Source organism: Parasteatoda tepidariorum, chromosome 10 (assembly GCF_982258835.1).
Source record: "Parasteatoda tepidariorum strain Cologne lab strain chromosome 10, Ptep-v5.0, whole genome shotgun sequence".
Classification (NCBI taxonomy): domain Eukaryota; kingdom Metazoa; phylum Arthropoda; class Arachnida; order Araneae; family Theridiidae; genus Parasteatoda; species Parasteatoda tepidariorum.
Window position 1 is genome coordinate 30380834 of NC_141764.1, and position 144179 is coordinate 30525012.

Below are 144179 nucleotides of genomic sequence, written 5' to 3' on the forward strand. Positions count from 1 at the left end.
AGAATTTAACTTCAATTACACCCATACGTCACACTCGTTTATAGGGCGGACCCATACGTTCATTCCTTTAGCCACAAACCGTAATTTTGACCTGAAATAGAGAATGATCAATCTCCAATTCAGTACTCCGAGAGGTATAATTTGTTATAGAAACAAGGAGGATTGTGTGACCCGACATAATTAACGTGCACCAGTTACCACTTATTACATGGGGAGTCTTTGGTCGGCTGGATTCGAATTCCTGATCTCCCAAACGTGAGTATAGCGCCCTACCAACCAGGCTATCCCGGCCCTGTTAGCTATACTGTTACCTACATATGTAAGCTTATGCATTCATTCATACCATTCATGTATGCATGCTTTACCTATTACATGTAAACGTAAAGTGCATGCAACATGTAAAAAAAAATTCTCATTTTTTATTAAATGAAATCAAAGAAGCAATATAAAGGGATTAACAACAAGTTTTATTCAGAAAAATATTTTCACAAATAAATTTTCACAATTTTTTTGAAGGAAACATTGTAAATCAGGAAATCACAGGTAGAATTTTTCGCTCATAGCACCGGTCATACTGGTTTTCCTTCTTCCTCATATAAAAATAAGCTCATCTGAAAAGGAAACCTAAACGATTAGTTGTCCTATCTAAGCATGAAATCAATTTTTAAGTTTCTCAAGAACATTCCCCAATTAAAAAAAAAAGCTTTTTTTTTTTCAATGAATGAGTTTAATGAAAGGTTGGTTTGTTATCCATTGATCTAATTAGATGACCAAAGTTTTCAAATTAACCATACTATACATCATATACATCAAGACCATTCCGAATTGGAATCTGGAACTTTACGGCATTTTTGTCTAAAACCAATTATGTTTAATCGTAATTTCTTGTAATAAATTCATCGTGTTATTTAAGCTTACATTTCTTTTATGGTCAAGTTAAACGAAAAACTGTGTATGAAAAAATTATGCTTAAACAGTTTAATCATAATTTAAAGCACTAATTAGAGTAAAATTTTGAGCATTTTATTTGAGTAAATTTATTCGTGGAATTGAGTAAGTATGTATGGTTCGTATATGTATGGTTAAAAGCTTTGTCCACATTAATCTTCGATCACTGATGTTTTTTGTTCTACTGACTAATTTGATCTATTTTTCAGTAATTTTTCTTTTAATAAGTCATTCTAAATTGTTTAGTTGAAAAGGGAACTAATTTCAGTTATAGGCAATTTCAATTTATAGTATTACAGCAGGCATTTTATTAAGAATGTGCACTAAAAGTATTGTAGGCAAATTCGACAATCGTCATAAGCCTTTTCCTTTCCAAACACTGTCGAGTCTATTGTATTTGTTCACTTTCGTCAAATTGATAATAAAGAAAATCTATTTTGCATGCAGTTTTGGTTTGAAAAGTGAAAGAAAAATACAATTCTTCTATACAAACCTTTTAAAATTTTAAAGCGTAGCTTTAAGTCAGAACTACCCTCTCTCTATCGGAAGACCAACGCTTACCTTCTTCATATTGGCTACTCTGAAAATTTTTCCCTGCAACAAAAATGTCAGATACATGATTTAAAACAAAAGTTTGGAATAAATAGTTTAAATAAGTTTGACTTGATTATTTAATTTTTTCTTTAAGTATTATTGCTTTTTTCGCATTTCGACTTACACCTACAAATTATAAGAACTTTCGTTTACTGCATCATTTTAAAGTATAAATCTTTCTATGTATTAAAAGTATGATATAATGTTAAAACATATAGTGCTCCTGGAACCATACTATCATTAAGCAACCATATTTTGATGTTAAGTTAACCCATAATATATTAAGGTTTATTTTAACTTGGTGTTTTAAGAACAATAATCGACGCGATACTATGGTGTAACTAGAATGAAAACGCGGTTCTTTCTAAAAGTTGCAGAAAACTTTCAAAATATTACTGTTCAATGTGCAGGTATTATGGCTTAATATTGAGCCGAACTTTATTTGTCTTGAAACATTACGTTTCAGGTTAATGAAAAAAATTTAATAAGTTCATGCCGAGTTGTAACTAAGGAGAAACGCATAATTTAGAGAAATAACAACAAGCGTTGCCATATATTAAACGCTTTATAAGTAACAAAATCATTTATAAAGACCGTTTTTTATTTTATTTTAACCTTTTAACGATAAACATTACGAATCTTTTTCCTGTATACTTAGTTTCTATTACATTATTCAGAGTAGTTTCAAGAAAAGATCCATGATAAGATATAACTAAAGTAACAAAAATATTGCATATTGCAAATACATGATAGGTGAGCATTGCGCTAAACAAATGAACCATTTTATTTTTTTAAACCCAAAACCCCTATTTTCATGACAGATTTAGGCTTTCCAGAAAAGTACCTCAATTTGACAGGCAGGTATTTTCATTTTGGTTTGTAGGTGGCACTGCAGTCGCAAAATGAAGATGACGTAAAAATCAGTGAAAATAGAGATATCTCGGAAAATATTCGTTAAATAACAACAACAAAATATATATGCTTATATATCGGAAAATATTTTGAATAAAACTAAACATCCTTTCACAATCTGAATAGAAGCACTTTTTCCTGAAATATCTAAATCAGAAATAAAATAAAAACTCCCTAGTTGAAATTTTAATATAACGACATTCGACTCCCAGGAAAAAAAAATTGGGGGGTCAAGTTCAGTATCATTAATAAATTGATTTTTTGAAATAACGGCACATATGTATTTTTTGATTTTTAGGCCCGTGTGTATTTTATGTAACATTTGATCATTTTTATACATTTTGAAAACCTTTAATAACTAATATTTTACTTATTTTTGTGAATATTACTAGCACCTTAAGAAACTATCTTACGTTCCCTAAATATGATATTTTTTTATTATTTTTTTTCGCCTTTCATTTTTTACTTTATATTTTAGTTTTTTTAGTTTTTTTTTACTTCAAAATTTACATTTAATGAAGGAGTACTTACAGAGACGGTCACATTCTGTTTCTGATTCACGAGCCTCTTCAAATATTCTATCCTTTGAAGTTAATATAAGATCATCTTCATTTTCATCATCAGATTCTATGCTTGATCTCCTGAGATTTCAAAGAAAAATATTTGAAAATATGAATTCTCGATTCTTTTTATTTTAAATTCATCTTAAAATATTTAAGTTCACATAGGAAAGTAAAAAAAAATCAAAAATTCAAATATCTTTTTCAGATGAAGATTGCTATTATGTGCCAAATTTATCTGTAGAGTAAAATAGACTTGACTGATTATGTACTTGATATATCATTCATGCACGCAACCTCAAAGGAATTTTCTTTTTAATATTTACATTTTTTGCATCATTTTGACAAAGGTTAGAAAGTAAATGTAAAGTCTTACCACTTTCGTTAAAAATATTTCTAATGAATGGGAGAAATTTCAAATTTTGTTTAAAAATCTTTATTATTCCTTTTCTTTTAAGCAGTTTCATGTCTTATTCGTTCAATTATTTATTAAATTAAGGATGCAAATTCGTAATTTTCTCGCTAGCTTTAAATTATTAAAACTGAATGATCAAATATATTTATTTTAAAAATTGTATTTATAATACTGAAAGGGAGAATTTGTGTTAGTACGTATGTGTTTCACTCTTTTAACTCTAAAACCATTCATGCTAGGGTACTACAATTCGGACAACGAGTGTGAAGGACAATGTTATTCTCTTTTCATAATTCTAAATTTCGTTATTAAAGGATAGCTAGAAAATAAATTTTTTCTATAGATTTAATATTAGGCATTGTAATAAATTAATATGTATACAATCTTTTTTCAAATATTTAACAATATCTGTTCATAAATGAACAGAGATTTTATTTTACTTTATACGAAGAGTCGTTATTCAGCTAGTCTATACTAAATATGATTTCACAGTTCAAAAAGAGTTTCAAATTGAATTTAAAGTGTTAGTAAGTGTCACATTTGTGAATATAAGGGAAGTAACATACGCGAAAATACACAACAAATAAGGAATAATGAAGTTTCTAGAAAATATAAGTTCAAGATAAATGCTTTTTAGAAATACCAAAATTTTCTAGTTTCCTTTGCCCAAGTCTTATAATCTCAAAAAACATATTCAATTTTTAAACGCACACTGTATAAATTTATAATTAATATAAGCGATATTGAGCATTTTTTAATCTATAAGGAACGAAAGTAATATTTTTTTCCTTCTTTTTACCCAACTACCTGCAAAACAGATGTATTTCTATTAATAAAATTTTTCAGATACACAATGTTCTATACTAGTTTATAATTACTATTGTTGTTTATACTTACTATTTAATTTATACCATATGCATATACTTGCATGCACAATAGGTTGCATGCGTCTGTTTCAATAGTTTCAATAAATTATTATATATGCATAAAAATATAGGTCCATTCTCAATTTTCTCCATGCTTTTTTCAGTTTAGTTTAAAAAGTTTTTTTTTATTTTCGATTCTATGTATCTATTCTATGTAATTTTTTTTTATTTTCTATTCTATTTTTGTATTTCTATTTTTAATCGCGTGGACAAGATATTTCCTCACGGCGATGAATATATGTTTATTTCAGTGATTTTTGAACTTATCTAATTTTTGTTATATTCACTAAAGTTTGCTTGTTTGTTGTCTTAATTTTTAGTGATAATCGTAATTATAATATAAACATTTGAAAAGTATGAGAGGGACCGGAAAACAATGTCGTTTTGGCGCATTAAATATTCGTTAGTCTTAAAGACCAAATCATTTTTTTTTTCTATCCATTTCAATTAATTTTCTATCCGGCATTGATAGGTTGCTGCTAACGAGGATGAATACATTACTGATTAAAAATAAAATCCTGATAATAAATATCAAATGAACCGAAACGACATTACTTTCCCGTCCCCCTAATATTAAGAAAGGTAAAAGCAGAGGTAATATGCTAGATTAAGCATTTTTACTTCTTTAATTTTTTAGATGTTGTATTTACCTGTATCCATTCTCTCTGGATGATCTGTTGCAATCCTGTTTTCTTCTTCCTAAGTCAGGGACTTCATAGATTGCTTGTTCTTGATGTATAAGTAATTGGTGTCCTGAAATCATGAAAAAAAAAAACAGATATTTAGGTAAACATGGCAAATCGCATTGCATAGTTAGAAAAAAGCCAATTTTTTAAATTGGTATTACTTTTTGAAATTATTAAATAAAATAATAATATTATTTCATCTGCAAATCAGATTTAGTGTAAGCCAGCATAGGCAAATTTTATTTGCTGTAAGACCTGGAATATGAATATTTAGATATCGTTAAACGTAAATTACAAAATGGAAAACTTATTCAATAATTCATTTATAAGGAAAATCAATTAGCTTCGATTTAGAACTAAGAGGTGAACTAGCTCATAAAAATGGCTACAATTATTATTAAATTTAATTTTAAATTAAACGAAATTAAATTTACTCAACATTGAGAATTCTATTGATATTTTTTAAAACGACTTCAATCCCAGCAACTATTAAAAAGGATAAGTCCCCCTAAAAACACAATATTTTTCCTAATTTAATATTTATACGGCACTCATAAAATTTCTAAAATCGACCATTCAGTACATTTCTTAGGCTATCTATAGAATTACTAATCATGTTGTATGGCATTTATTCTCATGTTTCGCACTTTGCGAAAGAACACCAGGCAATCTATAAATGTAAGTTATTTCATGCATAGGCTGTAAAATGTACATCAATATTTCGTCATGATTTCTTATGCTTACCTGTACGATGATATGCAGGTAAATAAACAATAGAGGACTGATAACTACTTTCAAACTTTTCTTCCTGTAAGAAAAAAAAATCCAACTATAATTAAAAAGACATTTGAATTTGTGATTTAAGCTTAATAATGCCTAAATCGTTTATCAATTATCGCAAAAGAAATGTTTCGCTTAAAGATTTCAGTTTTAAAACACGTTGGTTCAATTTCGAGAAATTTTAGAGTATAAATAATTATCTTCAAATTTATTTCATAATTTTTTTATGATTTTAATGACGTACGTAATTTTTCCATGCCATTCAAGATTAAAAATAGTATTCTAGATCCAGGAAGTTGAGTTTGGTTTCAATAAGTAAAATAAGTTCCTTAAAAAACAGTTTCTGGATTTTCTTTTTGATTTTTTTGTAATAAGGGAAAAAAAGTGCTTGAAGAGTGAGGTATGTGAGTTACCTCACTCTATACCTCTCCTATTAATTCTATTAAAAGGGTATTTTACTCTAAATGTTAAATAATTTCTGATAATCAAAATTATTTTTTAAAATCTGTTTCAAATTTTTTAATTTAAAATAATTGTATATTTTTAATTAATTTAATAGCTCATTGTTTTAAATACTTAAAAAATTAATCATATTGAATCATTTATTAATTTAATATAATATTATATATCTCTTCTTATTAGTTTAATTGCTTATTCAATATTTTTAAATTTATTATATGCACTATTTCAATTAGATTTATTAATGATTTTTGTCCAAATTTCTGATACAATAATAAAATTAAAAAGGTCTTTATAGTTGGAATGATTTTATAAGATGAATTAGACTTTCCAAAATAGTTAAATTTATTTTAAATACTGTCAAATACTATTATTTCTGAAATGTATAACATAAAACTTTTCAAATGAGTTATCTTTAATTCTTCTACCTAATAGTTTAGAGTTTATTTAATTTAGCAACATTGTGAAAAATTTGCTTTTCTTCTTTTTATGACAAAATTCACTTACCCATAAAACTGCACATTTTACCTTGATTATTGCTCATTTTACAAAATTCCGTGACAATAAAACGTTAAGATTTCTGTTTCAACAAAATGAATTGCGTGCTTTACTTTTAGCTCACTACGTCCATTAAAAAACGAGAAATTTATCTATTTTGTCCAACGTCTATCAAACGCCTGCATATTTCGCTTTATTTCTTTTTCACTAACTTGCGTGTCTGTTCGAATTGTATTTCTGTTTCACGTCTTGTTGTAAGTTCCAGTCGTTGACACTTATTTTATTACCTACTTACATACTTTTTTATTTCATGTTCATTTTATGTCACTCCAGTGTTCAGTTTTATTTAGTTTTTTCCATTCAAAGTGCTGCACTCAAAATAATAAATAAATAAAAATGTATGAACATCACACAGAGAAAAAGTTCAGACAAAATTACCGTACTGTTGGTGAAAACATTTTTGTTTAAAAAACAATATTTTAAAGAATACAACAGGGTGCTTACTAGCGCAAAGCTCTATATTTTCAAAAACGAAGTTTATTGTCCATTCTTATAAAGTATTTAATTATTTTTTATTCATTACAGCAGGTTACGAAGGATCGATGAGAAAAGGTATGTGATTACAACCACAAAATTATTATTTTTACATTTATCTGAAACACGTGTTTAGATTATATGCTTGTTAAAAGTGTTTGTATGACACTGATAAATTTCAAATCAATGGTAAACAATTCGGTATTTTGAAATATTTTAAAGATCGTGCTATTGACGTAGCTTATCCTGAGAAGGATGTAGTAATCTAAAGCCATTTTCTCTGAAAGGGAGTTTATTGTACAGTCATAATATTTTTTTTTATTCATCATAGCAGATAAGCCCAATGATTGAAGTGAACGTGGAGACACATGTGGGATATGTCTCTTAATCAGTATTTTTTTTTTAATTTACGTAAAACCGCATATGTATTTAGTTTATAGTTACTCTTTCGACACGAGTTTTTCTAACATAAAGCAATTTAAAACCAACGGTAATTGAATTAGAAATAAAATTATGTTATGTACTAAAAAGCAAAAATAATGGAGGAAAAGTATTTACTCGTTTCGAAGGATCGCAAAAAACGACATACTCTTATTGGCATCAATCATTCTCACTAATGCAGAAAATAGGTATTAATGGTATTGCGGTACTATATGTTGTTCTAATAAGTACTTTACTAATAAAGATATTAAGCATTGGTATCATGGTACATAATGTAAATACTGTGGTAGCAAGATGCAACGGCTCCCGCTAGAATAAGTATCGGAAAAAATATTTTGATTGTGGTAAATATGGACAATAAGTTAGCTTTAAGCAATAGCATTATGCCTAGTAAATATATGAATTTTTATTTGTATGGGATGAACTTTAGAAATTGTGTTTAGTTTTATTTAGAAATAAAGTCTCCTGAAAAGGCAAAAAAAGTTACAAATAAATAATTTTTTATGTTTATCTATTTTCTTGGTATATGCCTCACAGTTTTTTGCATGATGAGTTGATGAATACCAATTTAGTGATGATTATTTAATTTTTTACTATGTGTAAGGAATGGGTAGTCAACTAGTGAAGAAATGATTTACAACTTTTTTGGTTAGTTACATTAGTTAAATAATTAGAATTATTTTAAAACTAACTCATTTGAGACAATATTCGATGGAGAGCCGCAGTGGCTCAGGGGATAGAGCCTTTTAATGTGGTGAACTGGGTTCGATTTCCGGTGATGGCTGGTTCATACGAAGTAAGTCCGTACCCGGATCGCACCGACTACAGAACTGACGTAAAATATCCTTAGTGATAGACGGATCATGAGTCAGATTCCCCTTGCCATCAAGGTAATTGTGGGAAGTTTTCGTGGTTATCCTCTCCATGTAACCCAAATGAGGGTTTGTCCCATCAAAAAATCCTCCACGAAGGTAAACTTCTCCCAATACTTGATCCAATTCTCCTGACTTCTGGATTGGGTTCAAAATTACAAGGCTACCAAGTTGAACATTAATAGTCATAAACCAAAAATAGGGTTGACTGCTCAACGACAGTTATAAAATAAAATAAAATATTCGATAGACCGAAATGTTCTGTATTAAATTAAATGAAATAGATATAACTTTAAATTACTGTGATAATACTGCATACCTACCCTTCTTTGAAGATACGGTACATCGTATGAATATCCACATTTATTACTGCCAATCGTCCCCGTATTCTGTTGATGATTTGACTGAAAGCATTGCTCTCGGTTATAACCAGCAGTGTTGCTTGTCGCATATGGGGACGGATAATAAGTTGGTTCTTGGCTGCTGTCGTATGTCACGGATAGTGGCATGCTGTCAGGTTTTGAAGGGTCTCTTGAACTAGTTCCTGCCAATGGAAAAATCATTGTATAAATCATAGTTTTCGAAAAAATTGAAGTAAAAGAGACCGAAAAATAATGGTGAGTTTCCACATGTACGTTTCCACTATTTGGCTGAAGATTGATGGCTTCACATGCAATGTTTAATTTTTGCATTAAGATTGCACTGGAAATAATTTTGAAAAGAAATGTCTGAACAAAACTTTATTCCGAAAAAACTATAATGTCATAATAATATGAATTTGTTGAAACAAAACAAAATTTTAACAAAAATAATCAGCAAAGATGATTTTACCTTTATTAAACATTAAAAATAAGAGACTTTTAAGAGTTTTGGGCATGCATGGATGATGTTTCATTTCATTTTTCTATTCAGACAACGGCTCATAGTGTGAATGAATGAGCTTTAATATTTCATTTTTATTATCTTTATTTTGAGCCCTATGAGCCAAAATGTTCAATAAGAATAAAAAAGAAACATCATCTAGAGTTACAAAAACGTATCGTAAATTATACAAACGGACGGGGTGTAATAATTTAAATCCACTATAGGAAACACCCAAAGGTTGAGAACAAATATTAACTACTGCTAGTTTTGAATTCTAATGCTATGTGCGCTAAATATTCACTACTTGTGCGAGATGCCTAACTTTTGTTAACTTTAGATAGTTAACCTTAAGTAATAAATTTAGGAAAATAGTATAGTTGAAATCGTTTAGTTATTTAGACTATCCGTTATGTCATGAAAATATTATACATAATTTCCAAAGCCCAGCACATATTAGCAACTTTACGCCATCGTGGTATTTAAAGGGAGGTATTGTTGATCTATTTTTTGAAAGCACCATATAAGCGAAGTTTATAAAAATATTAAAAGACTGTTTTATAAAAACATTAAAAAATACTTCAAACTATTTTAATATTTTTTTTTAATAAATATGAATACTTTTTAAATTGTCGATTCGAAATAAATCGGTTGAAACAATCTGTGACACCGAATAGAAAATACGGTTAAAACAATAGCAAGGTTTCGATCGATACATACGGGATCTTCATCAAAACACTGCGCGCCATTTTCTTTAAATATTTCACTCAGTAAATTATACTTCTCTAGAGCTGTCGATTGTTAAGGGATAAACCAATTCAAATTTAATTCTCTTAATCGTTCTTTTTCAAACATCTGGCAAGCATTTGAAATGAACAGGGGTTACATTAGATAGGCTTTCACGTTCAATATTTTCCCTTTTCTGTTTGAAAACATAACATTTAAATCAAATACCGAAAACTTTTGCAATAATTTATATTAATTCTTTTCACAAGGCACTCGAACTTTTACAGAAAATTAAATTTTCAACTGTTGTTTAAAATTTAAGGATACGTCTGTGTTATTTCTCCACATGTCTGATAATTTCATTCTTTCAATTACTATTAATTTATATTGAAAATTCTTACTCACCAATAAAAAAAAATGTTTTACATTATACGAAACTGCTAATTAGTGGCATATATGTTATATATCACGAAAATAGTTCGAGATATATATCGACAAACACGAAATATTGATGATCTATTTAGGGAACTAGGCTTATGACCTAGACGAATGAGACTAATTTTTTTTTGATTAATCTTGCTCTCTACATTTTAAGGTCATGGAACTTTGCTTATCATTGAAATGTGTGTTACTATTTATCTACTTTAATAGGTTTACTAAAAATGCCGCTTAACGAGCCCCTTTATACGTGGAAATCAAGTAAAGTGACTAACCTACACTGTTAGAAATTTCTCGGAAAAAAATGGTTAAATAACAAGTTATTGAATGGTTTTTTACCATATTTAATCAAAACGGTAAAATAACAGAAAATAAAATGGTAATCAAACTGATAATTGTGAGAAAAACTGTTTATTTACTGCTTTCACCTAATACGGTTAAACAACCAGAATTTTATCGCACTAACTAGAACCACCTAATGAAGCTACTTAGTTCTTTGCAATTGCGTGCATATCATAGCTGGGCAGGCTTATCTGTCAATCTCATGACCGGCAGAACTGGAGTTCGAGTCCTAGTGTTGACACCACAGTATTTGCCCCATTCCCTTCAACATATGAAGAATTTCCAGTGTCCGGCACTCTCCAATGCCCATTACCTTACGAAAAGCGGAGCTCCTATGTCTAGTTAAATAATTAGCATTTCTTTACATTTTTGAAAAGTGCTAGTTGTAAATGGTTGAAAAACCGTATAGTTTTGTATTCATGGTTTTATAACCATACTTTTTGAAAATGGTTTCAAAACCATAAAGGAAAAAAAATGTTCTTTACCTTAAACTTTACGGTTAATAAGATGGACAGATAGCTTCCAGTTATTTTACCATAATTTTAGAATGAAAATTTTAACAGTGACAAATTTAGAATGAAATTTTACAAAAAATTTTAGAATGAAATTTTACAAAAAATGCATAGGTGATGCATTTTTTGTAAATTTAAGAATTAAAATTTTTTATTTTACTAATGCTGAATAAAGGGAAATATATGACATGTTTTAAACAAACCAATATCATTCTATTTATTAATATCTCCAAAGAAAGGTAAAATTTTGTGTTAAAACTTTATTCACTCTAGAAGAAGGTGAAAAAAATTATTATTTTTTTTACTAAATCGTTCTTTTTCGTATGTGCGATTATGTATAACACCCACACAACAACTATAATTTTATTTCAATTCAATCTGAATTAAATTGTGAACAAACCTACCATCAGGAGTTCGCGGAGTTCTGCCGGATGTTCTGCGCCTGGTGATGATGCAGACCACGCAAAGGACAGCAACAAGAACAATGGTCGAGCTGATTACGGGAACTGTAATCGTTAAATGGCGGTAGAATGAACCATTTACATCACTCATTTCTGAAGGACGGGGTGGATATTCTAGAACAAAATAAACTTTTGTACCATAAATATTTCCCGTTTGAAATGATAAATGGCTACTTTAAATTAAGAGTGCATGTCAAATAATTATTTAAATATGAAATCACCCTTGGAATTATTAACGTGATAAAAATAATTTGAAATTACTATGCTCGGATATTGTACTAATGGAACAATCATTCAAAGTAAATTATAAGTAACAGAGTTAGGCTACTACACTTTTCTACTTTTAATTTATATATTTACGTAGAGTAACTAAGTGTCTTTAGTTCTAAATTAACAATACATTTAATTTAATTTTCGATCCAAATTTACTTTGGAATATTAATTTCGCAGCATATTAGTAATTCTTTACATAAATGATTTAAATGTAATTTGTCAATAAATTGAGTGAATTAAATCCATTATTCAAAGTATCGAGGAGAAAAAAAAACATAAAAATACTAAATATTAGCAATGGACAAGACTTTCAGGTATTGTACCACACAAGGGTTATTTATGCGTCATGTTTTTCTTAACATATTATTATTTCAACATTTCTAACATAACTGCAGACTTTAACCGACTAGAATTAGTAGAATTTTATTTCAATCGACTTAAAGGAGAAAACGTTGGAAATTCTTTGGGATTGTACCGACTAGGATTAGTGAGATTTTATTTCAACCGGTTAAATGAGGAAATGTTTGAAAGTCTACGGGATTGTACTGACTTAGATTAGTGAGATTTTATTTCAACCGGTTAAATGAGGAAATGTTTGAAAACCTACGGGATTGTACCGACTAGGATTAGTGAGATTTTATTTCAACAGTTTAAATGAGGAAATGTGTGAAAATCTACGGGATTGTACCGACTAGGATTAGTGAGATTTTATTTCAACGGGTTAAATGAGGAAATGTTTGAAAATCTACGGGATTGTGCCGACTAGGATTAATGAGATTTTAAATCAACCAGTTAAATGAGGAAGTGTTTAAAAATCAACGGGATTGTACCTACTGGGATAAGAGAGATTTTATTTCAACCGGTTAAAAGTGAAAACGTTTGAAATTTTTCAGGATTGTACCGACTAGGATTAGTGAGATTTTATTTCAACCGGTTAAATGAGGAAATGTTTGAAAACCTACGGCATTGTACCGACTAGGATTAGTGAGATTTTATTTCAACAGTTTAAATGAGGAAATGTGTGAAAATCTACGGGATTGTACCGACTAAGATTAGTGAGATTTTATTTCAACCGGTTAAATGAGGAAACGCTTGAAATTCTACGCGATTGTACCAACCAGGATTATTGAGATCTTATTTCATCCAGTAAAATGAGGAATTATTCGAAATTCTTCGGGACTCTCTGCCGACAAGTAATCCCCTCATTAACTTGTTACTCCTAGGTTTATCTTAAACCATAACAATATCCATAACATATTTTTAATACCCACTTAATTTATATCATATCTAACTTACCTCCAGTTAATGTCAAAGTAGCAAAAACATATTCCGCATCGGTAGCCCCAGCGTCATTACGAGCGGTCATTAGGATCGAATACCAAGTTCCAGGATTAAGATCTGTGATGGTTATAGTCTGCTGCTCTGGTATTATATTATTGCTGACCAAAGTCCATTCCTGATGACCAGCAGCTTTGTACTGGATTATGAAAAATGTTATTGGACATCCTCCATTGTGCCAACTATTTAAATTTACAGTTACAGTCGTTTTGTTGACAGACAGTAGCATTCTTTTATCTGGAGCTATAGGAGCTGTCAAGAAAAAAATTAAAAACATCCATTTAATACAGAAAGTGTAATTTTAGATGGAGAAAATATTTTAACACTTTATTTTTGCAGCTTTAAAATGCATTTTGCGTTAAATTTTTCTTATAAGATGTGTATAAAAATTAAAGCAGCGTTACATTAAGTACCTAAAACATTTACGCTTAACTTATAAATCACTTTTAATTATTTGAGTATAAGTTTATAAATGCATCATGGGTAGTAGTAATAAAAATTTGCAAACATATGTTTCTCTTTTTTATATTAATTAAATATTATCTAAAGCACTTTTTCTAGTATTTTATGTTTGGCCAAAAAATGTTCACGTATTTATTTCGTATGTTGTAAAATAAATGTTCTATCCATTAAATTTATTGTTCTCCATAATTTCAGTACGGAATAAAATCTTATGGCAAAATATAATACGTCTCTCCAAACTTCTTAACTAAAAAAGCAGCATAATAATTACTGAACAAAACTCATTTATCATAGGTCTTATCTTCATTTTCTTCTCATTATATTAGTTACTCGAAAACCTTTTCAGTCCTGCGTTTAGAACTGTAATAACAATTTTATAGCCTTTTTGTAAAGGAAATGCTTTTTTCGCAGATATTAAAAATGCAACATTTAGATCGATAAATGAATGCTGAAAGCAAAAAACAGTCATTGTCTAGTATTTTATTGGAAAGCTATTTCTAGAGTCTTTTTCAGTGTCTTGTTAAGAAAAACATTACATTCTTTTTACTAAATTAGCTCAGATTTTTTTCCCCTTTATTCTTAGCTTTTTCGTCTAGAACATAATAGTTCTTTCAGTTTTATGTTTAATGGGGAGTTCGCTGTTTTATACCCTAGAAATAGTCAACGATTTATAACAGTTATATTTCATTGTATTTTTATTTTTTCTTAGAAGTATTTCCTGATTCTCAGAAATAAAACTCTCACTTTTAAAGATTTAGTGATCTTTGAGCTATATTTTGTTAATTTTGAGAATTATTTTGTCATGAAATCACGTGGTTTGTGACACAACGGAAACTCTAAAATGTATAACGAAAATGTTCCCTTGACCCGTAACCTCATTGTAGTGCATTGTGGGAAAATGTTTACAAGAATGACGAAGATAAGATGAACACTAGAAAATAAAATGACGAAATAAGCCGGCAGGCCTATGTGATGATCATATTGATCACGTACCAGGAATATCCCGAGTTAATATTGCGCTTGGAGCTTGAGGGTTATTTAAATCGCTGGTTCTATTTGATTTTCTTGTGTTAAGCTATATGGATTAAAGGGGACATTAATCCAGCTATATGGTGCCTTCGATAAAGTAAATTCTAGAAACGTTAGACTAGAAAGAATTAGGCACTAGAGGTGTTAAGTGTTTTTCTCGAAAAAGTGAAGTTAGTAATTCCGTTACTTTGTCGACATGTTCGCTCCGAGCATATACCGCGAAATGGTTTCGTCAAAGAAGGTTTCTTGAAATTTGAGAATCTATTTCTTGCAGGGCACACATGAATCTTTGGACATAAATATTTCGTTTTTGCATAAAAATACTTAATTTTGAAAATTCTTAATAAAATATAGTAGAAAGTAAAATTTATAATAAAAAAGTTCAAGAAAAGCATGAAGAAGAAGTGCATAGGAAATACATAGTTACCATTTCCATTTGTTTTTGCAGATATAATCTCACTACTGTTACCATGGCTCACAGTATTAAAGGCAACTAAGTATATGTAATAAGTAGATCCACACTGCAAATCTTTTAGTGTATAAACAGATTGATCTCCATTTAAGTGCGTATCATGCCAGTTCTGATCCTCCAGCTTATGATGCAAAACATAACCTGCATTTGAAAGTTGGCTTAAGTAAAAGCATTCTAATTGTACATCTAGTATTTCTGTAAATATATATGCTGAATGAAGATTACAAATTCCTCATAGTTTATATTTAAGGAAAAAAAATATCTTCGTCAAATTTATTTCGATACAAATAATTAACTTTTCTGTAATATATCTAAATTTATTAAACAAAGTGAGAATAGCTTTTTAATACAATGTTTTTGAGTGCTTGCGCAAAATCCCGCTCAACGTAAAATGGCGTTTTGTTTTAATTACCATTATTTGTAATACAGAATGATTTGGTCCCTTTCTGACGGTACTTACTCTCTTGCTTGAAGAGTAAGTACCGTTGTATTTTGAATATGTAACAATCTTTGAAATGTGGTTAGAAAAAAAAATTGTTTTAAAAATGCAAAATATTTTGGTAACTGAAGGGCTTAAGGCAATGTAGGGCTAAGCAACACTTTTACGAAAATGGTGTTTTTTTATACCACTGTTCCTCACATTTGTTTCCAGACAGGTACTTTGGAAGTTTCTGGATTTTTACCAAACTAATTTCCAACTATTAAACTAATTAACTAATTTCCCACTGTATACATTTTTTAACATGGAAATCATAGGTGTTTTTCGTTAAAACTACTCTCCTGTGTGATCTGCATTGTACACTACGGAAAAAAGTATGGGTAAAACTCTTAAAATATAATAAAATTTAAACTGTTGTTAGCTTCATGGAAACAACAAAAAATGCTATAATTTTTACCCAAATTCTTCGGTAATGATTTTGGAAAGACGAACAATAAAACATGATTTTATAATGTGGGTTAAATTTAGTAAATTTCAAATTTGGTAAATTCAGTTAAATTTACTTTCAGTTTTGTATTTTTTATTTAATGTGGGTTAATAAAAACTATAATTTTGAAGTCTATATTCCTGAGCCAATAATTCTGAGCAGTAATTTCAGGAAACCCGCTACCATATGAATTAAAAAAAAAATACTACATATACTATATATAAAATAGAAAGCGGAGAAAATTAAGAAAAATAAGTTTTATTTACCGCAAGCATAAGCTGCAAGTAAATAGAACTCATAAAATAAGTTCAAAATGTAGAGAAAACATAGAAAGAAATTACAGAACAGTGAAGAAAGGGAAAAATAAAATAAATAATAATAAAAATCCGAAGGACTAAATTCCGAATAAAAGGAAAAAAATATTAAAAATCCAGAAAATAAAATATATAATCATTTCATCAGCTTACACGATTTCACTGAAACTAAACTAAACTCAGCTTCGCAACAGCCCATAGAGGGCCAAGGCCTACTGTACCCATCTCAGTTTTCATGACCTTGGGCTCTGGGGTGCAGGAGCAGATATTCCGGTTAGGTGGTCAGTCAAATTTGGAACCCCCATTGTTTACTTCCCTAGCAGGCTTGGTACTCATTTATCGAACCACTGAAGAGATGAAAGGCTGAGTTAACCTTGCCCGACCCAAGGATCGAACCCAGGACCTATGACAAGGCAGCGCGAAGCGATATTACTCTGCCACCAGGAGTTATAATAAATAATAATAAAAATCCGAACTAAACAATAATAAAAATCTGAAAAACTAAATTCCGTAAAAAGGGAAAAAAAGAATAAAAATCAGGAAAATAAAGTGTATAATCATCATCAAAAAGTGTGCAATCATCATAAAGTGTGCATCAGCTTACAGGATTATATTAAAAAAAAAAAATACATTTCGTTATCACTTATTTACATTGTTCATTAAACATTGCTTCCTTTCTGAAGTTTAATGATTAAATATTTTACAGCACAGAACGAAATTCACATCAAACAAATTTAATGTTTCCAATAACTAAAGTTCAAGTATAGCAAGTTAAAAAGAGACACTTAACTTCTTTTAAATAAAAGTTTGACTTGTAATTATTTAAAGCAACTGCCTTTACGAAAAATATTAACATATTTACAGTGTAATTTCATTACATGTTCTCTAAGATACTTACCCGTGACGGGGGCACTAGGGATTATGTTGAGTTCCCAGGAAACTTTGATTGTTGTTGCTGTTGCGTAGTAAGTTTTAATTACTGGCACACCGGGGGGATCTAAGAATAAATAAATGATAAACAAATATATTAAAAATTAAATTTTCCGAATAAAAAAAATGTTTAAATAATAAAAAGCATAAAGCAAGAACTTGTTTGATACATTTTCAATAGGAAATGTATTTATAAAAATTGCAACTATTTATGAATGGTTCGTATATTCAAGTTCGAATTTAAGTAACTTGAGTTCAAAATTGAAATGTCTTAGAAATGCAGATGATTGACGTGAAAAAAAAAACAGTTTTACGGAAGTATTCAAATTTAGTTATAATAGTTTTTATAGTTTTATTAATTATTTATTTGCGCCTTTATGGCCGCATTATTGTAGTTTGGTGTAAAGTCGCAGTACAGTGAGTTGGTACTGAAATAGAGATTAATGCAGAGATATTTCGAAACAAAAATTTCTTCATTTTAGTTTGGTCCATTATTAAAGCTGAACGAAACAAATATGGCTATACTTATAATAGCAAAATGGAAATAAAGCAACATCTCTTTATTGCGACGAAGAATGCTCCTTATTTTAATGCAGTTTTTGTTAAACTTTTATACAGTAAGACTATAGGACCATCAGACATTCACCCCTCCCAGTCTTAACTCCAAGAAGTTTCGATTTCCAGTTCATAGTTACTAACGGACACTTTGGATCAATGGAAAAGATCCAAGGTAGGTGAGTTCTCGATAAATGTCATAACCAAACACAAAACCTGCCCCGCGTAATAAATATTAATTTTTATTAATTTGGCTACAGTTTAATCGCTACGAAGAACGTTAGATTTTAATATAACCTTAAAACCGTAACTTTTTTTTGCTGTAGTGGCTTAAAAGATAAATAATGTTGAATATAATAATGATATTCGACTACTCGAAACATTGAATTGTTGAGTTATACATTTGTATTGAATAAAAAAAGTTAGACATTACATTGATAATTAAGATGAGAATAGAAGCATTTATATTCGCTTTCTTATAAAATGTGATAAAGATTAAATAATTGGCTTATTTTAATTATAACAGGATTAAAAAAATAAAATGTGTAAAATTAATGAAATTTTAAAACCTAGGAAACACATTCCTCGCAAACATTTCGGCAATTTTGAGGTTTATTTGAAGTTGTTTTGAGCTGTTGAGGTTGATTTAAAGTTGTCAACAAAAACAACTTTATGAAATCAACCTCCCAAGGCTTATAATCAAGGTGTAGTTGTTTTTTTCCTCCAGATTTATGGTAGTTTTAACCTTTATGGTTGTGATGCATGGTTGTTTCAAGGTTGGTTTAAATCAACTTCGTAGCAACCTGCTACAGAGAGGTTGTTTTGAAGATTTGCAGGTTATGTTTTTGGACCTCCAAGTTGTTTTGAGGTCTGTTTAAATCTTTTTCGTAGCTATCTATTGAGAGAGGTTATGTGATGCCTATACTGGCATCACAACCTTTATTAATTTTTATCTTATATTGAGATTAATTTTATAAGTAATTTTTGTCTTAGTAATTTTAATTTATACTTATATTATTGACTTACCGAATTCCAATGTTCTTGACATAATTTCCTCCGAAGGTGGACCTGCGCCTCTTGAATTGAAAGATTGAACAACAATGCTATACTCCGTAAACCTGTTGAGATCACTCAATAGCACTTGTTGAAACCTCCCATAAGAAGATTCTATTGGCTTGAAAGTATAGGCGTCAGAACTTCCATATAATTTGTACCCAATGTAGAAACCTTCGATGTTACCACCTTCTTCATGTTGCGGCATCTAAAATGCAATAAATATAGTGTCAACAAGTTTTTGTGAAAAATCAGTTCACTTTTTTCTTAAATCATTCAGAAATTTTTAAAAATCTTGGAATAAAAATTTAATTTTTAAACATATTTTATAACTAGGGTGCTTATACACGGAGAAATGAATATAGTTAAAACTACCTGAATATAGTAAAGTTTATTAATATTTCTAGCTCTATTGAACATCAAAAAGCAAAGCAAATTTTACCGATCCGTTAAGGATTTTATAAACAATAAAATAAGGGTTTAAAATACATGATAAATATCTGCAAATATTGTAAAATTTAGTAATGTTTGAAAATACCTTAGATTCTGACGTAAGAACTATTTAGTCGGTTACATTTATTTTTCAGTTTAATATTTTTTACTAAATGAGTGATAATAAAAACTATAATTTTGAAAACCAGATTTTCTGGCACTGTTGCCATATGAACGGTAAAATTACATAACGTATGGTTCAAATATCGTATATTTGGTTTTATTTGTGGGGAGAGTAGTTACAGACCATGTCAGCCGTCATCTATGAAAAGGTACCCCGACATAGAGTCGAGTTAACATGTCTTATATACTTGTGAATTGTAGTTGTAATTTTGTAGTGGTAGATACGCTACATATTAACCAGAATTATGATATTTCTTTTTCACTAGAACTGTTATTTCCATACAGTTTTGTCATTTTACCAGAAATTCTTCTCTCCTTGTAAATTACCAACACATGAAAAAAAATTTAAATTACTCTTCTTCTCAGCTTCAAATAGTGCAGATGTTTTTCACGCTAAAAATATACTATATGTTTCTAAGTTTTAGTTTTTAATATAATGATTACACTCCCAAAAAATATTGTTTTTACCATTTGACTACTTTGGCTTTCTGTCAGTATTACATAAACCATGGATGCTTGATAGCTTTTTAATCACTATTTTTGATGAAATACTTCAAGTGCATACTTTTATGCGAAGTTTTAATCCTGTCTATAGAATTGTGTACTCGTTAAATGTTTATACGTTAGCTAAATTATTTTGTAATTATCCTGTATATACCCCAATACACCATTCGGACAAAAAAATTAAAAAAAAAGGGGTTTTTAATGCCTTTTTTAGAATTAATTGGCTTTTTAAAATTTTTTTTGTTCAATTCTAAGACCGTGTTATGATCTATAATGAGCTAGATTAAGACTTCAATTTAAACGTTTGAGTGAAGAACTACAACATTTTTGATTGGTCATTAGTTTCAGTATAGAATAAATATTCGTTTCACAGAATATATACTTGATTGAATTACAGAAATGAACTATTCTTGATTTATGCAGCATCCGTTGTCTGAAATTGTAACTTGCATTAGTTTTCGCATGCTGCAATTCAGTCTAGAACAACTCTTTAAAAAGATTGCATAAAAGTAATATATTTTCTCTCGATGATGATGGGGCTTGAAGCCAAGCTTAGAAGTCTATTAGTATTTGGTTTAGAGTTAAATTAAAACAGAGAAAGGGTAAGATACGTTAAACTTTGAAAGCTGCGTGGGTCTTTTTTAGACCCAAATCAAAGTTTGCAATTCTATATCTGCACAACTGCTTTTCAGAGCTTCTAATAGCTTATAATATTTCGCTTTAAACTATCATATACTAAAACTAATTGAATTTGTAGTTTTTCTTTAAAAAAACGACTGACTTATCCCTGCGTTTTTCTTCTTTTGTTTAAAGGGAAAAATGCATATTCTGATATCTGTAATGCTTTGTTTCGAAAATGTGATTAAGGTAGAACAAGGTAAAGATCCATATATTTATAAGTGGGAGAACAGCCATTCCCTAACACATTTTGCAATAAATAGACACACTAAAACTATATCTATCTATCTATATATAGTATAATGATACTTATATATATATATATATATATATATATATATATATATATATATATATATATATATATATATATATATATATATATATATATATATATATATATATATATATATATATATATATATATATATATATATATATATATATATAAGTTCAAAATGTAGAGAAAACAAGGGAAAAATTACAGAACAATGAAAGAAAGGAAAAAAATAATAATAAAAATAAAAATAAAAGATCCAAAAAAAAATCGAGTTAAAGGGAGTAAAATTCGAGTAATCGAGAATAATTAGCATGAAATTGAAGATAAAAGGGTCGGGACCTCATAAAAAAATCGAGTTAAATTAATATTCGAGTTATCGTACTTCGAGTTATAGCGAATTGACTGTAATAATAAAAATCCGAAGAACTAAATTCCGAATAAAAGGAAAAAAAATAATAAAAATCCAGAAAACAAAATATATAATCATTTCATCAGCTTACACGATTACACTGAAACTAAATAAAAGATATAATCTTTTTATCAGCTCACACGATTATACCCACAAAAAGAGTGCTTTCTAATATTTCGTGTTTTTCTATTTATTTATTATGCTATATATATATATATATATATATATATATATATATATATATATATATATATATATATATATATATATATATATATATATATATATATATATATATATATATATTCCTTACATATAATTTTTTCTAATGCATGTCTCAAGATTCATCACAAGCAATCAATACTTTGTTTTTTTTTTCTTTTTTTTAAATAGAAAGCAGACCTAATTATCAGAACTAAGTCAGCTTTCGATTTCGGCCATAAAAAATATATATAGTTGCCTGATTAATCCTGAAACAGCTTTAAGGCGACGAAAAACTTTCATATAAGCGAAAATTCATCAAGAAATCGATTTTTCCCTTTTTATATTTTATATCTTTGCATTTAATTTAACATATCGAAACAAAAATTGAATCGGATCAAAAGTTATGAAGTTATAGCTTAATTATGTTTGGATTACATCCGTTTTTTAACATTTTCTGGTCTGCAGGTAGGTGTTAAATTTAGTTTTATTTTTATTTATTTTTATTTTTTTAAATTTTACAAATATTTTAGTAATATTAGTTCAGTTTTGAAACGGTGAGCAACATGATTATCAACTGTAACTGTCATAATCTTGAATTGTTCGCTTCTTCATCAATTTGTTTAGCGTTTGTTCCTTTGAGAAAATTTTTTTTATTCGTTTTAGTTTGTTATTAATTTTGTCTGTGCTACATTTTTGTTTCGAAGTTTTGCTCCTTCCAGTTGTCTACTAATTATAATATGGTTTTTATACCTCACAATTCCCTCAATAGAATTATGAAATAAGGGTTTTGCTTCCATTTTTTTATTATTTTTATGCTTAAATATTAGTTCGTGAAGCCCAATATGGATACTTTTCTGGCATCAATTTTGAAAAACATTCTAAAAATATATAATGAAAATGGTTATTTTATAACACCATGAATAAAAAAAGTATTAATACTTACATTCCATGTAACGTTGATTGAACGAGAAGAAACAACAGTAGCCTTTATATTTTCAGGGGGGTGTCGTGGTGCTGTAAAAAAAATCAAAGGCAATTTTACCAAAGGAAATTTTAAAAAATTGCTAATGATTTCACTAAATACATATGATGGTTAGGAAAAATATGAAGACAAGCTATATTTTAAAATTGTTCTGGAAGCCATTTCTTGTTTTTTTTTGGGCGGGAAGCACCGCGATTTCTATGTACGCATACAAGGAAAAACATCTGGTAAAATTAGAGTACTGCATGGTACTGACATTTCTGGTAAGAAAAGAAAGCATAATTCTTATAATAAAAACCAAAATATACATTATTTTTTTATTCCTGTTGCAACAGTTTACCCGAAATTCCAGTTTTCAAAATTACAGCTCATATTACCATTCAATTAGTAAAAAATTCAAAACTGAAAATCAAACTTAAAAAGAATAAATGGTTTTTATCCCATGTTTTAAGAAATGATGAATATACCACATTTATCAATTTTTATCACGCATTATAAAACCTTTTTTTATTGTTAATTTTACTGAAATCAGTACATAAGAGTTGTGTAGAAAATTACTGAGCTTCCCATAGAGCCAGAAACACGGAAAATGTTGCCATATTCTGGTAATTTTGATCATGATTGATTAACAATGATCATAACCTATCTGAAAAAAAAAACTTTGGACCTACCTAGAGAAAAAATGTCGGAACAATTTAATACAGAAATTTTCACCTAAGGAAAAAGTGGAGCTTATTACTATATTTTCTAGTGTCTTTCATATAGATAATCTAACAATCTATAAATAAAACATATACTAAGTGTGTTCTTTTCTTAAATTAATAAGAAATTTGCATAGTGAAATTCTCATACGTTTATGCATAGTAATGCACATCCTGGAGGAACCATAAAAATGTGCATTTTAAAATTTTTTTCCCATGTCTTCTAATTTTATGGCCCGCTTACTTTTATTCAAAAAAAAATTCTGAAAAATTTGATAAAAGGGAATTTGATATCTTGGGCGAAATTGGTTGTTTTGGAGTTGAAATTTATCTGTACGCTAGTACTGAATTAAGCAATTTTACAAATTTGATTTTTTTTCACTTTTCAACTTCAGTTCATAAATGCAAATTCATCCAGCAAATGATGATTGAAAACAAAACTTAACCAAAAGATAATTTTTTTTTTCTACGGCGATGCATATTTCTTCGTTTGCCTCCCCCCCCCATCAATTTAAAATTAATCGACCATAAACATCCTTTCGTAGGTTACTTAAAAAAAAAAGCTTTTCCATTAGGTTATTTAAAACAATTTGATATTTTTTCAATAAGCTATAACTATATAAGCTATTTAAAATTCGGTTGTTTCCTGTAGACAAACATGGAAAGAAAGCACAGCTGTGGGCGCAATAATACTGCGTTTTGATAAATAAATTTACAGTGAAACTATTGCATAAGAGTATTGTTATTTATATGTGTCCCAGCAATGAATATAAATTGCGGTACAGTTCCTACTACAGTCATGATAGGATATCAGTAGTTTAAAAACACTTCAGTTATATATTACTTGAATTCTTGTTGTCAAAGAATGTTCAGAAACGAACATTTTGTCTTCAACAAATTCCTGATTCGTATGAAATTACGTTCGATTGGGGAAAAACAATGACGCCTTGTCATACTCTTAATTGCAACAAGCTTTCTTCTACATGAATTGTTCCATTTTGCTTAACACGTTGAGCGCCGCGTTAGCCATCGGTGGCTGACACTGGACTTTCCATTTAGGCCGAGTCAGCCACCGGTGGCTGACACTGAAATTACATTTAGGCCGCGTCACCCTACGGTGGCTGAACCTGACCTTTCAGATAGGCCGCGAAAAACAGCTGGCTGACAGCGTATAACATGATTATTATACGCTTAATTATTGTGATTCTTTGTATAATAACTTCAATTTACTAGGTTTTCATCCACTACTATTTCTAAACAATTCGTAAGCTTATATAATTCACCACTTTTTTCAGATATGCCATGCTAAGCCTTTTAAAAACTAGCAAAATCTGTCTAATATTTGCAAATTTAGTTTCTAGTTATTTACCGTTGTAGCCTGACGGGCAAGAAATGTAAAATTAGCATGGCGCTCAACGTGTTAATAGGTTCTAAAACAACTATTTATATCCGGAAAGATTTTTGCTGTTGTCAGATAAAGCTAATATAATAGTAGATTCAAAATTAATTAATCTCGCCATTCTTTTATGCTCAAAATTAATCAGCCTTTAATTTTATTATTCTTTACATTTAATTTTCCATGAGCGAAAGGATATGGTATACATACGTTCCTCGAGTGTAGTAGCTGCCACTTCAGCACCGAACTGACTTTCCCCCAAAGAATTCTGACACTTGACCCGGAAGAAATATCTAGTTTTCGGTTTCAATCCTCTGATGGTTACAGTTGTCTCCGAGCCAGGAACTGTCACCGGTCCGCCTGCTGAGTTATCATCTGTAAAAAAGTATATGCATTTTCAAATGTGGGTAGTGTCATTTAAATCCGTCTTTGAATACAAACAAAATGTGGCTATAGCGAATTCTTGAACTTATTTGTATTTCATTTGTCGGACAATTCGAAAATCAAAAGGATATTAGTAGAATAATATTAGCTACACTCAATTTGAACGCTTTTTTTTGCCTTTCACGTGCACTCTAGTTGGAAATAGAACTATCTAGTTCTATTTTTTATAAAGCTTCAACTAAATGGTGAAATTGTGGTCAATAATGTAATAAATGTTGCAAAAAATAAATGCAAAAACATCATTTCCTTTTAGTTCTGATAACGTTACCTTATTTCTATATTATAGTTTGTTATATTTATTTTAACATTACTCTTGAAAAGCCAATGCTACGTATAATATTGTAAATCGTAAGAATTTAGTAGTTTTTATTTTCATAGGAAATAAAATACTTCTTTTGCATACTATGTAATTAAAAAAAAGAAATGCTAATAAATACACTGAGAAAAAAAATTTCGTAAAATTACAGTACTGTATCTATTTTATTCCTTGAGAAAAAAATATATCAACATATACAGTATTTAAACCATTTATTTGATAACTTTTCTGTTCATATGGTAACGGCTTATAGGAAATTCTGGTTCTCGAAATTATAGAGCTTTTCAACGCACATTTAGTAAAAATACAAAACTGAAAAGTAAATTTAACCAAAGAAATGATTTTAATGACATGGTGTAAGGAATCGTGGTAAAATTAACAAAATTTTCTACTTTTACCAAATTTTATCACACATTATGAAACCACCACATTTTATTTTTGATTTTACCAAAATCATTACCAAAGCACTTTCGTAATAATTACTGATCCTATTGGTGTTCTTATACAGCCAGACACACGGTAAATTTTACTATATTCTAGTAGTTTTGATCATACTTTTTTTCTCAGTGTATCATTTAATTTTTTAAATATCCTTTTTATAATATAAACATACCGTTTACATTTCTCCACATAACTGTGTACTGCAGAATAGGAGAATTTCCATCAAAAGGCTTATTCCATGTTAGCCTTAAATTTCTGCTAGATATGTCATGAATCTCTAAGTTTTGAGGCGCATCTGGAATATCTGAAAAGTAAAACAATTGTGTATGTGAGGTTAACAGAAAAATAAAATGAATTCAAGAAGTTTTCATCTAACGGTAGGGTTTTAATGTACCTTTGTAACATAGTTTAGCTTTTATAAATCGAAACTGTAAAACACGTAATTTTATTAAAGAAAGTATATAGTAAATAAATGTTATACGAACATGCAAAAAATGCATATCTTTTGTTTCCTAAGACAACCTCGTGTGTGTTTGACAATTTTAGATATTACTATTTTATAAATAAAAATTCAATTACCTGATTAAAAGTTCTTTTAAGTTAGTTGCTTTTGCTCCTTTACAAACAGCAAATGTAGAATTACTTTATTATTGTGTTCAGTTTTTGTCAGCGTTACATTTTTTATTCCGGATGATTCCATTCCAGAGAAACACAAGAATTTATTAGCTTACACATGTCCATTATGAATGGGAATTAATCTATTTTCACATTTGGTACGATGATATTTATGGCATAGGTATATATTTAAAACATATTATTCAACAACTATGTCCATAAATATCTCATGGCAAGTAAATTATCCATAAAGAAACCTATCATTCCACACTTTTTCTTCATGAGATAACTAAAAGCCAAGTCATACAAGAATAAATAAATTTTAAAGAACTATATTGTTCGTGGTGATTTCTTTTATAAGAGTGGATTCACGTGGATTTATAATTTACTTATTTGTTTTTTGACACTGCATGTCGACGTTTATTATTACACTTTGCGCTATCAGTTGATTGATAATGACGCATGTTGCTTAAATTAAAAATTTTATTATGCAAAAGTATAGTCCTAATGATACGTGATGCGTGAAAGATAGATACGTGAGGCATTATAAAACAATCTTTATAATAATGTAAGGCTTTTACCTAAGGTATTGTCTAAGGTTTTACCCAAGGCTACCATGTTAGTGTCAAAAAGTATTAAATAATATGAAAATTGTAATTTGACCCCGCAAGTCATTGTCCCATGCAAGACATTATCCGAACGAGATTTTGATCGCATTAATACCTTGTACAACATTACTCTTGATCCCTCATTACATTATTCATAGACAATGTGAGACGTTAAAAACTAAAATTTTTAAATCGTAAGACGTTGTTTCAACAAGATCTTGATTAAGTTAATACCTTATAGAATATTACTCCTGATCTCGAATGATGTTATATATAGACCGTGGAGACGTTGTGAACTGATATTTTTGTGTCACATGACATTGGTCTAACTAGATCTTTAACACGTTAATACCTTTCGCAATATTACTCTTGATCCTTCATCAAATTATGCATAGAACATGTGAGACGTTGAGGACTAATATTTTTATGTCTCAAGAAAACGCCTAAACGAGTTTTTATCATAGTCAGAATTATTCACTAAACTGCTTCACTAATTTGAAATACATTAAATAATATATAATATTTTCAGTTAATTTAAATCTCAGCTGTAAAGTAGGCCTCAGGACTTCATATTTTCTATTTTTTAATTCCTCATTAAACTCCTTGAACTATAGTTTTTGAATCTCTTACCTTGGACTGTTAGTTGGATATTTAAGGAATCTTCTCCGTAGTCATTGACAGCTGTGCAAGTAAATAAAGCAGAATCTTTTCGCTCTGCTTTTTCAATTATCATTTTACTTCGATCTCCATCAAGTAGCTCCTCTTCCAGAATCCTATACCTAAATCAAATGAAAAATACCATTAGGTACCGAATTCGAATTCGTAAGTTTATCTTTTTATCTTTTTTATTTATGTTCACCCTTAATGTGCAACCACTTTTTGTGGTCACAAAATAACTACAAAAAAGGGATCACACATTAATAATTATCAAGTTTACATGATACTCATGCAGAGAAAGAACTTTTAGTAACATTACTATACTGCATAGTAAAAATATTTTTGAAAAAAAAAAAAAACAATAATTCGGGTTAATGAAACCAATATTTTAACCAGTCATTCAATAATTCTTGCGGAAACGGTTGAGTCGAAATTCTGGTTTTCAAAATTATAGTTCATATTATCACACATTAAGTTAAAAATACAAAACTGAAAAGTGAATTTAACCGACTGAATGGTTTTTGTGCCAAGCTCTAAGATATCATGATAAAACTGCCTAAGTCTATCACAGAAAAACATATTTTATCGAAAAAAAACCATATCAGAATACTGATATTTTATATTTTATTAAACCATATTTTATTTTAATTTTACACAAATTATTACCAAAGTAAATCGGTAAAAATTGTCGGACTTTTCGTGCTCGCATCGAACCAGAAACACTATAAAAGGTATCATGATTTGGTAGTTCTGACTATACTTTTTACTTCAAGGCACAGATGATCACAAACAGTAATTTATATATAAGAAACACCTACATAAAAAAAAATGGGTTGACCGTATTTGCATACTTTTTTTCATACTAAATAGATATTATTGTTTTCGTTATCTATCATTTTAGTTTTCAAAAAAAGCACGTGCTTCGTCTTCAGATTCAAATATATATTATTAATAAATCATGATATTATTAGTATTTTTACTGCTGAAAAATAAATTATGCTAATAAAACTCTTGTGACAGTTTTTTTTCTTGTTTTGGAGAAAAAACAACCACCTTTTTTTTACAGGATGCTTGGCACAAATGCGGTTATGGTTTAACAGTGTTTCGCTATACCAAATTTCAGCGTGATATTCTGCATTCTAACTACGTGATTTTATCATTAAGTTGCATTTTGGATTGTTCTATCAGAAAAAAGAGAATGAAAAGCTTTTTCAGCTGACTATATTTTAAACAAGAATAAGAAATAAGTATATAAAAAAATTGGTTAGAAAAAAACTTCATAAATAAGGCCATTTTACCAACTCTTAAAAATGTTTTGAAAGAAGTTTGAAAACAAATTCATTGTTTTAAGAAATGATAATACAAAGCTTTAAGAATATAAAAGTTTTAGCAAGACTTTCGACTTTTTATAACTACAGATTTTCATCGTCAAATCTTATTTTTCTCCAATAAAACATGCAAAATCAGTTATTTTTTTAACGTTTTAGGTTTGTTTTATCAGATTAAAGCAAAATTTGTCCCACTGATTCTTGCAAAAATCGAAACTATATATTTTAAGGACTGTGATTTCAGAGAACCCTGTGAATAACGTATACTTATACCCCACTTAACTATACTCAAAAACAAGTTAATGAAACTTTGAAACAAATTGACTGTTTCCACTTCATAAAGTAGCATGAAAATAATTTTGAACCAATAAATCAATACGTGACATAATAAACAGTTCCAGACTTTTCTTTCCATAAGTTGTTACAAGTATTTTTCATACATCGTTTTCTTGAATGAAAATGAAGTGATTTTTGTCCTAGCTAACACATATCGACTAACCGTCAAGCACTTAAGAAATATGATAAATGTTTCTGCTCTGTCACTAATTGAATTTCCGATAAAGCTTCCAATAAAGTTAAAGAGTGATTACAAAGGAGATATCTTTGTGTCATATTTCGACATTTTCACGCTATTCAGAGTGAAAAAAGAATTCTATTGAGTCGAACATACTCAAAATAACAGTTCACTGAATAATTCAAATATTGCATGGTTTATTCATTTAATTGATACAAGGTTGCAATATTTACTTTTCACAGGCATTGATTCTTTCCAGATTGTAAACGTTATTAAATTTTCTTTTAAGAAATAATGTATTTTAATATAAGTACGTAGAATCTGTTGTCCTCATTCTATTATCCTCACTTTTATCTTTCATCCCTATTCTACTTATTATCACTAATCTATTACATCGGGAGGAGGATGGCAACTTTTTGTCGCTTTTATATAAATACTTTATCTTTCCAAATTTGGATGTGGGGATTTCAAATCTGAAATTATTTCCGTTTCTAAGGCTACAAATTCCTTTTAAATGACATCTGTATCTATATTTCTCTTACACGGCGACAAAAAAAAGCCTCATTACAACTCCCCGAATGGCAACGCTAGAAAATCGACCAATGATTGCCGCTAAAAAAGTCACATGCCAAATCTAGCTGAGATGGCTCAACATATAGCGATTTTAAAAACGGAAACTGAAATAACCAGAGAGAGCATAAGCTAGGCAGAAGTGACTAGTCTTTGTCGATAGATCTCTATTTTAGTACTTTGTCGAAAGCGCTTTTTTTCACGAATTTATATATTACGAATTTATTTGACGATTTTTGATTTATATCACGAATTTATTTGTTTTACTAGAATTTATTTGTTTATGCAGGTTTTTCCATTGCAATTCACTTATTTCAATTTTTAATAGACGAAATTATAGCCTAAATTTTAACCTTTTTAAAGAGATATCAGTTTCAGAAATTTTATCATAAGATTTTATACTATAGCACACTTCTAATAGGTTTAACGAATTAGATGTCATTTGTTTGAATTCAAATTTATTTTAATGACTTAGTATTTACTAAAAAGAAGTAATTTTTTTAAAAAAAAAATTTGTTATGCGGATTTGAATGATTGTTTTGAATTCTCCGAATTTTGTGCATTTGAAATGTACCTAAGCTGTAGCGAGCGAAGTGAGTTGAATTTTCGGGGATCGGCGAGCGTCAGCAAGCAGGGGGCGCAGCCCACTAGTTTCAGTATATTTTTTGTCATAATGTTAATTTTTAAAAATGTTATATACAGCAGAGGGTTCTCTCAAATGTTACTACAAACTTATAGGGGAGTTAGGACCCATCATCAAAAAAAAAAAAATTGCATAATACTCCATGCCTGGAAAGTTCATCGTACGCGATTATGGGCTCTTCCAAATTATGACTTATTTAGAAGTACTCAAAGAAACATATCATAATAGTAAAATGACCCTCGACAACATCTCTTAGAAGAGAGAAAGCCTTCGAACAAGTTAGCGAAAACAAAAAAAAAATCTGATTCTTCAGTAGTCAAACATTGTGACATCTTTCTTGTATTTCTTAATTGATTCATGCAGCGAATTTCTCTCTCCTAGAGGGTTTTCCTCCAGCGGCGTATGACTGTGGTTCAGGGCATGGGTTCCCATGCAATTTTAATCCTGATGATGTTCTTCAACTCCCCTAGAAGTTTGTCGCGATATTTGAACTACTCTTTCCATATATATAATATTTTTGAACTTGTACGCATCTTCAAAAAATACACTAAAAATGTCATTAAGAAACTAAAGCTTGGAGAAAGAAATTGATTGGAGATTTGAAATCAGTATTGAGAAAGTATTGAATATCCATTTAAAAAATCTCATGGAACAGGAAAAAAAGTGTTTCCCAGCGTTAACCCTATTTTAAGCTCTAAAAAATGTAGTGCAATACCAATTGGTTTGAAAACTGGGGGTTATTTCAAATAAATTCTGATTTGAAAGTTCATAAACAATTTAAAGGGTTTAGTTAAATACAAACTCAAATAAATATGAAGGCATATATCAAGACCAGATTGAGAGAATTATTTTCACTTTTGGAAACTTCCTTAGCTTATTTTTGATATCGCCAATAGTTTGTTTATATCGAGTTAGTGTCGAAGCGAGTAAGCTGCTTTCTTCCACGCTGCTATGCAATTCCTACTGCAGCAAAAGTTCACTGTCAAAAAATATGTACGAATGATTTTAGTTGCGTAATTACGATATATGTTAACTTTCAATTTTTTTATATCGAGTAAAAGCTAGGTAGCTGCTTTCTTCCACACCGCTAAACAATCCCTACAGCAACAAAAGTTCACCGTCAAAAATATACATGAATGATTTTAGTTGCGTGATTAGGATAGATTTTAACTTTTCATTTTTTTATATCGAATAAGTGTTGAAGTGAGGTAGTTGCATTCTTCCACGCCTCTAAACAATCCCTACAGCAACAAAAGTTCACCGTCAAAAAAATACATGACTGATTTTAGTTGCGTAATTAGGATAGATTTTAATTTTTAATTTTTTTAATTTTTAAATATCTGTAAACTGTATTAAATAACTTCATAATATTTATTTTATATCCGCTTAGGCTTTGATAAGCCTAAATCGAAGTCGTATTTATATTCTCACTGTGCTGCGTGCATGTTTGATTAACAATCTAGTTTTATTTTAAGAAATACTGTATGTATGCATCTTAAATTATTGGCTCTCGTTTTATACTTTACCATAAAAGGAACTTTTCTTATGCTCATAATATCTTAATGAAGTTAAAAATTTCAGTGCTACTTAATGACTAACACAGGTTGCGGGTACTTTACCTCAGGAGGGGAAAAGAATATTCTCGACATCTGGAACTATTTTTGGTTCTGGGTGAAGTGGAACACTACTTTGGTATAAAGTAGTTGCAAGTTGCAACCATTTTCGTTGTTCAGATACATACCATTTTTTGCAGTGAACATTTGGTTAATAAATAATTGATTACTACTAATACATCTATTCACTATTCTATCAGACAATACCTATCAAGATGCCTTTGTCTGTACCATTTATCTCAGAACAAAATATTTAGACATTGTTTAGCTATTTTTATTTCGTAACTTAATTATTTTTCCCACAGCTAGGAAACTGAATAATTAGTCTTTAATTAAAACATCGTAAAAACTTCAGACTAAGAAAGAAAATTTAATTATAATGCCCATATTCACTCCACGTATTATAGAGATAAATTTTAAATTCTACTTAATCTCTTAAGGAAAAAGATTAAAATAAATTTTAAATTACTTCTAAAACACTAACTATACAAACAAACTCTCCAGACAATGCCTTTATTCCTAACTTTAGTATTCTAACAAAAGTAGCAAGGCAGCAAAAAAAATCTATAAGTAGAGAAATTGTTAATTTAATTTCTTTGTCGTTGCATTATTCTTCAGTCAAAATTTCTATGAATACAAGCAATTTTCTAGAATATATACATTCTAATTTCAAAGCATTTCTCGGATGAAACATTATTGAAAAAAAAATGAAATTAAGCCTTACAGATCACTTTGTATTCCATAAATGAAATTAAAGGACGTATTTTTTTTCTTAAGTTTAAAATTAACTTAAAAAAGGTATTACGTAATAAAATTAGTTAAAAAGTAAAATAAGTAGTTAATCATTATCAAACAAATATAAACTAGTTCGTTCTATATAAAAATATAAAATTCTTCGTTTTTTACCATTTTTTTTCTGTTTATTTCGGAAGAATAACTCTTAACTGAATAGCTTGATGCAGAGTTTTGAAGTGTACATGTGAATAAATTTTGAGTACGCCGGCTTTAAAATTCAAATGGTGACTACAAGGAATGGAGATTTTTTTTTCTTTTCTCTTTTTTGACGTAAAAATTCCAAATCGCGAAATATTTGGCATTTCAATAACATTTGGCATTTCAATTTGTTGACAATAGATAGATTTTCTATTATCCATCATCTCCTGTTTGTTGCCAAATGAACTTGGAACCTCCTTTGATTCCGAAAAAAAAAAAAAAAACTCTGAGATTTTTTCGTCGAACGAGTACTCCAAAACTCAATAACACAGAAAAATAAATTACTATAAACTGAAACAACATATTTCACACAAAAAAAATTTAAAAAAAATATCCCCTAGAACATTTATCCACTAAGACTGTCATTATTGTCTATGCAGTTGCATTAACGTTTCAAACTGAATTACCAAAATCAGAAGATATCTGCTAATATTAATAGATATTCGATCTTTCCTGCTAGCTGGATTTAATTGGTATAGCATGCACTCGATTAAGCTTTTTAAGCTGCAGGATTTGAGGTCGGGACAACTCATCCATATGGCGAAAGAGTTTAAATTTCTTGATTTCCTGTATGAGCATCCCGAGCATAACGGTATCCCGAATATAATCGGTCATATTATCCCGAATATAATCGGTTAAATTATCATTAATTCAAATGGCCAAACCATTTTCAGGAATTTTCCAAAATGTTATTCAAACCATTTTTTCAGCGATGTTTGCCTGATGGTAAGTTGCCTTATCATTCTGGAAAAGTTTATCATTACTAAGATTCATGGATCTCATTAAGTATTATTTGTAATGTCCAAGTTACAGTAGACGAATCGGTAGACTCAATAATTAGTCATTTTTACGAGAGAAACAAGTCCACGATGTTAGTTAACATCCCACAGAGTACTGGATTCTGCACCAATAATTATAAAACGGTAATAAACGGTAACAGTTAATAAATCCAAAATACACCGCAAACAAACCATTTATTTGTTAATTTTTCTGTTCATATGATAAAAATTTGCCAAAAATTCTGCTTTTTTTTATTATAGTTCTTATTACCACCACATTAATAAAGATGCAAAACTGAAAAGTAAATTCAAACAAATAAACTGTTTGCATGCCATGCTCTAAGGTATCATGATAAAATTACGAAATTCTGCCATATTTATCAAATTTTTTAACATATTGTTAAACTGGATGTTATTTTTAATTTTACTTAAATATTTATCATTGCACTTCTGCAAAAATTACGGTAAAATTAAACGGTAAAATGTTTCTGCAAAATTACACAGTAAATTTTATCTTATTTTGATAATTCTGATTATACTTCTTTTCTTAATGCGCACTCACAGAGACTGTACCTTTTAACGAAATTTTTACTGAGGCATCTTAATTGAAAAAAAATTGAACTGCTTTTGTACTAAATTGAAACTACATTCCATGTTTTTGTATCTACTAGGAGTTTTTAAGCATAATACCCGTAGTAAATTTACACTAGTAAGGCGACATTATTTACTGGCACATTTAATTTTTAACATTTTACTTTTAATTTGAATATTAATACGGATTTTTTATAAATGCTGAATCATTATGAAATGCTGATAGTATTATGAAAGCAGCTACATACTCCGAAGTAAAATGTGATAGAGCTTCGTGTACCAGCTATATCAGAAATGCATGGTTTCATTTCATAGTAAACTAATATAATTCTGCTATCACTTATAACGTACTACTTCTGCAGAATGGTTGCCTATTACTAATTTGTACAAAAAATATGTTAGTTATGACTTTTTATCTCGATTTTCATCAATTATAAATGATTCATCTTCAGTTTTATTTTCTCTAATTGGCGAAATGTGAACTATACAATAATATTTTATGGGATTTAGAAGTGTGTGTTGGATGTGGAATTATGCGAGTTTGGCATCAAACCTTAAACAATGATACTTCTTTTTTAAAATTTTATCATAACAATAATATCTATTAAATACCTGGGTTCTGATATAGGATCAACTATTACTCCTTGTCTTCGCCAAATGAAATTCATAGGCCTGTTTCCATAAGAACTGCATTCAATAACTGTTTTATCACCTCTTCTTGCGCCAAGAACTTTAAATTTGAATTGAAATTGAGGAGCACCTAAATTTTAAAAAAAAATCGACGCATATTTTTATTACATAAACTTTTTAACAGTGGAAACAACAATGGTTAAGTTTAGTTTATAAAATAATGAATGTCTTTTGATAGGTTTATAATCATTATTATTAAACGTTCATTGTCAACAAATGCTTATTTATTTATTATTGCGTGTTTTATAGTTACGAGCTTTATATTACGCACAAGGCGACGAAGAATTAAGACTTTTCACCGGCTAAAGAAATTCAGGTTATTTATTGTTTTTTTTTTTGTATATTTGAGTGTTTTTGGTTATTTATTATGCATTGATCACTGTTATAATGCGCATATTGGTTGTTCAGGGCATAAAAATATTTTACGCAGTGTTATTAAAAGAAATCCTGTGTATAAATTAAAATTACGTATCATTTTTTGATTGGAAAATATTCTGAAAAAATCCAACAACTGATTTCACTGCACTTAGACAGTAATTGTTAAGTAATGAGAGTTTCAGTCGAAATTTTCAAAAGAAATTTGATGTCATGATAGAAATTTTATGCCGCAACAGTATTTTAAAAACTCTAATGTAAAATTCATCTAATTTTTTCTTCTTTTGAAATCAAACTACGTTTGAACGCTGTTTTGTATTTTGAATTAATTTTATTCAAAATTTTCTTTATCTAATTTTGTATCATTATTTTTTTAGTTAAATAAATGAGTAAATGGTTATTTTTGCCTTGTTTGGTTACACTTTGACTATAACATGTCTCAGTTTTAAAAGTTATAAAAGTAAAAGTGTTTATCGTAGTTAGAAAATATTATTTATTTTAGGTAAATGAAATGAATAAAGTTTTACAAGAGTAATATTTTGAATCATTCAAAGAAAAATTCGTAAAAATATTCAATGTCTTTACTATTATTATTTAGTGATAAAGAAGAAAATATGAATGTGGAATTTTTGTCCGAATAGACACGTATAAAGAGTAAAGGTCAAAATCTTTAAATCGTGTTCGAAAGCTATTTTTAGAATGTTTTCAATTAATATTTGTTTTAGCAAGTAAGATACGTTTTTCTTTTACTTTTCGAATATCCTCCAAATCAATATTTTCTTTAGGAAATGAAAGTCCATAAAGATTAAAGAGCAACATCATAGCATGTTAAGCAAACCTTTGTATATTTAGAATCAATATTTATATTTATCAAAGAAAATTTTTAAAAACAACTGATTTTTATACGAAAATAATTTCAGATGTTTTTATTTTAACAACTATTAAATTTCATTGTACAATAAAGATAATCTAAGTTAAAAGTTTGAACATTTTTGGTAGCGATTTTCGATATGGCATTTATTGTGTTTAATTATCGCGATTAAGCAGTTTCGAAACAGCCATTTTTCAGTAAATAGTCATAGAAGTTTAACATGATGACGGAAATGATATCCTTATTGCACACATTTCCTAGACAGCTAAAGATGCTGAGAGGACTTTAAGCTGACACCGGGGACACAAATCCCTTATCACAGAGAAAACTCGATGCCCAAATGATGTCCCGTGGATTATAAAACCATATATTATACCACACATTATACTACCCCATATTATAAAACCATAGATTATTAGTGTTTTTTACCACATTTATCAAATTTTATCACTTATAAAATCATATATTACAATTAATTTTATCAAAATCAGTTCAAAGTCCTGCTGTAAAATTCACCGAGCATTTTGTCCAGAAATAAAGTAAATTCCAAAATATTTCTAGTAGTTTAGACCCTACTTTCTTATTCAATGTTATTACGAATTTTTTTAATGCGTTTATATTTAATATCACAAAAAAAGTTGTGAAATTCCATAAAATATTGAACTTACTGTGAACAGTTAGTTTAACAACTGTGCTTAATCCAGGTCCCACACCATTATTAGCTTCGCAGAGATAATATCCTTCATCAGACGCTTCTACGCTTGGAAAATTTAATGAACCGTTCACCAATATATGGACATGTGAACTACTAACAATAGTTTTAAATTGGTCAGGTGGATGATCTATAAAATTGAATAAAGGAAACAGAAAGATTTATTTACAAAATAAGAAGCTTATAGCAAAAATATTTATCTACAAAATATAGGCATTAGAAACTTTGGCTATTGGTCGAATCATACTTTTGACTAAATTCAAAAAGGATATTTAGTTTCCTTATTTAAAAGGAACATATGAAACTTGAATATCCCAAAACAAATATATTACTTTTAAATCATTGCCCAAACTCAACGATATTAATTTTAATATTGACTTAATACGCGCGAAGAATATGCGATTTGAATAGTACCGTGAAAATACTTTCAAAGTTTAGAGAAAATTCACGACCTGTAAAATGATTTCTGCGAACTTCACTAAAATTCACTTTGAAAAGTAATAAGAGTATGCATTAAATAGTCTTAGAGAGAAGGAAAACTAATTGAATTTTGATAACTATCCCTATGGAAGAATTAACTGAACGCCCACTATTTTAGCGCAAATATTCCCATGGTCTGATTTTATTTATTTATTTATTGGAAGGGCCTACTAAATCTCGGGCAAAATATTAAGTGTTATTTAATATTATCTTGCCATTCTATGCAAAGCTGCTAAATCGTGATAGAATTTTTAAGCAAACATTGCTTTTAGCAAATAACCAGAGTTTGTTAAGTTTTTGGTTTATTTCAAAACAATATGACAGAGGAAAACTGTTGAAGGTTTTTATTATGCAAGATGAAATTTCTAATGTGTAATTTTTTAACGTTTGCCACTCCTCGGTTTTTTCTTCTGGTTGTTATATTGTTTTTTTAAGAAATATAGTTTGTTTTCCATGGATAAAACTTTTCTTACTAGAATCATATAGAAGCTTAATTATTGCAGTTAAATAACGTATAATAAATGTTCTGAAACTGCAACATTTGTTTAGATAATTTTTAACAGACTAAGTCAAAATTTACATATCGTTAGAAACTTTTGGTGTTATCTTAAGCGAAAATCGATGCATGACTATACAAATTTAAATACCAAAAGTCGATAGTTACCATAGAAGAGTAGGAATTTCTTATTGTGACACATTTTTTGTTGAGCAATAGCTTTGAAGTTTTAAAAGGAAGAAAAATATAAAATATATATTTACATTGTTCATTCTTCATGTTCATGAAGGCGTCGAATGTTTGAATTTGGTAGAAAAATAAAATTTATGCCCTCTTTACAAGAAAAAATAAAAGTTTTCACGTTTTGTTAAGAAAATATTTTGCAAATCTCCATTTCCAAGAAAGATTTCAAAAGTTTTTAGGCGAATCATACTAAAGAAATATTTTGTGAATTTCCTAAAGTACAGACTTGCATTGGAATATTTTATATTACAACGACTCTTGCTGATTTAAAATAAACAAACAAAGGCATGTATTTAACTTAAAAATTTAGAAATAAATAAATCTTTATACTATTTCTTTTAAATAAATATTTTGATAAAAATACAAATAATGAGTGTTTAACTTAGGCGAGGCAATTTTTTTCACAATTTAATTTCGTTTAAAGATTTGTTATGACCATTCTCACATATTTAAAAGAAGTAATTTAACATATTTTGAAGAAAAATAATATGTTAAGATGCAATGTATTTTTAAAACAAAATATTATTTCAAGCTATATACAGGATATAAATATGTGATAGAAAAGAAAAAATAAATAGCTAAGTATTAGAATCCTAGTAAAGCATTTTTTGCAAATTTTATTTCATTTAAAACCTAACATCAGCGAATGTTATATTACTAAAACTTTTGACAGAAAAAAAAACCATTCAGCGTTCAAGATGTTCGAAAATGATGTTCATTATTTATGTTCGTTTTCAATGTCATTATATAAAGCTTTTTCTTGACTTAGTTTTAACAGTATTTAACAATATCAAATTTAGTTTTAACAAGCATTAAACGAAAATTATTTTCTCAGTTTTTTAATAATTTCCAAAGCAAAAGAAAGTATTTTTTCAGTAGAATAAAAGTAATATTGTTAATACAAAATTTCTTCGAAGGTGATGCATTTTATTCGAAAATTTCTTCGAGGGTGATACACTTTATACGAATTTAACGGACATGCATGTACTTTTACGATCATAATAATTTTACGAGCAAAAAAATTATTTTTAAGTTAAGTGAATTTAACTACTTTTTGCTGGTCCGTGACAGTAATTTAGACAAGAAATTTTTTTAGCGTGTGATTTTTTTTCCTATAACAAATCACTGTAAAATAAAACAACAAAGCGTGTGATTTACTTCAATTTTGAATTTTCTTACAAATTTTGACAATTCTTTATTCTTAATCTTTATATTTTAATCTTTATATATTATTTATTTATTATTCTTACTTTATTTATTCTTCTCTTATTCATTTATTCTTATTTATTTATTCCTTATATTTAATTACTTTATATTTAATCTTATTTTAAAATTGCTGAATTTTTGTACATTTTCAAAAATTAAACTATATTAGCTTCTATTTAAAATGTAGATTTCACAATTTTTGAACAGAAATTTCATATTATATTCAGTACATTTACACTTAATCATAATTTATGACTTGTAGTCATTCTAGCTGCGATAATTCTGACAAAAAGCGGTTAAACATTTTGAAATATATAATGTCTTAATAAATTTTTCCAATATGTAACTATTGGAGAAACAACAATACTCTATTCAGCGTTGTGACAGAGTCAGCATATATAGTTTATAGCATATAGAGCTGCTAAAAGAACTTTCTTATATAAAACAATTCTACTCAATATAACTCATTCTATATATTTATGAACAATCATTACATATTAAATGTGTCCCTCTTTTACAGAATTATCTGAAAAAATTAATATTTTTTTTTAGATTTGTCATTTTCCTAAAATTTTAAAATTTTCTTTTGACTCTTGAAAAAAATCTTATTCTCCATCTTTTATAATTTTTCTATTTTTTGAAGTAAATTAATTAGTTGTTTTGGTATTTTTCATGTGTTTAAATTCCATATTGTAATTTTTTTAGTAAAAATTTTGTATTTTTCTCAATTATGCTTATATGAATTAACAATTTATCATGTTGTTTTATGGCTTGTATTTATAAATTCTCAAGTTAATGCATTGAAGTATTAAAAAATTTTAAGTAGCTCATTGCGTTACCCATGAATTTCAAATTCTATATTATAATTTTTTTAGTAGAATTTTGTATTTTTCTCAATTATTCTTATATGAAGTAACAAATGATCATGCTATTTTATGGCGTGTATTTATAAACTCGCAAGTAATACAGTGAAGTATTAAAAAATTTTAAGTAGCTCAATGCGCTACTCAGGAATTGGAAATTCTATATTATAATTTTTTTTTGGTAGAATTTTGAATTTTTCTCAATTATTCTTACATGAAGAATCAATTGATCATGCTATTTTAAGGCGTGTATTTATAAATTTGAAAGTAATGCATTGAATTATTTAAAAATTTTAAATAGCTCAACGCGTTACTCATGAATTGAAATTCTGTGCAATAATAATTCTTTCAGTAGAACTTTGTATTTTTATCAATTATTCTTATATGAAGTAACAAATGATCATGCTATTTTATGGCATATATTTATAAATTGGCAAGCAACTTTAAAAATTTTGAAAATAAAAGCTAAATTAAAGTTGAAAATATATTTTTATAACACATAAAACTAATTTTTCAGGAAAAATTTCATCAACTTTGTTGGTTTTCAAAATGCCCTGGAATACCCCCATTTTGCTTGCAAGTGTTTTATAAAGTGCAAAACACTCACCTGTTGTTTTCTTCCACCTGATATGGGGATGTGGTTCCCCATCTGCTTGGCAACTGATTGTCGCTGGACGTCCTGAAACAGCTGTTATATCACTGGGTTCAAGAATCCATCGAGGTGGAACTAAAAAATATTAATATCCAGGATATGAAATATTAATATTCACCATATTACGATCACCAAAAAATTTAATATTAATGATATTTCAAAAATACAGCACAAGAAATTTCAATGGATGCGGAAAATATCTCAAAATACAAATGACTTGAATTCTTAATGAGAATTATATTTGTTTTGCCCGTCTTTATGATTTCATATCCAACTTTATGGTTTCAACCTTGTGATGCAACTAAAAATTGCGACTGATTCGTAATTATTGCATTCATCATGTGTATTCTCCTTAAATATTTTTAACGAAACACTCGCAAAATTTAGCAAAATGTTTAAATATGATATTAGTGATATTTCAAAGAAAACAACACAAAAAATTACAATATATGCGGAAAAGTATCTTGAAATATAAATGACTTGAATACTTAATGAGAATTATATTATTTTTGCTCATCTTTATGATTTCATATCCATTTTCATGATTTCAACTTTATGATGCAACTATAAAAACTGGGACTGGTTCGTAATTATTGTATTAATCATGTATGTTTTTTTTTTAATTATTTTTAACGAGGCACTCACAAAATTTAGCAAAATGTTAAAATATGGATATTAATGATACTTCAAAAAAACAACACAAAAAATTACAATAGATTCGGAAAAGTATCTTGAAATATAAATGACTTGAATAATTAATGAGAATTCTATTTGTTTTGCCCGTCTTTATGATTTCATATCCATCATTATGGTTTCAACCTTGTGATGGTACTAAAAACTGCGACGAGTTCGTAATTATTGCATTCATCATGTGTATTCTCCTTAAATACTTTTAACGAGGCACACGCAAAATTTAGAAAATTTTTTAAATATTATATTAATGATATTTCAAGGAAAACAACACAAGAAATTACAATCGATGTGGAAAAGCATCTTGAAATATAAATGACTTGAATACTTAATAAGAATTCTATTATTTTTGCTCATCTTTATAATTTCCTATCCAACTTTATGATTTTAACTTTATGATGCAACTAAAAACTGGGACTGGTTCGTAATTATTGTATTCCTCATGTGTATTCTCTTTAAATATTTTTATCGAGACATTCACAAAATTTAGCAAGATTTTTATCTTTTTGAGTATATTTACAAAATCGGATTATAACCGAAGGATGTTTTTAGAGACGTTAGAAAGTTTGATTAATAATATTTATTGTTATTTTCAGGATGACTTTGTAAAAAGTTTAAACTTACTAATAAATCACATCCTAATTTATTTAGCTGCTATAGCTACTTTCATTAATTATTTTTTATCATATCATATCACAGGGTTCAAGAATTCACCGGGGGGGGGGGGACTGAACAATATTAATTTTCTACCATATTTAAAAAATATAACACAAAAAATTACAATGGATTGCAGAAAATATCTTAATATGCAAATGACAGACTTTATGAGAATTTCTATTATTTTTGCGCATCTTTATGATTTATGATGCGATTATAAACTAGGACTGTTTCGTAATTATTGCATTCATCGTGTGTATTTTTTAATTTTTTTAACGAGGCACTCACAAAATTTAGCTAAATGTTTAATTATATGAGTATATTCACAATATGATTTTCGGGAAGGATATTTTTAGAAACGGTAAGAAGTTTTAATTAGTGTTTTTTTCGGAAGGCTCTGCAACAAAATATAGACTAATTAATAAACCACATCCTAATTATTTAGCTTAATTTCATATACCCTATTATGAATTCTAGACATCATTTGTTCTACAATTCCTTTTTGTCATATTATATCCAGTATTATCAAAAATTGCGTAATAAAATTTTCCTGAAATTACTCTTTTAGAAAAACAAATAAAAATAGAATGATGTAATGAGTTTATTTTAAAACTGTTCGAAGGAATTAGTTTATATCTATGCAATATAAATACAAATCATTCCAGCAAAATACTTTTCAACACGAAAGTTAGTTTCTCTTATACATATAAACTAAAGCAATATTTAGTCACAATTTTTTCCATAGAAAAATTTAAAAAAATATTCTCTATATTTTCATAAGCCCTATAGAAATTACCATATATTAAATAAAACCGAACAACTGCAAAATACTTTCGATAAAGCAAACTTACAAGTTCATCATTACAATTATTTATTAACTTCCTTTCTCATTCTAATAGCAGCGAAATAGAGAAACCATTGGAGAAAGTTTCCTAGCATTATTGGGGAATCACGTAAGTTTAGCAACTTTAACTCTAGAATGGGTTTTCTCCATAATTCCAGTAAAGTCACAAACAAAGACAAATGGCTTGAGGGCATGTCAAGATGGAAGTTTAGGAACGCTTCAAATAACATTTTTGAATACTTTCGACAAATAATTTCTTGAATACTAAAACGAAAGGCAACATTTCGATCACTTTTCGTGTAACATTTCGATCATTGCGTGTGACTGCTATATAGTCAAATGGGATTTATTTTAACTGACAGATTGTTACTGTCACTTTTAAATTGTATTTTCCATTCAATGTAACACGAGATTTACGAACGTTTGTACTTCCGTATTTTATTCTATTATCATGAATTCAGCTAAGCTTAGTTATAGCTAAGTTTCCTAGCCTAGCTATTGCCGAGACAAGTTTAGTCAAACCTAGCTAAGAATTTTAAAGCATTTGGTTAATCACGTACTGTTACTCTGGAAAGAGTTTTTTCCATAATTCCTGTAAATTCACAAACAGAGAAAAATGGCATGAGGGCATGTCAAGATAGAAGTTTAGGAACCCTTCAAATAACATTTTTGAATCATTTCGGTTAATAATTTAATGAATACTAAACGTAACTAATACTACAGCATTTCTATCACCTTTAGTGTTACATTTCAATCATTGCGTGTGACTGCTATTTAGTGAAATGAAATTTATTTTTACTGACAGATTGTGTTACTGTCACTTATAAATTATATTTTCCATTCGGTGTAATTTGAGATTTAAGAGAGTTTATACTTCCGTATTTAATTCTACGATCATGAATTCAGCTAAGCTTAGTTATAACTAAGGTTCTTATCCTAGCTAAGACGAAAAAAGTTTAGTCAAACCTAGCTAAGAATTTTAACACTACTGGTAAAACACGTAAATTGGACAACTGTTACCCTTAAAAAAATTTTCTCTATCTTTCCAATAAAATCAAATGAATGTTTTCTATTGATAATTTCTTGGATACCTAAACTGAAGGCAATATTTTTGTCACCTTTTGTGTTCCATTTCAATTAAGTCGTGTGACAGCTATTTAGTAAAATGGAATTTATTTTGACTGACAAATGTTACTGTCACTTATAAATTGTAATTTTAATTCGATTTAATTTGAATTTTAAGAACTACAATACTGTTACAGTTTATACACTGACACGAAACATGAATTCAGCGAAATACGAATTACTAAACAAGAATTACACACACGTATTAACACGAATTCAGCTAAGCCCCAAAACAAAATATTTCATTCTGTATAAAAATTTCAATTTTTTTTCCTCAAAACCTGTTAAAGTGAAATAATAACTGATGCTAGAGAGTCTTTATATCATCATTATCTATGTATAGAAAAATTTGTGAATTATTTGGATGAAGTTTTAGACGCAAGGGACAATTTTTGTATTTTTTCAAAATATTCATATTTCGTTAAATGTTTGAAACAATTTTGGCCAAAATTGTATTTACTTAGCCTATTTCCTAAAATATGCTAAAAAATAAATAAATTATGCTCATAAAAGTAAAATTAAATTAAAAAACAAGTTTTCATAAATTTTTATTTGAGAGGTCCCGTGTCCCCTTAAGTAAAAATTAAATAAAAATTTGAACATCGGAATTCGTCTGGTCTATTTTGATCGAATGTTAAAAGTAATATAAATGATCGAAAATTTTAATTCTAATTTTTCTAAACATCTGTTCTTTGGAACGGTATATTCATAATAGTTTTTCAATCTTATCCTTTCGCTGTTTCTAGTAAGAAAGTATGGAGAGCGGGAATTCAGATCTTGTCCATGCCGTCTGACCGGCTTCAAAATTATATAGTTAAAAAATAGCTTCCTCTAAAACGGGTTGGATGCTTGGTTATGATTAGGCCATAAATATGCTGGTTTAGAAAAACTTTAGACCAGATATTTCATTTCATCAGGTCTTAGAATAAATGAGTTCTACCTTGTTCTCTTTTTAGAAACTCTACGGTTAAATTGCTACTACATCATCCGCACTTCTCGTTATCTTTTGAATCGAATAGAAATAATAATAAAAAATTTTTTGAACTAACCTTTGACAGTTAAAATAGCGCTGTAAGATCCAGTAGCAACGTCATTTGTGGAGGCACACGTGTAATTACCATTGTGTTTATGTTCCAATTTTTTGATTGTCAATGTGGATACATGTCCTTCTTGAGCGTACATAATAGTGGCATCTAAATCTTCTTCCAACAGAATCTGGCCATCTTTAAGCCATCTAGTGGTCAATGGGCCATCCCCAGCATCAACGATGCAAGTAACTGCTGTTAACATGCCTTCATGAAGGTTGTCTTTGAAGGAAAAACTGGCAACTTTTGGTCCGGCTGAACAAGAAAAAATACATAATTATGCTTTAGTATGGTATTTTTGCTGTTTGCGTTATTTTGAGGACACAAATATGCATTTAACACATGCGAAAAAAACTGTATTTCTTTAAATTATTATTGATTTCTTATTTATTTATATAGTAGAACTCCTTGCATTAAATATAATTTCGCGATATTATTAAAGCCTCAGAAAAAATTGGTTTATTGTTGTTTCATAACATCACATCGCACATCGAAAAAAGGAAAAAATATTGAGAAAGTAACAGGATGTATGGTAAAATTGCTATATGATTTGTATGGCAAGGGCATATCTAGTAAAAATGAAAACATAATTCTGGTAATAAAACTAAAGTATATGGTTTTCGAATCGTCAGCTTAGTGATTTTTCCGTACAAATGGTAACGCCTACAGGAAATTTAAATTTTCAAAATATTATTATAGCCCTATATTTAAAAGTTAATTTAACCGAAATCATTACCATAGCACTTCGGTAAAAGCTACTGAGCTTTTTCGTGTTCCCATACAGCCAGAAGAAAATTTGATCATATTTTGGTAGTTTTGATCATACTCTTTTATTAGTGCGGTAACTTGAACCTTTTAATAGTGCGAATTTGCTTCACTCGTAATAAGGTGTAATATTAAGCAACACGTTAACATTCAAGTGGAAACATCGCATCATTTAATCAAGCTAAAGAACTACAAAAATATGGTTCAATTAGCCCAATGCCTGCTGCAAATTTGCATGATATCATTGCTCAACACACTTCAAAATTTATATTCTCCGAAATTTATATTCCATCCCTTTTATGAAACTTTTCACTAATTATAAAACACTTCTAGACACTTTTAAAACTTCCCGTGAATTATTTATTCTTTATATAAGTGTTAAAAAATATATTTTAATTGTTTTTTTAAAATTTGTTATTGACAAGAAGGATTAAGTACTTAGTATAAATTTTACAGTTCTTTTCATCTTCTTGCTATACTCTAAAACAAATTTATTACAAATTTAAGAAATAAATGACTAGTTTTAAATAATTTATACTTTAATTTGCTAGTGTTCAGCCTATACTTTAATTGTTACAGGTTTGAAAATACAATTTTTTAAATATGTATTTAGAAATTAAAAATTTGCAAATTTTAACATGGTATTTTATATGTTTTTGGTTTCTCTAAAAATGCTTTTTTGTACTTTTTGCATTTAACTACTTTACTTACTTACTTACTTACTTACTTTACTTTACTACTTTACTTAAGTTTTTTAACAAAATTAGTGAATAAAAGAATATAATGTAACTAATACTAACCTTTATAATGAGTAATTTAGACATTTGAAAACATTTTAAATTTTAAAGTGCGCTTCATAGAGGAATATATTGCATTCCTTTAAATGTGCTGTTAAATTCGATATAGTAACTTCTAGTTAATATTAAATATGAAAGAATTTTTGAAGAGTGGTTGTTTTAATAGTATATTTTAAAATAACAAATTAAAGTCAAATATTTTCTCGTAAGTTTAAATTGAAATCGCAATTTTAAATATGTCTTCCATTACTGAACATTTCTACTAACATGAAACTTTAAAAATAAGTTTATATTTTTTTAAATGAAATGAAGTATTTAAGTATGCATATTAAGTAAATGGAAAACACTCTAGGTATATTTTTGACACAGAAGCTCAGTGGTACGCTTTGCATATCTTATATTAATTTACCTAGAATCAATATTTTCTGCATTTTAAGTGATATGGGAAAGGAACAGCGTCAAATTTTCCTTTCAGGAAATTTCTCAATGTTAAGAAGAACAAATAACAGCGTAGAGAAGTAGCAGTTTAAATTATGCAAAAACACATTTTCCAAATAGGAAAAATTCCGACTAAAAGACAAACTTTATAATAAAGAAATGAGATGCTTTATTTTCATGTTTCATGTTTTAATGGTCTTTTTGGATCACAAAATATTTTTGTCCTTATTAATAGTTTGAATTTTTAAGAGAAATGTATTGACCATTTTTTAGGTTAGACTGATTATTGCTTAAGTTTTTATTAAAAACCTATAGTTTTAATTGTGCAGTGCTCCAAATAAAAAAAGTGAATATCCAGAATAATTTAAGAACATGTTTTTTTTGGATAGCGAGATATGTAAGTAGTAAACTTATTAACAGTTCCACACTTTCGACGGCTCACAAGTCAAAATTTTCGATAGTTTTCCTTTGATGGACCAACATAATATTGATGGAAGTTTGTTGGCATATCAAAAATCATAAACACGCAATGGAATAGGTTCATGATGTTGACCATCAAATGATTTTGGACCATCATGAATCGGCACTGAAACCAACATAAACCATCAAAATTTATGTAGTAAAATTATTAACAGTTCCACACTTTCGACTGCTCACAAGTCAAAATTTTCGATAGTTTTATTTTGATGGACTAACATAATATTGATGGAAGTTTGTTGGCATATCAAAAATCATAAACACGCAATGGAATAGGTTCATGATGTTGACTATCAAATTATTTTGGACCATCATGAATCTGCACTGAAACCAACAAAAACCATCAAAATTTATGTAGTAAAATTATTAACAGTTCCACACTTTCGACTGCTCACAAGTTAAAATTTTCGATAGTTTTCCTTTGCTGGACCAACATAATATTGATGGAAGTTTGTTGGCATATCAAAAATCATAAACACGCAATGGAATAGGTTCATGATGTTGACCATCAAATGATGTTGGACCATCATGAATCGGCACTGAAACCAACATAAACCATCAAAATGCTTTGATCGGTCCATCAAGAATTTTGAGTTGGGCTGGTTTGCCTAAATTAATTTTCCAGATTGCGACTACAGCTTTATTTAGAGGATTAAGAATCTGAATCCTCTACAGAAATGTAATATTTTTTTCAGAGAAAGTATATTTTTTGCCTGTTTTTATAACTTAAAATTTCGCCAGCGAAAATTAATTAACTTATCTAAGGCTAGGATCGCATACGATTCGGACTGAGATCTAGTAAGCGACAATACGCTCATTGGATAAAATTTTTTTAAAGATGCTTGTTATTTCGCACTGCACCTTTTTAAAAAAATTTTAATTCTCTCTTTGTAATACATTTTATTTGTAAAATATATAATTTGAAAAATTAAAAAGTTGAAATAAATTTTTCTCTTTGCGAAGAAAATATTTTATAAAAAAAAAAAAATTAAAAAATTTATGGTTCAAAGTTGAAGCATATTCTTGTGTTAAATTGAAACTTAGCATCATGTATAATTATACGATTCAATTTAGCAGAATATTAGTACTGCAACAAATTTGAACGATGTTATGTACTAACACGCTGCAACATTTTTAAAGTATTTTAATAAAGTATCGGTTCTATAGACATGAACCTTCTTCAATGACTAAACTCAAAAGAACAGTAGAAATAGACATTAGAAAATAAACGAGGCAATCACTTTGAAGTAAGAAGAAATGAGTTAGAAAAATAAGCAAATTAACTCAACATTTGATGGATACCGTGATCATGCTTTTCATATTATGAATTTATGTCCTGGTATTGAATTCTTGCTTAAAGAGAAAATAACTTGACCATCCTCAGACGTTTTTATTATTTAGAATTTTCATATAGTTCTTACAACTGTTTATCGGAAACTATTTGCGGTTTCATTCTTCCAACATCGCATTTCATTTCATTCTCCAATCCATTTTATTCTCTTAACAACCGCAAGCTTTAAAAATTTATTCTAAATATTCTTGTTAATATAACAGAAATCTTTTAACATTTAAGATACCTCTGTTGACCTTGGTTTCTTTTTCTAATATTATTGATTCTGTTGATAAAAATATAATCACGCAATGCAACAAACTCTCTAATTCGAACTTTAAATTTTTTTTTGTAATAAGGTAATTATAATCCCCTAGTCATTTCCTAAACCGTTAAGATTTTTAATAAATTTGATTTTAAAGTCCTTTCTCTCCTGCAAACAAACTAAATTTTCCCAACCCTAAAGATCTTGTTATTGATAATTATAAATTTCGATATTTACAATTTTGCTTGACAGTAAGGTCTTGCAGACATTGAACAATATAAATGCACCTTTGAATTTTAACAAGAAGAACAATAAATGTCCAAATCAAGATATTGAACAATCTGCAATAAACGATACAGGTTTTAATTTGCAAAAATACTGATATTCATCTTCGTAAATCGACCTTGACTCTTGGGTTTCTTTCTACATTTTGAAAGGTTCTACTGATTTAATAAGTGATCAATATAATGTATATTTGAAGTAATGTAATGTAATTTAATTATATTTGAAGATATATTCTTGTACCATGATGTTTCCACCTAACCCCTTACATTTGCTTCGTATTTTTCGTGTTTTATTAAATTGTTCAACACTAGTTTTCTTATTGCAACGCATTTATTCCGTTACTGTCTTATCGTCATTTTATGTTTAGATACTAGGAGTGGTTCTTGGTTTTAAAACTGAAACTGTATTGAGTTCTTTTCTTTATCATTTTTGTACTCCATTCACGATGTTTTGCTTTGCCTAAAAATTATTAACACAAAAATTGCCATATATACCTACAGTTTCTACCAAATAATTACGTTATAAATCTGGAAACACAGCAATCATTTCTCTTTTCTTTTGTTAAAATTTATAATATATTTTTTTTTTTTTTGACTAAAATGTTTCCTGATTTTATTGCGAAGATTTTCCAAAGTAAGTTTTGGATTATTAGTCAAATTTTTTTTACAAAAAAATTCACATTTTAAGTCACTTTTATTTTCGAAAAGAATTACTGCGAGAAAAATTTTAGTTGTTGTACCTACTTCGAACTAAAATCCGAAAAGAACGAGAAATAGGCATTCCTTGACTGGATGCCACCTCACAACTATAGCGACCATCATCTACTCTAGGCTGTACACCTTCAATGACTAAAGTACCATTCGGGTACACACGCTGTCTTTGATTAACAGGAAGAATTCGTCCTTCTAAAGAAACAAAAAAGCAAAATAGAAAATAGTGAAAAAATATCAGGAGCTAGTTAAAGATGATGAGCAACCTGGTTGATCTGTTAGAGTAATAGTAATATAATAAGAATTTACTATACACTTAAAATAGATCGACTCATTAGTATTGCTATAATGTCAAGTGAAATTCGTGTACTAACCAAGATGGTTTCGTTAAGATAAAGTATTATAGATAAAGTATATATATTATGATAAAGTATAATTAAACAGTATCAAAATAAATCGACGCATAAGTGTTCCTGTAATGTTAGGTGAAATACGTGCACTAACTAGTAAATTTTTTTAGATAAAATACCTAATTAAACTGCTTTAAAAAATATTGTAGCATAAGTGTTCCCATAATGGCATGTGAAATACGTGTACTTACTAATACGGTTTTGTTAAGATAAAATACCTAATTAAACTCTGAAAAGTAAATAATAATAAATAATATAAACACCAGAACAAGTTATTATCAGCCAGTTAACTATGTTAAACTACAAGTTACTACATAATTCCGTAAGCTACATTCGTAAGGCCAAGTAAAACTTGGTTCCGAACTTATAATATAGTGCAAAATGATTCTTTATAATTATGTAGACGATTTATTTGAATTGAAATAACATCTGAATTATGATAAATTTTATGAAACGAATCAGCATTTAGTAACGGTACACTTATTTACAAAAATGAGCGAAACATCTTTCTTTTTTAAAAAAATCCTGCTTTTTTTAAAAAAAAATCTTACTTTTTTATTTAGTATAATAAAAGACTTGATCAAAAAACATAATTTAGTTTTTCATTTTTGCAACTATTTTGAGGTAGATTGCTAACACGTTCTCAAACAAAAAGTTCAAGTGAAAAAGTTTTTATATATGCTTGTTTATGAGCATAAACTATCTCATTGCTTAAGTGAAAGAAAAAAAATCGATTTTTTTTTAAATATGTTTACGTTATTTAGCATTATTTTTATAACACTGCTTAAATTCCATGCATGCATTAAAATGATATTCCAGACTTTACTCTCAAACTACTGAGGAATTTCTATAGAAATATGGGGCATTAAATTTTATCCCTGCTCCAAATACATAAATTAAATATTTTTCTTTCCTGATTATAAAGTGGATTTAAAGTTTAAAATATATATAATAAGTTGAAATTTGTATTTAAATATTATCTATTCTCTTCAAAATTTTGATTGGATGCTAGGAAATTTATCATTTTCTAAATTCTTTCCCAGATTTGATCCAGAATGTTTAAATTTTGTATTTGCAGAATTGATGTGATTTAAAAAATAATTTTCCCGGCGTTTACTGAAATATATTTGCATAGTTTCTGTTATTTAAAACTTTGTCTCATATTTTTGAATTTGAATTTAAGTAATTGCATAAATTTTCGGTAAACCAAGCAAGTTTTAAGTTTCTTTTCTCGTACTCTGCAAATCTTTATTGCTATGTAAAAATAAAACTCCCTTTCCTTGCTTTATTTTAATGATGTTTCCCTAAAGCAAAGTTAAGAAGCATTGAGAAAAATATGAAAATCCTTGGATTTAACAAATGCAAACGGATATAAAAATGAAGGATTTTGTAACCTGAAGACAAAAGCATTGTCATTGTGGTATAAATCCTAAAATAATGAGGTTCGAAATTTCACACTAATTGCGCTTATATTTTTTTCCTTTTTCCCCAAAGCAATTTATTCTTTTTTAAACGCTTCGTAAGAGTTTTCTCACTTTTGCACGATAACATGGGAGCAATTAGGGAAATTCTTTTTTTCATACAAATTGTCTGTTTATTTAAATTCTTAATAAAAGTGTTTAATAGTTGAATGAATTTCAACTTATTTAAAAAATGCAACGAAGTAATTTAAATCACGTTTCTCTTTGATATTTTACAACTGATGCGACATTAAACGGAAAAACTATTTAAAAATTGAAGCTTTTGTCACGAAAACATTTTATGAATATATTTTCTTTTTAACGTTCTTTGAAATTGTTTTCAAGTCTTATTTTGTGCATTCCTAACTAAGGTACAGACTATAGTGATTAAAGAAATAGTTTTCGGCGTGATTTTTACTTGAACCACTTGGCCAATTTAAATAAAATTCGGTATGCAGATTGCTTATTATAGTGCTAACAAAATTAACTTCAACAACTATACTTCACGGATACCATTCGTGTAAGTATAAGTGTATAAAAATGCAATTTCAGAATCGAGCCACAAAATGGATTACTAAGGGTCTGATCTTAACTGAATGGCTACTCATAGTCTTGATTAAATATTTTAATAAAAGGCATCGATCGGCTACATTACTTACTCTTGTTCATGTTTGTCCAGGAAATCAATATATTACCCAGATAATCGGATTAGTCAGAATTCTAAACCTTAACACTATAAGGAATACCTAATACACTTACAATTGTTCTCGGACAACCATGTAGGGCATCAAAAGAGAGTTCATGGACAAATGGTTTCAATTTCTAAAGGAACGCTAAAACTCTCTTATTTCTAGTATGAAATCATAGTATGAACCCAATGTATCTTTAAAAATAGATTAAAAGGGAATCATATTTAAAAGCAAAATTTTTGGATTGAATTTTTAAACCACTCTTTATCACATTGCAATGAGAAAAAAAGTACTACTCACCTTTTTTCCAAACGATATTATCGAACGGAAACCCACCAAATGGGCAGTAAACTGCAAATCGAGATTCTGCCAGTGCTGTCAAGTTGCTTAATGGACGGATAAACAAAGGCCCAAATACATTCAGTCTTTTGGAATGCTGAATACTCCCTGCCTCATTGAAAGCCTCACACTGATACAATCCACTGTCTGATACATCGATTGAAGTGAAATTCAGATAACTGACTACTTCACCTGAACTGCTTAAGTAAGTACTGACTAGTGTGCCTGGACGAGTTGACACAGGCCAAATACGATCCAAATACCATTTAATCTGTGGTGCGGGATTGCCAGAAGCTACACAAACCAGCGAGACGTAGCTTCCAGGTCGAAGAATTTTTTCTGGGAACGTCACTGTAAATTTTGGTGCTAGATCTGAAATAGAAAGGGCAAAATTTATTCACTGAAAAAAAACATTGTATTATAATAATTTTATAAATATTTGTAGGAAGGAGTTTTTATTTTGCTTATTTTAGTTTTTGTTTTCTTACAAAAAAAAATGATGACGCTTAAGAAAATTGAATAACAGTTTAATCAATCTGATTTTGAAACGGACGATTTCATTTTGTTTGAGAGAGAAAGATGGTTGTAATTTATGAATATTTACTTTAATGCTTACAGTATACTTAAAATTGACTGTGGAATTTAATTAAAATTTTTTGACACATTTCACATGCTGAAAATGAGGAAAAAAATGGGACTTTATTTTATAAATTATTTCCTCTTAAACTGTAAACTGTATAGGTTAAGTAGGTAGTATCAGGAAAATTAATTTTTGAAAAAAATCTATTTTTCTAATTAATTATAATGTAAACTGAAGGTAATAGCAACTCATCGAAAGTATAGTCATTAATAAAATCTTCATTGAGGTTTCATAGCAGGTTCTTTTCGCGTCAAAATTAAATTGTATTTTTATAATAGGTTTCATGTTAAATAATTTTTGTGAACAAAAAAAATTAAATGTTACTTTACATATTAAAAAATCTTTTAGTACATCATTTGATATGTCTTTGATATTCGATTTCTGCCAATTTCTTTAGTTTAAATGCATTTTAAATATCGGCAATTATAGGCATTCTTCTATATTTTCATGCAAGATGTATAGAGTTAATAAATGGAGTTAATGATTGTCGGAATAAGATTTTGAAACATTGTCTTCACACTTACCACCAATTGTAAGCTTTGCGCTAGCTTGTACGGAAAGATCATCTCTGTTCACAAAGCACTGATAAACGCCAGAGTCAGACCGCTTCACTTGCCGAACTTGCAAAGATGTTGGAGTAGGAATGATTATTCTCTGATTAGCGTTTAGTATTCTCATGTCCTTACGCCATGTAACTGACGCAATTGGATGACCCTGGATTGAACAGTTGAAATTAGCGGTCTTCCCTACATCTAGTTTCTGTTCAGGAGGATATATGTTGACATGAATTGGCTCTGTGAAATAGATAACAGGCATTTAAACATGATTTCGGAAAATATCTTATACATTTATTTTATTCTCAAAACCATGTTAAATAGAACAAACTGAATTTGTACATACGGTTACAAAATAAACTCGTTAGCTGAAAATAGGTTACGTTTCTGTAAGCCTTAATGCTCGTTTAAGTAGCAATATTGTCTAGAAATATATTTCAAAAACAAATATAGAGCAGTCACGATATTTAGCACTTTATAAAGCATTACGTTTAAAGCAATCACGTGATTTATTTCAGCATGTTCTAATATGTAATTAATTAAACTGTTTTGCTGGAGTTGCGATGGCTCAGGGGCAAAAGCGTTTGCTTTCCAATGCGGTGAACCAGGTTTGAATCCCGGCGATGGCTGGTCGATTCGAATTTCGCATCCTGCTTGCACCGACCAAATTGTTGACGTGAGACATTCTCAGTGATGGACGGATCATGGGTTGCCATCAGGCTAACTGTGAGAGGTTCTCTTGGTCTGTATCTCCATGTAACGCAAATACGGGTTAGTTCCATCGAAAAGTCCTCCATGAAGACAAATTTCTTTCAATACTTGTTCCAGGAGTTCACTTGTCTTCTGTATTGGGTTCAAAATTACAAGGCTACGGTGTTGAACATTAGTAATCGTAAACCCACAAAATTGGGTCGGCAGTTCAACGACGAGTATCAAATAAAATAAAAACTCTTATGCTGGGTATTAGTCTTCTATCATCAGTTTGAGACAATTTTTCTTCACATTTTCAATTCTTAAATTTTCTATTTTAATCCATTAAACTCCGTGAAAGCTTATCAATGGTCAACAACAGTTTTGCAACAGTTGTATTTTGCAAAATTTGTAAAATTTGGAAATAACATAGCTGCTTAAAGTAACAGTTAATATTGATAAATCTAGATGTTCTTTGCCGTAACCGCTCCGCTGTCCAAACTTCGACCGACAAATGCAGAGAGATGATAAAAGTCTCCAAAGGAAGAAAACTTGCTATACACGATGAGATTGCAAAACACAGTTAGAGGATAAAACTCACGCGAAAAAAACAGGCATTTTATAAATATAAAAAATATGGAGGTCAGTATAGTATGTCAATCTATGCAGCATGGTCTGCACATTATATCAGCAGTTGAGTAACTACCTATATCTATTCAAGCAAAATTATGGATCATGATATTCATTGCATGAATCCCGAGTATGCAAGACCTCAAAAGTGTCACATTTCTTTTATAGTCACTTTAAATGAATAGTTAATAAGGCACTAGAAGACTCATCGGAAGATCTCACAGCGCTGATTACTATTGCTTCCGCAGACGCTAAATACATACTGGAAATCATTTTTACATCATTTACCACAATAAGAGGATCTCACAGAGTTTACCACTTTAAACAACTATTGTAATAATTATTTAAATTTATATTTTATGTCAGCGTTTCTCAACCTTTCAGTATTCGCTGCCCAGTTTTCAATCATAATTTTCATCGCGCCCCCCACTTGTAGTAAAATGTATGCAACAATAATGTATATCGAGTATTTTTTATTCTGTCTTTAAATTATTTTTAACTAACTACCAAAACAAAAGTAAAGTAGAAATCAGCAGCAATTGAGATTGTAGAAACTATGTTTGGAGTTAATTTTTCAAAACAATTACAGTCCATACCTCTTTCAAATGATACTGTTGCTCGTCGAATTGGTGATACAGCTGAAAATGTAGTGTCAGCTTTTCTCTATGTTGCGTGACAAAATGTTTTCAATACAGTTTGAAGCAAGAGATATAATTATAAAGAAGCTCATTTCATTACCTATGTTTGATTTTGTGATAATATGTCAGTAGTAGAACTACTTTTCTGCAAAGCAATAGAAGTCAAAACAACAGCGCTAGCATTATTTGCTATTTTAAGTGATGTTATGAATGATGCAAACACAGAATGCAAAAAAATTGCATCGGAATATGCACTGGAATATGCATCGGAATATGCTTGTTCAATATCCGGAAGGTTCGAAAGTATAAAAGCACTAGTAAAACAAAAATCGCCTCAATGCGTCTGGACACATTGCAGGATCCACAGAGAAGCTTTGGGTTTGAAAGAAATACGTCCTGGTTTAAATATTGTATTAACTGCGGTTGTAACCATTTAAAATTATATAAAAATGAGAACCCTGAGATCGAGAATCTTTTCTGCTCTTTGCAATGACATGGGTTCAGTACATTCAGAGTTACTATTTAAATGTGAGGCAAGATATTTATCACGTGAGAAATTTTTGCAACGTGCTCATGAATTAAGAGAAGAAATCGTCATTTTCTTAGAAGATAACAGACCGGAAACCGGGAATTTACACTATTGTTTATTTGTGATGAAATTGAGATACTTCGTCGTCATATTCGAGAAATTAATTAACTTGAATATTATAATCCAAGGAGCAAATAGACATATGTTGGATACGAGTGATGAAGTTAATGCTTTTTGTAGAAAATTAGAATTGTGGGGCAGAAATTTAAAGCAAAAAAACCTAACACTGTTTGCAAATGTGGATAATTGTACTAAAACTTATAAGGCTGAAGAAGAATATATGAAAGTTACGTTTGTAACCATTGAAAATCATTTAGCCATGCTGGCAAAGAATTTTAAAAAGTATTTTCCTTCTAATGACAAACTGCTAGCAAGTTACGAGTGGATTAGGAATCCATTTCATAAGACTCCCGAAGGACTCTCAATTGATGAGGAAGAAAACTTCATAGACTTCAAGACAAGTGGCTAAACTGAAATGCAATTTAGTAATAAATCACTATTTGAATTTTGGCAGGAGGAGGATTTTTCTGCACTGAAACAAAGGGCATTTTGCATTCTATTACCGTTTTCAATATCCTAACTTTGTGAAACTGGATTTTCTGCTGTGGCTTCTTTGAAGACAAAATATAGATCACGGCTAAATATAGAAACAGGACTGACAGTGGCTATTTCTAATATTAAGCCTCACCTCAAAAAACTTTGCTCTGCAGGACAAACCCAAGGAAGTCACTAAAAATTATAATTTTTTTTTAAAAATTTAGTATGTTTGATTAAGTAAGGTGGGTAAGCCAAAGGTGGCCAGTGCTCCTAACGCAGCCCCCCCCCCAAAGTAAAATGAAATTTATTTTGAATCATAAGATGTCCCTTCTAAATCTTGTATCTGAGGTGCACGAGACTGAATTGGAAGATATTTCCTTGAATTGCCTCCATTGTATGAAGTGATTTAATTATTTGCAGTTGTCGTTCTAATTTCCAGGTGAGAAGATAATGTGTTTAAATTCTTAGAACTTTGAGTTATAATATGTTTTCTGAAAGCTTATTTCCTTTTCTTTAACCACATTACTTTAATTCGAATTAATCTATCAGATTAATAGTTTTATGTCGTGCAAATGGTAAGAGAGACCTTATGTATGTTCCCAAGTGACGCGACACTCGGGCCACCTTCAGAAGCAAACGTGAAATCTATAAAAGAGTTAATTATAAATCATTACGTAGCATATTATTTCTCAAAAAGGAATGCTTGAATTAAATGCCAATTGATTTATTTCATTTTAAGCAAATGTGGAACTTTGGTATTTTTTAAATTTTTATAATATTTTGACGTTTTCTGCACTTTAGTAGACTTTGCGATATTTTGTTTGCATTTTAAAGTCATTTTTCAGGTATTTTTTTTATTTTTGTGGTAGTTATGAGTGTTTTTGTGGTCGATTCTGGTACTTTCTTGCAAATTTGGGTATTTTTAGATTAGTTATGGGTTTAGTTAGTTAACTCTAGTATGGTTATTTAGCTCTTACTTGTTGGCTAATCCTTCTGAAAAAATTAACTCAATAATTCTTGATTAATTCCAATGAGTGAACTCAAAAGAATCGCTAGTGACTTCACACGAGAACTATCAAAGTAAAATCAATAAACAAATTATACACTCTGAAAACAAATATCTTTTTTAAAGTCGGGAAACTTGTTCCTACCAGCAAGACACTTAAAGTGCCTTTTTAAAAGAAGTTTGCCTGCCCAAGTGTTTTTTCTAAAGATAATTTGAGTAAGTGAAAAAGTGATTTCAAAACATGGCTCACCTTTGGAACCTGTGCGAACTTAGGTGCAGAAGCTAAAATTTTAAAATTGTACTGTAAAATAAATGAAATTCTATTTTACAATTAAATGTATACGTGATATATATTTGAGATAGGTGTAAGATGTTACAGAAAAAATTCAGATACACAGACTTAATCAGAAAATTATAAAAAAATCCTTAAGGCCAAGCCACCCTTCGCTCCCCACCTTAAATTTTGATTTAATAAGTTGTTTCACTTGAATAAGTTATTAAATATGTCGAAATGTATTTTGTTTTCTATGTATATGTGTTCTTTCCTTTCATCCAGTTAATCAATTTTTTTAAATAATATTTTCTCCTGAATATTCTCGCGCCCCCCCACAGGTTGAGAATCGCTGTTTTATGTAGTTATCAGTATCAAATTATCTTTTACAGTTGACTGTTTACCAGTGTGACATTGAAACTTGTTCGAGGCTTCTTCATCTTCGCGTGGTTTGCGACATTTTTCAATGGCAAGTTCTTATCCTCTTAAAGTCTTTTAAAATTTGTCGGTCAAATTTTGGAACACCCTGTATTATTCTGGTACTAAGACTTCCGCGGCATGTTTCTTTCAAGCAAAATGCTTAAACTATGCATTGTTTTATGAATCTTATTTTTAGATCGTCAAGAATCCAGTTGAATCAAACGAGTGGAACTTTGCTGTTATAATCGAACTAAACTTCGCGTAGGCAGAGTGCGAAATCTAATAAAATATAATGCTCAAAACTAAGTCGAAGCGTACATTAACTATAAATAGATAAAATGATAACTTTTACGAGAAAAAAGTATCGCGGATTTATTAATTTCTCCAATTTAAAAGTCAATAAATGTTTCTCGTTACTTATATCGAAATTTTGTTTTGCATAATCAGTTTAAAAATTATTTCAACAATAGTTAGAAAAAGTAATTATTATATTTTAGGAGATATGCCCTAGGAATAGTTCTTATATATTTAACAAGCAAATTAAAAAAAAATCAATAATAACTGGTGCAAAGATCATAGTATGAATTGTAATCTAAATCCATTTCAATTGTTAAGCTGAACCAAACAAAACTTTAAATTATGAAATAAAAAACTTACATCCTTATAGTTAAAACTTATTTTTGTGCCATTTCTATATTTTTTTACGAGATTTAATTTTATGAACGTTATGTTGCATTTTATTTTATTTTCTGCTTATAATTAATGTTAAAAAATAAGGTTTAAAATGTAAAAAAAACGAGTAAAGATATTATAACTAACGTAAAATATTTTATGATGATGCATAAAAAAATGTCAAATACATGCATACGGATCTTAAGAAGAAAAAAAAAGCATCTGCTAAAACATACCAGTAAAGAAAGCGTATAATATAAGAAGCTAAGATAAAATTTTGTCAGAATTTTTTTTTATAAATTAACAAACAACATATAACAAACAAAAATGAAAAAAAAAATAACCTTCAGTCAAAATAATAAAGCTTCTTTTATTGTCTTCTTTATTTGAAGACAAAGCGATGTTCAGAAAAAAAGCTTAAGGAGTTTTTTTCGTTCTGTTAGTTTCCATGCATTCGTTGAGGCATGCCCTGAGGTACACCACCTCTTTTATCTCCCTTGCGTTGCTCGTTCTTAAAGTCCTTCCTAATGCTTAGGATTTTTCATTTACCGCGCTAAAATAATGTAAACAATAAAAATACTTTGAAAGATCTTCGCCCCAGGGAACGACTGCACTTAATAAAAAAGAGTTTGTTTTTAGAACAAACTTTCATGTGGTAAAATTATTTTGTCTTCTTCTCTTTTTTGCTTCACTTGTTATTATTATTATAAAGGCAATTTTTATTGCTGATATTTTGTTGTCTTAAGTAGTTTACATTCAGTAATAAAATAAAAAATACTCCCACTGATATAGATCTGTTTAACTAAACATGATTGAATGTAGGTCTTAAAATGAAAGAGATATAATTTAGAATGCATTTTCTAGAGAATTTTAACTTAAATTTATTTTATTTCTAAAGAATTTTATACGTAGGTTAAGTTAATTGAACCATAATTTTTTCGAAGAATTAGCAAACTCCATCTTTTTCTCCCTAAATGAATTTACCCTTGGCATTCTTCGTAATTGCTTTTTTTCTATTATGGGTGTTTTTCAAGGAAGCAAAGAATTTTAATTAGTTATTTAAGATAATTTGGCTAATGTGTTAATCATATTGAAATGAATGATTACCATGATATGAAACATAAGAGAGTGTATTTGAAAATTAGGATAAACATAAAGTGTGACACAATAAGAAGAAATTAAAGAGTAGTAATTTTACTTGTTCACAATAGGTAAGGACAACCTTATTGAGACACTGAGACAATAATGAGACACTGACCTTCAATAATTAGCTCAGCCTCGACCTTATCTTGACCAACACTGTTGCTGACTTCACAGATGTATGTACCACCATCTGCTGGAACAACCTTATGGAAAACCAGAACTCCACCCTCTTGCCTTACAGTCGATCCTAATTCTGGAACAGATCGTAATTCTCCTGCAACCTTATGCCAGCGGTATGTTGGCGTAGGGTGACCTTGTGCTAAACATGAGAGAGTGGCCTTCCTGCCAACAGGTACAGAAACGCGGCTGGAACGTATCATTATTCTGGGTGGCTGATTGTGATGAGGCTCTGAAATTATAGTTCAATTGCATATCACCAATTATGAGTGTTTTTAATTTATATACTAGCAACGATACTATATTTAGATAGATATTCGATCTATGTGGCTGGGTGGCGCAGTTGGTTTGCTGTCGACCTTCTGAGCCCAAGTCTGCGCGTTCGATTCCCGGCCCAGACTCCGAATTTTAGGGATGCAGAAAATCCTCAGCGGCCAAGTCGTATGATTAAGCGGCATGTAAAAAATCCTTATTGACTCTTGGCATTTCCGGAAAAATTAAATTCCTAGTGCGCTTTAGTTTCTAAATAGAGTCTCAGTGCTGCCATCTAGTGTGGCAGAAACTAGACGTCCAAATTAATATGACCAACGGTATTTCATCCATTGTGGTGGTCCTGAAAGAGTGGAAACCAACTCTGGAGAGCGCACTAGGTCTGCTCCTCGTCAGGACCGATTGTGCAGCTCATTGGAAATTTAAAAAAAAAAAAATTTGATCTATTCGGATTTGAGATGAAGTATTTTTGGAATTTCCATTGGACGATATTGTCAGATATTTAACGCAATGTGCATGAGCGTCATATATATTTATATACAAAAGAATTACCTTCAAGCAGTATTTGCCGAAACAACCACGCATCAAGCTATAAATTAAAATAAAACATCACGACTTTAAACTAAACATTATAATATGACTTTCTAAGTAACTGGAGTGGTACAAAGATATCATTATTTTTGGTTGTTGATTCCTTGGAAATTCCGAGATTAAATTTGAATCATGCATCATATATATGGCGCCTGGAATAACGCCATAAATATTTGCTAAGAAATTTTTCTGTTTTGAATAAAAATAGGCATTTTTTTTTTAATTCTAAAACTATTTATATAAGCGTACATTGTCTTATTGTTACAACTAAGATATACTTAAGTACTTAATGACCTGAAGTCGACCAAAGATTTAAAAAAAATCATTAAATAAGAACAGCAAGTGATAGAAATGTTTGGATAGCTGTGTTCTGCTTAGGAAATCAGCGATATTTTTCACTGCATGCCAGGTCAATTAATATCTTCAAGAGTGACTGTAATTTTCATCTCATACTACTACACGCTGCGGTTTTTACGTTTTTATTGATTTTTATAAACTTATTAAAACAAAATTCCTATTACCTTATAAAACAGGGAAATATCGAATGAAAACAAAACCAATATTTTTATTATGAACATTTTTAAGAACTTTATATATCCAGCAATAACTACTGTCTTGAATAGTAATTATATTTAATTAAAAATATTGCGCTAAAAAATAATTTCAAGATTTTATACTAACCTGTAACTATTACTTTAGCGTAATTCGTACTGACTTTCTTTTCTCTTGTTACAGTATTTTCCGTGTGACAGCGAAAACTGTATGCACTATCATGCTCTGTTGTATCCCTGATATATAAATCTCCATTTTGTAATATCCCGTATTTACCTGTAACAAATAGTATTTTTACATTCGTAATAGCGTGCTTGCGCTATTTTTGCAAACGCTTATTTTGCGTAATAACACTCAGTTAAATTCAGTTAATCAGTTAAATTACACCGATCGAATCATTAGACACTGGAACTCTACGTTTTTTAATTATTGCGATGAAATTAATAGAACTGGATAAAATGAGTTGTTTTTAAATTTTGACTTTAAAGTGGGTTCCTGTTGATGCCGTTTAAATTTTTCGACGTTCGGAAATACAGATAATGATGCTAATGTATGACATTACATAATTTGCATAATGTCATTACATTATATTATTACATGGATTAATGACATTATTATTACATAAATTATGCACAAGATAGTTAACAATGCAATACTGTTATGTTCAACAAATTATAGAACGCTTGATACTTCAAATTATTGTTTTTTACCCAACGGATTTACTTTAAGTATAAGTATTTTAAAAGTATTATAGTAAAAATAGCTTTCGTTGAGATTGCTTAAATTATTCGATTTCGGGAAATGCAAGAAGTGTTACAAATGTATTATTTCTTTTTTTTGTGCGCATCTTTTATTTATTGCTATGTACAATGTGCTTCTCATTTCAGAATGTAAAGCTGCCAAAGAAACTAATGATAAACGCCAAATACTTAAAATTGTTATAGTTTGTTCACTTCGATAAAGTGTAATTAAATCATCCTGAAATATTTAGTGAGAATTTGAAAGAGTTTGCTTATTGAGGGTATTTTAGTTGTTTAAATTATGAACTGAAATTTGGAAACAAAATTTCCTTAGAAAGCTCTTTGAAGTACAGCTTTGTGTTAGTAAAATAAAAATGTAAAGCAACAATGGTAGACAAATTATAGAATCATGTATACTTTAAAATACTGTGCTTGGGTAAATGGGCTTGGTTGGAACAGGAAATATTTTAAAATTATTATTGAAGAATGAGTTATTTTATTATACAGTGAAAACATTACACATTAAAAAAAAAAGGTTTCAAGTTGTGAATTTACCACTAATGATTCCTGGAGTGATGAGAAAGCCATCAATTCTTTCCCACGATGTTACTTTGACATAATCACTCACAAAACTTGGAACGGGACATCTTAATAAAGCCATATTACCTCTTAAGACAAATTCATCAGAAAGTCGAATTTCATACTTCTGATTTACCACTACAAATAAAGGAAATCATCAATTAGTGCATAGTTTTTCTTAAATAATGATAAAACATAATAATGACTTCTAAAACTGTTTAATAAATTAATAGCTGACCATTATTACAGAATATTATAAGTGGTAGAATAGTCGCCAAGTCTTGGTAACTTCTTGTCTGCGGTCCGCGAGAAAATAAAAAATAAAAATAAAAATCGCAGAAAGAGACCAACTCGAAACCACCCCCAGGCAAACTTCTACATATTTTTAAAAATATTTTTTCAGTTTAAATCACTTTGGCGTTTACTGTAGGTAGCGTGGTAGATCACGATATGGAAGTATCCCCTATAAAAACACAAAAAAATGACATTGTCCAAATTTCTTCGGTCACTATTTTGGTGTGTGATTGGTTACATTGTACATTGAAAAGACTACAATCCATTTGAATCTATATATATATTTCTCTTACACGGCGACAAAAAAAGCCTCATTACAACTCCCCGAATGGGAACGCTAGAAAATCGACCAATGATTGCAACTAAAAATGTCACATGCCAAATCCAGCTGAGGTGGCTCAACATATAGCGCTTTTAAAAATGGAAACTGAAATAAAAATTAAGTTGCGGCAATCTCATACTATTAAGCTAGGCAGAAGTGAGTTGTCTTTGTCGATAGATCTCTATTTTAGTATTTTGACGAAAGCGCTTTTTTCACGAATTTATATATTACGAATTTATATATTACGAATTTATTTGACGATTTTTGATTTATATCACCAATTTATTTGTTTTATTATTGTTATTAGTTGTGTATTGAAAAATGAGTCTCAGTCAATGAGTGTTTATTTGAATTCAAATTTATTTTAATGATTTTATATTTACTTAAAAGATATAATTTTTTTTAAAAAAAAAAGTTGTTATATGGATTTGAATGATTGTTTTGAATTCTCAGAATTTTGTGCATTTGCAATGCACCTAAGATAGTAGCAAGCGAAGCGAGCTTGGTTTGCGAAGCAAACCATATAAGATTGCGCAGCAATTTTCGGGGGTTGGCGAGCGTTAGCGAGCAGGGGGAGCAGCCCACACAAAAATTAATTTAAATGTTGTTCTCAACTTTTACAGAAAAGAATTATAAATTTTTTTCTTTTTTTTCTTCATTTTTTACAGATATTATTGTACTTTTCTACAATCTTTTACAAGCTGATCTTATTTTTATTCATATTGATTGACCATCTGAATGGAATAATTTTATTTCGGGGAATAGTTTTAAAAATTAAACAAGAGCCGACATAAGCTTTTTTCACTGAAAATAGAAGATATTTTATTGAAAATGTTTGATCGAGTTTAGAAATGTAAAGAGAAAAACCTAATTCTCGAGAGCTTCCAAAAGCTATAAATTTTAAACAAAGTGGAGCAAAGAACTCGCCAATAAAACCGCATAAACTCCCCCAGAAGAATTTTCATGAAGTACATTTATCTTTGAAGAGAAAAATAGTCTTTTCTTACTTTGACATTCGTTTTTACTTATTAAACTCGAGAAAAAATAATTACGTATTACATATGTGTATCGTTTTTGTCTGGTAAGTAGATTTATTATTCTACTTATTTGACAAGCAAACTGTGTTTTGTTTTCTTATAGATTCCCTTGTTGATAAAAACAATTATATTTTTGTTGAAATGTTCTATAGAAAATGGCATATTTGTAGTTATGTTATAATTTTAGAACTGTAAAAGATAATGAGTTTCTACTTAATATCCATATTTTTTTTAGATATAACAATATTTAAACTACAACATACATTATCCTTTTAACCAATTTTTCATCTGTATAAAGGTCAGAGAGTTGACCTCATAACAGAATGGAGACAAGTTCGAATCCCTGTCAGAAGTATGGGTATTCATTCCTTCGTCTCTCTCTGCTTCTACTTACTGCAGAAGCAACGTTGGTCCATCTAATATGGTACCCATGAATGAGTGGCCAATACATCTGCCCTTCTGATCCCCGAAAGACGAGTATCAATATAAACAGGAGAGTATTAGAATTTTTTTTTTAAATAATTCATTAAAAAATAATCTTTCACTGATATATACTTTAGTATTTAATTTATTTTTTGAAAAAATCTTTTTATACTAGAGGAAAAGCTTTAGCAGAAACTTTGGCATGGAATTTCCGTTTACTGCGGAAAAAATAAACTCGAACTATTTTTCGTTATTCAAACACATAATGAAAATGTTTTCAGTAGAAATAGTTTAGGTGGAAGTCGGTATAGTTTGTGAATTGACGGCATAAATATTAACGATAAATGTGTCCTGAAACCGGTTTGTCGAGTTAAAGTGAATCCCAGACTGAAGCAATACATTGTCAATGCTGTCATTTAAAGAAGATCAAGAGAATTAGGTGTTCAATGTGCGTGATCATTAAAGTGGGCCGAGATAGGCGAGATAGTCAGTAGGGCGCTGCGCCTATCTCCGAGAGTTCGTGCGTTCGAGCCCCGCTGGCCGAAGACTCCCTGTGTAGTTGGTGACTGATGCAAGTTAAAATTCTGTCGAGTCGCAAAAGTCCTCCATGTTCCCATAACAAATCAATACCTCTGGGGGCACTGGATTGGAGATCGATAGTCTGATCAGGTCAAAATTTCAATCTGTGGATAAATGAATGGTTGCATGAATGGGTCTGCCTTATAAACAGGTGTGACGCATGATGTGGCAGAAGTAGAATTCTTGGCCATAGATGGCGCCACTGAAAAGCAAGAATCGCACACTCTGCCTTAAATTTGCCAGTGTAGCAAGTGGCATTAGAACCAACCAACCAACCTGTCATTAAAGTGGGAAAAATATTTGTTGGCTGGGATCGAACCTGGTACCTTTTGGTTCGTATCTGGATGCTTTGTCTAACATAAAACATGATGTAAATACAACAAAGGCAAATTAAACAGCTTTAGTTGCAGCAACAATTCTAACATATTGAATTCTTAATCTGAAATTAAGTTATTAATTAAAAAAAAAGGAAATTTTGATTACGTCGGATGATGATTAACGTTCGGAGACGTAAAACTGAAAAGTGGAATCGAATGATTTAAATTAAATATGCTTAAATATCAATGATAGATTATAAATAAAATTACGACAGAAAATAAAATTAAGTAAATATGATTAATATATGTCTGCAGTATTGTAGTACGACAGATATGCTTACATAAAAAGAATGCTTAGCAATAAAATGTGTAAAAAAATTCAGTGAGTTAATAGTCGCCAAAGACGACCGTATCATTCACTGACAGACCCTAAAGCTATAACATGTATTGTCAATTAGGGTCCTTTATTTGCGTAACGATGAAACTAAATATGTTATTATTCGTGCGATGAAATATCTGATGAATAAATTAAAGTAAATACAGCATCCTTAAATAATAGAATTAGAAAATGAAATCATAATTTTGAATGCATTTTGTCTCATCATAAAGTTATAAAGCTATTCATGATACTTTATTGTAAAATTTTGAGTAACACTAAATTACTAATATAATGAAAACTGGTTACTCAGGCACATATTAAACAGAATATTTTAAACATTTATAGCTTATTTTATTGTAGCTTATTTTATTACAGCTTATTAAGAATTATAAATAGTATAATTAATTTCCAAGAATTATAGCTTATTTATTGCATATATGCTTTCAGTTTACATGGTCATACAGGTAGTACAAATTAAGTGGAATATTTCATTCAGTTCTAAAAATAAAATGATTACAGGACACATCAATATTGAATTGGTTTTTTTCGGTTTACGGAGAAAAACATTCTTGTAAAATTAACTTACTTTTATGGAGTAAACATTTATGGTTAAAAAAATAGAATAATTTTGTTTAATAAAAAGAAATCTACGGTATTTAAACCATTCTTTCAGTAATTTTTTCCGTTCATATGATAACAGCTTATCAGAAATTTTGGCTTTCAAATTTCCCAATTGTATTGTAAACTTTAAAAGTAAACTTTACCAAACAAATAGAGTTATACCATTTGTATACATGGTATTTATACAAATATGCTTATGGTATTTATACCATTTATAATTTTCTGTTTCATGCCATGATGTTATTATAAAACTATATTTTATTGTTAGTTTTACCAAAGTCCTCAAATCATTACCAAAATCATTACCATAAGTCCAGAAATACTGTAAATGTTACCATATTCTGTCAGTTTGCCCATACCCTTTCATCAGTGTTAGTAGATTATAATGAGAAAAAAATATTTACCTAATTAAATCTGGATTGTAAGTTAACATTATGATCCTAACTATTTGAAAATTAAGACTGGCATTTTCAATAAAATATAATTGATAAAAACTTTTTTTTGTATTTTAACAGAATATGTATTTTAATGCAATCACGTAAATCATATTTCATTTTTAAGTTTTTATCTCTAAATCTGTTTAAATTTAAAATTTAAAAATAGGCAAGAATAAATATACCAAAATGTAACGTATAAAGCATTTAAATAACCAAATTACATAATGTTTACAATACAGAACTTAGATATTTTTTCATCTAAATAATGTGAACGGGAAATATTATTCTATTTGAAAAGCATACTTACATAACTAGTTAAAGTTCAATGACATTGAATAGATCTATTTTAGAAACTTCAGGATTTTGACTTTGTCAGTAGCCTAACTTAATATAAATGTAAACTGCGTCAGTATATAACGAAAGAAATAGGGAAAAAAAAGAGGTTCTTTTGATTTTCATAAAAATCTATTTGAAATCAAGGGAAGGAAAAAGTCGATTTTTTCGCATATGAGTATGACATTAATTTAATTTTCTAATTAAATAAAAATTTACATTTGGATAATTCTTCGTTATTTTTTTTCGTATAAACTGTAAATAATTTGTTATAAACTAATTATATGAACATAACAAAAAGTTTTTTAAATACGAGTTGAAATTCAATATTTTCGAAGTAAAAACAATTTAAAAATTATCACGTTTAATGTAATGAATAAAATAAGCACAATTTCATATTCGATTAAGTGCATTTCAGTTAAATTGTGTTAATCGAATATATTTCACGATATTAACTAAAATAAATTGCTTTAGAAAATTTTTAATCTGTTACATTTACTTTTACGGTAAAAAATTCTAATTCAATAGATTGAACACTCACAAATAAATAAAATAAAACTTAAATATGCATTTTAAACAGTATGTACATTTTTATTTATTTTTTATTCGGGAACATTTTCACTCTCAAAATATCTATTTTCACAATAAACGGTCCAATATTTCAATTTATTCCGATAATTACGTCTTAATTCCTCAAAACTGATGTGTTTTATTTTTATTTAACTGGAGTATTTTAATATTTATGAGTTTTATTTATTAATTCGGAAAAGGATTCTTAGGCTTCTAAATATATATATTCTAATTTCACATTCTAATTTGACAGAATTCTAAGTGCTTATCGGCTTAATTATGATCAAACAATTTTTAAGCTTTAATTTTCCATCTTGTATTAAACAAGCCACGATTATTTAAAATATATGTTTTAGCTTTTGAATTTCTATGTTCTAAATCTTACAATTCTGACATTTCAGCGAAATTTCAAAAAAAGAAGAAAAATATGCACATATCCTTACGCTTTAGTTTAAAAGGATTTGTCCCTTAGATTGTATTTAAAACAAATAATTTTTGAATGTAAATTTTGAATGTGGAATTGTTTAAATAAAACTTCAAGACAAATTATTCAAACCGTACCTTAGCACTGTTCAAATCAGTGAGTGTCTATTATGTGATATATTGAATTCTTTTCTAACCATGATCATATACAATAACGGGTAATGCAAATAAAAAGAATGATAATAATCATAAGTTACCGATAAAAATACCATATAAATAATAAAAGAATTAAAATTTACGTATAATGTCCTTAAAATGCTTTTGAAATAGTTTTAAAATTAAAATATTTATTAAATTCATGAATGAAGAGTTTAAACTTTTACGAGAAGTATTACTTTGTTTCCTAGTCAATGTAAGGAAAACCTTTTTTTTTCTATTGCATTGCTAAACTCGTTTTCATGCATGAAGGAGATAATTTTGCAAACGAAATTTTAACATATTTCCCACATGCTTTAGTTTTTTCCGAAACAAGAGCCCACAAATTTTTCTTAAATTTTCAAAAATTAAAACTTTTTTATTAATATTTCCTTTATTGGAATTTTAAAATACATAACCATTCATTATATGTAAACGGGTAAAATTGGTAAAATAACCGTACTGTATGGTAATCACGTTTCGGGTAAAAAATAAAAAAAAAAACAAGCTTTAATTTTGGTATTAAAAATATACACGGTATTCAAACCATTTCGTAGTTTTTCCGTTTATATGGTAACGGTTTACTGAAAATTCTGGTTTTCAAAGTTATAGTCCTTACTATGGCACATTGAGTTACAAGTACAAAACTGCAAAGAAAATTTAACCGAATAAATGGTTCTTATGCCATGTTCTAAGATATAATTAATAATATAATTAGATATAAGATATAATTACCAAGTTTTACCAAACATTATAAAACCATATTTTATTGTTAATTTTATCAAAATCATTACGATAGCCCTTTGATAATAATTACCAACACTTTCGATGTTTCTATAGTATAGCCAGAAACACTGTTAATTGTATCGTGTTCTTGTAGTTTTAACCATACTTTTTTTCACAGTGTAACAAAATTCGTTTCTGAATTTATTATGTTTTATAAGAAAAGTAAAAGTTTAAAAAGACAGAGATTTTCGAAATTACCCGATTTACAGAATGTTTGCTTTTAAGTTTTATGTTTATCAAAAACCTCTAAAAAACATTTGATTTTTGTAAATTAATTTATATTTGCTTAAAAAAAGGTTTCTGACAGAAGTCTCTCAAATTAAACTGCATCATTTTATTTCATATTAAATGTAATAAATTTACAGTCTTAACGTTTATATGATTAACGTTTATATGATAAGAATTTACTGTTAAAACAAGTTTCGAAAATCAGTCTCTGAATCTAAAACACTTAATTAATTTTGTATCAGTAAAACTTAAATTTATAATATAAATTCTGCAGTAAATATTAATCATTATTGCAGAAAAACTGTTATTTTTCAAATAAAAACTACACTACTAAACTACTTAGATAAAAAAATAAAAATCAAATTCTGAAAATTTCGAAGCAAACATTTAAATATTTCATTGATTTCTCATAATAGAAATCCCTAATTCCCAATTTTAAATGAGTTTATTTTCTTCCAAATATAGATTTTGGTATATTTTTTTTAAAATACGATCCATTTCTCGAAATAAACTAACATTTTTACGGAACATAGGCGAAATCGATTAGATGAAAAAGATATTTTATTGACGGCTTGCACTTACCAGCTCTCACGTGAACATCCCTGCTACCAAGTGTTCCAACAGAATTAGAAACTTCACATCTATAAACAGTCGCGTGCACGTCAGCCCTGTAATCTTCTGCAGGGAATGGAGGAAAGACTAGAGCCCCATCGTGCCTGACATGCCTAAGCCCTGGCAGATCCAGAGCCGGCAGCCCATCGTGCTTCAACCAGCGGATTATGGGTGAAGGCCGACCATCTGCATTGCAAGGAATCGTTGATCCAGATGAATTTGAAAATACATTCAGACTTGGAGGCTCAAATGTGAAAATGGGAGCTCTGTGGTGTGGCATTTCACTCGATACTAAAAGAGAAAATTAATGAGTGAGTTTTGAAGAAAATGGAATAAAATGTTATTCTAAGGTATTACGAGGAAAAGTTGGTGCAAATATTAATTATTATTGATTTTACTTTTATTTTTTAACCGTTGTTGAACAGTCGACTCAATTCTAAGTTTACGACTGCCAATAATGACTTTATCCACTCCGTAGCAAATGAAACGGGAAACAAAGGTCTGAAACAAATTACATGAAATCAGACCTCTTTTAGAGGATTAAATGGACATATTACATATTTTCTAGACACGATTATCATGGAGACACATTTTACTAAACAAACCAGTGCATGTGTGCTCCAGTTGCGAAGAACCATAAAGCACTTCTTGACGCGAAGTTTTAATTTCAAAATTATTCGACGTAGTTAACTGAATTGTTATTTTTCTGGCATTTTCACTTTACTTTGTGCAATTTAACTTTAAAATATTTCATATCTTATTTTATAACTGTCGTTGAACAGTTGATCCAGTTTGGGGCTTACGTTTGCCAATGTTCTACTCCGTAGACTGGTAATTTTGAACAAACTTAAGAAGACAAGGGGATACCTGGATCAAGTATTTGGAGTAATTTGACTTCGTGGAAGACTTTTTCATGGAACTTACCCGCATTTGCACTACACGGAAAGGAAAATCACGAAAACTTCTCATGGTAGGCCTAACTGCAAGGAGACTCTAATACAGACTTTTGTCTATAACTGAGGATTTTTTACGTCAGCATTGTGGTCGGAGCGAGCCGGATGTGGAATTCGTATCAACCAGCTGTCACTAGGATTCGAATCCAGGTAATCTCATTAACACAATCAAGACAAAAAGGATGAAAAGAAAAGGAAGAAAATTATGGAAAATAATAAGTTTTATTTACTGCACTTAAGTTGCAAGTATATAAAACTCATAAAATAAGTCTAAAATAAAGAGAAAGCCTGGAAAACAATATAATAAAGATTAATAAATGGAAAAAAGAATATAAAAAAATGAAAAAAATTTTAAATTTTTAGGAAAAAATTTACTTAAAAAATATTAAAAACCCGGAAAACAAAAAAAAATTATGTATGCATCATCACATCACGTTATCAGCTTACTATCATCACGTCTTCAGCTCACACACTCATAAAAATTAATAACTGCAAAAAGGAGTGCTCTTTTTTGCAGATATAATGGTGTGAGCTGAGGACGAGATTAGATATTTTTATAATTTTTTCCCGGCTTTTTAATATTTTTTAGTTTTTCAATATTTTTTACTTTTTTAATACTTTTAAAAATATTTTATTTTAATAATTTTTCTTCTTCTCTTTTTCGTTATTTTTTATTAAATTATTTCCTCTATGTTTTCTCTATATCTATCAATCAGTAGAGTATATATTTTGTATATATATAGTGAAATAAAAAAAACTACTTTTCTTAAAGATTACGATGAAGAATTGATGTATCATTTCATCATACAACTTTTCTCGACGGAAAAAAAAAGAAAGTAATTTTTATGCCGTCTTTTAAACTACTGTTACGTACTTTTAAAATTCATAATGCAGCATAATAAATATCGTAATGACTACTGGAAATAACTATTATGAAAATAAAAGAATGAAATGTGTAAAAGAAACAGCAATTTTTGAAACATTTAATACATTGTAAAGTTACACATTTTTGAAGTAATACCATTTGTATGTATCATGTTTGGATTAATAAGCACTGCAGTAGGAAAATGCAAGTTATTTTAGTTTAGGGTATTTCCGCATATATATAGTAAATACAGACTGGGTACTTCGAAAATACCCTATTTACCGCTGTGGCACTGCAGATACATAAAAGAACAATCATAACTCAACTGTGCTTTACATATTTTTAATTCATTATTATGCTTTTCCCAACGAGTACATGTGATATACGTAATCGTAAAATCTGTGGAATCGGATGTCCTGTGGTAGGTCGTTAAGCAGAACCAGGGCTACAGGGATCTAGGGAAAATTTCCTTTCCCTTGAGATCTATGTCTGAATTGAGGAACGTACCTCACGAATGAGGCGTTCTACCATGTATCCGTGGAGTTCTGACCCAAGACGTACTTTCACCTTTGTGGTGCTCTCCTGGCAAACGAAAGACTTAATTTGCAAAAGACCAATGACTGGCGAACTTGGCTTGTCCAAGTTTCATTAGAAACAAATAACCTTTTTTATTCTTGTGATGAAAAAGTCTTGGGGTAAAAATTGATTTTACAAAATATTGTTAAGAAATATGAGGGGGCAAAATTATACACATCAAATCTTTTTTGAAGCAAAATTTCTGATGAGGAAATTTTTTTATTGTGCACCAAATTACCTATGTGACACCAAAACGCATTTAGGTTTTAATGAAGTCAAAATTTCTCGAAATTATTAAAAGTGATTGAACATAATTTTTTAAATGATAAGCAATGTTTTTTACATAATCAGTCATTTTTGTTCTACGAATGAGGATATACCAATGCGAAACAAAAAGGCTTTTACGTTTAAATTAAGCTGAAATGTCTGGATATTAATGAAATCAATTAAAAATAAAATTTAAAATTACAACTAGGTAAAGTTTTATTAAAGCCTAAACGCCAATAAGTGGCATATTGTATATCACTTGGCTATTGTGGTATATCACATGGATATTTCATCAGGAGGACAAATGGCAAAACATAGATAAATATACAACATAATCTCTGTTTTGCCATCTATGTCATTTGTACTGATTAGCAACTATGTGACACAAAAATATATTTAGGTTTTGATAAAATTTTGTTATTTTTTAAACACTGTTTCAAATTTACTCAAATTTAATGCAAAGGATTAATCTCATTATTTTTAAATCTTTAATTCATAAAATGAACTGTTCTCTAAAACAATTCTAAATTTGAATTAATATTTTGACAAATCCATGTTATTACAACATTTTAAATATTCTAATGAACAACTATTTATTAATACAACAATTATTAATATTTAAAAGCCATCTTTATGAAAATAAATTAATTATTACATAAATATTAACAGTAATATACGCCTTTACTGCTAATATTTTGCTAATAATTAATAGATTTTTGAGTTACAGAAATTACATTTACAATTCAATTCTGAAAAGTGAATTAATTACTCTGATACTCATTCGTTATGAATTTACGTGACTCACGTTAAGATTTTATTCAAATAAATGCATTTCATGAATAATAATCGCGAGAATAATTTTACGATTTAAGGTATCGGGTAGCGTAAATGAATTATTGGAATGAATTTAAGCTGCGTAAAACATTACTGAATTAATAAATTTCCTCGGATAAAATTTGGAACTTAATATTTTAGCTTTGACATTTTATTTAATTGAGAAGTGCGCAGCATTTGTAAGTTGATCTCTTTTAATAAATGACTAATCTATTAGAGTTTATGTAGATGGCAAGGTCTGTTTGCGCACCGCCGTTGATTAAACGTAAATTAATTTATTTAATATTTTAAAAAAAATTTAAAATCATTATGTTTAAAAAAGATTTATAATGTAATAAAAACGACACAATGTAACTTTTAAATTTGAATGTGCATTGAAAATTTCAATTTGAGTAAAATAGAGTACTAAATTAGAAAGTGACACGAGACTTTTAATAAATAGATTTTTCCTATTTATTTTATTTTAATGCACACTCGTGGACAGAAAAATTAGCGCACCAAGAAGGAGTTATCAAAATGAAACAAAATTTTGCATACGTAATGACTACTTTGATATAAGTAAATGATTAGTAAATCAAAGAAAAACGATTGTCTTTGATTTTCTAATCATTTACTTATATCAAAGCAGTCATTACGTATGTAAAATTTCGTTTCATTTTGACAACTCCTTCTTGGTGCGCTAATTTTTTTGTCCATGAGTGTATTTAATTTTATTTTATTATCGGTGTCTATAATTTATATGATTTAAATATTTAGCAATATCTATAGATCTATTATGATTTTTTCTCAACTTATTTTCGTCATTTTTAAACTAATTTAATGCTAATTTACCCATTTTATTTCATTGTATAACCATTGTTGAACAACCAACAAAATTCCAGCTTGAACTACTAATGTCCAACTCCTTAGCCTGGTAATTTTGAACACAATATAGAAGACAAGGGAGCTCCTTAATCAAGTATTGGGAGAAATTTGCCTTCGTGGAGGACTTTTAGATGGAACTAACCCGTATTTGCGTTACATGGAGAGGAAGACCACGAGAACCTCCCACGGTGAGCCTGACTGCAATCGAACTCTATTTCATAATTTTAATTGAATTGCAGTGATCAACAAGAGAGATAGATCTAGCTATTAATTTTTATATTTTTCCAAACTTTTTTTCAGAGACATAACTCAGACGCTGGAATATCAGCGTCTGAGCGTTTTTCAGACGCCCACTCTGATACGAGTAAGGCGCTCTAATAAGAAACGGTCGGTAAAAGTGGAGTGGATTTAATGATTAGTTTATAATTGGACATTTTGAGACATGTATTCCGTAAAAACCTGTGACATGTATTCCGTAAAAGGAACCAATACTGATAAAAGTGTGTAAAAACCAGGTTGCAATCATTGATTTATCATTCGACCTTTTAACGAAACGTATGACACACGGTCCAAAAAGGTTTCCAATTCTGATAAGAGTCTAATGAGTAGTTCATATTTCGATCTTTTGACTGAACGTGCACTGTAAAAATTTCCGGATCAAATCAGGCACTTTGAGCGCATCATCCATAAAATCCATATCACCATTAAGATCCATTCTTACTGTAAAATATTACATCGTAGGTTTTACAGTAATATTTATTAAATTAGAGTGATTTAGTGATTATACGTTATTTATTACTGTAAAAATCACGGTATATCATATTTTTTGTTCAGTAACATATTGTAGTACAAATAAATTTTAAGGAAAAAACTACTAGCAACCTGAATGCTCTTATTTTTTACCGAAATTTGATACGTAATTTTTGACAGTGTACGAGAGAAAAACTAACAGGAACCAATATATATATTAAGTTCTAGAGTAACTAATATTTAATTTAGATTTCGATCCTTTGACAGAACATGCAACACGTATCGATTAGAAAGAACCAATATATGCAACAGTGGGATGGCACTAATGATTAGTTTAGTTTTGCTTATGAAAGTAATGTCAAGAAAGTTAATTTTCTGATCAGGGTGTTATATTTTCCATATCGCCAATATCGTACAGGATTACATAATTAAAATTTTAAAATCTTTTAACTGTTAGTCTAGTCACGTGAAATGGATGATGTCCTTTGTTCTTAAAAAAACTTTTCAAACTGCTGATATATTCAAGAATTTTTTTTGAAACTTACACTTATAATTTTATACCGAAATAATCACGCAGTGAGTAATTTTTAAATGAAATAAGAAACATATAATTTGCGTAACCCAAACTAGAATGTATAGAAACTTAAAACCAATATAGTAAATGCTAATAAAATAGGAGTAACATAGCAAAGTCATAAAATTTTACCCTTACACAGTGATTTTCATACGTTTATAGGTACCACCCCGGGAATTTCTAACTTGCTAGAATATTTGAAGTATATCAAAATAAAATTTTAATTAATTTAAATTATTTTGCCGGGGCTTTGAAATATTACACGATGATTATCAGGGTTTATATTATTGTTAAGAAATACCTTTTTATTATCATTGTAGTCAAAATCATTGCTGATAAAAGTCTTTAAATTCAAAGTAAAATGGTAAAACATAAAATTTATTATCAATTTTAATATTTTACCGAAAAAAATCTCATGTTAAAACGGGACATAATAAACCACATGTGTGCTTGTTATTTAAAACGTTTTGAATTTTATCATCACCATTTTCAGCAGAACAAAGTAGCATGATTATGTAGTTAACTATGTTATGCTTATGTAAAAGGTGCTTTTTTACTTGCATTTTCTAAATAAAGTTCTATTTTAACCGACTATTTTCTTTAAAAAAATCATTTCATTCCTTATTTCAAATGAAATAAAATAAACCTTATTCAACTATGATAGTTATCGCATCTTAAGAGAAACTTCGTAAATAAAGCTGAAGACCCGTATTTCTAAAAGCTTTAGCGTTTTAAGTATTTTATTTCTATTTGTGTAACCAAATGAGATGCTTTAGAGAAAAATGAACTGGAACAGAAAGATTTTGGACTTATTTAAAACCACGATCGGGGCTCAATTTGACTCTTAACGAAAATTTATATCATTCCAAAGTAAATGATTTTTAACTGATGAATAACTGTTCACCAATAATTCTTTCTTGTATAGGATTATGACAAAAATAACTGTTTATAATCAGAATGTACATAGCTTTGGACTCATGAATGAGATATTAAGCCAATAAGAGCTCAATTCAACTATTCTGGGGATGTAATTGAAGATACCCTAATTTAATGTAAACTATTGCCTGAACTTCTTATTAACACTGTGATTCCTTATTATACACCATCTTCACGATGTTTCTTATTTAGTAAAATCAAAAATAAGCATGAAACTTACAAAACGAATATTTTTTTCAATGGTTAAAATAAGCCCTTTAGGCTGTTTCAGGTATTTCTATGATTATTCAATTTACTAAGCAACGTAAAGGGAGGAAATTTTGATAGTGTATACTTAGAAGCAATTTCGGAAATGTTGAGCTTTAAAGCTCACTTATATCCTCGAAAAACAGCGTAAAAAATGATCCCAACAGTGATTCTAGTTGTAAAATATGGAAGTAATTAAATTTTTTTACAATGAGATTTGTAAAATGATTTTTGATTTCTTAGTTCAAATAACTGTTTCAGTTTGCAGCTAATTTATTTTATTGAAAAGAAGTTCGATCCAAAGTTACTTCGATTATCCGCTTTATACTATAGCTTAACCGCTATCGTATTTAGAAGCTGTTTTCTACTAATGGTTAAGCGATAATGGTTATATTCTCAGCTAGCTTGACCGAGTAGAATCATTGCTTGCATTAGAGAGAATCGTTGTTTGTAATGGGAGAAACTCGCCAGATTTACAAGTTACTTCTCCTTATGAGCGTTGCTTCCCTAAGGAATGTAACGAAGTAGTCAATTGATTAGAAAAAAAGTATGAATTTAATGTACCAAGTCTATTTTTAATTGTTTATTCATTAAAAGTATTTTAAAGAAAATGTTTTTTTCCATATAAATATACTACATATATATATATATATATATATATATATATATATATATATATATATATATATATATATATATATATATATATATATATATATATATATATATATATATATATATATATATATATATATATATATATATATATATATATATATATATATATATATATATATATATATATATATATATATATATTTATATATATATATATATTTTTATATATATATATATATATTCTATTTTTAATTGTATTGAATTACAATGTAAACCAGTTTCAATCGCGTTCTCGCATGCGTCAATTGCGGACGTATTTCTGTGGCTTTATGCACAGTGTTTATTTGTTTCGCAGTTTTATACTACACAGTCACTTCTAGATTTTGAGTGCAGTGCATAAATAAATATTTAGAACATTTTCATCATTAGTAAAAAGAGGTAATCTTTCACCATGTAAAAAAGCTGAAGTAAAGGCCATCATGAATGCTAAAATATTTTCAAAGCACGAAGTATCACGAAGATTGAAGGTTTCTAAAGCTAGCGTACGACGCATAATAAAGAAAATTGAGTCAGGGACGAATCGAGCCCGAAACAAAAGAAAAGATGTGGCAGAATCTTATAGTGCGTCTAATAACTTGGCCAGAGACTCTACATATCTTATCAACTCACAAATGTGATATAACTTGCTGTAGTTGCTTGAAAACAGATTATATTTGCTACAGTATGACACTTCAAAAAATAATCATTAATAACAGCTAAAAATACCAAAATACCACCTTTTTGTTTCAGTTGCATACGCAATCATTGTTTGCACCATAAATACCCAAGATGGAAAAAAATATTTTTATGTAATATTATTTCCTTATAAAATGATCATGTCAAAAAGTAAGTCATTATGAAATGATCTTTTTGATACATAAATTATATGTTCGTAATGCACCCCCATTTACTACTAGAAATATTTAAATGTTTTATTAAAAAGTTTGCGTAAAAGATAAGAAAATTATCAAGGATTCGTTAAGCTTTGTTTCCCTGAAAAAGTTATTTAAATATAATACTGATTTTAATACATATACTATGTAACTACAGAAAAATGTAAAACTATTTTAAGCTGTTAAAGGATAATATTTTTTAACGCTTATAAAAAAAGAAAAGAAAAGCAAGAAAATAATTTTTTTATTTGAAAAAGAAAGTTTGCTAAAAATTGTTTTAAGGTTTGACATGCTTTAATTAAGATTTATAAAAATAAAACAAACATATGAAAAAAAATTAAGTAGAGCCGCTTAGTAAAAAAAAGTAATGAATAAAAATAATTTAACCAAATTATAAACTTTAAATTAAGCCAACAGTTACTTAGACTCTACTTCAATGGCTTTTGACATATAAGAAAAAAAACATTGACAATTTTTAAGCTTCAAAGACGTGACATCATAGAAAAAGTCGCTTTCTTATAAAACTAATAAACTTTATTTAATAAATAAGGAAAGAAATGCTTTGTCAAGAAATTAAACTTTCGGAGACATTTTGGAAAATATGAAAACAAAAGTGGAAATCGGGGTTAGAAACATGATCTTGTACTTTTTCATCCATTTTGCCAGAAGAAAACGTAACTTGCTTTTGAAAAATATAATGATAATTGTAATAATAATGTTGATTCATTTCAAAGTAAATATAAAGTCCTAATTTCGTGACAAAATTATTATTCATTTCTAGAATTACTTATGTAGTTCAGTTTTTAAAAATTATAACAATTGAATTTAATAAATTCAAAGAAAATTATAAATTAATTGAAATTAAAATTATAATAATTTCGTGGAATAGGAATTAAATTTCCGTCGTTTTTTTTTGGTAACTTTTTTCGTTATTAAAAAGACGTTTACTTTTTGGACCGATTTTATTTATTTATTGTTTTTCTGTTTATATTTTTCATGCTCTTTTCATCTTGGTATTCTTCTGTCGTTTCGTTTAACGTACTTGGATCATAATTTTGTCGTACTTTTCACAACCTAAGTAGGTCTAAAATGTTTACAATATTTTCAAATTTACACATATTAAGATATTATTTTTCACTCGAAGTAAGTTAGGTCATGATTGTTATCTTATTAGAGAAAATAAAATTAAGTGCATTTTAAACGAAATCTGCAATTTTTATCGGCGTTTTACAAAAATATTCCCGAAATGCTATATTTAATTTAAATTTATTCCATTTCTTAAACCAAGGGCGTTTTTTATAAAATACAAATCTCATTCACGCATATTTAATGTAACTTTCTCTTAAAATAAGCTGAACACCCAACAAGCACCCAAACCATTTTAAATATTGTAAACTGATCCCAAATCCAAAATCAAGGCACACTATTTAGTTAAATACAAGTTACCCTTTTTTGATAGATAATTTAATTTCAAATTTAAGAATTTTATCGTCATCTACGTTAACCCACAAATCATAGATGAAAGAAATTAGCGTCATTTTTTTAACGGCCAATTTTCATTGTTAAAGGCAATCAAGTCATATACCGCTATGTAATTTTTAAAATTCACTAAATTATATTCTTTCTCAGCATTTCGAGTGCTTAAGAAGCTTCAATTTTGTCTCAACAGTGATAAAACGTGTATTAATTACTTAAATTTGGATAAAAATATTATCTGTTACAAACTATTACATCGTGTTAAACATACTACAGATCACGAATATTTTTTGAGCTGTTAAAATCCATGCACCATAGCTTTACATTGAAATATGCAAATATTTGCTATAAAGTAATTTTCAACAGAAAAAATGAAGTTTATTCCGTGATGTAAAGTCGGCAGGCATAACGTAGTGGTTAAAAACGCTCTTCTTTACTGCATTACCCTGTTTCTGTCTCATTGTCACCATATAGTTAGATCTATATCAGCATCTCATACATCATAAAGCATGTTTTTATTATCAAAGGCACTTTTTAAATACTAGTCTCTATTTTGAAAAAAAATTCACATTTTATAAATATTTTTTTGACACTTTTCCTGTGATACAAAAATTCCTTTATCTTTGTTACAAAACAATAATTATTATTACAATAATATCTTAATAAATTACTTTACTTCGCACCTTGTATCACACTTTCTAATATAAATTAAATTAAACTTCATGTTAATATTGAGTATTTTTCCATTAAAGGGATGACAAATCATAAATACACTCATTGGTATAATAGAAATACGTTATTAATGCTTAAGCAATGCATCAATTGATTATTTATTTGACCTTGGTGGGCCCTTATCTTTCAAAAGGGTTTCTGCCCAGTGACTGCTTTGCTCATTAACCCCCATTATTGATACAATAAATTTTTGTAATTTGACGGTAAACAAATTATTACAAAGTAAATAAAGACTGTTTTACAGAAAGATTCAAAAAAATTTTAGTGAATCAACACAAATTAATTTCCGACTTTAAAAAGATATAATTTAAATCATATCATTATCACACATAAAATTGCAATTTCAAACACAATTTTAAGACTCCTTTTACTTTTTGACAACTTTAAAAATTGATCCTCTGAAAGTTTTATTACTTATATTTCATGGTTATTAGCCTGCAGGAAAATTTTATTTTCGATAATGTATTGTAATGTAATATTTAATATTGTAATGTCATATCTTGATAGACACTTTACCCAAGAATTTTAATATAGGTGAATACAACTTATTAACTTTCAAAGACTTGTAAAATGGTTAATAAGTTTTGACGCAAACTTAAATACGTTTAGCATAAACTTTTGTTTCATGAGGTGATATCATAGGATTAGTTTCTAGGAGAAATAAAGTGTTTAGCTTTAAGATATTAACTTATAATAATAATTGATGATGAAAAGTATTGTAGGAAATCATCTTATAATTAGGAATAAAGACAAAATTTATAAGTGACCAATATTTTCACAATTTTTATTAATTATATGCAAATAACAGTTTAATAAATCGGGATACTTATGTGAGAAAACTAGATTATATTCGTCGTGACAAATATATATATATATATATATATATATATATATATATATATATATATATATATATATATATATATATATATATATAGCGCAATAAAAACAAAACCAAACAAAAACGGAAACAAAAAGAAAACGGAAGTAAGGTAATAGTAGATAATATGAAGCGCTAAAGCTGCTTTAAATATGATCACTATAACATAGCACAAAAAAACAAAGAGAAAAACGAAAATAATTAATAACATTTTATTTTCAGTTTTTTGCTTGATATATTTCTTTGTTTTTCCGTACATATTTTTTACTTAATGTGTTCCAATTTCGTTTAAAATTTTGTGAGTGCTCCTCACACTGTTGTATTGATATATTTTGCTTTGGCTATATTAATACAATATTAGAAAGCACTCCTTTTGCGGATATAATCGTGTGAGCTGATGAAGAGATTATATCTTTTCTTAGTTTTGTTTTCCAAATTTTAATTAATTTTTTTTTTTTTTTTTTTTTTTGAAGGTATTAAAAATTATGATCTTTTAAATTCTTTTAAAATATTATTGCTAATAATTTTTTTCTCTTGTCATTATTTTGTATTTTTTCCCATATTTTCTCAATTTCTTAGCATATATATATATATATATATATATATATATATATATATATATATATATATATATATATATATATATATATATATATATATATATATATATATATATATATATATATAAATGTGGAGAAAGTGGTGATTAGCTTTTGTAACATGGTCAAAGATGTTATACCTTTTACCATTTATTTATTATGTTAAACCCAATAGAGCAAATATATTTTCACCATATCTTTTAACTTATTTCAAAATAATACTGATGAGAATAGGTAATTATTCATTTATTTATTTCTGTATTTTTTTAAAGATTTTTATTAATCCTATTTCAGTACTTTTTCAATGAATGCACTTTTTCACTAGTAAAAAATTCTAGAAAAATATTTCGTAAAATAAAGCAATGAGAAGTGGAAACCAATACGTTTGTTCATCATTCTCTTTTTTGGTTTTGTGACGGAGAACTGGGATATTATCTGTCGAAAGAGATTACAATTGTTTATACATCCCCGTCTCCTGGCACATTTTTCCTAAAAAAACTTCAGATTTCAAAATGTAATTTTTTTTTCACAAGAAAACGAAAGACGAGTTCATTTGCATGAATACAAATGTTTTTTTTTCCTAAGATTTTTTTGTTATTCAGTGATTTGCGAACTGGCAAATCGAAATTGAAATTGTAATGAAAGATTTTTAAGCTATTTTCAAATAGTAAAGGAAAGATCAAAGAAGAATGAATTTTTCAAGAATATGTACTTAAAAATTTGTTTTTGTGATCGTAAAAATAATTTTGTACCTACGTAAAATCCCACATTGCCTATTACAAGGCGATTAACATTCCAAACAATCGAAGGGACAGAATAAGGAAGACAGTGTTCCATCAAGAAAAACAGTTAATGTTAGAAAATAATAATAATAGTTCTTCTTCTTGGCACAATGGCCCAATGATTTTCCATCGAGTTCTTTTTCTATCGGAGTTTATGAGATGCATCTAGTTGTCATGTTTAAGGTTTACAGATCATTCTTGATGTCATCAACCCATTTGAGTGGTGATCTTCTTATTTTTTCATGCCACCTGACTTGTTAAGGGTTAACAGCAACTGTTAAGGGTGACAAGGGACTTTCAAAGAAGCAAAAATTTGTCAAAAAATCGATATTTTAAATTTTATATTTTTGAAATTTCGGTATTTAACAGATCATTTTTTTAAAAAAAATTCTGGAATACGAGCAAAATTGATGAAGTTATGGCCATTTCAGTTTTGACCACGCCCCTTTTTTTACCTTTTTTTGTCTGCAGGTAACTGTTAAAATTAGTTTAGTTTAAAATTAATTTAAAATTAGATGAATATTTTGTTAATTTTTTTAAAAAAATTTGAAGTATGTAATTATTAAACTAGTTCATTAGACAATATTTATTGGTATTTATATTAAAAACAAGAAATATTTGTTCAGATGTAAAATTTGCAATGAAAAAGTACTAAAAGTCATTTTTCTCAAAATGTCTTTTTTGAGAAATTTACAATTTTCAAACTGTTCCAGCGTAATGAATTTTCATTCTATTGACCTGAGAATTTAATGCTATATATTTATGAATATTATTAACATTTTGTTGGAAAAGTTTTTTGAATTAAGTGGATAGTATTTTTTTTTTTTTATACATGATATTTTATAGAGGTATCATGATTATTTCCTAAAAATGTAGGTTTTTTAATGTTTTTTTAATGTTATTTGTTTCTATAATAAAAAATAAAAAAATTACTTCCAACAATTTTTTCAATATTATCTAATATGTAATATTTTAAAAGAATTTTGTCATTTTGACAAAATTTCAGACGCGAGGAGTAATATAAAAAAGCATAAAAAATTGAAAAATTTAAATTTTTTAATTTCTTAAATTTCGAAATATTTTTTTGAAATTTTGTATAAAAGCTGTTTTTAGCAATATAAATGTATCCTGAAAATTTCAAGCAAATCCCTTTATAATTTCAAAAAAAAAATTTGAAAGCCCTTTGTCGCCTTATGCTGATATTTTCCTCTGAACTAAAAAGTGCCTAATATATCTCTTAAAGTTAGGTTTGATAACTTTTATGTCTGTCATCTATGATGAATTATAAATTTTCTGATTAAACAGAATCTTCGACAAAACGGACAGCAATGTGAACGACAACAAAAAATACTTCGTAAATTTTTTCTTTCAAAAAATTTTTAATTTGCAATGATAATAAGCAACGCAAAATACTAAAAACAAGCAAATATTGCAATTGTCTCAGGAGTGTAAACTTTCTCTAAGAATTACTAACTTTCGGAAGCATTGTCCTCAGTTCCTCTTTACGTCGAGAGGAAAAGAATTCTTTTTAAGTCCTTTAATTGTTCTAAATAATACATTATTATGTGTCAGTTTAAAACACGGGTATCCTTCTGCGCCAGAGTGTCAATATTTTACTTACAACTTTCTCCACACTGGTTCTTTCAAAAAATAAGAAGTCTGCTTGGATATGCTTACTTAATGCCCAGGTTTCGCTGCCTTAGAGAATTACTGTGTAGATTAATGTTTTACACTTACTGATTTTAAATGTATTACTAATTAGACGTGATCTTAGTTGGTTTCTCAAAGTGAGGTGACATATTAACGTTAAAAATGACATAAGAGTAACACATTGGAGGACAAATGCTACTGGGAGATCTCGTTGGAAAAAAAGACAAACTGAGACTGTTTTGACCAATGACATGAAGTAGTAGAGATATAGTATTAAATTGCCGTAAAAAGCTTCCACTAGATTGATAGTTCTCAGTCAGAAAAAGTTACTTATTATAAGGAACTGATTTTATAATCAAAGAATTATCAGTAATGATTGACAAGGATGTAACAGAAATTTACGAATCACTCTTTGCTCTAAACTGTGCTGAGAAAAACCTTATGGGAACATGGAGGGCTTTGTGACTCGACAAATTTAACGTACATCAGTCACCATTTACTACACTGGGAGTCCTCGACCGACGGGTATCGAACCCATGTCCTCTTGGACATGGGCCCAGTGCCCTACCAACCAGGCCTTCCCTTCGTTTATTAAAAAAAATGAGCTGAGGCTGCACTGCAGTTATTAGTTTGATACAAGGTATTTGCTCGATTTTTACTGTCGGTAATATACGCGTGCAAGCAATTTTAAAATAATGATAACCAAACGGTCGCATGTGGTTTCTTCTCATTGATTTACTGACGCTATGCAGACAGAATCAATGATCGGCATTTGTGAACCTTTTTAAAAGCTCAGAAATGCTATCATACTTGAACTTCTTGGTAAATTTCCAAACTTCTCGCAAGTAAAAAAATTTCTGCGAAAACCAAAATGCAGACCAAAAAGACCAAACCAACCAGAAAAAATCAAATGCAAAAGCCAAAATGAAACCAAAATACATCTCTGCAAAAAAAAAAAAAAAAAAAAAAAAAAAAAAAAAAAAACAGTTTCATTTTTAAATGTGGCCTCACTCAACTACAACACTTTATATGAATTCAACAATGCACTAAGAGGACATTAATTTCAAATGGATGGTGAATGCAAAGTGTGCAAGCACAACTAATCTAAAAAGAAACCAATGGTTCATGTCGAAAATGATTTTGCATGGCTAGTGACGCGCAAAGCGTATAAGAATTTTGAAAGAGTTAAGATCAGATTGAAAACTCAATTTTATGACAGTCTTTTGCAAATGCTAGTGTTTTGTATAATGAAAATGTTCTAAAATGTTCCATAGCCAGATGATTCCATTCATTATGTTATTAAATTAATCTTATTGCTTAGTTAAAATTAAAAATCATTTGCTACATGTTCTGGTAAAAATAGATGAAAAATATATTCTTTGAGTCAAATATTGCAGAAATTATGCAAAGGTGCACTTATTTTTTTTTCAAAATGCAGTTATAAACTTATTTCCATTCAGCAGAATAGGCTTATTGAGGCATTTAGCAATTTAAGCGAGAAGTATGTTTTACATTTTTATATTTTGATCTTGTAAGATTGATGTCCTATATGGTACGGGACAAGTGTTGCGTGCATTGGTGCGGGATTTCACTTGCATTCGGGGATCGGAATTGCATTCCCCTATTTATTAAATTTTATTCAATGTCTTGTAAAATTGCATGAATGTTATATGCCATTTATTAAATGTCTTGTCTGAAAGACATAAAAAAATATTTAATTTCAAAATCCCGCTTTTTTGCATGGATAACACAGCACGCTTTTATGAAACAAAAAATGGCAGCTATTATTGACAAATTAAACTGAATGAGAAATAATGAAAAGTGAATAAAAATTTAAAATAACAACATTTAGATTCATTTCCCTAAGCTAAAGCGAACAACTAAATAATCATTTATTTATTACTGACAGAAAATTATCATTGTTATTTCATCTTGCAATGCAATAAGCGTCTTTTTTCATGTTCACAATCCTTTAAATCTAAGTTATCACAGCATTTTTTAAAATTTAAGTGGTTGGGTAAAAAATGAGTACCGTCATGAGCTACTTTGTGCAGCGGGGGCTACTTTGTGCATATTCGAATTTGGCATTTTTCAAGTGCTGCTATTCAGTATTGTGTTTATTTCACGCTAAAAATGTGTGGAATTTCAAGATAGAAGTCTCTTCTATTACTACAAACATTTTTCCGAATTTTAAAACAATCTCAGAGTGTGTTTCGTTCATCCAATGTCAACAACTTTCCGAGGACGGCGGATGTCGAAAATTGTGCGTGGAAACTTTAGCTGTGAAATGCAAAGACGTTGATAAAACAATTGTCGTAAGTGCAAATTTTTTTTTTATATTAATAAACAATTGGATCATGTTAGCGTTAAAAAAATTTGAAAATTAATAACAAATAAACGGGAAATGAAAAAAAAAATGCACTTTGGGACTACTTTGTGCAAAGTTTCATTCGTTTTTTTTTTTTTTTTTTTTTTGACAGAAAAATGTTCAGACGTTGTAAAAAAATAACTGGAACGAGAAACTACCGTGATTACACTTTAGAAAAGCTGCAACAATGTTTGCAGGCATTTGCTGGTGATATGTCGATTGCAGAAGCTTCTCGGAAGTACAAAATCCACAGAAATACTATCTCTAATAAAATTCACAGGAAACACATGAAACGTGTTGGTAAGCTATTATTTTTCTTCTACAAAGAGTTTTCTAATGAATTAATCAAACGATTTAACACATAAAAATATATTTTATAGGACATCAGGTGATTTTGACAGAAACTGAAGAGCAAGTTCTGACATGTTCATTCAAGCATGTTATGTTCAAATGTATCAATATTATAAATGTTAATGAATATGTAATAATTATTATTTTTGAAATATCATCCTTTTCAATGTTAAAAAAAGTATATGGTTTCCTTTTGTTTAAACTCAAATGTTTTGAAATAAACATTCTTTTTAAGAAAAAATTCTTCAAAAAAATATTTTTTTAGCGCTGAAAATTATTTTCAAACTGATATCTTTACATATCTTGATGTTTTTGTCTTTAGAAATGTCAACAATTAACTTTTTTAACAATTTTATATCAATATTTTGCTAAAAACATGATTATTAAACTGAATTCCTATCACTGCACAAAGTAGCCCCATTTGGAGGCTACTTTGTGCAAGGTATGTTTTGACTTATTATTCGTAAATATTACATGCAAATAATGCCAATATTGATCAAATTCACTCGTCTGAGTCCAGTTATGAATATAATATCGATAAATTAACATAGTTTTTGTACATGTCAAAGTTCAAAAACTGCGAAATCCTGCACAAAGTATCCCCGAATGACGGTACTAAATTTAAAAGAAAAGCGACTGGTAAATTACTTACCAACAACAATAAGAAAATAAATCCGAATCAGAGTATTCCAATTCAGTGTCATGATTTTATCAATCAAAAATCATTAGAAGTTCCACCTGTTCATTAGACTCTTAAAGATTCTCCAACCACATTCAATAGCAACAAATTTTGCGATAAAGCTTCGGAAAATTATAGTTTATGGTCTTGATCATTTCATTGTCTTTGATATAATCTCCTCCTTAAATTTTTTTCACTCTTTTTATATTTTGGCAGTTATATCGAACGAAAAATGTAGTTATTTTTAATTGCTATTGATCTTGTCTTGCTATTACACTTGTTGAATACTCTCCATTTGAAGAAACATTCCATTATCTATTATGTTTTAACCATTTTTTTTACGTTCATTGTTTTATTCTTTTTAATACAATTATTTGATATGATAGAGAAAAAATATTCATTAGGATATATGCATAAATTTTGATGTATCTTGATGTGGTGTTTTAATAACTTTAATAAAATTGATAAATGTAATTATTCTATTATTTTATTTAAAAGAAGTAAATATCTGCTTTACTGTATAATTAATAAACTGCAAATTTTATAGTATGTTTATAAATATTTTAACGCCTTTCGTCAACATAATTATGTTTTCTATAAACATAATATATAATTTCTGAATTGTCAACTTTTGTTAATTTCGCTATCATTTGTGCGATGTATATGCCAGGAGCTTTGGATGATTAATAAAGTTTTCATATGATTTTCTGTTGTGCTTGAAACATAAACGTCTCATGCAGAATCTCGTGAGAGCAATTTACCATTCCTATTCCATTATATTTCAATCACCATCAGATTCAATTTTCTTTCTAAAAAATCGGTGCACTGATCAGAAAAATTAAAAGCTGTAATCCATATTTAATGACCGTCTTAGATTATAAGCCGTAAGCAGCATATGACAGAAAACGTGGGGCAATCATTTTTCTGGAAAATGCAAACAAATCATCCGATTCGCGCAACAGACTCTAGATCAACTGATGCAACTTCGAAATTCTCACTCCGTTCAATACAGAAAGGAATAGTTCGGTGGCGTTATTCGAAACAACTGCGCATGCACTTCCACATGGAATTGAAAGAGACAGGTGGGAAACGAGGTTTGGAACAAATCTTCTTGTAGAGAAGTTTCTGAATTCGATGGGAACTGGTAGGATTATAATTCTCTGGGTTTGAGGAAATAAAAGTGAAATGACATTATCGGTTAAGAGTTTTATGAGAATAGGGTTATATAGTTTAGTTCAATTTGTGTATGTTTGGTTATGTCACGGAAGTTTCATTCTCATAATTCAAAGTTTAATGCCAGTAAATAAAAGTTTCTGTGGTCTCATTTTTTCCAATTTTTTTAGCCATATTGAAAAATATTTAAAGCCCCCGAAAGGAAGATAAAATTTCAATATTTTGTGGTTAAAATGAAAACTTTAAATTCTTTAAAACATAAGTGTGAAACAAATTTTAGTTTTACAGCTTAAAAGTTTTACAGAATGAAAAAGTTATTTTTTATTCTCATTTACTACTTTATTTATCTACTTTATTCATTTTGATGCGAAATGTAATATTTACATTTGACTGCCCAAATCTAACCTGAAGATTACGTTAAAAGTGGAAAATATGCATATTAAATAATGAAAATTGACTTCGGGAGACTTAGCAGTTACATTTCTTATTAAAAAAAATTTTAAGCTGATATTTAATTATTAATTGTTGGTTCATTAATAATCACTAAGGTATTTATACATTCCTTGCCAATGTGATCCTTGCTACTTAGGACAAACTAGACATGCTTTAAAATTTAGACTTAAGGGACACGTTAAATATGCTAGCTATTAATAATTCAAGAAATCATAAATTGCAGCACATTGTTGGAATATGTGGTATGAATTGAATTTTGATAATGCTATAATTGTTTCTATATCAGTCACATCAGCTCATCTTGATGGAAAATTGTTTCACCCTGATTTGCCTCCCTCGGCCACTGTGGTTTCTGAGATCTTTTTTTCCTCCCTCGACTGCTGTGGATTGCCTAGTTTTGTTTATCATTTTTATTTTTTAATTTTTCATTGACTGCTTAATGCTTTATATTTCTAATCCCTCTTGTTTCTTCTCTTTCAGATTTTGCATGCTTTGAAAATGGGCACATAGTTTTAAGTGCTTGAAATATGACCACTGTTATTGCTAATTTGTATACTTTTGAAGCGAATGAAGTCTTTAATCAAGAAATTATCTATGGTATTTATTTTAAATCTTTACACGCTTGATTTTTTTTAAAGTTTTCTGAAGCTATAAAAATTATTAATTTTAAAACCAAAAATTTGATATTTAAGTAGAAAACATTTCAATGAATAAAATGAAACAAAATATGCTAGAAAAAGGAAACAAAAGATATTACTGTTGCACTGAATAAATAAATAAATTCATTTCATAAAGTTCCCTGTTAGTTGAAATAGAAGAAATTGAATTCCTTTTCAGTCTCAAAGGAACCCTTAGCTAGTTAGAATAATTTTCAATTGTCATATTCAATGAAAAGCAATTAAACAGCTTTCATTCATTTCATTAAAGTAGTTACTTCGATTTAATAGATATCTATAAGAGAATTCTAATTATCGACTTGTATAATCCGCACATTGTAAATTCTCATAGATTTCAACGCGATCGCAGATTTCTTTTCCTTTTTTATAGTGTAATTGAACACTTATATAAATAAACTTTTATCTATGAACTATTTTCTGAAGTACTAGCCTTTTTCAATAATAATTTTAAGATTTAGAATCGTGTATTGTAAAAAAACAGGAGATTATGTAATTATAAATTCAGATAGCACAAGTAATTGTAGATTTAATTTTTTACATTTTAAATAACTAAATTTAATTTATTTCAATAATTAAATTTAATTGATAAATTTAATTAACCATAAAATTTAATTGAGAAATTTAATTAACCACAAAATTTAATTGATTTCAATAATTAAATTTAATTGATAAATTTAATTAGTCATAAAATTTAATAGATTTTTTATTTTATCATTTTTTAGCAGGACTCCAAGAATTTTTCCGCTGAGAGTTAGACGTTAACGCTGGTTAAAAAAAATATATGTATAAAAAATGGCAATTTACTTGTTATTGACATTGATTTAATATTACTGATTTACTTTTTTAATGTGATAATTCTTACAATTTATCAATTCAAATGAATTTAGCATTTATTTTTTTAAAATCATCTAATTTCCTCTTATTTTATTTAATTAGATGATAGATATTTTTATAGTGAATGCTAAATAGTTTTATTTTGAATGTAAACACATCAAAATATGTCAGTTTATTTGCAATGGATGATGATTTACTCACGTAAATATGGTAATTAATAAATAAATTTAAGCTGTAACAGCAGTTAATTTTTTGTTTGAATAAGATAATTGGTGATTTTTTTATTAATTGTTAGAACAGTTTTAACTTTATTTTAAAATTTTTTTTTTTATTTGTTTATTTATTTATTTTCTAAAATTTACAAACTGCTTGTAATTAATATTGGTTTAACTTTATTGATTTATATTGTTTAATGTGCACAACTACTATTGTTTAATGTGCAACTATTTTTTAAACGTATTGACTACCACCTATTTTCGAGAAGTAGATTTATTTCCAGCATGCTTTTTTTACTTCAGCATTAACTTTAACACTGTAAGTTTAGTTAACTTCAAGACTCTTTTTTTAAAGAGATTTCATCTGCTCTTATTTTTCAAATATTTCACAAAAATGATGTTTCTATAACAGCCCAAGCTTAAAAAATAGGAAAACACGTTTTCTTTTCAATTACATGTCGATAACTCACGGTAGAGGGTGGGTAATATAAAAAAAATGATCGAAAAAATACTCGCAACCAATAACATAAACACCGCACCAATTGGTGAAGCCATTCAAAAGATATAAAGAAAATTTAATCTGAAACAATGGATTTCAACAACGGAATTTCATGTTTTTGATATTGCTCCCGAAGCACATGATGTCGGTGAATGATGTTGTTTACAAACTGAAAAATAAAAGTTTGTAAACCGTAGAAAAAAAAACAGGATCTAAATCTGAACACTTATATATTTTTAGTTTTAGCATCGGCGATTTTTGTTATTCGTCTTGCTCTATAAATTGTCCTCCGACTTCGCAGATAATCACTATTGCATTTATTTTCTACATAGATATTGTAATAGTAATTATTTTCAGAATCTTCAATCAAACTTTTTTTTTGCATTTTAAAGCGAATTTTGAAATAAATTGATATGAAAATAAATGTCTACATATAATGCATTGAAATAACAGATAAAAATTCCGATTTGAAAAGTTTCACATAATTTTTGAATCAAAAGGGTTTTAATTACACTTCTGAGCCAAGTCTGCGGGTTCGATCCCCAGCCCAGACACCGGATTTTCGGAATGCAGAAAATCCTCAGCGGCCATGTCGTATGGCTCTCCTTATTGGCTCTTAGCATTACCGGCAAAATTAAAATTCCTAGTGCACTTTAGCATCCAAATAAAGTCTCGGTGCTGCCATCTATTGTGGCAGAAACTAGACGTCCAAATTAACATGACCAACGGTATCTCACCCATATTAGTGGGTCCTGAAAGAGTGGATACCACCTCTGGAGAACGCACTAAGTCTACTCACCGACAAGACCAATTGTGCAGGTCATTAGAAATAAAAAAAATAGAAAAATAGTTGATGAATTGTGTAAGTGTAAATTAAAATCTAAATAAAGTATATCAAGACAAAAATAGTAGAACCAGGCCGGGATAGTCTGGTTGGTAGGTGAAGTAGGTGTACAGGTGATTGTGAGTTCGATCGCCATTGGCCGAACACTTTCTGTGTAGTAACTGATGACTGCTGCACGTGAAATCTGTCGGGTCATAAAATCCTCCAAGTTCCCATAACGAATAAATGTCTCTGGGAGTATTGAATTGGAGATTGATCGTTCTCTGCTCCAGGTCAAAATTACGATCTGTGGAGGGATAAATATATGTATGACTGCCTATAAAAGGGATGTGACGTGTACGTGGCGGAAGTTGCATTCTCCAGAAGTTGTATTGCGCCACTGAAATGCTTTGTACCCTCTGCTTTTGAATCACTTGGTTTTACCAGCCAAGATTGCTGGTATAGGCAAGTGACTTTGGAAGCAAACTAAAAACACAGTAGAATTTTCCTGCTCATACTTTTACTGTGCGGAAAAAAAAAACCTGTCAAATGAGAATTTTCTCCCATTTAATGATTTTTAATTTTAGTATTAGAAAATGAAAGTAATTACATTGCTACCTGGATTTTATATCAGAAAACACCTCAAGTATTAAATATAAAACCCTACATCTAATTATCTTAACAACCTCTGAAGCAAGAATCTTCTTATCACAAAACACATTTAACTGAAAATATTTCCATGCATGCATGTTTGAAAAATATTTTAAATTAAGTTCCTTAGCTGCTCATTATATTTTATCCTCGAGTTCAATAAAAGTCTATTATATTACAACATCCCTTATTTTGCATATTCCGATAGGTTGCGAAACAGTTTATTATGCACTTCAAAATTGAAGTTTATTCTTCTGTAGAATTAATGACTTCATTATAATATTTTTACTTAGGCATTACTTGAAGTATATTTAATACTTTTACACCCAAAGAGAAATATTGAGTTCATTTTTGAAATCATATTAATGTGTAAGATAAAAATATAATTTAGACGTTATTCCCAATTTTTTGAATGGTGAAAATACAAAAGAGAAAAAAAATTATAAAAACGTTTATTATAGTTAACCCTTTGACGCAGATGGAACACAGTTGATTTTTTCATGTATATTTTTTTTGACGTTATAATTACCAGCTAAAAGGCATTTAGATTCTTTTAAATTATATAATAAAACCAATCTAATAGTTACTAAAAATATTTTTTTTTTCTTTTTCCAATGGCAGGCACTGAATTTGAATCCTTGCCTATACTATGCCAGAATTGTTGCTCATTTCGCGTTAGCCAGTGGGCACCTGTGAACCAAAGTCACGGAGGCGAGCAACATTGCCCACGCCACAGTGCCACAAACCCGTTTATAGGGTGGGCCACATTCACACATCATACACACACACACAACAGAGGACAGCACAAAGAGAGAGAGAAACATCCAGCCTATGGCTTCGCAGTCGGGAACGCTAACCGCTCGGCCACCTGGCCGGCAGTTACTAAAAATATTTCTTAAATTCATGGCATTATATCTGTACTAAAATATGAAATTCAACAAAAAGAAGTTTGAAATTCTTTTTTCACTTATATTCAAAAATTTATCAATAATTGATTGTGTAAATTAAAAAAAAATCCTATTATGTATAACTGTTAGAGAAAAAATTGCAAATAAGTGCAAATTTGAAAAATTATTGTACTGCAAGCCGTATTTGGAAGATTTTTTTTGACGCATAAAAAGACACGGGTGTTTCAATCTTTGTTTAATACCCATAAATTATTAAAATGTTAAATATAATATTTTTTACTAATTTTGATCTAAGTTAATAAACAAATCGGAAAAAAGTGTGAAAAATATGTCTAATAAAAATTCTGGGTCTAAGGTTTATGTGAGACGTTTTTATTTAAAAACTATTATGAAAGCAACTTCTCTTTTTCGACGTAATAAAAGCATTTAGTTATTATTAAATAATGTTTAAGAATAGTTTATCTTTTATTTTGATATGGAATAATTTTAGAAATTTAGACCCTAAAATGTTTAATAGCAATTTTAGAATTTCAGAGGCGAAAAGGCTTTAATTCTGCAAAAAAAAAAAAAAAAAAAAAAAAAAAAAACGTTTTAAAATTGCATTGTTAGAAATTTTTAGAAAAAAATTTAAATCACAATTTTTTAATTATTATTTCACCATATTCAAAAACAAAACAGTGAGAATAAATAAAATGGTATTCAAATTGTTTACTGTGAGAGTTATTAACTTCTTTCACCCAGTACTCATAAACAACCAGAATTTTAGCGCACCAACCAGACCCTCTTAATGAAGACACTTAGTTCCTGACACATGGGTACATATTATAATCTGAGGGCTTACCTTGTCGAGTTAAATTTCTTCTTTATGATTTTGAAACCATGCTTGTTGCAAATAAGTTAAAAGATCACCTAGTTTTTTATTCATGGTTTTATAACCATACTAATTGTAAACGGTTTTAAAACTGTAAAAGTAAAAAATTTTCTTTTCCTTTAACTTAACGGCTAACTGACTATAAAGACTGCTGACGGTCATTTTATCGTAATTTTAGAATGAAAATTGTAACAGTGTATTTGAACCAAACAAAAAAGCAAAGTTTTAAAAATATTATTTTTAAAGGATGGCTGTAAATGCTCGATAAGAAAATTTTAAATACTTAAAAACTATGATTGTTTATTGAAAATTACACTGCAGATAAAAAATAGTGAAAATTTAAACATAAAATTCCTCTATTCTCTATCCGATATGACATCCTTTGTTCAACCCGTAGACCAGAAAACAATAAAGAATTTAAAGCATTTTCTACCTTTGAAAATGCGTCTTTAAACTAGCATCAATTTGTTGGATGTTACAGTAGAATCCTTAGCAAAGCATGGAAATAAGTCATTTGCAGTACAACTACTTTTCCTGTAGAGTAAAATTTTTCTTTGCAGATTTCCTTGAACTTTAAGATTATGAATTAGATCCGTTTTTATCTGAGTGATGCAGGAAGTTTTAATTTGTATCGATATTGAAAAGTATGTTTAGATCGGCAATGAGATCAAAGTTAGCGGTCAAACAATCGAAACAGGAGCGCGAACAAAAAGCGGTGTATTTTCAATGCTGAGGATCAAAAAAATTCAAGAAGAGAACAAAAAATAATCCAAAATTTGTCCCTTCTGACACTTTAGAAATGATGAATTAAAGAAGGTTCGTGGAGTTGCAGAAACTTTAAATCAGTTTATTTCATTCATTATAGTGACAGATTTTATTAATGTATAGTTCAACTATAACAAACTGTTATTACAAAAAATTTTAAGTGAATTCATATAGAACCTATTCCTATGAACTTGTATATAAATTTTGGGTTAATATAATCCCAACTTCTAAGGAAATTTAATATAAATACTTCATATAATAATACAATGTAATGTAATATAATATAATATAATATAATATAATATAATATAATATAATATAATATAATATAATATAATATAATATAATATAATATAATATAATATAATATAATATAATATAATATGATGTGATATTGTATTGTATTGTTTTGTACTGTATTGTATAATATTGTATTGAATTGTATTGTATTGTATTGTATTGAATTATATTATATTATATTATATTATATTATATTATATTATATTATATTATATTATATTATATTATATTATATTATATTATATTATATTATATTATATTATATTATATTATATTATATTATATTACATTACATTACATTACATTACATTACATTATATTATATTATATTATATTATATTATATTATATTACTTTATGTTACATTACATTATAATATACCATCTCAACTTATGATAATGTATTTGTGAACAAAATGAAAGCACATTTATTGATCCAAATGTTAAGAATTTTTTTCTTCTTCTAAAAATACATAATTTAAAGTTTTGTAACCTCATTTCATAAGTGTTATAGCACTTTTGGAATAGTTCCACGACAAGATTATCCCGTATAATTTTTATTTTTAAGGTAAAGATAATTTCAAATTGAAAACAAAACTTTATTTTATTTCCATAAATATTTCATAAAAAAGCCACTACACTTTTCATGACTTATTACAATTCAAAAAATAAAGAAAGAAAGAAAAGGGAAAAAAAAGAAAGTTCAAAGGCAATAATTTCTGCCCCCAAAACAACTTGGTTTCCAAATATTGAAGAAAAAATAATTACGTTTCGAAATAAAATGCAGCAAGAGAAGTAAATTATAAAGAAATGCGGTATTTGTGAGAGGGCGACAGGAAACTTTCTTCCTCAGAACTCTGACTGAGAGGATAAATAATAAAATAAAAAGAACCTTGTAAAGGTTGAAAGTGATAAATAAGTCAGGATTGAAAAGTCTATTTACTTTAAAAGGGAATACTGAATCCTACCTGAATCATAGAATCTGATAAAAGGAGAGAAAAAAAACTAAATATATATAAATTCTATATATTTCCTTTAAAAGCATTTCTTTCGCTTTCTTTTTGAAAAAAAAAATGAAATACATAGAAATATAATTAGTTTGGATATTTATTTGAAAAATTTAGTAAGTGAGAATTACTCTTGACTTTATGTAAATGATATAATAAGGCTTAATTATTATAAAAGGAAAAACTCTTGGTAACGCGTTTGTTAACGAAATATGTAAAATTTAAGAGCAGATTAAAAATTAAAGGGACATAGTTAACTGATAACTAATGACTATTTTATGAAACTTGTTTTACTCTTTAAAAAATCTCACAAACCTTATTAAAACTCTTACAATCATTGATTTCCATATTTGGTTGAAAAAAACACAATTTTTAAACTAAGCAAATTTAATAGTAGAGTTACAAAGAGAATATGATTTAAATTAGAGTTTAAAATTTTTATAGATATATCGCAGCAAATATAAATATATTTCGGTATAAAATATCCATAAATCAAAAACAATTACAAAAATTTAAAAAAAAACACTGAAAAATTCAGAAAACAAATTAATTTTAAAATCAACAAAATAATAACCTATAAATTTCAAATAATGGTAAGAAATGTATAACACAGACAAGTAGTATACATTTTTGAGTGAACAATCTACAGAACGGAGTTACTTTGAAGAATCTCATAGCCATGACATTTTTTCCGATATTGGCTATTAATGTTAACACTGTTTTTAAGTCAAATTGTCCATTGTATCGCTTGTTCAGGCTGTTCAAAATTTTTTTCATTGTAAGGCAAGTTTTAACAAAAATTAACTGCTTAAACTAAAAACTATTAGATATTGTATTCTAAAATTATGCTGAAATAACCAGCAGCATAAACGTATGCAAAGTATACGGTTTCTTAACCATTTACAACTAGAATGGTTTCAAAACTATAAAAAAAGATATTTAACTGGATATTGGAGATAGTTCAGCAGCTTTATTGTGCTGCCATCTATGCATGGAAGAGAGTTCCGTCTACAAATTGTTCAGGGTTACAAATCGGGAAGTTCAGGACGCTAGGAACTCCTCATGTGTTGAAGGAAACGGGGGAAATACAGTGGTGTCAACGATGGGACCTGAACCCCCGTTCAGCCGGTCATGATACATTGACAGATTAGCCTCTTGGCTATAATATGTGCCCAACTGAAAGCTTCATTAAGTGGGCCTAGTTGGTGGAAGGCGTACTAATATTTGAGAGTTTACTACAATTGTTGTTTGCTTAGAGTTATTGCGATTAAATTCTGGTTGCTTAGCTGCATAAAGTGAAAACAGTTTATAAACGGTTTTTCTCACAGTTAACAGAGTTAACAGTTTGAATACCTTCTTTTTTATGGTTATTTGACTGCTTTGCTTGAATGTGGTAAAATAAAAATTTAAAAAAAATTTTATTTAACCAATTTTCACATGAAATTTTTAACAGTGTACATATGATACGAAGCGCATGCAATGCGTGCCTGTAAAGATCAAACACCTTTAAATGCTTCTGCTGAAATTATCTCATTTTTATAAATTAGAACATACTATTTATGTCTCTGAGGCTGAATCTGAAATACTTAAAGTAATTTTTGTGGATGGTATTTTAAATTACGGAAGGAAATTAAAGTCAGGAAGGAAAACGTATTTTCTTTGAACAAACATTTAGTTTCTAATCCTCAATTTTATTTCTGATCCTTAATATGGTTTCTTAACCTTCAAAATAAGAGGGATAATTAGAAAATTTTCAGTAGATTATGCAAGAGGCGGGTCAAAAATTTCCCACATTAATATTAATTTACGTTTTTGCGTATATCGCCTACCTCGGAAAAATTACACAAGAACTCAGTTTCACAGAACTCTAAAGTTATTAAAGTAATAGCTTTTTTTTCGCACTGTACCTCAACAGTTTTGTCAAAAGTTAAATATCTTACACCTCTCACAAGCTGGAATTTAAAATTGAAACTTTTATGAAATTAAGCATTTTACTCTTCAATTAACATCATCCCATGGATTCAGATTTTGAATTATTTCCCTCAAAGGAAAATTGCTTTTTAAAACAAATGTTTTCAAACACCATTTCTTGATATTAGCTATCGATTTCATTCAGCGATGTTCCTCTTTAGTATCATTTTCTTAAATGTATATTTTTATGCGGAAATATATTCTTCGGAGAATCATTAAGAAATGAGAGTAATCTTTTGGGGTACTTTTTATGATCTAGTTACTTAAATGCGTCATTAATTTATTTTTACTAACTTCTCAAGTTTATTCCTTTGGAGTATATAGAGTCATGTAAAGACAACAAAAGTAGTTGATGTTTTGTGAATAGGTGCTTCGTAATTACTTTGGAATTTACGGTACTATATGAATACAAACGTGGTCTATTATGAGTTTGATTGTAAATGTAAATATTCGCTCGAAAAATTAAAAATAAAAGAACAAAACAAAACTAAACAACTAGTTTTACTAGTTTTAAAAACGAATTCAAATAAGTTACCAAGAAAATAATTTAGAAATAATTATTAAAATCGTTTTTAAATATATAGTTTAGGTTTGTTAACATTTGTTTTAGATTCTTAGACGACGTATAGCTAAAGCATTCCAGTCTATCTTTTAAAATCGAAAATCATTTTACAAATATTTTAACTATGATGACAGACTGATTTTGTTTTTTTATTTCCTTAATTTTTTTAAAAATAAATTAATGCAATATAATTTTTAGATTTTGGTTACTTGTTTACTTTATTAGTTTATTGTAATTACATTTATTACCAATACTATTATTGGATTGTATGCTTTTGTATTTCAGACTATGTTACTATAAGTTTTTATCTTCACTAAGGGATCAGTATCTTCTTAATGAAGTAGCTAGAGACGCGAAGAATTAATAGATGGGTATATCAGTAAACTAAATATTCATTAAATGAATAAATATTTAAAAAAATAATTTTATTAGTACAGAAACAAATAAATAAAATTATAAATGCATTATATGTTTTTGCATCATATATATATATATATATATATATATATATATATATATATATATATATATATATATATATATATATATATATATATATATATATATATATATATATATATATGTATATATATATATGTATATATATATATATATATATATATATATATATATATATATATATATATATATATATATATATATATATATATATATATATATATATATATATATATATATATATATATATATATATATATATATATATATATATATATACTATAAGTTTTTATCTTTTATATATATATATAATTTGCATGATGCATGTACAATAGTATGAAATATATTTCAATGGTAATTTTTGAATCAGGATTTTTGTTTAAAAAAACGCTGTATTTACTAAAGCCTATTTTAAAAATGTTTTTTATCTACTTTAGGTACGAAATATAAAATATACAATATGCTATATAATAATGTAATGAACCAATTAAAAGTAAGATTTTTTTTCTGTTTGAGATGCGTCACTCATTTTCAGAAAATGGGATACCTGCTTGTGACTTGGCGTGGGCATCTCGATCCTGATTGGTTGTTGAAATGGGGCATTTGTTTACTTTAGCAACTGTCTTTCCATTACATTTCAGAAAATCTAAGCTGGTAAAGTATCAATTCTCTTAAGTATCACATTCTATATTATTTCATAAAGATGCTTTCTCAAAGAAAGGAAGGTCTAATTCTGTATGGAAAAGTATGGAAGGTCTTCTTCTTCTTGAAATGCAGGAACCCAATTGAAAGACGAGAAAATGGGTGAAAGGTAGTTGACTTTTTCTTCATATGCAAGCTTAAAGCTTGTTCTTAATTGTAGCCTCTCATGAAAGGGAGGGAAATACCAATCATTAGTATTTTCCTCCTTTAGTTCAAGAGGATTTAAAGAAAAGATTAAAAAAATTATTTCAATGATCGAGTTCTCTCAAACTGTTGTTTGTATTTTAAACTTTTATACAAATATAAATCGCATATATTACTCCTAAGGAGCTCGCAAACCTTTTTTAAAACAAGTAAAATAAAGAAACAAATTATTTTGTATTTAAACGTTTCATGTTTCAGTTTTCATAAAGATATTAATTTTAAAGTGCCAAAAAAAAATTTTTTTTGAATTAGCTGTCTTTATAATTAGTTTGCTAATTACAGTTAATTAATTGTTAATGTACATTAATGTAATTTTTAATGTAATTATTAATGTAATTGTTAATGTATTAATTAATTGTTAAAGTACAGTTAATTTTAGCACTGTATTTTATGATGTAATAAATATTAAATATCATTGTAAAGATATAAGACTTGAATTAAACTTTCTATTAAAATTTATTTGCCTGTTAATTACGAAGTATTTTCAAAAAGAATAAGATTATCACTATTTAATACGACAGTTATACGCGTTTTACAAGGCTGTGCATGATTTTATAGGCTAATGCCTGCAACTGCCCAAATGAATAATGCTTTTAAGTACAATTTTATTTTAAAGTGTAAATTTTGATGTGAGCGTTTTTTTTTATTAATTCCTAGGTATTATTAATCGGCTTGTCAAAATGCCTATTTTTTCTGTACATGAAACTGTTTTCAATATCAAGCATTAAAAAAATAGACAGGGAGAAACGTATTTATTTCGAAAAAAAATGTCGCTCACAATCAGTGGCATGTCTTAAAAATCATTTTTGCAGACATTTGAGACAAAAAAATTTTTTTTTTAAATTTTCATTGCATGAAATATTTTACAAATATTAAAATTTATAACAATAAAAAATGTGGAAAAAAGAGATTGCTAGGATAACAATCAACACAAAATTTTAAACACCGAAAAATCATTAAGAATACATTGTACCATTTCTGTCTTAGCTCTCTAAAACAATTCAAGAACATGAAACTATTTATGACGTTAATTGTGATAGAGCAGTATAATCTACTGTAAGGGAAAAAAAGTTAAATTTTAGTGGAAAATAATTTTTGAAAATTCCTATTTTATTCAATCCACAAGTTTATATCATATTTTAATTAGCAGCTAGTATACATTTATTCACGCATTTTTTAGTAATTTATGTAACATGCCCACATTTAGTGTATTTTTATCGCTCAATAATTTTTCCTCGTGTATCGAAAAACATTTAATCAAACAAATATTTTATTATTATTTAATAACATGCAGAAAACTAACAAACTTTAATTATAAAACTTTTATCTTACCTGTTTTTAAGACCAAGGAAAAAGAACTCCAAATAATCCAGTTTAATATCATGATAAGTTAATGCATAAATGGCTTTCTTTGAAATATAAAATCAGTTTTTATGGATTTGATGGATCCACGAGAGATAGCTGTTTTATTTTTTAATAAGGGATGTTTAACATAAATAAATTGTATTATGAAATATAGTTATTTATAAGGCCTTACTAACTGAGATTCTTTTTAGTTGATAAAAGCATTTGCTATACTTTCCATTTAAATACATCCTAAATAGTATGAAAACGACAGGTATAGCTTGTTTTATACTAATTTTATACCCTCGACTAATATATAATATTGAAAAAATATTCAGAAATTTTTATCCAAATAATTTTATATTTTGAAAAATGTAAAAAGACTGAACTGTCTTACTAGTATGCACCTCTTTAAATGCTGATATTAATAACTTTATTTTATTGAAAATAAAGATTGAAATGAAAAACTTAGAATTTTCTTTATTCTATAAATCGGACAGAAGCGCATTTTAATAAATGTGTTATCATTTTATCGCAGGAATATTTTGTTTCAAATTAAAATTAAAAAATATTAGCACTTAAATTCCTTTAAATAAAAATTAAAAATTTTTTAATTAACACTATTGTATTAGAAATTAAGAAAAACTTCAGTATCAAATCAGAAAAAAATGGCATCTAATTTTGTTAAAAAATCTTAAGAATTTAAGATGCTTTTTTTAATAAAATCACAAATAAATTTTCACAACTATTTAAAGTCATGATAAACGCTGTATTAAGCACCAAAATCGCTTAGAGGATACGTTGAATTTTTATTTCTAAAAAAGGCAAAAAACATGTGACCTTAACTAGTAGCAACGTGCATTACAAATTCAAGCACAAACTATCTAACTATCCATCCTTCGCGATCAACAGTCTCTGGGACATATGATGTACGTAACTTTGAAATTCTCAGTCCGTTCGATAAAGCAAGGTATTCTGCGCATGTGCAACACTTTTGATACGTCCCTAAAGAGGTAAGTCAACATCGAAAACGAACTAAGTCGAAAGTTGATTTTTTTTTCCTCTCTGAAGTATATTGAAGCAACGTTAGGTGCTACACAAGTTGAGTGTCATTTTATGAAAATAAAATTACCAACTTGAAGTTGAAGTGTTTGATCAGGAACAAGTTTCACTTAATAACATTCCTCATGAGCGACCATTTGTTTATAAGTTTAACTTAAGCACCATTGGTTGAAGTTGAGATTTCATAGAATGATTAAGATGAGTTATGCGATTTTTTATAAACTTAGCCAGAAGTTTATATTTTAAAATAGCTGCTTTGGAATACATTTGAATGCTCTTAAATAATTCAAGTTGGTTAGAATATATGGACGAAGAGTCACGTGACATGAAAGTTAACAGCTATTTGCAGAAAATAAAAAAGCTAAAAAATAATTAAATAAATAGATAAAATTACCTACTGAAGTTGAATTTTTTAATCTAGTGAAAGTTACACTGCAAATAGCATTCTGTTATTTTGATTTTATAAAATGGCTAGCTGAGTATTTTCAATAAATCAAAAAAAAAATCAGAACGGAGCAAAATTTAAAAATCGTGTGCAAAATTGAACCATGTTTATCCAAGTAATTAATAAAACTAAAATAATTCCATTTTTTAATATTATATTTTGTCTTAACGCATGGCTTTATGTTATCAGAATAGGCAATACAGATTTTCAGAAGTTAATTAAATGAAAATAAAAACTAATTGAATTCATTTTTGCACAGTGCTGTTGCTCAAGGTCAGATCATGAATTTACCTCTATCATGCAATTTTCTACAGTTCGTATTTCTTTTGAAGTGCCACTAAAAAAAATTTTATATGTAAGAACTGTATCTGTATTTATATTAAAACTGCACAGCAATGATAAAATTTTAAAAGGTACAGAATAAACTAATATTATAATACACTGCCGCTATATTACATTTGGAACCTAATAAAATTGAACTAATTACTATATTTATGATTATTTCTCATTCCTTTTATCTTTGCTTAATTATGATAATGCAATTAGTTTTACATTATTTTGTTTTAAACTGAAGAAAAAATTAAATCGGATTATCGCTGAATTAAAAGAAAAATTCTCCAGCGTATATGTTTTAATTTTTGTGTCCTGCTCCCACCATTGGTTGGAGAGTTAGAAACAATATTTTTGAACTTAGAAACTGGATAAACTGTAGAGCTGTTAAATATATCATGCAGGACCTCTTATCTGTGAAGTGAATATAAAAATCTTAACTGCGGGCCCCTACGGCACTGCCATTAATGCACAAAGCTATATATTTTTTTGATAATTTTATTACCATCGTTGAACAGCCTACCCAATTCCTTGGGCTTACGATTACGAATGTTCAACTCCTTAACCTTGTAGTTTTGAACTCTATCCGGGAGACAATGGAACTCCTGGATCAAGTATTGGGAGAAATTTGCCTTCGTGGAGGACGTTTTGATGGAACCAACCTGCATTTGCGTTACGTGGAGAGGAGAACCGCGAAAACCTCCCAATGTCAGCCTGATGGCAAGGGGACTCTAACCCAGATCCGTCTACTGCTGAAGATAATTTGCGTTATAACTGTGGTGGGTGCAAGCCGGATGCGGAATTCCTATCGAATAGTCATCTCTAGGATTCATACTCGATTCACCTCATTGAAAGTCGAAGGCTCTACCCCCTGAGCCATTACAGCTAATACCCAGCTATAATTGTGAAGACTGTCCGAGGTCCTTGGATGTGTATTGAAGCCCACCAAACTTCAATTCAATGGGTACCAGCTAGTCTGGGAAGTAAATGTGGCCAGTGCGCTACATTGCCCCCATCTCTCCCATGGTAGCCAAATTGTGGAGATTTAAAAATGCCCCCTGGAGAAATTACTGCACTGTATGGTATGTCATTTCCTCACTAAAAATTAACAATATAAGTCTGGTAATAAAAACGAAAACTCATGGTATTTAAACCCTTAATTTGGTCATTGTTTTCCCTTTCATAAGCTAACGGTTTACCGTTAATACTGGTTTTCAAAATTGTAGTTCTTAATACCATATACTTAGAAAAAGAAATACAAAACTGAAAAAGAAATTTAACCTACCTAATGGTTTTTATGTCAAGCTCAAATGTTTCACGATATAATTACCATTTTTACCATGTTATATCACATGTAATAAGACTATATTTTATTATTAATTTTATGAAAATCATTAATAAAGCTCTTCGGTAAAATTAATTGACCTTTTAAATGTTCCAATAGTTCCAGAAGCGAGGTGAAAGATACCATATTCTAATATTTTTAACCATACTTCTTTTACCAACATCGTTTCCACGTAAATTGCCGCTAAACTATATATGAACTGGTGAACTAAAATATGTATATATGTACTTTCATCTTTTGTTTCGCATGAACTCATTAGTTTTTAACAAGAATGCATTTAATTCTGCTTATTATTTATTCAGATTAAAGATAAAATTACTGTTTTATTCATGTTTCAGCTTAAATTTCCCGCCAATTACATTGTGATGGAACGAAATTTAATTTGTAACAGGAAATAGAATAGTATTAAAAGTATTTGCAGACATCCCTTTTACATTCAATTTCCTCAATAATTATTAAGAATTCCAGGAAAGCTTTGTTCTAAAAACAATTCTCATTAGTTCGAAATCTAAGTTAGCGGGAAGTGGTTGTTCTTCCTAAAGACTGATTAAGGAGTCTGGATAAAAAAAGGAAAGCTTTTCAAGAGTCCTTTGTTTGTTTTCTTTGCTCCTAAGATTAAAATCTGATTGATTGTCCACTACATGACCTGTGGGGAAAGTAGAGCAATAATTGCAAATAATGCATTCAAAGATTTATATTGTATTTTCTATATGATCTATAAAGGAATTGATAGAAGCACAAAATATTTTATTAAATACTATTTTGATAATTTTATACGTTTTCTTAAAGTTTATTAAATGCATTAAAAATTAATTTAAAATATATAATCAATAAAGCAAAACGAACGTTCTAACATTTTAGTATGAGAACAAAATAATTTTCGAGTAATTTAAAGCATATTTTACCTTGCAAATTTATTTAATGTTACAGATACATTTACATTTCAGGCTTAAGAATAAATTTCAAATAATAAATTAATGTAAAGGAATTAGCCGACCAGGTGGCCGAGTGGCTAGCGTGCTTGACTGCGGAGTTAAAGGTTGCGAGTTCGAATCCTGCTCAGGACGTGGATGTTTCTTTCTTTCTCTCTCTCTCTGTTCTATGTTCTTTCTTCTGTGTGAATGTCATCCGCCCTATAAACTGGTTTGCGGTTGTATGACGTAGGCGACGCTGCTCCACCACCGTGGCTTAGCCATAGGTGCTCACTGGGTAACGATAGGAGAGTAGCAATTCTGGAATTTCTGAGGCCAATGGGAAATAGACCCAAGTGCCCGCCATTAACCAAAAAAATATATATATAAAGGAATTATTATAGTTATTAGCTGAGACAAAAGTATGGAAAAACAGCCAGAATATGGTCAAATAAACCGTGTCTGGTGCTATGGGCACACCAAAAAAAACAAAGACCGATGAACAATTGCAATGATTTTGATTGAATTAACGGTAAAATATAGTGTTATAATAGGTGTTAATATTTAGTAAATGTGTCACAAATTGGTCATTTTATCATAAATTTTAGAGCTTGGCATAATAAAATTTATTGTGTTGATAAGTTTACTTTTCAGTTCTCTATTTGAAAACCAGAATTTTCGGTAAACCGTTACCATATGAACGGAAAAACTATCAAATGAATGAATGGCTTATGTTTCGCAGTGGACTCATTGTTAAGACACGGTTCCCAGCAGATCACCGAAGTCAAGCATCACTGGCTGCGGTCAGTGTGCGGGTGGGTGACCACTTGGATCAGCCTGCGTAGGGACCGAGGGTGTGCGGTATTGGTCCTCGTTAAACTGTTCTACCGTAAAGTGCTCGACTTCGCGTGCAGGTCGTCGGGCTACCGAAGCGGGGGTGCCATCCCCTCCGCAGAGGATCAAAATTGTGATGGCATGTCTTCGGATCATCCTCAGGGATGTTTCCCAGACCGTCGCCAATAGCCCATTGTGCAGCTCTAGTGCGACGTAAATGAACAACAACAACAACAATGAATGGCTTATAACAACCAAGTATTTTCGTTTTATTACCAGAATTATGATCTTTTATTACCGTAAATGTCATTACCGGGTCTTGTGGTAATTTTACCATATTTTTTTTTCTCCATGTATGTTGGTAAATGTCATTTGACTTTGTGCATACTTTTGTTAATAAGATTCTGACCAGATTTTTTTGAATTTTTGCTTTTTTCACCCCGTATGAAAAATGGGTACTTAGCTAAATTTTTAAATAAAAATGATGCAAATCAATCCTGTACATTACAAATATTTGATTTTAGTCAGAGTAACGGTATCGAAATCTGTATTTTATTTTAAAATAAAATGAGTATACTTAATTTGTTCATCAATTTGCGGCAGAAAATGCTTTCGTTTTTTTTTTATTCCGTCAACTTTTCAAGGATCATTTTTCCTTTGTGAGAACTACCGATATAAATAAAACCAGTTCCTATATTTATTTTTATTTTATAACTGTCACTGAGCAGCCCATCCAAATTTGTGGGTTTATGACTACTTATGTTCAGCTCCGTAGCCTTGTAATTTTTAAACCAATCTAAAAAACAAGGGAATTCCTGGATCAAGAGTTGAGTGAAATTTGCCTTTTTGATGGAACTAACCCACATTTACGTTACAAGAAGAGGAAAACCACATAAACCTCCCCTGGTCTATTTTACGACAGCATTGTGATCGGTGCAAGTCGGATGCGGAATTCGTATCGATCAGTCCTCGCTGCGGCTCAAACCCGGTTCACTTCATTGAAAGGTGAAAGCTCTATCCCCTGATCCATTCTTATACTTATTGAAAAAATAAATCTGGTTCAATGAAATCAGTATTCAATAAAGCCAGAACTAACTTTTCGATAAATTAGTGTATTTCCTCTGTTACTGCCGAGGATTATAAATTGCGTTTTTTTAATTGAATTATGTCAGTGCCGTGCCTTACTAATATTTCTAAGTAAACAGGCTGTTTTTTTTTCTGAGAATCTGAATTTTAATTTGATGTAAAATAGCTTTTATGCCTGCTTGGTTGGTTCTAATACCACTTGCCACACGGGTAAGCCTGCTTGGTGAAACCGAGCAAATTTAAGGCAGAGTGTGCGATTCTTGCTTTTCAGTGGCGCCATCTATGGCTAAGAATTCGACTTCTGCCACACCATACGTCGCACCTGTTTATAAGGTGAACCCATACATCCATTCATTCATCGACAGATCGTAATTTTGACCTGAATCAGAGAACGATCGATCTCCAATCCATTACCCCCAGAGGTATTGATCTGTTATGGGAACATGAAGGAATTTGCGACTCGACGGAATTTTAACGTGCATCAGTTACCAACTACAAGGGGAGTCTTCGGCCAGCGGGGTTCGAACCCTTGAACTCTCGGCCCAGTGCCCTACCGACCAGGCTATCCCGGCCATTGCTTTTATGCCTATAAATTCTCACTTACAATTACATCTCCTTCTTATACATTTCGTTCTTTTTCCAAAAATTCTTTGTGCCTTGTGAAAACTAGATGTTACTTGTAAAATTATAAGAAAATGGCACTTTTTCTTCCTAAAAGTGAGTATTGTATGTAACAAAATTTAATTCCTAAATAAATCGAATGTTTCTTTACGATGCAGCCAAAGCCAACAATCTGCTTTAATTTTATTAAAAGAAATGAAATACTGTGCTCTAGAAGCATTACTATAGACTAACGGTGATTTTTGTCAAAATCTGAATTCTATTTTGAAGCATAATTGCTTTTCTGTCACAAATGTTTATCCCTTTCATGACTTATTTATTCTATCCTCTTTACAAAGAATATGGTAAGTAGAAAATACTCTGTAAAAAATAAAAGTGTATTCTAAAGGGGGGAAAAACAGATTTTCGCAGAAGAAAATCGGTTTAAAAAAAACTTATTTTTTTTTCCTGTTTTTAATTGTTACTCACTGCCTAAAATTCCGGTTCTTATTACAGGCTTTTCTCAGATATTTTACTGCTTAAAGCTGTATTTCACAGTACAGTTTTCGATGTATTTCACTCAAATTATAAACGAACGAAAACTATCTGCTCGATTTCTAATTTTTCCTATACAGTTTTGCTTATCATAAGTCAACTTTATCTTTTTTATTTCAGATCATTTAACAATTGTTTACTATACTTGCTCTTACTTTCCCGCAACTCTTTTATGGTTTTGAACTTCGTATAAATAGAATTGTGATTTTACTTCGTTATTAAATTGATACTCTACTACCTAAATATTGTCTGTCTTTAAATATAATTTTTCGTGAAGGTAATTTGCCTGACATTTTTATAAGTGTTGGCCACAGTAGCTTTAACTCACTGGCGGCTTAGAAAATAGGCAAAATTAGGAAAATTTTTCTCCCCAATACGCTATTTTCCTATCTAATAACATGGAAAACCCTGTTTTGCTATGCGGAGAAGACTGCAGGTTAAAATACGACCTTTTACGCGCAGAACCGCCAGTGGGTTAAACGTCTTTACACTGAAATATGATTTTAATAAGCAAGAAGAAGACCGTTTAAGATTTTTATTCATAACCAAATACTGCACTTGCCGTGGCTCTGATGACATAGCGTTTGCCACCTAATAATGTAACCCGAGTTCGAATCTCGGCGTTGATTGGTCATGCAAATTCTGCTCTCGACAAGCATCAGAAACAGTGTTTACATAGTTATTTTATAAAAAATTTTTGTATTAGAAAAATATCAGAGTTTTTTAATCGAAATAACAGTATTTATATGCTTAAAAAACAGGTGTCCCTTTTTAAATATATTTCACTGTGAAATAAACGCTTTTATGCTGACACACCAGCTGAAATTTTTTTTGTAAATTTAAAAAAATTTACACGTTGTGTAGTAGAAATTAACTTATCTATTACTATAGCCTAAATAAAAATACTGCTCTGCCGACCGGTCTGTGTAGGGGGCAGGGAACTGTCTTTGCTTCAGAAAGGTCCTGGGTTCAAATCCCGGGTAAGGCATGGATGTTTCTTTCTCTCTCTGTGTGTTCTATGCCCTTTCTCCTTTGTGTGTGTGAATGTGACCCACCCTATAAACGGGTAGTGGTTGTGTGAATGGCGTGCCAAGAGTCGAATTCCTGGCCATAGATGGCGCCACTGAAAAACAGGAACAATCGCACCCCCAATGCCTAAACAGGCATACGACAAAAAAAATACTGCTCTATCTTTAATAAAATAAATTACAGTACGGTGCTTCAAAAGCATTACTTTACAGTTGCTGTGACTTTCTTGAAAACTATATTATTTTCAGAAACAGAATGATTTTTCTGCCTTGAGAAATTACAACAATCTTCACTTTTCTCGAAAGCTTTTTTTGATATTGAACGTGGATAGATAGTGTCATTTCTTAAAATTACCAAGCAACGTGTTATGAAAAATGCATTTCATAAAATGAACACTGTAAATAGCAGAAATTAATTTTTCAATCAATAGATTTGCTTCCTTTGCTGCAGCCAAAGTTAACAAACTGCTTTATTCTTATTAAAAGAAATGAAATATAACTGTGCCGCGCTTCACAAACATTTCTATACATTCAGAGTGAGTTTCTTGAAATCTGTGTTTTAAAGCAAAATGACTTTTCTGCCTCAAATGTTTATCACTTTCAATCTTCACTTCTTATTTATTTCGTACACTTTTTTTCACTTATTTACTCTCTTAGCTGGAGTTCTCAAAATAAACCTTCACGTCGACTTTTCTCAATTTCGTTTTTCCTGTAATATTTACTTTCTCGTACCGAGTTTATTTTCTCCGGATTTTTGTTTTCATTTTTTTTCCTCAAAAAAAGGTGAAAAAGTCATGGGGAGATTGAATGAAGTGCATTAAGACGAAACTTTTCTCGAACTTCGAAGAATTTATTGTATATAATAAAAGTAGGGCATAAGTAGGGCGATATGTTTGAAGGGAAAATTCGGAAATGGAATTCATTTGTTCAAATTTAAAAACGCAGTCGAAGAGTGTACTTTAAAAATCCTTTCTATTCAGCTTGAAAAAAGAAGCTTATAAAGTGAATTATTTAGCGAAAAATAAAATATTGATAGGTTTCATAATGTTTCAATCAAGATAAGAAGTGGAAAAAATGCTTAAATACCCATTTTGTTATTGAAAAAGCATCACTTCAATAGTTTGTTAAAGGCCAGGATGGTCATAGAGGTGATGGTTCCGTATTTTTGTGACAACGGCATGATTAAAGCAATATGGTTAACACTGCGCGAAAAGGTTAAAAAAAAAAGTCATGGGGAGATTAAATGAATTGCATTAAGATAAATTTTTTCTCGAACTGGGAAAAATTTATTGCATATAATAAAAGTAGGGTGATATGTTTGAAGAGAAAATTCGGAAATGGAATTCATTTGTTCAAATTTAAAAACGCAGTCGAAGAGTGTACTTTAAAAATCCTTTCTATTCAGCTTGAAAAAAGAAGCTTATAAAGTGAATTATTTAGCGAAAAATAAAATATTGATAGGTTTCATAATGTTTCAATCAAGATAAGAAGTGGAAAAAATGCTTAAATACCCATTTTGTTATTGAAAAAGCATCACTTCAATAGTTTGTTAAAGGCCAGGATGGTCATAGAGGTGATGGTTCCGTATTTTTGTGACAACGGCATGATTAAAGCAATATGGTTAACACTGCGCGAAAAGGTTAAAAAAAAAAGTCATGGGGAGATTAAATGAATTGCATTAAGATAAATTTTTTCTCGAACTGGGAAAAATTTATTGCATATAATAAAAGTAGGGTGATATGTTTGAAGAGAAAATTCGGAAATGGAATTCATTTGTTCAAATTTAAAAACGCAGTCGAAGAGTGTACTTTAAAAATCCTTTCTATTCAGCTTGAAAAAAGAAGCTTATAAAGTGAATTATTTAGCGAAAAATAAAATATTGATAGGTTTCATAATGTTTCAATCAAGATAAGAAGTGGAAAAAATGCTTAAATACCCATTTTGTTATTGAAAAAGCATCACTTCAATAGTTTGTTAAAGGCCAGGATGGTCATAGAGGTGATGGTTCCGTATTTTTGTGACAACGGCATGATTAAAGCAATATGGTTAACACTGCGCGAAAAGGTTAAAAAAAAAAGTCATGGGGAGATTAAATGAATTGCATTAAGATAAATTTTTTCTCGAACTGGGAAAAATTTATTGCATATAATAAAAGTAGGGTGATATGTTTGAAGAGAAAATTCGGAAATGGAATTCATTTGTTCAAATTTAAAAACGCAGTCGAAGAGTGTACTTTAAAAATCCTTTCTATTCAGCTTGAAAAAAGAAGCTTATAAAGTGAATTATTTAGCGAAAAATAAAATATTGATAGGTTTCATAATGTTTCAATCAAGATAAGAAGTGGAAAAAATGCTTAAATACCCATTTTGTTATTGAAAAAGCATCACTTCAATAGTTTGTTAAAGGCCAGGATGGTCATAGAGGTGATGGTTCCGTATTTTTGTGACAACGGCATGATTAAAGCAATATGGTTAACACTGCGCGAAAAGGTTAAAAAAAAAAGTCATGGGGAGATTAAATGAATTGCATTAAGATAAATTTTTTCTCGAACTGGGAAAAATTTATTGCATATAATAAAAGTAGGGTGATATGTTTGAAGAGAAAATTCGGAAATGGAATTCATTTGTTCAAATTTAAAAACGCAGTCGAAGAGTGTACTTTAAAAATCCTTTCTATTCAGCTTGAAAAAAGAAGCTTATAAAGTGAATTATTTAGCGAAAAATAAAATATTGATAGGTTTCATAATGTTTCAATCAAGATAAGAAGTGGAAAAAATGCTTAAATACCCATTTTGTTATTGAAAAAGCATCACTTCAATAGTTTGTTAAAGGCCAGGATGGTCATAGAGGTGATGGTTCCGTATTTTTGTGACAACGGCATGATTAAAGCAATATGGTTAACACTGCGCGAAAAGGTTAAAAAAAAAAGTCATGGGGAGATTAAATGAATTGCATTAAGATAAATTTTTTCTCGAACTGGGAAAAATTTATTGCATATAATAAAAGTAGGGTGATATGTTTGAAGAGAAAATTCGGAAATGGAATTCATTTGTTCAAATTTAAAAACGCAGTCGAAGAGTGTACTTTAAAAATCCTTTCTATTCAGCTTGAAAAAAGAAGCTTATAAAGTGAATTATTTAGCGAAAAATAAAATATTGATAGGTTTCATAATGTTTCAATCAAGATAAGAAGTGGAAAAAATGCTTAAATACCCATTTTGTTATTGAAAAAGCATCACTTCAATAGTTTGTTAAAGGCCAGGATGGTCATAGAGGTGATGGTTCCGTATTTTTGTGACAACGGCATGATTAAAGCAATATGGTTAACACTGCGCGAAAAGGTTAAAAAAAAAAGTCATGGGGAGATTAAATGAATTGCATTAAGATAAATTTTTTCTCGAACTGGGAAAAATTTATTGCATATAATAAAAGTAGGGTGATATGTTTGAAGAGAAAATTCGGAAATGGAATTCATTTGTTCAAATTTAAAAACGCAGTCGAAGAGTGTACTTTAAAAATCCTTTCTATTCAGCTTGAAAAAAGAAGCTTATAAAGTGAATTATTTAGCGAAAAATAAAATATTGATAGGTTTCATAATGTTTCAATCAAGATAAGAAGTGGAAAAAATGCTTAAATACCCATTTTGTTATTGAAAAAGCATCACTTCAATAGTTTGTTAAAGGCCAGGATGGTCATAGAGGTGATGGTTCCGTATTTTTGTGACAACGGCATGATTAAAGCAATATGGTTAACACTGCGCGAAAAGGTTAAAAAAAAAAGTCATGGGGAGATTAAATGAATTGCATTAAGATAAATTTTTTCTCGAACTGGGAAAAATTTATTGCATATAATAAAAGTAGGGTGATATGTTTGAAGAGAAAATTCGGAAATGGAATTCATTTGTTCAAATTTAAAAACGCAGTCGAAGAGTGTACTTTAAAAATCCTTTCTATTCAGCTTGAAAAAAGAAGCTTATAAAGTGAATTATTTAGCGAAAAATAAAATATTGATAGGTTTCATAATGTTTCAATCAAGATAAGAAGTGGAAAAAATGCTTAAATACCCATTTTGTTATTGAAAAAGCATCACTTCAATAGTTTGTTAAAGGCCAGGATGGTCATAGAGGTGATGGTTCCGTATTTTTGTGACAACGGCATGATTAAAGCAATATGGTTAACACTGCGCGAAAAGGTTAAAAAAAAAAGTCATGGGGAGATTAAATGAATTGCATTAAGATAAATTTTTTCTCGAACTGGGAAAAATTTATTGCATATAATAAAAGTAGGGTGATATGTTTGAAGAGAAAATTCGGAAATGGAATTCATTTGTTCAAATTTAAAAACGCAGTCGAAGAGTGTACTTTAAAAATCCTTTCTATTCAGCTTGAAAAAAGAAGCTTATAAAGTGAATTATTTAGCGAAAAATAAAATATTGATAGGTTTCATAATGTTTCAATCAAGATAAGAAGTGGAAAAAATGCTTAAATACCCATTTTGTTATTGAAAAAGCATCACTTCAATAGTTTGTTAAAGGCCAGGATGGTCATAGAGGTGATGGTTCCGTATTTTTGTGACAACGGCATGATTAAAGCAATATGGTTAACACTGCGCGAAAAGGTTAAAAAAAAAAGTCATGGGGAGATTAAATGAATTGCATTAAGATAAATTTTTTCTCGAACTGGGAAAAATTTATTGCATATAATAAAAGTAGGGTGATATGTTTGAAGAGAAAATTCGGAAATGGAATTCATTTGTTCAAATTTAAAAACGCAGTCGAAGAGTGTACTTTAAAAATCCTTTCTATTCAGCTTGAAAAAAGAAGCTTATAAAGTGAATTATTTAGCGAAAAATAAAATATTGATAGGTTTCATAATGTTTCAATCAAGATAAGAAGTGGAAAAAATGCTTAAATACCCATTTTGTTATTGAAAAAGCATCACTTCAATAGTTTGTTAAAGGCCAGGATGGTCATAGAGGTGATGGTTCCGTATTTTTGTGACAACGGCATGATTAAAGCAATATGGTTAACACTGCGCGAAAAGGTTAAAAAAAAAAGTCATGGGGAGATTAAATGAATTGCATTAAGATAAATTTTTTCTCGAACTGGGAAAAATTTATTGCATATAATAAAAGTAGGGTGATATGTTTGAAGAGAAAATTCGGAAATGGAATTCATTTGTTCAAATTTAAAAACGCAGTCGAAGAGTGTACTTTAAAAATCCTTTCTATTCAGCTTGAAAAAAGAAGCTTATAAAGTTAATTATTTAGCGAAAAACAAAATATTGATAGGTTTCATAATGTTTCAAAGAAGGTATAATGTTTCATAATGTTCATAAGAAGAGAAGAAAATGCTTAAATACCCATTTTGTTATTGAAAAAGCATCCCTTCAATAGTTTTCTGAAGGCCAGGATGGTCATGGAGGTGATGGTTCCGTATTTTTGTGACAACGGCGTGATTAAAGAAATATAGTTAACACTGCGCGAAAAGGTGAAAAAAAAAGTCATGGGAATATTAAATGAATTGCATTAAGATAAAATTTTTCTCGGACTGCGAAAAATTTATTGCATATAAAAGTAGGGTGATATGTTTGAAGGGAAAATTTGGAAATGGAATTCATTTGTTCAAATTTAAAAACGCAGTCGAAGAGTGTACTTTAAAAATCCTTTCTATTTAGTTTGAAAAAAGAAGTTTATAAAATGAATTATTTAGCAAAAATTAAATATTGATAGGTTTTATTATGTCTCAATCAAGATAAGAAGGGAAGAAATGTTTAAATACCCATTTTTCTTATTGAGAAAGCATCTGTTTTACAGCCTGTTGCAGGATGGTCATGGAGGTCATGGTTCCGTATTTTCATGACAACGGCATGGCTATGGCAATATGGTTAACATTGCGCAGTGGTCGTCGAATTACAAGTCAAAATATATAGAAAAGGGGAAAAGACCAGCTCTTTGAATACGTTACTAATACGGTTGAACTATTCAGCACGGTACTGTAATTGCTCTGTACGGTACCAGAAAAGCAACTTACAGGTTGAACAGCATTCTCAGAGCTACAGCATTTGTCAGAGCATCACATGTACTAAGATTAAGCACATGCTTATAAAAAGTAAAGTGACTGTTAGAAATTACATTATCTGAACCGGTTATTGGTTACGTTGTTTTAACCCGGAAATACTTTCATTCCATCTCAAAATTTGCTTAGATAAGTCAACATGAATTACATAAATAAATTCTCAAAGAAATATATACATAAATAGTATAATACTTTTTAAAAAATGGTGCAAAATTGTAGCAACATAAAACCTTGAATAAAAAAGAGAAAACATTATTTGTACTCCCGAATCCAAGCAGTGCGTGAATGCAAACCCGTTTAAAGAAGACCATCAACTGCTAAATATCACATTTTCCTTTATACACAGGGGTTTACATTATGTCTATGGAGGCTAGCCTTCTTCTCCAATGTATGTTCTTTGGACACACTACCATGAACTTACCAACAGAAAAAAAGTTGTGAGTTGGTTCAAACAGTACAAAATTGCAAATTAAAGATAAGCTCTTAATTTAATTACATCGTAAGAAAGTAGGTAGGTATTTTATTTACATCACACTAGAGCTGCACAATGGGCTATTGGCGATTTTCGGGGAAACATCCCTGAGGATGATCCGTAGACATACCATCACAATTTTGATCCTCTGCAGAGGGGAAGGCACCCCTGCTTCGCAAGCCCGACGACCTGCACGCGAAGTCGAGCACTTTACGGTAGAACAGTTTAACGAGGACCAATACCGCACACCCTCGGTCCCAACGCAGACTAATCCGAGTGGCTACCCACCCGCACACTGACCGCAGCCAGTGATGCTTGACTTTGGTGATCTCCTGGGAACCGTGTCTTAACGATAAGTCCACTGCGGGACCCGTAAGAAAGTAGGTAAATTAAATGCAATTGGTAAATGGATGCTTAAAATGGGGATTAAGTCAAGCAGGCATCAAAGTCTGGTTTTAAATGCTTTTTTTGCAATTACTGGAATATAGAACTTCCAAGTATGACGATATGCCCTCATAATTATCATTTGGGGGTAGATGGGAAGGGCAGCATTCGGTGTAATATAAGCAATACCAAACATTGATCATAAACTCATAATTGGGCTGGCTGCTCAACGCCGGTTTCAAAATAAATTAAAAATTCCTACGAACTAAAGCTGGATGGGTGTAAAACAAGCACCGAGGATCGCACCCAAGTCCTTCGCAATTGCAGCTCACCACACCAGAGATATTGCGACATAATTTGCAAAACGTAATAAATAAATAAAAAAACTCCTACTGTCTTAAAGATTTGCTCGAAACTTACACAATGTACGTAAGCAATTAAAAATACACATTATAACAACTTACAAGACTTTTATCTACTTAACTTCAATTTTTTAAACACAGTTTTGTATCTTCCTATATTTTTTAAGATTCTTATTTTCTTATACTATTTATAATTAATTGCAAATCTATTGCTTAAATTTAAGTACTTTTTTAAAAAATCTTTTTTTTTTCTTAATTTACGAAATTTTTACTTACATCTTTAAAAATTAAGTACTAGCTGATTTCATCTCCTTTATAACGAAAGTAATAACTTCTTCTTATGCGATAAGAGCTTTCGGTATTATTTCAATTTCTTTTTTAAATCATCTTTATTTTATGTAATTTTCTTTTTTTATTCTTATGTAATAGATAAAACGTAAAACCTTTCAGTGAACTAAATTAATTTTGGAAGATATCTGGCATTAATTTTAATGAAGGGCATTAGTGAAAGTACAGACTAAGAAATCTTAATTTTCTTTTCTCTTTTTTCTCCTCTTTTACTTTCATTTAATCGCCTTTTCATACATGCTTGCCATATAATGAGGAGTCACGTGACAACTTAAGAAAATTTACGTAGTCGTGTGTTTTCTTAAAATGTTTAATCATAAATTTCATGATTACATCATCAAAAATGTATATTAATATTTATCCCTATTCTGTTAGGTGTATGAGGAATAGAGTTTCGCTGAAGTTAAAGAGTTTAAAAAAGCAAGAAATTACTTTTAGTTTCAGCCAAGCAAATAAGTATATTACGAAAAATTTAAAAACATAAATTAAAAATCGAATTTAATGAAAATTAATATAGAATATCAGAATATTAGAATATAGAATATTAGAATATAGAATATTAGAATATTAGAATATAGAATATAGAATATTAGAATATAGAATATTAGAATATAGAGTATTAGAATATAGAATATTAGAATATAGAATATTAGAATATTAGAGTATTAGAATATTAGAATATTAGAATATAGAATATTAGAATATAGAATATTAGAATATAGAATATTAGAATATAGAATATTAGAATATAGAATATTAGAATATAGAATATTAGAATATCAATTCCCGAAAATCTATGATTTGTGCACTAACTTATAATTGAAAAAAAAACGTTTGATTCATTATTGGAATAGAAGGTAGGTTGACATATTTCGAAGCTCCTTGTCAGGGCGATGGCACATTAATTATAAAGACAAATAATACAAATCTGTTACAAATTAAGGTTATACTGTACAAATGTAATATTTAAATACCATCTTATCATGTGATTTACAATTTTACTTAAAAGATAAGCATGGAATATTTTTAGTTGATAAAAGAAACTATTTACTCAAACTTTACTTTGATTACGCAAAATTTTATAAATATTGATTAACATGTTTTTGTATTGCATAGAAAAGCGCTACAGAATTACAAAGGACAAAATGTATAATTCTAGAAACATATTTTAAATTCAAGACTTTCTCACAGTGTTTTTTTCTCCCTCTTATCTTTACATTGATAAAACTAGTCGTTAAAATGTAGCTTTAATTATGAAATGAAAATATTAAAATATTTCTGAAGCAAAAGTGTCTTATTTTTTATTTTGTCAAGAGAACTTGAGAGTTAATTACGCAATCTCTTTGTATTAAGAACTTGCTGATTAATTTATGTTAAGAATTAAGTACATATTTTTAGTATTTTCAAACTTAATTATTTAGTTTCAGTTTTCTTTTTCCGTTATTCGATTTATACTTTCTTGGTAATTTCTTTATTAAAAGAATTAAGTATACCCTTTTTTTGCTGAGTTGCATTACCTTAGAACTTTCGGGTAGTATGTAGAACATTCCTTAGTTGGTGATTAATTCCTGAGGAAGAATTTAATTAATAATGAAAGGACCTGACTAAATTAAAGCTTGAGCATGAATAAGATAGTCATTGGACTTAATTAAAAGAGCTTCCTTTCGAATGCATTTACGAATTCTATGTCAGTATTGTATGCTACCAAAGATATTGACTAAAACAGAAATTTTGAAAACATTAAGAAAAAAATCTTAAGGGAAATCATTTTAGGAAAAATATCACCTTTGTAATTTATATTTAATTTATTTGCTTTCCATAATCTTTTTTTTAGGTGCTAAGCAACATAAATTATATAAATAGTTTCGCAGTTTTACAAGTATATATAGCATTAAAGCATCAAAACTGATTTGCAGTTTTACAGTTGTTTCATCTAAAGATTTTAAATTAGTAATGGCTAAAATAAAGATGTTTACTTTAATAACAAATGTTTGTAATCTAAATCTTACTTTATTTTAATAAATGGGACATTTTTATATACTAAAGTAATTTTTTAGACTTTTACTGTACTTAACTACTAGTTCACAAAAAATATATATTAAATGCTTGACCCTAAGAAAATGATACATATGTATTTATTTTATTTTACTTCATATATTTTATTTTGTTTTATAACTGGCGTAGAACACCTGACCCAAATCTGTGCTTAAGACCACATGCTCTGAGTTTACGTTACGATGTTCAACTCCGTAGCCATGTAATTTTGAGCCAGAAGACAAGGATACATCCAATTCAATTATTGAAGCCAAATAGCTCTCGTGGATAACTTTTTTGATAGAACTTTCCCGCGTTTGCGCTTCATGGGGAGGAAAACAATGAAAACCTCCTACGGTTCAAAAGACGTCAAGGTGACTCTAAACCATGGCTTGTTTACGGCTGAAGACGTTTTACGTCATCACAGTGATCAGTTTGAGCCGGAGGAAGAATTCGTATCAACTTGCCACCGCTGGTATTTGAAATTAGGTCGCCTAATTTGGAGGCAAGTGCTCTATCCTGAGAGCCACCGTGATTCCAAATCATACATTAATACCTAAGTAAATGTATATTTCAAGTATCACCATTAACTAGGGAATAATCTAGCTACACATTTCCTACTAAATGTCCCCAGTAAGACATTTAGAAAGAAGATATCAAAAAAGCTCTTCTAAAGAAAACCTTATTCATGTTGTATTTCGTCAAAGTGCATGTTAAGGTTTTAATCTAACTGATGTGATTGTTATCTTTTTAAAGCTAATTACAGAAATATGTTGCAATAATTTACATTAATTTCTGACAATAGACGTGATTACTCTAAACTATTGTGAATTGAATTCAAACTTTATATTTGTAAGAGCTAAAAGTTTAGATCTGTGCTATGCTACAACCTTTGAAGAACTTCACAGTACTCAGTCACTTAAAATTTTACTTCAATTTTTCGACTAAATGTGGGTTACTTTTCGGTGGTTCTGTGTTATAACCAAAATTACTCACTTGTCTATCAAAAATCACTTGTCATTTACCTATCAAAAATGATAACAGTTTTGTTAAATACCAAAAATCAAACGTAACAATATACTGAGATTATCACGTAAATATCAATTCATTATTTAGTTACAATTTCTTTACTGCGTCATTTTTTTATCACAAAATGAAAATTTAATCATATATAATTCAACGGAAAGAGATCATTAAAGAAGAAATAAAAAAGCCAAGATAACAACGAAAATCAATGATCTCTCTATACTAAACGTGTTAAGATCTGATTCAAGTTCGCGGCCCTATCTCACAATCAATAAAATAGTTACGATAGAACGTAACATCTCTCCTGAAAAAAAAATTATAAAAATCAGAATCTCCTTTTAAAGCTTTGAATGATAACAGATGCCTCTCGTCAAATGGTGAATTGAAAGAGACCACGGATGAAAGACACATACCACAAATGCACAAAATATGGCAAATATTAAGTTCTGAAAAAGTTATTGGAAAAGCTACCAGTTATGTTAAATATGAAAGTTTAAACGTAACAATGTACTGAAATTTCCAAGTAAATACAAATTCATTCTTTAATTACTATTTCTTTGCTGCATCAATTTTTTATCACAAAATAAAAATGTAATCAAATTTAGTTCAATGGAAAGAGATCATTAAAGTAGGAATAAAAAAGCCAAGATGACAAAGAAAATCAATGATCTCTCTATACTAAACGTGTTAAGTTCTGATTCAAGTTCTCGGCCCTATCTCACAATCAATAAAATAGTTACGATTGAACGTAACATCTCTCCGGAAAAAAAACATAAAAAACGAAGTCTCCTTTTAAAGCTTTGAAAGATAACAGATACATCTCGTCAAATAGTGAATTGAAGGAGACCACGGACAAAAGGCACATACTACAAATGCATAAAATATAGAAAATATTATGTTCTGAAAAAGTTATTGGAAAAGCTACCAGTTATGTTAAATATCAAAATTTAAACGTAACAATATACTAAAATTACCATGTAAATATAAATTCAGTCTTTAGTTACTATTTCCTTGTTGCATCACTTTGTTTCATCACAAAATAAAAATGTAATCAAATTTAATTCAACGGAAAGAGGTCATTAAAGAAGGAATGAAAAAGCCAAGGTGACAAAGAAAATCATTGATCTCTCTATACCAAACGTGTTAAGTTCTGATTCAAGTTCTCGTCCCAATCTCAAAATCAATAAAATAGTTACGATAGAATATAACATCTCTCCTGAAAAAAATTTATAAAAAACAAAGTCTCCTCTTAAAGCTTTGAAAGATAACAGATGCCTCTTGTCAAATAGTGAATTGAAAGAGACCACGGATGAAAGACACATACCGCAAATGCACAAAATATAGCAAATATTAAGTTCTGAAAAAGTTGTCAGAAAAGCTACCAGTTATGTTAAATATCAAAATTTCAACATAACAATGTGCTGAAATTACCAAGTAAATATAAATTCATTCTTCAGTTACTATTTCTTCGCTGCGTCACTTTTTTATCACAAAATAAAAATGTATACAAATTTAATTCAACGGAAAGAGATCATTAAAGAAGAAATAAAAAAAGCCAAGATGACAAAGAAAATCAATGATCTCTCTATACTAAGCGTGTTAAGTTCTGATTCAAGTTCTCGGCCCTATCTCACAATCAATAAAATAGTTACGATAGAACGTAACATCTCTCCTGAAAAAAAATTATAAAAAACAGAGTCTCCTTTTAAAGCTTTGAAAGATAACAGATGCCTCTTGTCAAATGGTGAATTGAAAGAGACCACGGATGAACGCCACATACCGCAAATGCGCTTTTAATTCCGCTAGTCTAGAAGCTGGATAGGAAATCAATTTTCCAGGTCACTTTGCTTCTCTTTTGCTTCTTGAGTATGAATAGATTTTTTTTGCGCTACTTTTCAAACATTTTTGCTACTCTTTCAATAGATTTTTATTTTGTACTCTGTCATTAAAACAGATTTGCTATTTTATCGGGAAGGGTTATTAGGAAATTTTTTTGCAAAATAGGGGAAAAAAATCCATTAAAAGCGAAATATAATTAATTTGTTTACCAGTAAAGGAAATAAAACACTTTTTAGCATGAGGCAAAAAAATATAAAGTAACAGTTAATGATTATAAGAAATTTAAGTATTACCGTTACTTACTTTTCATTTTTATTCTTTTCATAATAGAATGATATTGACATTACAGCGAATGAATATTGATTAACAGTGACAATAGTAAAAGTTTTAGTCAAAAGAAGCAACTGAATGTAATAAATTCAGATTATAAGTAGTTTAAAAACTATTGTATTGTGGAGTTTTAGTCTTTAACTAAATATATTTCAAAGGAGATCTTGAAAGAAAAATAAATCAGAAATCTTTATCGATAAATTTTTTTGACAGGTAACAAGTCTAAAATAAGACAGAATCTTTATAACAAAACTAATAATATTTGTTAGCTGCTTAGTGATATGGAAGAGCTACAGAAATACTCCAAAAATTCTGGAAATGTTGAATAATATTGACATTACAAGATATTAATATTTATTAATATTGACAATAGTAACGTATTTAGTCAAACCAAGCAACGCAAATTATAAATCCAGAATATAAGTAGTTTAAATGCTATTTTATTGTGGGTTATTAGTCTTTAACTAAACATATTTCAAAGAAAAATTAGAAAAACAATATTTCCGAAATCTACCATGGTAGCATTTTAAAAGCATGGATGGTTGAAATAAGACAGACACCTAGTAACAAAACCAATAATATTTATAGGTTTCTTAACTCTTTGATACAGATGGTACACCGGTGTACCTTTTATATATTATCTTTCTGATGCTTTAGTTACAAGCAAAAGTAATTTTTGAATATAAAGTACAGTATATTTTTATATTGTAATCTATAACCGCATTTTGGTAATTTTTAAATATAGAAACTGTATAATAGCAACTAAAAAAGTCTGTTGGATTATCGGAATCATATTTCTATAAAAATATAAAATCAAAAAAAGAAATAACAAAATGTTTGAATTTGTATTATTTACATTAAAAAATTTATTAGTCATTAATTCTGTAAATTAAAGGAATTTCAACTATTACGAACTGTTTCATTTGGATCAAAATAACTGCAATTAAGTGCAAATTGGAAAAAAAAGTATTGTTAGCAAGAGAAGAGTGAACGCAGAAAAAGACACCGGTGCTTTATCTCATAAAGATAAATTATTAAAGTGCTAAATATAATATTTTCACCTATTTTAAGCTAAATTAATACAAAATAAGACAGAACCTTGTGGAATATCTTTCTGATCTTGATTTTGCAGACGACTTATGTTTACTAACCAACTCCCTCAATACTTGCGAACGAACAAAAACATTTTAAGCGTGTGGCAAAAAAATGGGGCTTATTGTCAACCAAAATAAAATGAAAATTTTGAAAATTATCCTAGACAATTAAATTACATATTCTTAGAAAATAACAAACTAGAGGAGGTAAGCAGTTTTACGTATCTTGGAAGTATAATTAACTACCATTGAGGAACTGATGAAAATATACCAAATAGATTAAACAATGCCCGGAGCAGTTATGCTATTTACAGTAAATTCTAAAAAAACAAAAACATAGCAATTTTAACAAAAATTATAACTTTCAACACTAATGTTAAATCTGTACCACTATATGAATCTGGGACATGCTCCTACAATTAAAATAACATGAAAAACTTCAAGTATTTATTAACAACTGTTTAAGAAGAATCTTCCTTATGAAGTGGTTCTATAAAATTTTAAATGCAGAAATCTTTAGTTAATCAAAACGGAAACCGATTGATCTGGAAATTAAAAACGTAAATAGATTGGTCATGTTCTAGGTGAAACTGAAAAATTTAAAGTAAAAATAGTTTATTATTGAAACCCTCATGGCAATAGAAAAAGAGGGAGACCTGACACTCCTAGGCACATGACGATTATAACGAGTTGAAAATAATAAAAAAAACATAGAGTGAGACAAAATATATGTCCACCAATAGAGTGCGATGGAAAGCTATGATAGGTGTCCAATGCTCCAATTCGAAGTGAAGAGGAATATTTGTAATGATAAAAAGTTTGAAAAATATGCTTAAAAAAATTCTGAGTCAAAGGGTTAACAATATGAGACAACTACAAAACAATATTATACAACTAGTAATACTTAAAATATACTGCATACTACAAATGATTATAACATAATTATAATAAATATAGTATACTACAAATAATTATCAGTGCATCAATATTAATGACTTTAGTTTAAATTCTTCAAATAGTAAATAAAAAAAGAGCATGAATCAAAACAAAAGCATTGTTCAATTGAATAAAAGTAAATGCAAATAAAAGCATAAGCTACTTCCAGGGAACTTCCATTAAACAGGAGATGATAAGTGAAAAATGAACAGACATAAGCAAGATTAGAACAGGCATAAACAAAAAGAAGATTAGACCTTGACCAGTGATTCCAACTATCTATCTAACTGTAGGGAAATAGAAACTTCCTAGACACAGGAAGGAAACCTGAACAAGAAAAATAAATCGGATCACAGTATGGGACGAAAATCTTGACAGAGAAATCAACCAATTCTGAGAATCTCAGCGAATGCGCATAGATGATTGTTTGAAATATTCCCTAAGCTAAATAAATGATCAAGCTACACGGTTTTTAGAACATGCCATTAAGCAATCGATCTTTGAACCCACTTTCATAAATTCTTATTTTTTATAAAATAAGAATAATAAATAAACAAAAGAGAACATTACATCATCAATAAAATCCAATGGTTATGTTTTTTTAATTATATTTCTTCCGAAAAAGAATTTTAGAATTTGATCGAATATCTATTAACCCTGAATACTCAGAATGAATAATCAGAGGAATTTTAAAGTATTTTAATTTTAATAGCGCTGCTATAATATGAGATAACACAAAAATAATCAGTTTATTTACCTCTATTTAATTTAGTAAACCCTTGTTAATCCTTGCAATTTTTTGATTTCTGGTTATATTTCATTTCAGTGTAAACTATTAGCTAATATCTATAAACTTTTAAAACTAAAAATAAGCAAAATTTGTAAATATACAGATCTGTAGCTGAACCAAACCAGTAACTTAAATATTACTCATCAGGCTGTCCTAATATCTAAAAATGGAAGCTCTGAAGTAGCGGTTTATCACTAATATTAGTGATAATATTATTATCACTAAATATTATCAAACGGCATATTATCGCTAAAAATAAATCAGTAAAAAAATAAATTATGACATTCTAAATAAAATTTTATTGATAGTTAGAACAACTTACATTCTAACAAAAGTGGCAAATTTAATCGATAAATAAATAAAATAATAGAAATTCATAACTATGATTTAAGCAGCAGTAAACCATAAAATAAATTGTTAATCTTAATTATAAACATAAAAACAGGAATTTCCTTAAGTCAAATAGAATGTATAAATGCACCATACAAACAAAACGATTTTGTTGTATATTTCTCCATATCGGAACACATCTTGCCCTTAAGTCCTGATAATCGTAGGACATGACAGTTTCGAATATCAAGCACTGCCATAAGATTTAAGCACACTCATGCAGACCGCCATGTCTCATAAGTTATGCAATTAATTGAGTATTCTAGGAATAGTTTAGAGTGGCCAGCAACTGCAGATTGATTGATTAGCATTGCAGGATTGTCTCAAAATCACTAAGCATTCCCATTTCAAACTTCGAATCGCAACAGCTCTTGATGATGAAGTATAATGGAGCACAGAAGCAGCTTATGACGGCGAATAGGTTGACGTCTCTTACTATACGTAGTCTGGAATTGAGTTCCATGCAATGGGGTATGCGGCAGAATTTGCATATGCTAGTCAGTTTTCATTAAGCTTGAATTCTGATTATTTCTAACACAAGCGCTTATAAATAACCGAAAGTAATTCGGAAAATTTGGCGAAAAGATATTTGCATTTGGAAAGATGTTTCTATTTATCTTCATTTACAATTATAGCTGGACGGATGGGAAAATTCTTAACTAGTTTCTAATAATACAGTCTTGCTCAAAATTAAAACCTTTGTTATTATAAAATTAAGTCTATACTGACTGAAACGACTCTACTTAAAAATGTTTTTCATACTTTAAAGTGTTCTTTAAGGGGGAACAGCACAATAGAAGCAAGTGAAAAACAAAGGAATTTTTAATGTTTTTTAAACAATTTTGATAAACGCTACTTAATGTTTTTTTTTTCTCTTATTGAATTTATTTTAATCTTCCTTTTATCATGTTACAAATATATTAAAAATAGCACTCTTAAAATGCAATGTTTATAACTTATTTAAGTTGTCCATAGCTTACTGCACTCGTATATTTAAAAAACTTCCTCCAAATTTGAATCCATTTCGACTTCTGTTATACTACATGAATGTTTTACCACACGTCCAAACTGCATGAGTTGCAGAAAGGATTTTTAAAAAGAAAATTATTACTCAATGTGGCAGTGTCTTGAGGAAAAATTCAAAAAAGTGGCTTAAAATTAGTTACATATTTTTGGATCATAAAAAAATATTCAACTCAATTAAAAAAAACTATATTTATCATGAAAATGGTGTCAAAGCTCGAAATAAATCGATTGGAAATTATACTGGTTAGTTATAGTAGTATTATATAGTAGTATATATAAGTAAGAGAAACATAAATGTGAGAAAATTGTGTTTTAATGATACATAATCCATATAAATATATAAAATTATCATAATGCTTCAATTCTAAGTCCATAAGATGCTTCTTCTCTATCATTTTCAGCAGTCTCAAGTGCTAATCTAGCCCTTTTTTTTATCGACCTACCCACATGTGTCGCCTTATTTGTTTTAAGAGTACCAGACAAAATTCTGTGGACATAGTCTTTGAGAAAACTTTAATTTCTAATTGGTCCAAAACTATCAATTACCCTTTGCAAACTATGATTAAAAATTATTATGACTTAGTAAGTTGCAATTTCAATTATTGAAAATGAAAATACCGTTATTTTACTTTACGTAATTTCAGCAATTTATTTCCACAAAATAGTTAAAATCCTAGTATTTTACTTACATGTTTTGGTAGAAGTGAGAATATGCATTAATCAATTGAGCGCACAAGTTCACTTTTTCATTCGTATCAGAGAGTGTCTTGCGTCTCTATCAACCTATCAGGCTGAAACTTTTACATTTTTGCGAAATTTAATTGCATTACAATTGGTACTATAAACTTAAAACGATATACAATAATACAAGACATGCAATAATTGTAATTTCGTTCATTTCTGGGAAAATTTCACTCAGTTGTTCCCCCTTAAATAAAAAAAATAAAAAACAAATCGAAAATTTGATGTTTCGTAATCTACACATTTTTTTAAGAAATTCATTTTAAATTAAATATATATTTGTCTCCATGATTACTTTTAAAGCAACTTTTTTGCTTTTCTTTGTCATTCTATTGTTATTTTTTTCAAGTTAATCATTAACTCTTTCAGTCAGAAGGAAATCTAGTTGTATAAAAATTAGAATCGCAATTTCTCTTAAGATATTAAGATTTACGAAATTAAAAGTTTTTTTTTTATAGAATGAAATTCTATTTTATCATTAGTAGCGGGTAAAAGGAAGCTTCATTCAGCAATTTCAGCCCTTTCATGATGGGTGGATCCCATTAGTCTCGAAAGTTAAGCACGTCCTTACAGATCAGTAATTCTACCGCTTTTATCCTTCCGTAGCTATTTGAACTTCACAAGTTTTCTAGACCTCACTAAATGGCATATTACATTATTCTTGAAGAATCGGAAGCGTTTTTTAGGTAGCAGTTTTGTATTTAAATGGTGCTATGTAATTCAGAAACGTATATAATTACGAACGCTGAATTAATATCTTAATTATTCCAATTATTGCGAGAGAAGTATTTCATAAATATTTACAAAAAACAGTCTAGCCCTTTAAGAAAAGGTAATCACTTGAGTTGTTAAAACTTAAGTATTTATTTTTAAGGCAAACTAGTTTGAGATTGCTCATCAAAATATATGGTTCATAGAACGCACCATTGTTATAAGGTAGTCCAATATAGCTTTCATTTTTGATAAATTTAGATTTTTATTTATTAGTGTCAGTCAATATCTGATGTTTAGATTTTTTTTCGAAATATTGAACGGATATGGAAAATAAGATAGCATTCCTCGCTACAAATAAAAGGACTAATCGTATCTAAATTAATTCTCTGTCAAAATGGTTGAAAATTTAATATGTTATGCTTCGAAACATTCTGATTAACACTAAATGCAAAAACTGATAGTTCCCGAAATACGGAGCAATATGGAAAATTCCGTCGAGATATTAGCATTACTAAAACAAATTTGAAACAAAAGAAGTTAATTATAAACTTTTAAATAAGCAGTTGTTGTTGTTGTTGACGTATGCCTGTTTAGGCAGAGAGGGTGTGATTGTTCTTGTTTTCCAGTGGCGCCATCTATGGACAAGAATTCGACTTCTGCCACACCATACGTCGCACCCGTTTATAGGGCAGACCCATTCATACATCCATTCATTCATCCACAGATCGTAATTTTGACTTGAATCAGAGAATGATCGATCTCCAATCCAGTACCTCCAGAGGTATTGATTTGTTATGGGAACATGGAGGACTTTCACGACTCGACAGATTTAACATGCATCAGTCACTTTACTACATGGGGAGTCTTCGGCCGGCGGGGTTCGAACCCACGAACTCTCGGACATGGACCCAGCGCCCTACCGACCAGGCTATCTCGGCCTTAAATAAGCAGTGAAAGTTAGATTAAGAAATGAAAAAACTGGTAGCATGCCAAGATGTACGACGATAAATGAGTAGCAATCATTATTTTTTTCTCATTCACATAAGCGATTGCTGTGCACTTAACCATCTTTCGCCATAGTGACTGGTGCCTATTTCTCTCATGTTCGAGTCCAAATCTCAGAAACTTACCATTTTGGACTTGGTGTCAAACATAAATTTAGCTAAGAATGTGATGAAGTAGCACCTATAAAATTTTCAGCCAATTTGACAGATTTTTGACAATTTCATGAGATTTGTGAGTTAAAATTTTAAGCAAATCAAACAAGGATACGGAAAACGAGATATTCATAAAAACTTTACGATAATCACGTAATCCAAAAATTTAAAGAAATAAAATAAAGTAGCATCTATTCTATTTCATTCACTTTCTTAATAAAATACTCCGATAGTACCAAAAAAAAAATATTGTTGTTTCTTACTGCCCTATTGCTCACGATTCTACTATCTAAAGTGTCTTAAATGCCAAGCTATTATCCTTTTCTTTCTCTCACCTACGGACAAACCAAAGGGCAGAAAATAATCTTGAATGGAATCTGGCCAATGTCCAGTAATTTGATCCTATCGAAATCAGCCACGTAGATGATATATGCTTCAACATAAATTGAAAATCAATCGTCTATGAATGTCGATACTTTGTAAAGTGTCACGAGAAACAAAGATTTATTCAACTAATGATACTTTTAAAACGTTATCTGTTGAAATAAAACTCACGAGACAGAACTTTACGAACTATTGGAATGGCAATAATATTGAATATTTTATGGGTATTTAAAGGTTTTATCTCCTTTGAAAAAATGAGTATTTTTTATGATGAATCTGTCATGGGTCATCTGAAAAATATGAATTTTTAAAAGAAATTATAAACATTATTATTTTTTCTTTATACTTAGAAAGGGAATTTTAATTTTTTTTAGTTAAGCAATTCTTATTCCTTATTTAGTTATTTTCGACAATCATTTCGTTTCAATATAAATTGAATTTAGTGATATACTAACTACACTATTGTAAGAAATTAAGAGAATTTGCAGACTTGGTCAATTATCTCTAGAATTGCTGGACCGATTTTAAGGAAATTTGATGTGAATTGATACAATACAGAACATATAACTATTCAGCAAAGGTATTACACACACATGATAGTGCATAACACTCATTGGAGACGAAAGGTAGGAAGTTACAACAGGACAATTCGGGCAATTTGACACAGGAAATTAAAGACTGTCTTATTTCAAGCATGGAATGACTCTGCAAGGCCTGTATATCTGTAAGAGGGGACCATATCCCCTATTAACCCAGTTTTTTGTTTATTCTGCAACCGCTGTTTCATATCTTCCGACTTCAACGAGTGTTACTCACGATCATGAGTGTGTATTACAATTGTTGAATAGTTATTTGTTTTGTTTTATATTAATGTATGAACTTATCAAATTTCACTAAAATCGGTCCAGTAGTTCTAGAGATAATCGACCAAGTCTGCAAATACTCTTCATTTCTTATACCAATGCAGTTCTTCTTTTTCTTCATAAGCGCAACAGCCTTTCACAGGCCAAGGCTGACTCGCAGATTTTCCTCCATCTGGACCTGTCCGGTGCGACGGCCCGCCATCGGTTGACTCCCAATAGCTTGAGGTCCTTTTCAACGTCGTCTATCCATCTTGTAGGTGGTCGTCCCCTACGTCTCCTCCCTTCAATTGTGGAAAAAGTCACTTTTTTGGCAGGGACGGCATCAGAATTTGCAGTTAGCAGTTGCAGTTACCAATGCAGTTAGCACGTCATAAAATTCAATTTATATTGAAGCAAATTTACTGTTAAAAATAACTAAATAAGAAAAAAGAATTGCTGAACTAACAAACATGAAAATTCCATTCCTAAGTATAAAGAGAAAATATTAATGTTTATAATTTTAATTTTTCAGAAAACCCGTAACAGATTCATCATAAGAAATACTTATTTTTTCAAAGGAGATAAAACCTTTAAATACTAGAGATAATTGACCAAGTCTGCAAATTCTCTTAATTTCTTGCGCAATTGTAATTGGTTTTAAATATTTTATGCAGCATATTTCTCAGTTTGCTTCGGCTTTTTGCAGCATCTTTGAGAAAAGAATTTTCATTTAGAATCAATACATTGGGCATTCATACTTATAATTCTTCACTTATTCAAATTCTACTTTTAAGTCTCTAAATTTTTACTAAAACTGCGTAACTTAATAATAAAATTAAAGCAAAATAATAGAACCGTGAGTCTTCCAACCTTTCGTTTTACGTAGCATATGTCTCATTTTGTTTCAGTTTTTTGTTGCATTTTTGTGAAAAGAATTTTCTTTTAGAACGTATACGTTGGGTATCCATGCTTATAATTCTTCAATAGCTTTATATTTTAATGTGTTATCAATGCAAAAATGTGAATTTTGAGGGAAAAGAACACTTTTTCGAAATTTATCTGTGCATTGCATTTCTGAGGACAGCAGTATGAGCCTAACATATTATTTTTTGCAACAAGTTTAACGCTAGTAACACTAATTATCAAATAAAACTTTTTTATTCCATCTTTCTCTTAGTATATTTGTCTAAATCTCCTTATAAATTCTTCTAATTGCAAGTTTAGCGTCAAAAACAAAATGTAACGAAATATTAAATAAGACAAAACAATTTTTTTTTAAATGCACAAAATTTCTTAAATTGCTATAATTTTCCTATAATTTGGATTTGAAAAGCACATAATGTAGATTTCATTAATTAAAATGACCTTATCAGCTAGCTACACTTTTAACTAAAAGCTTAACAGTCAATAATTCTCAATTGATCATTGAAGAGGTGAAATTTTTATTCCACCATTCTCTCTTAACATATCTCTACTCACGTCCTCTTCTGCACCGTATTGTTTATGCGTACCAAAACAAAATGTAACGTAAAGTTGAACACTCTGCTGTCAACGTTTGAATATCGAGAAATATTTATCAGTTTCTAGACAAGTTTTATTGCATGAGTAGCACAGTTTAACGTTAAATTGTGTTGCAGTATTTGACACTATTCGAACACAACTCAACATAAACACAGTTGTGCAAACAAGTACAGTATAACTTTTTATGCATAAATTATGATTTAATAAAATATAAGTGTTAAAACTAATTGCATGAAAGTTTACATACGATACATATAGCTAGGAATAAATATTGAAGAAATAAGTTGGTAAGGTAAGAATACTTCATTGAAAAAACAACCGAGCAAATACCTAAATGTATAAATGCTTAGAAAAATGAATGTTCTTCAAGAGAAAATGCCTCAAACAGCAAGTAGTTTCTTGGTTTTTAACAAGTGAAAAAAACATGTTTCGGAAATGCCACAAAAAGATTCAGGTTCTACAGGAAAAAAATAAATTACTTCCCTTTGACATTTATTACTTTTTAAACTGTTATGTGTCTAAAACATCTGGATATGTCAAATACCTACAACAATTCAATTTCAGTACTCACGACAGTCGACATACAATCAACAAAAAAAACGAAAACCGTTTTTTTCCCTTCCTTTAAGGTTTAGTTGTAAATATTTACTCTTGGAACTAAAGTAAAACATATTTAGGAAAGTATAATAAGAATATGATTCTTAGTTATAACTAAAATTATTTATTTATAATTTCACCAAACTTATGTTACAAAAATTTTAAAAATGCTATATATCAATGCACTGCTTATTTGTGTTTAGACAAGTTACTTAAGTTTGAATGAAATTTAAATTTTCTACTTAAACATTGAATTGTTAAAACTCAGAAAAAATTATTTTTTTAAAACAAAAGTCGTGTCAAATGTTTAACTTCATACAAGAGCAGAGAGTTCTATAATTGGGTAAAACAAAAGTAAACAAATATAACATGTTAATTAAACCAATATATACGATATTTAAGCCATTTTTGATAATTTTTCCATCCGTTATGGCAATGTTTCACCGAAAATTATGGATTTCGAAATTATAGTTCCTATTAAAAAACATTTACAATTGCTTTGCAATGCAACAAGCTTTGTAATGTTAAAAAATCATTACAAAGCTAAAAAGTAAATTTAATTTAATTTAAATTAAATTTAATTTAATTGGTTATTAATCTAAATGGCTAGAGCTGCTAAATTGTATTTAATAACCTAATATTGTGACTACACGCTTTGATACTGAAAATCAAAATTAATGGAAAAGTTGCACTATTCTCGTTTAGGAGAAACGTAAGAAAAAAAATACTATGCTATTACAGATGGCAATAACGTTTGAATGTTGTCATCGGCTAATAAGGCAGAGGAGATGTGATTGCTCTTTTTATCTAATGACGCCATCTATGGCCAATAATTCGACTTCTGCAACACCCATACATCTCATCTGTTTATAGGGTGGTCACATTCATTCATCCATTCATTCATCCACATATCGTAATTTTGACCTGAACTGGAGAACGATTAATCTCCAATTCAGTACTTCTCAGGTATAATTTGTTATGGGAAAATGGAGGACTTTGTGACCCGACAGATGTAACGTGCACCAGCCACTATTTACTACACGGGAAATCTTCAATGAAGCTTGAATATTTTCGGTATTTGGTACAAATTGAAGTAAAAAAGTAAGCTATGCGCTAAAAATCAAAATTACTGGAAAAACAAAGCTTAATTTTTAGAAGGAGTATAAATATCTCAATACACATGTTGACATAGGTGCTTAATTAATTTTGGTAATCATTACTAATTGAACTAAAGAATTAAGCTTTGTAATGAAATGCATAATTAAAAGAGAAATGGTATGAATTCGTTTAAGGCAAAAGCAAAAAGCGTGAAATAATTTTGGAAACTTGTACTTATTGAATCAAAAATATTTTCTACTTGTTTAGACGGGAAGAAATGAAAACCAAAATAAGTTACTAAAAATATAGACCAAATTATTTTAAAGAATTTGTTCTAATATTTTATTTATATTTTTGGCACAGAACAAAATGCACATTCACAAAAAATTAAATAAAATGTTAAAACAATAAAAATAAAATATAAATGAACAATAGTAGGATTTACTTGCACCGTGTTATCGAAAATTATCCTAAAATAAAATAATATATCTATCAAAAATCAATTAATGGTACTAATTCATTTAGGAGAAAAGTAAAAAATTGCCTTACAAATTTGCTCACTCAATTTTGGTAATGGTTAATAATTGAAATAAAAAAAATGAACTATATATTCTGTAAATAAAAAGAAATAATTAAAAAAAATAAACTGTTCGAAAAGCATTATAATAAGAGGAAAGATTTAATTATGCTCAATTAACTTTAAAAATCATACTTCTTTAATCTATATATTTATACTTTAATTTCGCAAATGACACTTAATTTGGAAAATAAACCTCGGATCAGAAGAGAAAACCGTCAATTCAGAAATTTTTATGAATGTTTAGTTAAAATGCTGAATGGAAGTTGAGTAAAAATATTTCAAAATAGAATTTTCAAATAAATCAATCTGAAAAGAAAACTTTAAATAAAGCTATACTTTACGATAAAAGACTGGTTCATAATGAGATTTCAATAGTTAAGGCAAATGAAAAGTATGATGACTATATAACATAATTATAACATTGAAAACGATAAGAATTCTACGAAACATGATTATTCATGACAAAGAACTTCTGTAATTATTTATTTCATAAATTAAAAAAAAATTAAAATGTATTAAAATTCTATAAATTTTTTTAATCCTTTGAAATTAATAATTATAAAAGCTCTTTATTTTGGCTAATCATCTCTACTTGCAAAATATTAACGTTCTTAGCTAACGATATTTCTTAAGCTTTAAAAGTCAATTTTTCACAAATAAAACCGTTCTTTTAGTAACTTAAAAATTTAAGATAATTTTGATCTAAAACTTTAAATGCCATAAGTTTAAAAAAATCAGTTTTATTTCCAAAATAAAAATATTCAAAATAGCGTCAGGAAATGTTTTTAATTTAATTTCGCAAAGTGAATAGAAAATTGGATTGCGTTTCGAAAATGTTAAATCATATTTAAAAGAATGAAACATTTAAGCAAAATAATACAAAACGAGGTTTGCAATAACATTTAAAAGCTACTTTCAAAATTGAAAACGCAAGGATATTTTTAAATTAAACAGATAAAGAGTTCGATATATGAATGCCATCAAATAAAAGAATTGAAAAAGGATAAATAAGAAATTGATAATTCTTCCCAATTAACGATATTTCAAAAGTATTTATTATTTCTCATTCTTTAATTATCATTCATTTTTGTTTTAAATTTTTACAGACGATAATCATCAAGAGTTTCAAGTATTGCCTAATTTTACTGAAATGATCTCAATTGTCAGAATTTAAAAAAGCTTCAGCAGAACCATATAAGTATGATTTTTTATGTATGTATTTTCTGAAATTTTTTTTTGTAATCAGGTTATAAGTATATCGTAAAATTTATAATTTTATGTCTGAAGAGACGTTAAATTTTCTGCCTCATTATACATCAGAAGAACGTTTTAAAAGAAGAAGTCAATTTAAAATTTCGTTTATGCAAGTATAAATTATTTTTTATTGAAGTTACAAATATAAAATAAATTATCTAAGTTAATTTAATTACTCTATATTAAATTAAATAAATTGATAATTATGATTAACCAAATATATCCTTCATTGCACACATTACCTTAACTTACTTATTTTTTTCTATTGATAGTAAAATCAAATCAGTATTGATTAATAATATCAGTCTTTAAAACAATATTGACCAAATTTTTAACATTAATAAAAGAAAATTAATTTATCCCCATTTCTTCGCAAGTATAGCCGTATTATCATGTGATTAAGTTCAAGATGGATTGATTAAATCAATAATATGAATTGCATTTGAACCGTATTAAAACCATAAACCTTAAACTTTTCAGCGTAGTCATTCATCCCATTGAAGAATAAAGATATTCCACACAGCTCATTGTAGGACAGAGATCAAACCGGTTAGAGTTGCACAATTCCGTGACCAACCGCATGATTATGTCATTGTGGTCTGTATTGCGCACGTGCCTCTGTCCTTTTCAAACAAGTTGTATCTATTGGACTGAACCTGTTTGAGCTCCAGGCCACAACCGAGGATCGAACCCTAGTTTTTCAGAATGACAGTTCGGTGTCTCAACTATTGAGACATTCTGAAACAGTCATATTTCAGGAGTATATATATATATATATATATATATATATATATATATATATATATATATATATATATATATATATATATATATATATATATATATATATATATATATATATATATATATATATATATATATATATATATATATATATATATATATATATATATATATATATATATATATATATATATATATAGATAAATTCAGGGAAAAAAACACATTTCAAAGCATTTGAAATCATCACAGTTCTTCGTTTTTCGCAGAGAATGCATTTATTACACATAGCAAAAAATTCTGGCAAAATTACTATACTGTTAGGTAGCAATTACATTTTTGGTAAAAAAGAAACCATAGTTATGGGGAATTGAAAACCAAAATGCACGATATTTGAACCATTCATTTTGTATTTAAACCATTCATTTGGTAGATTTTCCGTTCAAATGATAATGGTACACTGAAAATTGTGGCTTTCGAAATTATAATTCTTATTACCACACATTTAGAAGTAAAAATTAGGAAGTTGAGGAGTAAATTTAACCGAGTAAATGATTTGTATGCCATATTTTATAGTTTTAGGATAGAATTACCAAATTTTTAATGCATTGCAAAACCGCATTTTGATATAGATTTTACGAAAATCGTAATCAAAGCACTTTGTTTAAAACTATTGAGCTTTTTGGAGTTTCAATAGAGCAAGAAATTATATAAATTTTACCACATATTGAAAGTTTTGACCATATTTTTTTTCTTTGTGGTTATAGGGACAGAATTGCTCGCATTTACTTCCCAGACATTCTGGTATCAATCTGAAGATGGATGGACGTTAAGCCATCACAGGAGTTTGAACCCTTTATTTTTTAATAAGGTCTGATCAGTGTCTTAACATAACATTATAAAACACTGCAAGTCTTATTTTTTTTTAAACTGCTACGTCAATTTATAAAGTATTTAGTAACATTATGAGCTATTACTTTAAATTATAAATAATAAACTATTACATTTCAAACTACTTTAACTATTACCTTACAAACTATTACAATAAATACACTAAACTATTACATTACAAACTTTTAATTTTTAAACATTTATATTGCGAAAGTAAAATTTTTTTAATGATAAAATAAAGTGAATTTTTATTGTGTAACGTGTTCGATATTGTGTAATGAATAAAATAAAATATTTTCATCCAAAAAATGAAATTCAAAACAAAAAATGGCTTCATACTTATCGTTGCGGTTTTTTTTTCTTTTATTAGAAATTTTTGAGGATTTGATTGAAATTTTTTTCTTGAGCCTTTTTAGTTTAGGTGAATAAAACACGTTTGCACATTGACTATATTTTGTTCGTTTATCTGGCTGTTTTAATCCATTTATTTTTCAAGATAATTAATGGAAAAGAGTAATAAGGCTTTTAAATTTACTTATTTGCATTTGTGCTTAACAGTGTAACGAGTTTCTACGCACTCAGAAAAATTGGTTTTGACAATTTACTACTATTTAATACAGTTTAGTTCTAAAATTTCTAACAGTGCAACTCAAATTAATGACGATTGTGATAGTTAGAATTATAAACTTAAACTGAAAGCTTTCTTACGTCAGACATGTTTCGTCTCTCTTGTTATTCTATGAAATTAACCTGTGGAAGGGAAATTTTTGTATGATTATACTACGTATAATAAATTGATATTGCGTAATTAGTTTTGCTGCAGGTAACTGAGCTTATGCCTTTTAATTTGTGCATTACAAATTTTTATACAATTTAAGACATTTTGGTGTATAGTTGCCACCATTTTTAGTGTAACTAAACTAAAAATTGTTTTCACAAAAACAGGTAAACTAAGAGATTTTGCAGAGCCTGTTTTCATATTTTTTATTTGCTTTTAACTGTTTTTTTTTTTAATTTTTTTTTCTTGGCTCTTTTTTACTTGTTTATTTGCTAATAACATGTATTTTCATGCTTATTCGAATCAGTTTAAAGTCTCAAAAGCAGAATTTTAAAAAAAAAGTATTTTTATCAATATATTTGCAATAATTCTTCAAACAATTGCTATTTTGTCAACTTTTTATAAGCTTTTACCCGATAACTACAGTTCTATACTTAAAAATATATTTAGCTTTTTTCAACATAGTGGCAACTATGAACCAACATTATTTACAGTGTGTAGAAGGTTTACTGAGAATTTTAAAGCTTGTTTAAAGAAATTTCCTCATAGAGAATTGCTCAAAAAATTAATTCGTCACTTCCTTATCATTTGGAAGGGGAACATTATCAAGAGAGTACCAAGCACTCCAAACAATCTGGTTCGAATCAGAAGGGGATCCGAAGGGACTAGTCATAACGCCTAAATGATTCCTCGGGTTTTAAATGATTGTTTATTTACAAGCATACGACTTTTACAAATATAAAGACAAGTGACACATGGGGCTTACATACAGTTTCAGTTCATATTATAAATGATTCCCTTGGTTACACGGAATAAATCCACATCCAAACAATGATTAATTTCTGCCTAGACTTTTTTTGGCACATTTCTATGAATGTCCGTCTTAGAAGCAATCATGTAATCCTCCAATACTTGTTTTTTTGGTTAATATTGGAAAACTTTGCAGTGTGCAGTGCACCTCCTGTGGTGTTCCTCACCAACACAGGAGTGACTTTGTAGGGTGAGATCTGGCAGTTTGAGGGTCCATGGGGATGGTATCAGTTATTGTCAGTCAAGCAGTGGCAGTTGTTGTGACAAGTGCAGGCAGTAGCGCTCTAGTGAAGTAGAGTGCTGTGTTGTTTATAATATAAAAATTTAGATGGCAGTAAAAAAGCAGTGTATACGCTGTAAAAAATTCCAAATCAAATTGCTGTAAGCACTACAGGCACTGACTATCTGAAAATACTCTATAAGAATTGCCATTCTAAAATTATGGTAAAATAGCCGTCAGCAGTCTGTCCATCAAATTAACCGTAAAATTTACGGTAAGAAACCAGTTTACGTAAACGGTTTTAAAACCGTTTACAACTAGTAAGGTTAAAAAAACATGAATACGAAGCTATATGTTTTTAACCATTTACAACAAGCATGGTATCTGAACCGTAAGAAGAAATTTAACTGGACATTAGGAATAACTTTGCAGATTTATGGTGGTGCCATCCGTGCTTGAATGAGAGTATCGCCTTCAAATAACGCAGGGCCCCAAATAGGGAGTACATTGTAGTGGAAACTCATGCGTTGAAGGGAATGTAAGGAAACATTATGATGTCAACGTGGAGACTCGAACACTAGTTCTATCGGTCATGCGATAGTCAGAGTAGCCATGTTGGTTGATAGTCAGAGTAGCCATGTTGGAGTCATGTTGGTTGGTTGATAATATGAATCTATCTGCGAAACACGAAGTGGCTTAATTAAGTGATCTAGTTGGTGTGATAAAATTCTAGTTCTTTAACCGTATTAGCTGAACAAATTAATAAACGGTTTTTCTCACAGTTTGAATACCATCCTATTTATGATTATTTGACTGTTTTGTTTGAATATGGCTAAATAATTATTAAATAAACTGCTATTTAACTATTTTTTCTAGGAAACTTCTAACACCGTATATTTATTAAATATTACTAACGAAACTAAATATTAGATTCTTGAACGTTACTTCCTTCAACTTCATCAAGTCACTCCATAGAAAGGTCAACAAATCTATTTAGTTGGATTGTAGCCAAAGTGGAGTAATTTTGTCTGTCTTCTTTCTGTGGAGATAGTGTTAGATGCTCCACCCAAGATAGATAACGAATCGGAATCAAGAGGTGATAGTTGATTTTTTGTCACGACAGATGGTGATTTATTCAGCTAATGATATCTCTTAAGAGTTTGTTTTTCGAATACCATTTGTATGAATAAAGTGGTTTCTGATGATTGTTAGAGGTTGCGTAAATTAGGATTTATTTTATTGCATTTTATTTCTTTCATTTTCAGATGCACTTCTTTAGTTCTAAGCTACAATTGCTATAAGTATTTGTTCAAAATATAAAAGAAAAAAAAACAGAACTTTTGATTTGCAATGTGATTCTGAATTGGATAATAAGATACGGAACTTTTAGAAAGAAAATAGAAACTTAGATTATTAATTATAAATATTTTAGTACTTATATTTAATTTCTTTCTCAAATGTGCATTTTTTATCAAAACTTACTCTATTTTAATAAATTATTGTTAGCTTTAACTATTCCTGAAATGTTTATCATATTTATTTTCTTACAAATATTCAAATTTATACAATCATGTATCTGAACCTTATTTATTGTAACCAGGCACATGTTATAGAACTTTAAATGAAATAAAAACTATTTAATAATAATTATTCACCTGCTCTTTGGTATTTAAGCTTGTGAAAACATTCATACGTGTAAACTTTATTGTAACCTTATGCGTTGAAATTTCAAAGAAGAAGATAAACTAATTTAAAATGGTCTCAAATTGTTTATCAGAATTGATTTCTAATTTATA

General features: G+C 28.9%; 1 protein-coding gene across 2 annotated transcripts; it reads right to left on the reverse strand.

Moving 5' to 3' along the window:
* Window positions 1-448: 448 nt before the first annotated feature.
* LOC107438034 (cell adhesion molecule Dscam1) lies at window positions 449-105681 on the reverse strand. Of its 2 annotated transcripts, none has more exons than XM_071184467.2 (27): window positions 104744-105681; window positions 72378-72698; window positions 64828-64989; window positions 63662-63808; window positions 62058-62351; window positions 55317-55586; window positions 54114-54524; window positions 51288-51449; window positions 46152-46442; window positions 41742-41861; window positions 37803-37976; window positions 35811-35958; window positions 28141-28289; window positions 26460-26591; window positions 25297-25461; window positions 22951-23021; window positions 19291-19525; window positions 17678-17776; window positions 15495-15680; window positions 13535-13828; window positions 11909-12079; window positions 8949-9169; window positions 5786-5849; window positions 5006-5108; window positions 2986-3095; window positions 1442-1542; window positions 449-611 (listed from the first exon to the last, which is right to left on the reverse strand). In XM_071184467.2, the coding sequence occupies exons 1-26, from the start codon at window positions 104793-104795 to the stop codon at window positions 1466-1468; spliced, it is 4629 nt and encodes a 1542-aa protein (XP_071040568.2). In that variant the 5' UTR covers window positions 104796-105681; the 3' UTR covers window positions 449-611; window positions 1442-1465. The 2 variants fall into 2 exon arrangements, with proteins under 2 accessions (XP_071040568.2, XP_015905678.1); XM_016050192.4 differs by lacking the exon at window positions 104744-105681 and adding an exon at window positions 90313-91315.
* Window positions 105682-144179: the final 38498 nt, after the last annotated feature.

Coding starts and splice junctions, on each gene's coding strand:
- LOC107438034 (XM_071184467.2), bottom strand. CDS start 104,795: ATGATATTAAACTGGATTATTTGGAGTTCTTTTTCCTTGGTCTTAAAA. Junction 64,990..72,377: donor GGATGTTCACGTGAGAGCTG/GTAAGTGCAAGC, acceptor CTTTATTTGTAG/TGGTAAATCAGAAGTATGAA. Junction 25,462..26,459: donor TATGTGGAGAAATGTAAACG/GTATGTTTATAT, acceptor ACTTTTTTACAG/ATGATAACTCAGCAGGCGGA.